Source organism: Oncorhynchus mykiss, chromosome 1 (genome assembly GCF_013265735.2).
Source record: "Oncorhynchus mykiss isolate Arlee chromosome 1, USDA_OmykA_1.1, whole genome shotgun sequence".
NCBI classification, from domain to species: domain Eukaryota; kingdom Metazoa; phylum Chordata; class Actinopteri; order Salmoniformes; family Salmonidae; genus Oncorhynchus; species Oncorhynchus mykiss.
This window is the reverse complement of record NC_048565.1, coordinates 34,437,359-34,581,537: the sequence shown is the minus strand read 5'-3', so window position 1 is coordinate 34,581,537 and position 144,179 is coordinate 34,437,359. Positions and strand designations below refer to the sequence as shown.

The following is a 144,179-nucleotide window of genomic DNA, read 5'->3' as shown; positions in this document are numbered from 1 at the left end:
ACCTATGTGAGAGTGGATTCTCAGCCCTCACTAGCATGAAAAGTAAATACAGGCACAGACTGTATGAAAAATTATTTAAAACTGAGACTCTCTCCAATACAACCCAACATTGCAGAGTTATGTGCATCCTTTCAAGCACAACCTTCTCATTAATCTGTGGTGAGTTATTCACAATTTTTGATGAACAAATAAGGTTTTAAGATGGCTAAATAAAGAGCAAAATGATTGATTATTATTATATTATTTGTGTTCTTTGTCACTTCCCACGAGCCGGGTTGTGACAAAAACTCACACTCATTCTTATGTTTAATAATAAATGTATCATATAGTGTGTGTGTTTGGCAGGCTTACAATGATGGTAAAAAACAACATTTGAGAGTGTGCTGACCCTGGTGTTAGAGGGGGTATGCAGCTGGAGGTTGAATGTTTTAAGGGGTAAGGGACAAAAAAAAAAGTTTGGGAACCACTGCTCTAACACAATGAATTCATTTGACTAGGTGAAAATCCTTTCTTTGTTTTTACCCAACTTGCTTTCCACTTTTTCCATGTGGTTTCTTCCTTCACAGACTCAGACTTATTGCTCAATTTTGTAAAATGATACATTTTGTATATGATTTCCTAGAAGCAAGGTTTTGCTCAACTTACCCCACTCTCCCTTACATGACACCTTACCCCACTCTACCCTACTTGACAACTTACCCCACTCTCCCCTACATGACAACTTACCCCACTCCCCCCTACATGGCACCTTACCCCACTCTACCCTACTTGACAACTTACCCCACTCTACCCTACTTGACAACTTACCCCACTCTACCCTAAATGACACCTTACCCCACTCTACCCTACTTGACAACTTACCCCACTCTACCCTACATTACTTATTACCTAAAAGAAAGATAGTGTTGCCAAAATAATTATACAAAACAGACACCTTGGGAGTGTGCCTGAGGGTGCGGGCCTCCTGGCCATGGAGGAGGAGGGCCTGACGGTGCAGGTACTGCAGCAGGGTGAACTGGGCCCCGTGGCGCAGGCTGAGGTCAGGGAACTGGGCCAGCTGAGGGCCCAGAAGACGAGCAAAGTCAAACACCAGGCTGATCTGGTCCCGGGTCTGGATGGAACAGGGACGTTTGATACGCACGTAGTGGACAGCCTCACTGGGGCTCACACGCAGAGTGTAGACCAGGTAGCAGGCTATCAGGACACCTGTCAACAATGACAGGAGGTGTGCCAATTTTTGCAGGATCGTTTATGGACAATATGTTTCTGATTGCAGTCAATGTATATTCTAAATTAAGTGAACAATGAAGACAATTGATGTACTGAGAACCGGATTCTCCAAAAATATACACACACCTGTCCTCCCCAAGCCTGCGTGACAGTGCACCGCCACCTTCCCTTCTTTCACAGCGAAGGCTAACACCTTTACTCCATCCATCATCCCCACGAGAGACGACACACCAAAGTCCGGCATGCCAAAGTTGAAGAAGAAGACTGCACCACAAGCACACACACACACAGAAGGAAAGACAAGAACACATATTTCATTAACGTAAGGCCACAGAGACAATCCTAAAGTAAAGTGTGTGTTGTAGATATACTCTAGGTATAAATACAGTATAGTCTTACTATTATTCTCCATAAAGGTTTGTGGGGAGTAAGTAAATCCAGTGTCTGGCTCCAGTGGAGGCCCACAGTGAGCATGCTCCCCAGGCAACTGCATGTTGATGATGGACTTGATGTTCAGCCTGGTCAGAGAGAACCGGATCAGTTAGAGGAGAAAGAGGGTGGACACGCGAACACACGTTGGCAGACATGCACATATACATGACTATTTACCGTTGGAACTGCTCTATGATGTTGTATTTCTTGATGAGGTGAGAGGAGGGTCGTGCCATGGCCACAATGTCATCTGTCACCCTGCAAACAGAACAGAAGTGAATATAGAACTTCCAATCATCACTCCCTTCCCATGCAGATCTCTCCCTCCCCACCTCTTTCTCTTCTGTATCTCTTTCCCTCCTTCCCTCTCTCTCACCCCTCCTCACCAGTGTGAGAAGAGTCCCTGTACAGCTTGTTGGCTGGGCCTCCAGCAGGCTGGTCCTTCATAGCGGCAGTCCCATCCTCCGCAGGCCAGTAGGCAAATGATCTTGGGTGGGATGGCCTTCACCAGATTTTCTCTGGCCTGGGAGTAGGCTGGACGAGGCACCGGCACCGTGGGCATAGTGGATAGTATGTACCGTAGTGGGGGTTGTTCACAGAGTCAGTTTAAACGTTAGAACTGAAGTCAATTGTTGAACCCTATGGAGGACAAGCTAGCTCCTTGGTCCAGTGGACAATATTATATGATGAAGTGCAGGGTTATAGTGTGTAGTGTACTGTGGTGGCTGGCCTTATGCAGACACCTGAAGTCATTTGTTGACTTCTAGAGGGACAAGATAGCCTCTTGGTCCAGTGGGAGGGGAGAAACAGGTGCGGTGCAAGTACCAGGAGTAGTTCACAGACTTAACTCAGCCTCATGCAGAGATGTAAAGTCAATATGCCCTCAAGAACAACAAGTTGGTTAATTTGGAAGTATCCTACTGTATATACAGTATGCAGGTGGCTAGGTCTGTAGGGTTACAGAGTTCTGTAGGGTTACAGAACCAGCGAACTTCACCTATGGGACTGTGTGGTAAATGAAGAGTCCAGTAGCTGGTACAATTGGAAAAGTAAAGAAAATATAGTCAATAAATGTTGCAGATATGTCTCTCTATCACAGTATTATAAACATTCTAGTGACTAGATTGACCAGAATCATACCAAGATAGTTTATTGCTTAAAACCCTTTAACTGACTCTTGTTTAAAACATATTTAACCTTAAATTCATATTACTAAAAACTCAAATAAGAACTTCACTATACACTATGATTCTTGAAAATCCAATATCTTAAAAACTTGACTGCTGACATGCAAAATATTTTGCGATTGTCAACAGGTAGACAATTTTTTTTAAATCTAAAAGATAGTTTGAGTGGAGTGCCCCTTTAAGTCTGAATATTGATTAATGGACCCAATGGGTCATACAATGTGGTTTAACCTATTTATGTTGCCAATTCAATCATATTTTCCCCAAAATAAATGCACCCTATTCTTAGTCCACCATACGTTTCTACTGACATATCAATCGCCTGGTTGAGCACATTTATTTTTAAAGTATTGCTTTTTAGCCTTTTTACATTTTAACTATTTATTTTCATATTCATACTCTTCAATGTCTCTACTAACAGAATATTGCAATATAAATCTCTCAACAAATTAAATCCTGCCATTTATCCTATACCTTTGGTGACTGATTTTGAGTTGTCTTACAGCCATCTTAGTGGGCAAAGTTAGAGTGCCACAACACTGAACTGCAGCAACCAAAAAGGATACAAATTATGTAAATTGATACAGGAGGGCTGGGGTAGTTGACCAATCAAGTTCAAGTGAAGATGTTTTGTCCCCAAAAAATAAGTAATTGTCAAACATGCTCTACCAGCTGGTTGAGAATTGGGTTAAAGTAAGGTGCAATTATTTAATAAATCGAATTGGATGATAATAACAATATATTTTTGTGCAGCACCACACCATACAACTTTACTTGCATTAAAGTGCCATTAATTAATTGACTGATAATAATAATTAATTGACTGATAATAATAATCTCTTTCTGATTCATTTTATGTACATTAATTTAAAACAATACCCTTCTCTGTATCGTGTCTTACCTTTGTGGTGACATCTCGGAGAGAGGCGAGCTCCATTTCATACACACACACACTGCTGTGTGCCGGCCCAGGATCTCTAAGCCTTATTAGCTGTCATAATAACATTAGAACAGACATTCACAAATCATAGTAATCTCTGTTATATAAGATCTATACTGTACTCCTGTCCACGCCTTGCCTACATGATCCTTATCCTTCTCAGCCATCTGGACACGTTTTGATTATGTCTTTAAGTGTTGCTGTGATTGTGATATTGCAACATACAGTATGTGCACAATTGGAAAGCTAAAGAAGATATTATTTCACTATTGTTGACTTGACATTAGCACAATAACAATTATTTATTTCATCTTTCAATTAAAAGTGCATTACTATTCTGTTCCTAAATACAAGTCAATTGAATAGGTCAATTCTATCCCAATAGAGACATACATAAAGATGAGTGTATACATTTTATTGAGACCACATGCAGCATGAGGCAGTGTCCATGAGAGGTCAGTTATGTATCTGTTGTGAAAGGGGTTTTCAAAACAGCCTGAAGTCCAGGGGCGCAACTTTCACTGGGGATGGTGTCCTTAAGGACCATGCGGATGCCTCAGAGCGGTCAGGTAGGCTGTTTGGCATTTTCAACCAGCTGAATTTAGGACCATGGGGACACCACAGAGTGTGCAGACAGTCTGTGTGAATGCAAAGCTTCTGAAAAGGCACAGTGTTGCTGTCTGCAGCTGCTGTCTATGTGTGTGTTGCTCAGAAACGGGCTAATCTTTATTTGACTTGTGTAGCTGGCAATGTAACCGCTGTTTGACTTAACAGAAAAAAAGTATTTATTTCCAGCGCTGAGCTAGTTGTGTAACTGACATGTAACGTTAGCTACAGTACTGTTTCATCTCCTCTCGACTGAAGTTCTGTCTGAAGAGAATGAGCTAATTTAGTGAGCTAGTAGCTACCACAGCCAGTTCAGCTCTAGTCTCTAGCTATCTGTCACGTAGCTGTTTCTAACAGCTGTTGTGTGTATGAAATGTTTTGTAGCCTTTTAGTCCCATTTCAATGTAAGTAAATTAACTTGGATAGTTTTTGTCAGCTGTTGTACAATTATAGCTAGCCAAAATATGGCTAACGTTAGCTAGCTAGCTCACTGATTTTAGCTATTAGTTTTGCCTCCATCACACTAGACCTGAATCAAACGATGAAACCAGCAGTCAAACGATTTGTAGACCGGTATTCAGATGTTTTTTTTTTACAGCGCAATGTGAGTTTTTATTTGTCAGTATAGCAATTTAACATTATTGATCTGTCAGTTTCCCTAGCTAAGTCCCTACTTTTCACACTGACATGGTATAAAGAGCTCAATAGGCTTCACTGCCATGGTTCACAGTACACAACACTATGCTCATCATGTCTTAGCAGGATTAGATGGTGACAGTTGTCCCAGCAGGGTCAGACAGCCAGGAAAGACCAATTTACAGAGCTCAGGTGAATTTTGCAGTATATTATAACAATCAGTGAATGGACACAAGTTCCATCTTCAGTTGATTGGTAGGGTACAGTCTGGAATCTGGGAATAATGATGTTGTAATAATAATAATAATAATGTTCAAATACTGAACCATTGATTCTAATCTTGGATAATATAATGTATATATGTACACCACGGTGATTCTTTGTCATGCTTCATCTGAGAAGGCTCAGATGGTGACAGGGGTTTCAGCATGGTAAGGTAACCAGGGAAGTCCAGTCTGTGACGGTGCTGAGGTGAACTTTTGTACATACTTTATTCTCTCTGTGCAGCAAACACTTGACAAGCCAGAATATTCAAAGATTGAAACTATTTTTAGGCAGACTGACAAACATCAAATTGATTTCCAAACTGTATCCAAGCTTGAGAGGCTTTTCCTGATGACACAAAACATGTCAAGAAAATTTTGAGGAAGACCTGGGAGACACTATTGATGATGAGGAATGGATACAGACCCCTAGGAATTTTCCACATTTTGTTAGGTTACAGCCTTATTCTAAAATTGATTAAATAGTTTTTTTCCTTCATCAATATACACACAATAACCCATAATGACAAGGCAAAAACGTTTTTTTTTTTACAAATTATTGCAAATTTATAAAAAAATAAAAAAAACTGAAATATTGGATTTACATAAGTATTCAGACTCTTTACTCAGTACTTTGTTGAAGCACCTTTGTCAGCGATTACAGCCTTGAGTCTTCTTGGGTATGAATGCCACAAGCTTGGCACATCTGTATTTGAGACGTTTTTCCCACTTCCGCAGATCCTCTCAAGCTGTCAGGTTGGATGGGGAGCGTTGCTGCACAGCTATTTCCAGGTCTTTACAGAGATGTTGGATTGGGTTCAAGTCTGGGGCTCTGGCTGGTCCACTCAAGGACATTCAGAAACTTGTCCCGAAGCCACTCATGCGTTGTCTTGGCTGTGTGCTTAGGGTTGTTGTCCTGTTGGAAGGTGAACCTTCGCCCCAGTCTGAGGTCCTGAGCCCACAGGAGCAGGTTTTCATCAAGGACCTCTGTGTACTTTGCTCCTTTCATCTTTCCCTCGATCCTGACGAGTCTCCCAGTTCCTGCCGCTGAATAACATCCCCACAGCATGATGCTGCCAGCACCATGCTTCACCTGATGGTGCCCGGTTTCCTCCAGACTTGACACTTGGCATTCAGGCGAGAGAGTTCAATCTTGGTTTCATCAGAACAGAGAATCTTGTTTCTCAGTAACTGAGAGTATTCTGTCAAAGAGTATGTTCTTTTATCTCAGAATGTCTAAAGATTCTCCCTTCTACCTGTTTTTGTTTGCTTGGAAATGTTGATACTGGAGAATATTATCAGAAGAAACTGTGTAACCTAGCAATTACAGCGGCAAGAAAGACATTGCCATTAATTGGAAGGGTGGTTATCCTCCTACAATGTCACAGTTGATGGCCGAAATGTGAATTTATGTATCACTAGATTTTATTTATTACAAGGTTAAGTTTATACTGTGCAACTTTTATAAGGTCTGTGTGCCTTATATGGAATACTGTATGACAAAAGGGGTCTGTATTGAAAACATTCAGGGTTTTTTGTCCACAAATATATATATATTTTTCATGGCACACGAGACTCCTGTCTGATTTGCGCCTGTCTCAGTGGACTAATCAATTGAGGAGGCCGCAGGGATTTCACTATCCAAGAATATTGGGATTGTGGCTCAGATACACAAGGCACGTCTCTCTCCAGAATGCGTTCTCTCCCGCCATTTTGTTGTTTTATAACTTTATTGTGTGCACTGTTTGCTGTGTCTATCAATTTCTAATCTGCAATGTTTGTTTGGTTATGGTAATTTCTGTTAATGCATTCATTATTACAGTTATTTACCGTTCTCGTTGTCAGATTGGACATGTGTGTTGCAGAAGTCACAACCTATACTACACTTGTGAGAAACAAGTTTTTGTTTATTTCATGACCTTTATGAGTTATGGCAATTTTTTGATAGTCTTGTTTGAAATGCTCCTGTCAACGTTGAGTAAGGACGCGTTCATGATTACGCATACAGAAGTAGGACTAGTCTACCTGGCCTGCGTGCAAATGTAGCCCTATAAATGTTCCTATTTGGGGATGTTTGATAGTATTTCTATCAGTATTTCTGATTGTCTTAACTCACCACCACCAATGAGCTGTGGAGCTTCTCAAAGTAATTTTTCTTCACCTTAAACAGCATGAAATGGAAAAATGTAATTCCCTGATCCAGTGGAAACGTCATAAAATACCTGCTGACTTTTTATCCCTTGGACAAATAGTCTACAGCCGTCTGTCCCGAGCTCACTGGCCCGGGAAACTCTTGGGGACACAGAATATTTTATACAATGTTTCAAGTTTGCTAGCATTAGTTTTGGGCAACCCAGTTGATAGTTGATACAATGTTTCAAGTTCTTTGCAGACAGGCCATGCGTAGTCAATGGATATTTAATTTTATCAGGATATTTCCTACCAGGCTGCAATGTTTTTATGTGTTGGCTTTATGTAGGCTATTCTTACATAGTTGGCAATGGCAATAAAAGTTACTTTTAGATGTGTATAATTTTAATTTAGATTTAGACAGATTGTAGATTAACCACAGACAATGCTTTTGAAATACAAGACTATTATAAATTAAATGAAACTTTTCCACGAATATGTGCCTATATAAATTATAACTGGCACGCAGGTTGGTAGAAATGGTAAGATAAATTGGCTCCAAATGGAAAAGGTTGCCAACTGCTGATGTAGCCTATTACTGGCAACTTCAGGAGCTTAAAGGCAGAATCTGTTAAGGCCAGGAGGAGGGCCGGGAACAGGTTGTTTTTTCTAGTTAAGCTATCTTGATCTCTGGCTCCCTCTTGAGACATTTGTGTGTCTTAATTATTTAATCAAACAGCGTAGTAAAAGTATCAGACAAGTTCAGTACATATAGCCTAGTTGATTTTAATAAAACACATGGGGTATACACCTGTATATGAAAGAATACACGTGTAAAAATGTTGACCAAGAAAGAAAAAACTACTCTTGGTCGACCAAGATATTTTTTTAGTCAAGGACAGCCCTAGTAGAAATGCAGGAAATTAGCTTTAAATGCCACAAAAAAATGATGGAGGACCCCCAACACTTCTAAAACCAAAGTTGCGCCCCTGAGCTGAATTCACACATGATTAGGTGTGATTAGGACCATTTTTAGAGTAACTACTTTAAATACAATGTATAACCACTCTAGGGTTTAGGGTAAGGGACATACACAACATGACCAAAAGTATGTGAACACTTGCTCGTCGAACATCTCATTCCAAAATCATGGGCATTAATATGCAGTTGGTCCCACCTTTGCTGCCTTAACAGCCTCAACTCTTCTGGGAACGCTTTCCACTAGATGTTGCTGTGGGGACTTGCTTCAATTCAGCTACAAGAGCATTAGTGAGGTCGGGCAGTGATGTTGGGCGATTAGCCCTGACTCACACTCGGTGTTCCAATCCAGCCCAAAGGTGTTCGATGGGGTTGAGGTCAGGGCTCTGTGCAGGCCAGTCAAGTTCTTCCACACCGATCTCAACAAACCATTTATTTATGGAACTTGCTTTGTGCACGTGGGCATTGTCATGCTGAAACATGAAAGGGCCTACCCAGAACTGTTTTCACAAAGTTGGAAGCACAGAATTGTATAGAATGTCCTTGTATGCTGTAGCGTTAAGATTTCCCTTCACTGGAACTAAGGGGGCCTAGTCCTAACCATGAAAAACAGCCCCTGACCATTATTCCTCCACCACTAAACTTTACAGTTGGCACTATGCATTGGGGCAGGTAGTGATCTCCTGTCAACCGCCAAACCCAGATTTGTTCATCGGACTGCCAGATGGTGAAAAGTGATTCATCACTCTAGAGACCGCATTTCACTGCACCAGAGTCCAATGGCGGCGAGGTTAATAAGACCACTCCAGCCAACGTTTGGCATTGCGCATTATGAGCTTGTGTACTGCTGCTCAGCCTTGGAACTGAGCACTTCAGTAAGGCCATTATTCTGCCAATGTTTTTGTCTATGGAGATTGCATGGCTGTGTACTCGATCTTATACACCTGTCAGCAACAGGTGTGGCTGAAAATAGCCAAATACACTAATTTGAAGTTGTGTCCACATATACTTGTGTATATATATATAGAATAGTTGTATTTGTTATTATTTATTTATTTTTGATAGACAGTTTGATTCAGTACATTTATGTTGTTCAGTTGTCTGTGTGATAAACAGTGGGCAGAGAGCAATTCCAATTAGACATACAAAAGTTAACACTTGGTCAATTTGTAATGAAACAAATCATTTTCTAAAGGGTACTCATAATATTAAGTGTTTTATGCCATTATAGGATGAGTATTGTTTTATATAAAGGTGTGATTGTTAGTATAGCTTTTTTTTTACTAAAACAACAACAATACAAAAAGAAAACAATACAAATGGCTGCTTAATACAAATGGCTGCTCCCATCAGTGGGTGCTCTGATCAGTGGGTGCACTCGCCCCAACTCACCCCGAAATCGTCATTCTACCACATCCCTCCATTCTACCATGGTGTCTCACTAGGAACTTGAACCTTCATCTGCAGTATCTCTGCCCGAAATTGCCCCCCGAAAAGCACAATGATATTTTCCTGTTGACAGACTGTGGTCCTTCAAATCCCCCAACAACATAATTTACAGGTCCAACTGAGCCCCAATATTATGCATTGATAGAAAGTACTTAAGTAAAAGTCATTTTTGGGGGTATCTGTACTTTATTTGATTATTTATATTTTTTCACAACTTTTACTTTTACTTCATTACATTCCTAAAGAAAATTATGTATATTTTACTCTATACAGGATAATGACTCTAAGCACACAGCCAAGAAAACACAGAAGTGGCTTCGGGACAAGTCTCTGACTGTTCTTGAGTGGCCCAGCCAGAGCCTAGACTTGAAACCGATCTAACAAACCCTGGAGAGACCTGAAAATAGCTGTGCAGAGACACTCCCCATCAAACCTGACAGAGCTTGAGAGGATCTGCAGAGAAGAATTAGAGAAACTCCCCAAATACTGTACAGGTGTGCCAAGCTTGTAGCATCATAGCCAAGAAGACTCAAGGTTGAAATCTCTGCCAAAGGTGCTTCAAAAAAGTCCTGAGTAACGGGTCTGGATACTTATGTAAATGTGATATTTCCGTTTTTTTTAATACATTAGCAAAAATGTATAAAAAACTGTTTCTGCTTTGTCATTATGCGGTATTGTGTGTACATTGATGAGGATTATTTATTTTTTAATCCATTTTAGAATAAGGCTGTAACGTAACAAAATGTGGGGTTTGAAAAAGTCAAGGGGTTTGAATACTTTCCGAATGCGCTGTATATTGGTCATTTTAATTAAGTCATTTATGATTTTTAATTGGTGGCAGACAAACAAATTCCTTTCTTTTTTTAAGTAATTGCCTCTTCCATTTTCTTGTGGTAGAGTTGCATTGAGTTGGTTATAATTTTGTTTTGAGCATAGGCTTACATCTTCAATTGCTTGTGTGATAATTTTACCATCGTTGTTTACAATGTCATTCATAAACATGATACCTTCATTATACATTGTCTCCAAGGAAAATTGGTTGATCCTCTATCAGTACATTAGAGTTTAGCCATACTATTTTCTGTAATATACAGTGGGGCAAAAAAGTATTTAGTCAGCCACCAACTGTGCAAGTTCTCCCACTTAAAAAGATGAGTGAGGCCTGTAATTTTCATCATAGGTACACTTCAACTATGACAGACAAAATGAGAGAGAAAAAATCCAGAAAATCACATTGTAGGATTTTTAATGAATTTATTTGCAAATTATGGTGGAAAATAAGTATTTGGTCACCTACAAACAAGCAAGATTTCTGGCTCTCACAGACCTGTAACTTCTTCTTTAAGAGGCTCCTCTGCCCTCCACTCGTTACCTGTATTAATGGCACCTGTTTGAACTTGTTATCAGTATAAAAAAAAAATATATGAAAATAAAAGAGAGCCGCACACTCTAGGAGCTCAGATGCAAAAATTGAATTACCAACGTTTCGACAGCCAAGCTGTCTTCATCAGGGTATAATCACAAACACATGATGTAAAGCTCACAAATGCATTCCAGGTGACTACCTCATGAAGCTGGTTGAGAGAATGCCAAGAGTGTGCAAAGCTGTCATCAATTGGTCCCCAGAAAAATGCCCTCCTCCGTTGAATTCCAAAATCCCAATGTGGCCCTTGAGCCAAAAAAGTTTGCCCAAGTTTGTATTAGAGCAATGCATGATAGACAATGGTGTTCTAAACTGCCTTTTTTTTGTGCCACATGTATTTATATACAAAATCTAGCGTGTTAACCCAATATTGTTAACCAACCAGGTTGTCACCAAAATAATCATGATAGAATAGTAGCTTTCCGTTTTTACATTTTTATTAATGCCGATACTGTTTTCTATGCTAGTTTTCGCTTAATACTCTGGGATACTGGTGAACTTGGGTCAGAAAGACCCTTATTTTGTGTAGGCATCAGTAGGACTACACGATTTTCTTCATAACACATTTCATATTTCATGGAGCCTACTTTTCACAATTTTCTTTATGATACATTTAAAACAAACCTCCACTTTGTTGTGTACATTATACCATTTCTTTCATAATGCATTTTATACAAGGCTGTGCCAAATTTTATGAGTGTTGCCAGATTGATGAAAAAAGACAGATTATTATTATTATTTTTTGTGGTATCAACGAATGTATTTGATGGGGGAATGGGGATACATTTTATGATTGGAAATTATAATACACACCATAATACACTTACACACTCACTTTGTTTGTACTCATGTTATAGCCAACTTCACTTTTGTGTAAATTATTTTTAATAAAATATTTGTATCTAGTTGTCATGTATTCATTATCATTAACTGGTTAAATGTTTATATTTAGCATGTCTCAGTAATGTCAACATGGTTAAATAGTCATACATCTCTGCTTGATTTAGCTTTTAGTATATTTGGCATTTTTATACATATTCTGTATTTCGACTAAAGAAAGCAATAATTAATAAACACACTACTGTAAATAAATGGATACTACCTGTTATAAAACGGAAATTGCTCTCTGTAAATAAATGTTGAAAAATGAAGCCATTCAGTTATGGGTTTCACAGCCCTATAATAATGATACAAGTTATATCACCTTAAAAAGGGGTTTATTTACAACCTATGGGGTACAAGATGTTAGGAATAGTGGTATAGGACAGTCGGACATATAACCCCTAACTTGAGTTCAGTCTTCGCCAATGAGAACCAAGAGGGGCCTAGCTTTGTCCTTCATGACAGGGAAAGGAAAATCCCACATCCATCTCATTAGATCAGAACAGGATGGATCAACAGTGATTCATATTACTGGTCTGCATCCTAAAAAAGGATAGTTGTGTTTTGCTGCATAACAATCTTACGTTATTTGTCTGCCCATATGATGTGGTTCACAGAGGAGTTTCTTCTGAATAACTGGTCAGGGCATAGGACTTTCCATTCAGCTTCAGGCAACTTTGATGTAAGGCTTGATTACACCTGTAGTAACTACTTCTATCCGTCACTCCCATTGTTGCTTATCCATTGTTCACTAGATATATCAATGTAATTGCACAGAATGCTTCCCACCTCTAGATCACATAACTAGACGTGAGCTGGACGTGATCCCAATGCTACCACCAATGTAGCTGAAGAAAGTGAAAGCTGCAATAGGGACTCTAACTGGGGCTCATACGTGGAAAAGTGAACTCTAACGGTTGTTACCATGAAAGCCTAGTAGGCCTCTGGGCAGAGGCAGTAAGAGTAAAATGCTGGCATATTTCTTGTTACAATAGCCTGAGTATATAACACGATTGACACGACCGCAAAAATAATCATGAAACAGCCTTGAAAGTGCCATAACTGTAAGCCAACATAATTCATTATTTTACATTAAGCTGATAACTGCATTGATATGGTTTAATTGATCATAATCCAGACTCGTAGTTGTAAATACCATGCAGTTGCACCAGGGAAATTTAAACCAAACCGATTTTTTAAGCAGATCTTCTGTTTTCCCACATCTACTGATTAATTAATTTCCCTTTTTTTGTTTACCTTTATATAACTAGACAAGTCAGTTAAGAACAAATTCTTATGTACAATGATGGCCTACACCAGCCAAACCCAGACGGTACTGGGCCAATTGTGTGCCGCCCTTTGAGACTCCCAATCAGGGTTGTGATACTGTTGTGATAAAGCCTGAAACCGAACCAGTGTGTCTGTATTGACACCTCTAGCACTGAGATGCAGTGCCTTAGACCGCTGCGCCACTCGGGAGCCCCAAATGCCTCTCCATTCCTCAATTGAATACAGTCAGCAAAGCCACTAAAAACAAAACAAATACAGCTTTTTATTCCAATCTGTCAACCCTCATAAAATCCGACATAGCACCAGCATCCCAAAGTACTAAGCAAAAACAAGTATAGAAAACAGCATTTGAATTAATAAAAAATACAAAAGATGTAAGGCTACTATTATATTATAAGTAATTCGGTGACAACCTGATTGATTAACAATATTGGGTTGTTAACACGTTAGGTTTTTATATAAATCATTTTTTTGGGGGGGGGGAAATGCAGCGTACAATACCATTGCCCAAAATGCATTGCTCCAATAGCTCCAATAACTTTCAAAAGATTGTTCAGAAGTTTGCCCCTGTCACGACCATCTGAAGAAGTGGTGAGCGCACATTTATTTATTTATTTATAATGTCGCCAACAAAAACAAGAAACAACAAAACGACCGTGACGCTTACAGTGCCACTAACAAAGACAACCTCCCACAATAACAAAAGGGAAAAAGGCTGCCTAAGTATGATTCCCAATCAGAGACAACGATAGACAGCTGTCCCTGATTGAGAGCCATACCTGGCCAAAACATAGAAACACAAAACATAGAAATCAGAACATAGAATGCCCACCCAAATCACACCCTGACCGAACCATATAGAGACATAAAAAGGCTCTCTAAGGTCAGGGCGTGACAGCCCCCCCCCCCCCACAAAATGCATTTTCCTACTAATTAAGGTGCACAAAAATATGTGTATTTTCACACAAATTATGCCACACAGAAACACACAAACTCACAAAATCAAATACACGGATACGGTGATTGAGTTCATCAGGAAGTGTATAGGAGATGTTGTACCAACTGTGACTATTAAAACCTACCCAAACCAGAAACCATCGATAATGACAGCATTCGCATAAAACTGAAAACACAAATAACCGTATTTAACCATGCCAAGGTGACTGAGAATATGGCCAAATACATACAGTGTAGTTATTCCCTCCATAAAACAGGCAATACATCATTACAGAGACAAAGTGGAGTCACAATTCAAAGGCTCAGACATGAGACGATTGTGGCAGGGTCTACAGACAATCATGGACTACAAAGGGAAAAACAGCCACGTCGCGGACACCGACATCTTCCAGACCAGCGAAACACCTTCTTCGCCCGCTTTGAGAATAACACAGTGCCACTGACGCGGCCAGCTACCAAGGAATGTGGGCTCTCCTTTTCCGTGGCTGACGTGAGTAAGACATTTAAGCGTGTTAACCCTCGCAAGGCAGTCGGCCCAGATGGCATCCCTTGTCGCGTCCTTAGTGCATGCACAGACCAGCTGGCTGGAGTGTTTATGGACATATTCAGTCTCTCCCTATCCCAGTCTACTGTCCCCACTTGCTTCAAGATGTCCACAATCGTTCCAGTACCCAAGAAGCAAAGGTAACTGAACCAAATGACTATCACCCCATAGCACTCACTTCTGTCATCATGATGTGCTTTGAGAGGGTAGTTAAGGATCATATCACCTCTACCTTACCTGACACCCTAGACACAATTCAATTTGTTTACCACAGCAATAGATCCACAGACGGCACAATCACCATCACACTGCACACTGCCCTAACCCATCTGGACAAGAGGATTACCTATATAAGAATGCTATTAATTTACTATAGATCAGCGTTCAACACCATCATTAAGCTCGGACCCTGGGTCTGAACCCCACCCTGTGCAACTGGGTCCTGGACTTCCTGACGGTTCACCCTCAGGAGGTGAAGGTAGGAAACAACACCACTTCACTGCTCCTCAACACAGGGGCCCCACAAGGGTGCATGCTCAGCCCCCTTCAGTACTCCCTATTCACCCATAAGTGCATGTCCACGCATGCCTCCAACTCAATCATCAAGTTTGCAGACGACACAACAGTAGGAGGCCAAATTACCAACAATGACGAAACAGCTCACAGGGAGGAGGTGATGGCCCTGGGAGAGTGGTGCCAGGAAAATTATTTCCCACTCAACGTCAACAAAACAAAGGAGCTGATCTTGAACTTCAGGAAACAGCACGCCCCAATCCACATCGATTGGACCTCAGTGGAGAAGGTGTAAAGCTTCAAGTTCTTCAGCGTACACGTCGATAAACTTACACAAATGTTTGTCTTGCTTTGGCTGTAAAGCATATTTAGAACATCTGAGATGATAGGCTGATTAACAAAAGGCTAAGCTGTGTCTCAATATATTTCACTTGTGATTTTCATGAATAGGAATATTTTCTAGGAATATTTATGTCTGTTGCGTTATGCTAATTAGTGTCAGTCGATGAGTACGCTCCCGGACCCGGGATGGGGAGTCACTAGAGGATAGCCATCACTAGCCAGCATCCACCTGCTTATCTAACCCTGCACCTTAGAGGCTGCTGCCCTGTATACATAGACTTGGAATCACTGGCCACTTTAATAATGGCACACTAGTCACTTTAATAATGTTTAAATAATTTCACATAATTTCACATACTCTATTTTAGTCAATGCCATTCCGACATTGCTCAATCTAATATTTATATATTTCTTAATTCCATTATTTTACTTTTAGATTTCTTTGTATTGTTGTGAATTGTTAGATACTACTGCACTGTAGGATATTGGCCATTTGCTCCCTGCTTCAATAGTAATGTAATCAGTCCCTCTCTTTAAGTTGTTGATAGTTCCCCTTGTTCAAAGAAAAAATTAAAGCAGATGAGCAAAGGTTCTATGACTTTTGTTAAAAAAAATACCCTGTACAGTTTAAAGCCGAGAGATTTACCAATTAGAAAATACTTAAATTCCATTAGTAGTTCATCCTCAGCGATCAACCCCGGGATGCTTTTTTGTATTTCTGTTACCTGGTTAAGATGTTACAGTCATGTTCTGATAATAGCTGCTCCTCAAAATAAAAAAAGTAAAAAAGTAAAAAATAAAAAGTTATACTGAAATATTGTACTTGCTCCTGCAATATCTGGTGGAGTGATAATAAATGTAGCCCTTCAGAGGAAAGCAGTTTTGTGACATTTTTATTATGTTGATTCCTTTGGTTCAACCTAGGAAACACTTTTTCACTTTTTCCATCGAAGCTACCCTTGATTTATAAATAATATACCATCTGCATAAAGACTCTCAAACTCATGTTGTCTACTCTTGATCAGAATAAGCATTTCAATCGGAGAGTCCACTCAATTTGTTTATGCTTGTCATTTAGCTCTTCAGTTAATTCATTTTCCCTTCTAAGATATAGCTCCGCCCCCCATGATGACCACTTGATTGAATGGCATCTGAATACACATTTGAAAGTGTCCCAGACAACCTGAGGATTAGCTAATCCCACATTATTTTGGCAAAATCATTAACAAATTCTTCATATTTTAGCAGTGATTGATTGAGTTTCCAATAACCAGGTCCTCTAGGATATTCTACTGTAGTCAGAGACTAATAAATAAGTCCATGGTTTGACAATGAACGGTCAACAATAGTAGACTGTGATATCTTTGAGACCAGAGTGAAGGAGATAAGGAAGTAGGCAATGCCACTAGCTTGCCTATTTCTATGCCACGTCTATCTAGTCAGATCAGGGGTTTTTAATCTCCAAACATCTATCAGATCTAAAGTGGACATTCATTCAGAGATTGCAGAAAGTGCTTTTGGATGATAATTATACAAATGAATCCCCAATCCATATGGATTTCTATTCTGCACACTATTAAAATCACCAACAATTATGAATTGATCATTGTTTGTTACATTAATCATTACAGAAAGAAATACCTAGGTGTCTGGCTAGACTGTAAACTCTCCTTCCAGACTCATATCAAACATCTCCAATCTAAAATCAAATCTAGAGTCGGCTTTCTATTCCGCAACAAAGCTTCCTTCACTCACGCAGCCAAACTTACCCTAGTAAAACTGGCTATCCTACCGATCCTCGACTTCGGCGATGTCATCTACAAAATAGCTTCCAATACTCTACACAGCAAACTGGATGCAGTTTATCACAGTGCCATCCGTTTTGTTACTAAAGCACCTTATACCACCCACCACTGCGACCTGTATACTCTAGTCGGCTGGCCCTCGCTACATATTCGTCGCCAGACCCACTGGCTCCAGGTCATCTACAAGTCCATGCTAGGTAAAGCTCCGCCTTATCTCCGTTCACTGGTCACGATGGCAACACGCGCTCCAGCAGGTGTATCTCACTGATCATCCCTAAAGCCAACACCTCATTTGGCTGCCTTTCGTTCCAGTTCTCTGCTGCCTGTGACTGGAACGAATTGCAAAAATTGCTGAAGTTGGAGACTTTTATCTCCCTCACCAACTTCAAACATCTGCTATCCGAGCAGCTAACCGATCGCTGCAGCTGTACATAGTCCATCGGTAAATAGCCCACCCAATGTACCTACCTCATCCCCATACTGTTTATATTTATTTACTTTTCTGCTCTTTTGCAAACCAGTATCTCTACCTATACATGACCATCTGATCATTTATCACTGCAGTGTTAATCTGCAAAATGTTAATTATTCACCATGCCTTTTGCACACAATGTATATATAGACTCTTTTTTTATTTTTTATTTTTTTCTACTCTGTTATTGACTTGTCTATTGTTTACTCCATGTGTAACTCTGTGTTGTTGTCTGTTCACACTGCTATGCTTGATCTTGGCCAGGTCGCAGTTGTAAACGAGAACTTGTTCTCAACTAGCCTACCTGGTTAAATAAAGCATAGCAGTGTGAACAGACAACAACACAGAGTTACACATAGAGTTCTGTTTTTTTTATTTTTATACAGAAATAAAATCTCGAAGCCACGTGAACACCTCTTCTTTTTGCAGAATTTGCAAGACCATTACAATTATAATTGGCATTACCTTGGTCATTTTGTTTTTTACCATAGACGGTGCTTTGGGGGCATCTTAGTTGAGAAAGCACCGTTTTTTTCTATAGCTGGGATGTAACTTCATAGAAGGGGTAGCCATAAATAGTCTCATAGAAAGCTTAACAAGATATTTGGATGTCTGGTCGTCAGTAACATACAGTGTCCTCCATAATTATTGGGACAATTAAGCATGTTTTCTTCTTTTGGCATACATAATGATGAGTGAGAAAGTTACAGATGCACAAATATCATACCCCCAAGACAAGCTAACCTCTCACCATTACAATAACATTGGAGGTTAGCATTTTTAGGGGGGATATGATATTTGTGCGTCTGTACTTTTCTCAGTTGTCATTAGTCACAATTCATTCAAGATTATCCATAATCATGGTAGCATCCACATTCCTTTTCAAAGTGTTAACAACAATATAGGCACAAAGCCAGTTCATCTATTTTCCTTAAGCATTTGGTTATTTATGATTTATTTAGGAAACTGGTCATTAAGCCCAAAGTTTGTCCATTATAATTCTCAACTCTTGGATTTAACCGGCACTTTTTCCTTGTAATGACCGAATTTGGCCACGATGAAGAGAGGAGCACCAGGTCTTTTGACTCCCAAGCCTCCCATTCCATGGACTCGGTCTCCAAAAATGTTTATGCCTCATCTGCTATGTAGTTTTGGTCATATGAAGTCTAACAATTTCCTTAGCATTTTCATCATTCTCAGAAAGACCTGTGAAAACCAGGTTCTCTCTCATCGAACGGGACTCTAGGTCTAATCAAGTCTCTTCGAGCATTTCATTGTCACTTGACGATGAATTAATGGTAGTTGTGAATGTTTTGACGTTACCTTTGAGCTGTTGGCTGTCTTTGATCAAGTCTTTTATTTGGACCTGGCTGAATTCCAGACTGGCTTTTAGGTCAAAGACCTTTATGCATAACTTCTAGCATCAATCATTTCTTGTTGATTGGACTGTAGTACATAAGTTTCAACTGGATGTAATTCCAAGTCTGTAGATGAGTTTCTTCATCTCGAGAAGCTTGTTCTATTGACATGGTACTGTCCATGGAGATATCGGTGCCGGTGATGCTGTCCATTCCCCCAATGACCCTGAAGAATGCATTGTCAATGAAAAGCTTGAGTTCGTCTAATTCAGTCTTGTGCTCCAGGATGAGAAGCTAAGGTTTCACCTAAAATAAATATCAATACATGTACCTTTGCATTTAACCGTGATCGAAGGCTACATCATAGTAAGTAAGCTATTGTGCGTTTTCCTTTGACCCAATATTGTTTTTCCACACCTTGCAATCTACAAAAATTGTGGCTTTCACCAGGAGGGGGGGGGGGGGGGGGGGGGTAATTTAAGTGTTTTATTATTAATAAAATCTTATGAAATCTGATATTATTTTTCATAAAAAATATTACAAATAAATTGATAACTTTTTTTTAAACAATCTTAATTTTGTCATTGGTTTCACATTGCCACTGGTGTTACATTGTGTCACTGGTGTTACATTGTGTCACTGGTGTTACATTGTGTCACTGGTGTTACATTGTGTCACTGGTGTTACCGTATGGCATATTGGTGTTCTGGCATCAGAGTTAACCAATTTAATTGAATATGGCTTTTGTGTCTACCTAACTGTTACTACATGAATTAGTAAACATTTTAAGGATATGATCATTCAACAACAAAAAAACAACAATAGTATAAATGGAAAAATGTCAGACAATAGAACTTTACACATGCACGTTTAAAGTAAATTATTACTAATCCAAACAATTTATTAGAAATGTAATTAACCTTTTGTCTTTGATTTTATATGCAAATTCAAGTCTGAAATTACATTCTAGAAAGCCTGAATAGTCGTGTAAAATATAGGTAACACCAGTGACAAGACGGCAGCGCAAGCTTTTTTTATGTAACGTCGTAAAAATATAAAAATATGTTAAGATGCCATTTATGTTGATTTATAATGTTAAGGGGTTAACTATTATCTCACTATAAGTTTTGATTTTTAAAAAAGCAAAACAAATGTGTAAAAGTTGGTTCTTCAAAAAGCCACCAGTTTCATAGAATGACACTAATAATAACAGGTCTACATTCGGTTACAGTCTTTCTCAATTGCTAAAACACTAAAGCCCATTGGCTGAACAAAGTTCTCAGTTGCCTGGACTCATTTAGCTAATTATGCAGTCTGTTGTCAATACCTTAAACCATTTCACATGGTAAAACACAATTTGCAGATCTCAGACTTTTCAGCAAAACTCTAAACACATTCTCAAAACACATTCTGCACTCTAATGCACATGTTATCCATACTGGTAAACACAAGTGGCAACAATCAAATACAAATAGAGAACATATGTCATTGATTGAACACAACCACTCAAAATTGATTCAACCTGTTTCAAATGATGCAACACAACCAATATAAGCCAGTTCAGAAAGCAAACAGGTTGTTGAAGGTGGGAAGGAGAAAGTCTGAGAATGGATACTGTAGTGCAGTATGCTGTATACTGTACAATGGACAAATTGTATGGCCCTGAACATTGTGCTTTCCATTTATTAACAGTACTGACTGCTCAATAGATTGACTGGTTGTAATTTCTGATACATTTTGAGCTACTATGATAGAACATGTTTTCGTTCATCATAAGACAATGATGGAAAAATATGAATATTTTTTTTAGATTAAAAATGTACTTCTCCCTGAGAATTGTATGTTTTGAACAATGTGTTTTCTATTTTTCGGTGTATTGTTTACTGACTGCTATATCATTTTGATCACTTTGTTTATGATTTGAGAGCAGTGTTTGATTTTGAACACAGGTAAAACTGTTTTGAGGCGAATGTTTCATTTTTGCAAGAGGAGTCAGATGTTATGTAAATAGTGCTTGAAGATTAGGTTTTGTATTTAATGTTTTCAGGAAATGGAGCAAGTTTCAGAAATTGTGTTTTAGCAATTGAGAAAAACTGTAACATTCCCTAAAATACAGCTTAAATTAGCCTTTTATGACGTGTGTGTAGAGGTAGAGAGAGAGAGAGGTAGAGAGAGAGAGAGAGAGAGGTAGAGAGAGAGAGAGGTAGAGAGAGAGGTAGAGAGAGAGGTAGAGAGAGAGGTAGAGAGAGAGGTAGAGAGAGCGAGAGAGAGAGAGAGGGGTAGAGAGAGAGGTAGAGAGAGAGGTAGAGAGAGAGGTAGAGAGAGAGGTAGAGAGAGAGAGGTAGAGAGAGAGAGAGAGAGAGAGAGAGAGAGAGAGGTAGAGAGAGAGAGAGAGGTAGAGAGAGAGAGAGTTAGAGAGAGAGAGAGAGAGAGGTAGAGAGAGAGAGAGAGAGGTAGAGAGAGAGAGAGAGAGAGAGAGAGGTAGAGAGAGAGAGAGGTAGAGAGAGAGGTAGAGAGAGAGGTAGAGAGATAGGTAGAGAGAGGTAGAGAGAGAGAGATAGATAGAGAGAGAGGTAGAGAGAGAGAGAGGTAGAGAGAGAGGTAGAGAGAGAGAGGTAGAGAGATAGAGAGAGAGATAGAGAGAGAGGTAGAGAGAGAGAGAGAGAGGTAGAGAGAGAGAGAGGTAGAGAGAGAGAGAGGTAGAGAGAGAGAGGTAGAGAGAGAGAGGTAGAGAGAGAGGTAGAGAGAGAGAGGTAGAGAGAGACAGAGAGAGGTAGAGAGAGAGAGGTAGAGAGAGAGAGAGAGATAGAGAGAGAGAGAGGTAGAGAGAGAGAGTTAGAGAGAGAGAGAGAGGTAGAGAGATAGAGAGAGAGGTAGAGAGAGAGAGGTAGAGAGAGACAGAGAGAGGTAGAAAGAGAGAGAGGTAGAGAGAGAGAGGTAGAGAGAGAGAGAGAGAGAGAGAGAGAGGTAGAGAGAGAGAGAGGTAGAGAGAGAGAGAGGTAGAGAGATAGAGAGGTAGAGAAAGAGAGGTAGAGAGAGAGGTAGAGAGAGAGAGGTAGAGAGATAGGTAGAGAGAGGTAGAGAGAGACAGAGATAGATAGAGACAGAGAGAGAGAAAGACAGAAACAGATTTTTTTTTTCAGGTTGTTCTTTTCCAGTGGCAGGAAGCTGTGGAGGCTGACAGACATGTTTTCCTCTCTTACTCATTACATACACACAGGATGAAGATCAGAATACACACAGAATGAAGATCAGATGTTACATTTTATTTGGCTAATTTGTTTTGTGTAAGATGGCAAGGGTGTTATAAAAGTTTCTTATCTAGGAGAGACCTAGATATGCTGTAAAACTGACTACAACTCACCTAGATAAAAACAGTCAGAGACTTCAAGGCATTTTCAAATTGGGTAGAGAAAGAGACGGAGAGGATGAGTTGTAGTCAACCAGGAAAGACTGGCATGCATGTTGTTGATGTTATCATCATGATGATTTAGGAGGGTCAACCTGTGCACTGGGCAGATTCACTGTGTTCAAGAGGATCAGCCTGAGAAAAGCACTGTGCAGATTAGCTAATCTAGATCACTTCATGACATTAGATATTTTTGGTCTGATTGGTCAAAAAACAAATGAGTGATAAAAAGATCAGAATTGTGCAAACACAGCCAAGGTGATTTGTGCAGCGCTGTGATTACATGCTGACCAAACCGGCTCAACATTGATTTTGTCTATCCCTACCAGACGCGTTAAAATACCAAAACCATCTGTCCACCAACTATAGTAATTATGGGACTGGATCTTTGTAGAATTTTTACCCATTTTGAGTCATACAAAGTTGTGTGTTCTCTACTTCGACAATTAATCCACTCATATAAAGGAAAACCTAGTTAGTTCTTAGTTAGTTTTCTTTGATTAATCTCTCCTCATTCATAGTCCTTCTTCTTCTGTGGATTTTATATGGCGGTTGGCAACCAACTTCAATGTGCATTACTGCCACCAACTGGACTGGAGTGTGGACCTCATCTTTCAATCACCCACGTGGGTTAGTATGCTCGTAAAAACTAATGAATAGATGGGAGAGGAGGATCTTGCAGCATCAAGCATCTAAAATAGAACCAAGTTCTATTTTAGTGCCTGGATACACAGACGCCAGTTGATACGTGCAAGCAGTTTGGATGAAATTACTGAATAACATGCATGTTTATATTTATTTTGCAACGCTTGCACACTTAATGCCAGGTGAACCAGGTGTAGCAGATCCTTGTTACAGAGGTTAGCGGCTCTAACTAAATGGCAGTTGGTTGGCCAGTGGACCTGAACAGCTGCTAGCACTCAGGCCGACTGTTCTCAAGACACAGCCTCTCTATTGGTTGACAGAATTCATGTGACTAGGAATGACATCATGCAACATTAACGGCCACCGTCATGGTAACGATGACATCCTCAGACAATCTCCCGTGACTTCCTGATGGCACAGCAGAGCAGCATGCTGAAGATCATCCCAAACATCTGTGGAATATAATGGGAAATGCAGAGTAAATGAAGAGTTCTTTACTGTAGGGAAGTCTCTCTGTCAACCTATCTATCTGTAATGGAGCGTAGTTGGATAAAATGGTCTTCCGTTGTACTGTGTGTGTGTGTGTGTGTCTCACCATGATAACTCCAGTGGCGATGCCCACTCCTCCTATGATGTGCAGCTTGGAGTCAAACAATTCATCTATAGCATCAGGACAGCTCTGCAACACACACACACATAATAAAGAGTGAATGCCCCTAAAAAAAAGCAACTTTTCATTTTGAAAATGTGGCATCTATGTGAGTCGAAACCATTTATTTGAGTGACAAAATGTACTACAAAGTTTAAAAGTAATAATTTGGGTCAGTCTTGTCCAAAACTGAAATGTGAAAGATGATAATAAAAAATGTCTGTCACAGAATGAAGGGTACTGTAACAGATTTCCTTGGGTTGAGTTTATTTTAATCCTGCCAACAGCTGGCCCAATGGCCTTGCTCAATTTGATTTGACATTATACAGGGCTAGTTAGGGACCATCAGTCAAATACACAATGTACATAGGACAATGTCAATAGCTCCAAATGTCTATATTTTAAAAACCTCAAACCAACTATAAATGTAAAACATGCATTTACAAATATTGAAAGCATTACTGTCCCATTTACATTGTGTAATTTATTGACGGTCCCTAACTAGCCTCAGAGATAGGCTACCCAATGTCAAACCAACTTTACCACGGTCACACACCAACCGGCTGAAGCTAATTGGCGAAAGAACTTGGCTAGCACTAGCTAGCCTAGGCGACTTCAAGATGCAAGAACTGTTAAGACTGCTTCAAGTTATCTAGAAGGGTGAGTGACTGTAACTGTGTACTGTTTTGGCAGAGTGACTGTATAAACACTTGCCACGTGTGATCACATACACAAGAGATGCCTGCATTAAACCACCCCCTCAAGACAACTCTCGTTTTGCTTCAGTAATAGCCGCTGCATTTATTAATGACCAAGCTCAAAAACGAGGCCAAATCAGGAGGGGCTGTAAAGATACAGAAGGAGGGACTGTAGAGATACAGAAAAAGGAACACCTGAACACAAACACAATCACAGAGCAGGGGGTTGGTTACCTTGGTGATGAGGCTATCCAGCCCGTCTCTTGGGGGACAGGTGTCTTTGGCAGAGTCCACAACGGAACCTGTACCACAGCAGTCCAACTGTAACAAATAAGGTTGAATGGTCATTTAGGTGTCCATCTGTTTTTATCTGGAAATATGTATTGTCTCTGCTCCCAACCCCCCAAACATGGCTGCACACAAATTAAACACATGATTACCCCAGTCTGTATGAGACGGAGTGTCTCCCTCAGTGTGTCCTGTCGAGTGTTCTGGTAGTTCTGATATGTCTCCATGTAGAATTGAGTGATGTCATCAACCACCTGTAGGGGAAGGGTTGCAATGTGACAGAAAGAAAGGAAAGGCATTTAATGTAACACAGATAATAGCAGGGGAAGGGCTTTAATGTAACACAGAAAAGGGGATGTAATATGTTTTGGGACCTTGCTTTGGTTGGAAAAACACCAGATTCCAGCGGCGACCTCAATGGCAAATATGATGAGGAGGAAGAAGAAGAACTGCAAGAGACCAATATGCACATGAACCACTGTGTATTTCATTTGACAAGTGCCCTTTGACACAAAGCACTCCCCGGTCAGAAGGGACTTAGGACACACACACGAGAGAGAGAAATCGAGAGAGACAGAGAGATACAGAGAGAGAGGGACCAACCTGGTCTCAGTGCAGTTCATATTATCCTGTATGTAAATCAGAGACACTCCATTTAGTATGATATGTTGCGTATCGTATGTAATAATTTGTGGATGTCCATCACCCATTTCGTATGAAATGTTCCGAATTACAATTCGTATTATATGTTACGAAATTGTAAAACGTACAATATGTTACGAATTTGCTAAACTTATGAAATGTTACAAATTCTAGCTAGGTTGCTAAAGTTAGCTAGTGGCTATCATTAGCTAAGCTAGGGGTTAGAGGTGAGGGTAAGGGTTAGCTAAAATGATTACGGGTAGGGTTAGGGGAAGGGTTAGATAACATGCTAAGTAGTTGCAAAGTATCTAAAAATGTGTAAGTAGTTGAAAAGTTCCTCATTAGCTAAAATGCTAAAGTTGTCCTTGAGGAGATTCAAACTCGCAACCTTGGGGTTGCTAGACGTTTGCTTTATACTGCCACCCATCCACCCCAACCAACAACCCTACTTTCGTTTTTGCCTTAAGTAACCACCTGTCTTATGTAACCATACCAACCGTAACGTATCATACTAATTTTAGTGTCCCGTTTTAAATGTACTATTTTACGCATAGTCTATACGGACGGACGGACGGACAGATACTGAGTTCTGGCCTTGAATCTGTTCTGTAAACAGTTTTATACTGAAACAAAGAGTTACATAGTATCTGAGTACCAGCCCCATAACAGACCAACTGAATACCAAAGGGAAAGAAAAAGAGGAGAGGAGGTATAACTCACCAGCCCCAGCATACAGGGAGACTCCTGAATCGCACCACAGCATCCCAGGAACCCCACCACCATCATCAACAACCCTGCTATTATCAGGATATACACACCTACACACGCAACCACCAACAACATCAGAGACTCTGCAGAGATATTTGATTGTGTACAGAGAAAAAATATATAAACAAAACATGAAAAGTGTTGGTCCCATGTTTCCTGAGCTGAAATAAAACAAATCCCATACATTTTCCATACGCACAAAAAGATTATTCTCTCTATGTTTTTGCACAAATTTTGTTTACATCCCTGTTAGTGCGCATTTTTCCTTTGCCATGATAATCCATCCACCTGACAGGTGTGGCATATCAAGAGGAGTATTTTTGTCTGTAATAAACTCATTCTGTTTGGCTGGGCCTGGGTACCCCATGGCTGCACCCCTGCCCAGTCATGTGAAATCCATAGATTCAGGCCTAATGAATTTATTTCAATTGACTAATTTCCTTATATGAACTGTAACTCATTAAAATCTTTCAAAATGTTGCATGTTGCGTTTATATTTGTGTTCAGTATATGTGTGAGTGCATGCGTGCTTGCATGTGAGTGTTTGCATTACCTGTGAAGAAGACATAGGGAGATTCTGTTCCTTCAAACAGTCCTCTGGTCTTTGGGTCAAACCTCAACCACAACCCTATAGCCAGCACTCCTGTACCTGCAAGCTACCACATACAGACACAAAATATTAGATATCATACACACACACCTACCCCAGGGCATGGAAAACCAGATGAGAGAGCAGGTAGGGACATGTTGAGAAACGGGGATATGTCAGGTTATGCTTGTGTGTGACTTGGGGGTAAGCTAACACACAGAGGAAAGAAGAAGAGGAGGTCATCGGCCTGATTCCTTCATACAGTATAAATTCTGCTACAGACTTACCACCAGAGCCGCCACCACAGACACACATTCCTCAAACCACTTCCTCAGTCTAATTAATTATTCACTTTAGCAAAGAACCTTGATGTAGAATGGTGTTCTGCTCCATGGTGTGTATGTCTGTGTGTGTGTGTGCGTGTTCTGCAGTGGGGACAACATGTCTGATCAGACCAAACCTAACGAGGCCAGATAAGCTCAGTGAGTCGGGGTAGATTACTCATGCCTTGTTCTCAGTTCGGAAAAAATGGCCTAGTTAAAGAGGAAGGGAACATTCACCACACACACACAAACGCACTCACACACGCACACAATCTAACTAAAGTAGAAGAAGAAGAAGAAGAAGTTGAAGATAAACATGAGGTACTTCACACACCTGATCCTTCCAAACACTTCCATGTTGCTAACGTGATCTCTGTGTGTAACAGAGCAATAACTAACTCATTAACACTTCTCTCCTATTTCCCTAGACAGTATCGCAGAGCGTGACAGGGATAAAGCAAGAGGAGAGATGAAGAGAGCATAGAGTGATACAAAGAGAAAGCAGTTGGGAGTAACTGTCACGCCCTGGAGTCACCTGATCAGAAAGGTAGAGGAGGTGGGCTGGGGGAGGGAGGATAGCGCAGATAACCTGAGTTCTACTCTGTGAATGATTGAATTGGTTTACTCTGTGAATGATTGCGTTGGTCTATTCTGTAAGTGATTGAGTTAATTTGTTTAATCTAATCATGCTGCTCGCACTACACAACTACACTACTGCTTATACACCCTCACCAGCTGCAGAATCTAACACACACACCCAACCATAGATACTGTAGCTACCTACAATCATGGACACATGTTCTGAATCATGCAACAAGGGGAGCTCTGTTCTTTCATCTGCATTGGGGCTATACGCGTCACACGTCGTCACACACCCCACCAAGACACAACACAAAATACAACACACAAACACACAATATCACACACACACATACAAACACTGAGTTATTGAAATGCTGTGCACACTGGGTCACTCGGCCACCAGGGATTATTTGGCCAGTGTGTGTTTGTGTGTGAGATTATTTCACCGTTCACCAACAAGAGGCCACTTCTTAGTCCAGTCATGGCCAGCTAAATCACTGTTCCACTTTCCCCAAGCAGATACTGACAACCCCCCTCAGACAGATACACACATGCACACACACAAACACACACACTAACTGAAAACGGTAAATTATATGTCATTTTTTGTATTACCAACAGTAAAATACTCTGAAATGGTTTAAATAATGTAAATGATGGTGCATTGTGGGCAAAGTTTGTGGGCAGGGAAAGAATTGCTGTATTTCGAATGGTACTGTAATTACACCCCACATAATACAGTACCGTATCATATTTTTTGGACTTCCCAAAACCTTTTTGCCACAAGTGGGAGCATGGTATTGTTGTATCTGGCTTATTAACACTTTTTGTAAACACTTTACCTAACAGCCAACCTGCTTGCACCAATCCCTTGTAATTACAGTAAAATACTGTGAAATACAAACTCCTCCCCTCAATGAATTTAATTAATTCATCCATTCATACATTAATTTATTCCGATTACGGTAGCTTTTACTTTTACAGTATAATAGTTTCAGTACTTGCTTTGAACCCGTATTTATAATTACAGTAGGTGTACTGTAATATGAAATACAGAATTATACTTGCCACAAACTGCCTGTAAGCTACTGTCAAATTATCGCCAACCCCTTTACAATGCACATATAACTTTAATTGAAGATGAAAGAAACCTGGAGAGGAACCAGACAGATTCACTGGGGAATCTTCCTCCTCTGGCTCTACACTACCTCTACCCTACATGTGTGGAATAAACCCTTACAAAGAGGCTATCATTTATATGAATCTAAACCTGCTGTTGTCTGCCAGCCAAAACAACACACACACACACACAAACACACAGTCCCTTTAATAGCATAAGTAGTGACTCACCCAGAAGATGAGGTTGAAAGCGAACATCAGGTATTTGACGCACATTTCTCCTCCTGATAGAGCGGCCATAGCGATTACAGTGGCACAGTTCTCCTCTACTCTCCCTATAGTTTAAACTGTTATTAATGACGAACCCACCAAACGACAATTGTAGGATTACTAGCCTACTAATAATAATTATGGAGTACACAAAGAGGAATCCGTTCTCCGCTCACTCTTTCTCTGCCGCTGCTCTGCCGCTTCTCGTGCACGTGTAGCGGTCGACCCCCAGAGCGAGACCAAACGGCTGTCGGTCTGTCGTGTCCTCTTCTTTCTCTGAATGTCTCTCACTCTATCGTTTCTTCATTTAACGTAACACCACAACCTGTATTTAAAAAGCCACATAATATGACAGACGTAAACTATATTATGAACAGATTCGGCTATTAACAGAAGAAGTTAAAAACTCTATGCTTGAATGAATGAACATTCTGTAGCCTATTTAATATCAATCAGTATTGGGATTCCCCAGCCACCGTTGCATTACGTAATGTATAGGCAATGAAATAACGTAATCTCTCTAGACAACGACAGAGCGCGTGATAGTAATGAAATAGATAATCTAGTTTTATAAATAAATAGACAACATAGGCTAAATTAACAAACGGATGAATGGACAGCGAGCACTGATACTGGTGGGATGGCTGCTTTAACATCATCCCGAAAGAGAATTCTCTATCACACATTATCACAAACAAACAAACATGTATGTGATAGCCTACTTCTTTGGTTGTTGTTAAAGGGCCAGCGTCCCCTTCTGTCGCTTTCTCTTGTAGCCTCAGTCAGAGGAGGAAAGGAAGGACCACCATACTCAGTGAATTTCAGAAATATTACAAATAATGAAACGTCAAAATGTTATTTTTTAGATAAAACCATACTAAATATATTCAAGTCCCAAAATACCTGATTAAAACACACTGCAATGAAGATCTACAGTATTCTCTACAGCATCCTCTAGCACCAAGGTGTAGCCAGAAGAGAGAAGGTGCCCAGAATAAATGGCCTGCTCCTCAGTCCCAGTTACTAATATATGCACAATATTATTAGTATTGGATAGAAAACACTCTGAAGTTTCTAAAACTGTTTGAATGATATCTGTGAGTATAACAGAACTCAAATGGCAGGCAAAAACCTGAGAAGAAATCCAAACAGGAAGTGAGAAATCTGAGGTTGGTCGATTTTCAACCCAGCCCCTATTGAATTCACAGTGGGATATGGATAAAGGTGCACTTCCTAGGGCTTTCACTAGATGTCAACCGTCTCTAGAAACTTGAATGAGGTTTCTACTGTGTTGTGGGGCTGAATAAGAGCTGAATGAGTCAGGTTACTGGCAGAGAGCCATTTCCTGGTCATGCGCATTTCACATGATATCGACCTGCGTTCCATGGCTTCTCTATACACAAAGGAATTCTCCGGTTGGAACCTTATTGAAGATTTATGATAAAAACATCCTAAAGATTGATTCTATACTTAGTTTGAAATGTTTATTCGACCTGTAATATAACTTTTTGAAGTTATTGTCCGAAGTTATGTGGGACCTGCACAAGCGTCTGGATTTCTATACCTAAGCCCTAACAAAAGTTGCTACTTGGACATAAGTAATGGACATTATCGAACAAATCAAGCATTTATTGTGGAACTAGGATTCCTGGGAGCGCATTCTGATGAAGATCATCAAAGGTAAGGGAATATTTGTAATGTGATTTCTGGTTTCTGTTGACTCCAACATGGCGGATAATTGTATTATTTTTCTGAGTGCCGTCTCAGATTATTGCATGGTTTGCTTTTTCCGTAAAGTTTTTTTGAAATTTGACACAGCGGTTGTGTTAAGGAGAGGTATATCTATAATTGAATGTGTATAACTTGTATTTTCATCTACATTTATGATGAGTATTTCTGTTGAATCGATGTGGCTATGCAAAATCACTGGATGTTTTTGGAACTAGTGAACGCGCCAATGTAAACTCCAATTTTTTTATATAAATATGAACTTTATCAAACAAAACATACATGTATTGTGTAACATGAAGTCCTATGAGTGTCATCTGATGAAGATCATCAAAGGCTAGTGAATAATTGTATCTCTATTTCTGATTTTTGTGACTCCTCTCTTTGGCTGGAAAAATGGCTGTGTTTTTCTGTGGCTTGGTGGTGACCTAACATAATCGTTTGTGGTGCATTTGCTGTAAAGCCTATTTGAAATCGGACACTGTGGTGGGATTAACAACAAGATGACCTTTAAAACGGTATAAGATAAATGTATGTTTGAGGAATTTTAATTATGAGATTTCTGTTGTTTTGAATTTGGCGCCCTGCACTTTCACTGGCTGTTGTCATATCATCCCGTTAATGGGATTTCAGCCCTAAGAAGTTTTAAGCTCAGTCAGGTTGGATGGGGAGCGTCGCTGCACAGCTATTTTCAAGTCTCTCCAGAGATGTTCAATCGGGTTTAAGTCCGGGCTCTGGCTGGGCCACTCAAGGACATTCAGAGACTTGTCCCGAAGCCACTCCTGTGTTGTCTTGGCTGTGTGCTTAGGGTCGTTATCCTGTTGGAAGGTGAACCTACGCCCCAGTCGGAGGGCCAGAGCGCTCTGGAGCAGGTTTTCATCAAGAATCACTCTATACTTTGCTCCGTTGATCTTTCCCTCGATCCTGACTAGTCTCCCAGTCCCTGCTGTTGAAAAACATCCCGACAGCATGATGCTGCCACCACTATGCTTCACCGTAGGGATGGTGCCAGGTTTCTTCCAGACGTGACGCTTAGCATTCAGGCCAAAGAGTTCAATCTTGGTTTCATCAGACTAGAGAATCTTTCATTTTTCTTTGCCTCACACAAGTCAATGAAGCCATTGCGAATGATAGTTACTCAGTATTTGAAAAATCTTTCCAACACTCACGGCCTCGATAATCACCAAGCCTCAGTGTGAAAGAACAAAATATCATGATCTGATGATCCCATCTACAGTGGGGCAAAAAAGTATTTAGTCAGCCACCAATTGTGCAAGTTCTCCCACATAAAAAGATGAGAGAGGCCTGTAATTTTCATCATAGGTACACTTCAACTATGACAGAAAAAAATGAAAAAAAAAAAAAATCCTGAAAATCACATTGTAGACAGGAGGAGTGAGATTGAAAGAACCAGAGTTTTCATCAGGATATTTTCTACTGTTTTTATTTGTCGGCTTTATGTATTTTATTTAGTTGACAATGGAAGTTATAGGCCTGCTGCTGCATTGGCCTATAGGCTATCTCTGAGTTCTAAACTCTCATTTCTTTAGCCGCCAATGGATCATATAATATCAATGTTTCCATATGGCAGAGGCTAGTGCTTTCGCCATAGTTTAATTTGAACTTTTATATTTGTATCATTTTACTTCAGATTTGTATGATTTCTTTTTTTGTACCTTTCTTTTACTAGGCAAGTCAGTTAAGCACAAATTCTTATTTTCAATGACGGCCTAGGAACAGTGGGTTAACTGCATGTTCAGGGGCAGAACGACAGATTTTGTACCTTGTCAGCTCGGGGGTTTGAACTTGCAACCTTCCGGTTACTAGTCCAACGCTCTAACCACTAGGCTACCCTGCCGATTAAAAATGTCACAATAATTTTAAGAAACAAAATGATAATATGGAAATGAAATTGCTTGACAAAAATGTGCATTTAAAAATAATCAGAATTGGCACACAGATTGGTAGAAATGGTAGGATAAATTATTATCTTCCCTAAATTTGAAACTCACGAGCTCAGTCTTTACTATGGTCTTTAGTATTACAACCAACGGGCAAGCTTTTGCACACATAGGAGGTCCTGTGAAAAAACGTGCCCACCTATGGAAATAAAAGGTCCAACTGATTTGTCCTGCTGCTGGCCCTGACTATCCATCTTTAATTTCACCTGCTTCACAGTCTAACACTTTTTGTGCGCAAAGATGTTGTCACTGGGTGGAGAACATTGACAATAGGCTACTTTTGTTCGTAAGAACCTAATGATTAATTTGACCCCCCCTCTTCTCTAGGCTAACGGACTGTGAGTCACAGCCATCTGTAGAAAGGGTTCTACATGCAACGCAAAAGGGTTCTTCAAAGGGTTCTCCTATAGGGATAGCCAACAAACCCTTTAATTAAGCTTCTAGATAGCACCCTTTTTTCTAAGAGTGTGGTCTGATTTGTTCATCTTTCTAACCCTTGTAGTCATTCTCATTGTGGGATTGTGGGAATCCACTCTGGATGGATTCCAATAGGAATTAAACATCACTTTGTAAACCATCATACTGTGACTTGATGCTGGTTATGCTTTAGTTTATGCTTGTCACCAGCGTCCAATACACAGGGATGCCTGGTCACCAGCAAAAAAAACACAACAAAATCTGGTCACCAGCGAAAATACAACGATAGCTGGGCTGCCATCGAATACACAACAAGGGCTGGTCACCAGGGAAAACACAACAAAGGCTCGTCACCAGCGAAAACACAACGAAGGCTGGTTGCCCAGCAGAACCAACTAGACCAGACCAACCAGACCAATCAGACCAGCTTGACCAGCTGGATCATGCTGGTCATACCAGCTTGACCAAGATCCAACAGGCACTGACCAGCATAGACCAGCATGGTCTAGCATGGAACAGCTTGAAATGTATGCTGGTCTGTGCTGTTTTTTTTTCATCAAGGATCACAGGGGTGTTTTTAGTTCTAACTAAATAAGAATGGTTATAGGGGTTGACAATAAACAGATGCACGATACATATTTATTTGTAAGTAGGCCTACACACAGTGTGCAGGAGTCCATTCAACACAATAAGAACAACAACACAGCAACACAACAGACTCAAGTCATAGGTCTATGTTACAAGTGAAGTGTAGCCTATATCTCAGACACATGGCCTGTTGTGTTGTGTTTCATTTACACTTGGTTGAGGCAAGTCTAGGATGTTCCGATGTCATCAGTGTACTGTATGTGTGTGTGTTTCTGTGTGTGTTTATATGGGCGTGTTTCAGAGCGTTCCAACATCTTTGGCCTCAGCAACTCACCAAAGATACTTTTATTAGAGAGTGTTGCTGGGTTACTGTCTATCTCTCCTTTGATTGGCCCACTGATACTTCCTGCTCAGTATTACAGGGTTGAGATGATTGACTCCCCTGTTTCAAGCTCTCTGCTTCGCTCTCCAAATGACCCCCCTTTCCTTCCATATAATCACTGCCTCTCTCGACCCCTCCCTTGTCTCCCTCCATCAATTCCATCGCTCTCTCCACTCCTTCGCCATTCTCAGTCCCCTCGTCCTCTCCACTGCTGGGGGGGATCTCAGTAGTGATGTCATTGTCATAGTCTGTTATCAGGAATGTGGGCTGTACTCGAAAACAGAGTCTCACCAGCTCTTCATCCTCATCATCATCACTGGTCCTGATGGCCTCCTCATCCCCCAGGAAGGAGTCATCATCCCCAATGGAGGCTATCTCAGGGCTGTGTGTGGAGAGTTTGCACTTCTCAGGGTACCCTGGTGGTCCTACCTGCTCTGGGGTGGGTGTGGTCAGTACAGGTATGTGTGCCTGCCCTGTAGTGGGTTTAGGTGGGGGTGTCCCAACGCTGTCCTGCTCTGGACAGGGTGGAGTAAGTAAAGGTGTGTGAGTATCTCCTGTACACTCTGGAGTGTGTATTGGGTCTGCAGCAGGTGAAAGAGGGAGAGGTGTGGTAATTGAGGTAGGAGGTGGGGTGGCATGGGGGGGTGAGTTGATAGGAATGGGAGGAGGTAAAGGTGTGTGTACCTGCTGTTGGGTAGGTGAGGTAGGTGGGTGGGTGTCTTTAGGAGTCTCTTCTACCTGAGTGGGTGTACCTACCTCTTCTGCAATAGGGAAGGGGTGTGTATGTGAAAATCTGTCTGCAGATAAAGGTTCATCCATCAGATTTGGGGTAGGTGTGGGGAGTGTGGGTGTGTTAAAGCTAGAGTTGGCCAAGGGTTGAGTGGATGTTGTGAGTAGTTCAGGTGTGGTGGTTGTAGCAGGTGTATGGGAGGAGTTGGGTGAAGCAGGGCAATGACTGGGGTCTGTAGGAGTGGTGCTGGGTAGTATAGGCTGGATGTAGGTCGTTGAGGGTATAGCTATAGGTAAAGCATTGAGTGGAGAAGAGTTGAAGTCTGCAGGACTGTAGATGCTCTGACTGCCCAGTAGCTTGGAGGTGGAGCTGCTCAGACCCTCTTTTTTAAATTTCACCTCATCCAGTACTGGCATGGGACTACTGTGACTCACCTGGGGAGAAAAAACACACACACAACAAGATGGCTACACTATGCCCTGTATGTGAGAGACACACACACACACACACACACACACACACACACACACACACACACACACACACACACACACACACACACACACACACACACACACACACACACACACACACACACACACACACACACACACACACACACACACACACACACACACACAGGGGCTGAGAGGAGGAGAGACTCACCAGTTGGAAGCATTGTAATCTCTAAACCAGCAGGGGAGAGGGGAGAGGAGACAGAGAGACACACAGGTCAGAGCACAGGACCAGAATGTGTAAATGTTAGAGCTTAACAGTTAAAAGGTTAGGGGTCAGGGTGAGGTGTCAGTGTATCTCACCACGTTGGGGTGCTTCCCCTGGGCTATACAGCCCCTGTCCTCTGGGTCCTTCAGTCCTCTGTATGTCTGGAGTACATGCTGCAGTGCATACAGAGTGCAGCCTAACAGAGTTAGCCCCAGGATGACCATACCCATAGCCTTGCCCACTGCACAGCTACCAGGAAGAAGCCCATCCCCCAATTGGCCCTGAGGGACTGCACACACACACACACACACACACGCACACGCACACACACACATTATTTCAATTTCCGCCTAAAATTACATACCCGAATCTAACTGCCTGTAGCTCAGGACCTGAAGCAAGGATATGCATATTCTTGATACCATTTCAAAGGAAACTCTTTGAAGTTTGTGGAAATGTGAAATGAATGTTGGAGAAAATAACACATTAGTTCTGGTCAAAGATAATACAAAGAAGAAAACATGATTTTTTTTGGTTTTTTTTGTACCATCATCTTTGAAATTGAAGAGAAAGGCCATAATGTATTACTCCAGCTCAGGCACAATTTAGATTCTGGCCACTAGATGGGAGAAGTGTATGTGCAAAGTTTTAGACTGATCCAATGAAGCATTGCATTCCTGTTCAAATGTTGTATCAAGACTGCCCAAATGTGCTAATTGGTTTATTAATACATTTTCAAGTTCATAATTGTGCACTCTCCTCAAACAATAGCACAGTATTATTTCACTGTAATAGCTACTGTAAATTGGACAGTGAAGTTAGATTAACAAGAATTTAAGTTAACTTAAATTCTTGTTAACTTAAATTCTTGTTAATTTAAATTCTTGTTTTCTGCCAATATCAGAAATGTCTATGTCCTGGGAAATGTTCTTCTTTCTTACAACTTCATGCTAATCGCATTAGCCTATGTTAGCTCAACCATCCCACAGGGGTGTGTAAATTATCCTGTAGAGGTCCCCTTCATCTACACTGATTGAAGTGGATTTAACAAGTGACATCAATAACAGGTCATAGCCTTCACCTGGATACAACTGGTCAGCCTATGTCATGTTTTGTAGACTCAATGTACATACAGACACTGATGATGAACTACAGAGCAAGTATGACCACACAGATTCCCATTATGTGTGTGTGTTACCTGTTTGTCCTTCAAACAGCACCTCCACCTTTATGAGAGCCGTGTCCATTTCACCTGACTCCAAATCCACAGCCACTACCTGCAGGATATCATCGTCATCAACATCAGCTTCACCAATGCAGCTTGTCCATCCTCAATAGAGAGTAATTAGGTTGTTCTCTGGTACTACTCTTCTGTCCAATCAAAGCCCACCTTCAGACTGTGTGTCTGTGATGGCCATAGCTGATTGGTTCTGGCAATCAGAAGCCCCTCCTGTGTGATGTGGTAGAACTGTGTGTGATTGGACGAGGACCTCAGGGAGTAGTGCATATTGGGATTGATGCCCTACCGATTGAGAGAAGAGAGAGTTGAAGTTACAGAATATTATACTATGCATGTCTAGCTGTGTGTATGTGTGTGTGTGTGCGTGTGTGCATACATCAGAGAAGTCCCTGTCCTGTGTCTGTATCAGCAGCACAGTGTTGCCGTAAGTGTTGACCAGTGAGGCAGGGCTGTCGCCTTCGATGACAAAGCCACGGTATTCAGGCCAACTGAACTGAGGAGGAAAGTGGTTGACAGCCACAACACGGACCACCACTGTGGCAACTGAGTACTTCCTAGGGTCATTCCTCTGGTATGCCTGAGGAGGGGGAGACATTTTCCATTAATAATGGTTTTGTTCAGTCTCCATACTCGTTTATACACTCATTGGACAGTTTATTACGTACACCCATGAAGTACCGGGTCGGACCCTCTTTTATCTCCAGAACATCCTGAATTCTTCAGGGCATGGAAACATTGCTCAATTGGAATCAAAGGACCTAACGTGTGCCAGGAAAAGATTCCCCACACCATTACACCACCGCCACCAGCCTGTACCGTTGACACCAGGCAGGATGGGGCCATGGACTCTGGCATCAGCATGACGCAACAGGAATCTGGATTCGTCGGACCAGGCAATGTTTTTCCACTCCTCAATTGTCCAGTGTTGGTGATTGCGTGCCTACTGGAGCCGCTTCTCTGGTATGGTCGGCTGCTGCAATAGCCCATCCGTGACAAGGACCAATGAGTTGTGCGTTCCAAGATGCCGTTCTGTTCACCACTGTTTTACTGCGCTGTTATTTGCCTGTTTGTGGCCCACTTGTTAGCTTGAATGCTTCTTGCCATTCTCCTTCGACCTCTCATCAACGAGCTGTTTTCACCCACAGGACTACCACTAACTGGATACTGGATGTTTTTTGTTTGCCGCACAATTCTTGGTGAACCCTAGACACTGTCATGCGTGAAAAGCCCAGGAGGCCAGCCGTTTCTGAGATACTGGATCCGTTGCGCCTGGAACCGATGATCATACCACCCTCAAAGTCGCTTAGGTCACTCGTTTTGCCCATTCTAATGTTCAATCAAACAGTAACTGAATGCCTCGATGCCTGTCTGCCTGCTTTATATAGCAAGCCATAGCCACGTGACTCACTATCTGCAAACCATTTTTGTGAGCGGGGTGGTGTCCCTTATAAACTGTCCACTGAGTGTAAGTCTGCATAAGTGTGTGTGTGTCTCACCATGACTTGGAGGTGTAGTGTGGGTGTCTGTAGTCTGTTCTCTACTCCTCTTGTCAGACGCACCTCCCCTGTCAGCTCATCCATCACGAAATGCCCGCTATCAGCCCCTGACAACATGTAGCTATCTATGTTATCAGCTCCTAATATTATTCTGCATTTCATTGAACGATGTGTGTGTGTGTGTGTTACCTGACAGGATGCTGTAGCTGAGAGGTGTGCGGAGGCCTCTGTCTCCATCCACAGCATTGATTGGCCCGGGAGAGAAGTCCAGAAGAATGTCCTATAACAGACAACATTAACACAATACATCAGTCCCTAACCGCTAACCACCGACACCTACCACCCGAACCCTGGTCACTAACCTGTTCGCCTTCTGTGATGTTAACCATGTAGATGGGATTGGTGCAGACACGATTTGATTGGTCGTTGGAGATGGGCGTGCACGGCAGGAAATGTGGGTACTGGTCGTCTCTGTCCAAGATATTCACGATCAGGATGGCACTGGTGTTGAACTTCTCTGCAGTGTTAATCTCCTACACATACATAAATACACACATACACACACACAGATCGTATCAGACTGAAACAGACTGGTTGGTGGAACAGTTCCAGTCATGCAATCTGATTGGTGTGCATTATTCACAAAATATATCACACAGATTGTAGGAGCAGCCAAACTCTTTCAGTAGCAGTAGGTATATTAGTATACCAAAGCGGATATGGTAATCTCTAGTTGTGTTTTGGTCTCGTAGTCCAGAGGCTTGGCCAGTATCACCTCTCCACTGTTAGGGAGATCCACTCTGAAGTATGCAGCATCAGGCTGGAACAGAGACCACCCACAAATACTGTACACACTCATTTAAATGCACAACATTATTGATGCAGTAAGGAGACCTGGTGTATATTTATGTATAAAATGTTATTAATACTGTACCGAGGTCTGGTCGATGGAGTACATGATGGTGTCATCATCTGCATCTGTGGCCTGGACTGTAAACACCACTGTATTCACCTCAGCCAGCTAGACAGCACGCAATAGTTTCAGTGTGTGTGTGTGTGTGTGTGTGTGTGTGTGTGTGTGTGTGTGTGTGTGTGTGTGTGTGTGTGTGTGTGTGTGTGTGTGTGTGTGCGCGCTTATATGTGTAGTCTACTTACCTCACTGATGTTGCGAGGCTGAATGGTGCTCTCCACAAACTCAGGAGTGTTATCATTCTCATTCAGAATCTCCACCATGATCCTGTACTCACTCTGAAACACACACACACATTTAGAAGTTTGGGATCCATAATAAAATCACTGTGGTACAAGGGACAAATATATTTCCAGAAATGAATAGTCTCTACCTGCACAATGTCCTCCTCAAAGCAGGTCAACGCTGCCATCAGGACTGGGCCCTGAACCTGAAACACACACACACAAATACACACAAAAATGGTTATTCCAACCATAGGAGCCTGCTCTCAATGTTCAAAAGAACAGCTTTACTGCTCCTTGACATCGATTCTACAAGTGGACCTAAACCATGCAAGGAAAATGCACCCCACACCATAACGTAATCTTCGTATTCTTCATTTACTCAAGTGTTTCCTTTATTTCATCAGTTACCAGTATGCCTACAGTCGGGAAGGCCGCAATTTGGGCAGCATGCACGCCAGATATACAGCTTGTTGCATTGTGGTCAAATAGACATATAATCCATAGAAGGGTTTTGGAACCTATTACCCTGGCAATATGACTGTTACACTCATAGGTACACTCATGGGTACACTAACAATGGCTGTCAGTCCTGATTTAAATGGAAACTACCACCTATGATTTCTTAATCTGGCCCTGCTAATTTTAACTCTAACCTTAACCACACTGCTAATCCTAATGCTTAACCCTAACCTTAAATTAAGACCAAAACTTTTTGTTTTCATAAATGTTAACAATTTAGCCAATTTTGACTTTGAAGCTGGCCTATCTGGCAGAAATCGCTTAGTTCTACCTCCAGGGCAAGATTCATGATAATAAAGGTCAACCTGAATCTGCATATGACCCTGCTGTGTGTTGTTGTTTGAGTCATGTTCCAAACCAAGACCAAATCCTGTCATCATTGTGACAAAATTGCAATAACATTTTTAAGATTACCTCCCGGTCCAGAACTCTGTCCAATGGGGCCTTGAGTCTGATGCTCCGCCCTTCCAGGAAGAACCAATCAGCATCCTCCCCAGTTAGGCTCCAGACAACATCATTGGCTGTCAGCTCTGTGTTAAGCTCAATGATAAGTTCTCCCATCATGCTGTTCTCTCTAACCGTGGAAAACACATCCTGGCCCTCCAGACATGGATTCCCTGCCAGTCAGACAAGTCTATGATTAGCACAGTAGCCAATCAGACAAAGTGCTGAGTCTTTGGGATATGAGCCACGCAGGAAGCACAATTTCTGCTTACAACAAACACCTTTTCGGTAGCTTTTTAAAGGTTATTTCAGCTAATGGATTTAATCAATAAATACATTAATTCTGGCAAAGCAATAACAGAACAGCCTACAAAAGGTGTGCCAACCCTGTTGAAAAAAACAACACAGACTGCTTGTAAATTTCAAGCTGGTCCATGCTGGTCAAGCTGGTCTGACCAGCAGATGTGTAGTGGAGGGTATATCCAGTATACGCCGTATACCCACTTTTTTGTGGGTATTGCGGTTACTCACAATGCTTATCAAAGTAGTGTGGTGTAGTGGAGGTATACAGCGTATCAATTAATAAGGCTGATGGAACAGATCAGAATGTTTAGCTTAAATTGTTGATAAACTACAATTTCTTCACATTTTAAGTGCAGCAATATGTACACAGTGGTAGGCATACTCACAAATGTTCCAAAATGCAATTGGCTGCAAAACACTGTTCTAAAATGCGCACAGCTCATGCAAGAGGTTTCATGTACAGAGATAAATATATCTTTAGAAATGTTGAAAGAGGGGAGATGCAACAACTATCATTGGTTGCTAATATGACTAGGTTAATGCCTTTGGCTGCTAGACAATGAAAGTAAGTTGATTTGAAAACCAATAGGCATACACACACATATGTACAGTGCTTTTGGAAAGTATTCAGACCCCTTGACCTTTTCCACATTTACAGCCATTACATCCGTATTCTAAAATTGATTCACCTGTTTTTTTCCCTAGAAAAATGACACACAATACTCCATTAGGACAAAGCAAAAACAGATTTGAGCAAATTTATATTAATTTATGAAATAATAAATGCTGAAATATCACTGCTATTTTCAAGTCTCTCCAGAAATGTTCGATGGGGTTTAAGTCCGGGCTCTGGCTGGGCCGCTCAATGAAATTCAGAGACTTGTCCCCAAGCGTTGTCTTGGCAGTGTGCTTAGGGTCGTTGTCCTGTAGGAAGGTGAACCTTCTCCCCAGTCTGAGGTCTTGAGCGCGCTGGAGCAGGTTTTCATCAAGGATCTCTCTGTACTTTGCTCCGTTCATGTTACCCTCGATCCTGACTAGTCTCCCAGTCCTTACCGCCGAAAAACATCCCACAACATGATGCTGCGACCACCGTGCTTCACCGTAGGAATGGTGCCAGGTTTCCTCCAGACATGATGCTTGGCATTCAGGCCAAAGAGTTCAATCTTGGTTTCATCAGACTAGAGAATCTTGCTTCTCATTGTCAGATTCGTTTAAGTGCCTTTTGGCAAACTCCAAGCAGGCAGTCATGTGCTTTTTATTGAAGAGTGGCATCCGTCTGGCCACTCTACCATAAAGGTCTGATTGTTGGAGTGCTGCAGAGATGGTTGTCCTTCTGAAATGTTCTCCCATCTCCACAGAGGAACTCTGGAGCTCTGTCAGAGTGACCATCGGGTTCTTGGCCACTTCCCTGACCAAGGCCCTTCTACCCCGACTGCTCAGTTTGGCCCGGGCGGCCAGCTCTTGGAAGAGTCTTTGTGGTTCCAAACTTTTTCCATTTAGAAATGAAGGAGGCCACTGTGTTAATTTTTTATTTTTAATAAATGTGAAGAAAAAAAGGAAACCTGTTTTTGCTTTGTCCTTTTGCTTTGGCGTATTGTGTGTAGATTGACGAGGGAAAAAATTACTCATTGCCTTGGGCTCCTAGGGCCTGTGTGCGCGTGTGTCTGTATTTTCAGTTTTTCTTCAGCAGGGAAGGAAGAAGCTTATGGAAACGTGGTGATGGGTGTATTTGCCATAAACATATACCGGTGCACTACAATTACTTACAATTTTCTCGTCTCACAGTTTGGTCACCACTCCCGGCCTCCCAAGGCAAGCCATCTTCTACAATTGTATAGGGATGCCCTGCACGAACCAAAACAGCTCACTTTTACACACAGCTTCATTGGAAACTCTGTCTAAATTAAATTAAAGTACTTACAAATTCGTAACATATTGCACGAATTGACATTTTTAACATATCATATGAAATTAATGGTGTTGTACAAAATGTGCACAATATTCGGGACCCGTTTTGGCTTATGGGTGCTACTTTCAGTACTAATAGCTAAAAAGTATATACAAAACCTCTGGAACGCATCTTTAGTTACGATGTGGAACACTGACAGTCCAACAGGGTCTCGTTCAATAGTTCTACTTGTTCACAAACACACACACACCATTCAACAGAAAACTGTCCTCCCTCCCTACTTGTGTTTTTTTATTTTTCTATGAGACAGTAAGATAATAATACAGTTGTGGTGATGGGTCTTACCTGTGACTCTGAGGGGACTGAGGAGGAGTAGTGTGGACCAGAGCAGGACCCTCCACCTGGACAGACAAGGCCTCTGTGGCTGCATCATTACAGCCTCAATCCAACACCAGGTCTTAATCACAGCCCCTAGCCTTGGATCTAGAACCTTCCTTAGCACAGCTCCATGCTCCGGGCCCAGTCCCAGCCTCTCACACCACAACCCCTGGCCTGGAACAGAGAACGATAAGTGTGGTAACATAAGAGCCATTTTGTTGTTGAACAACAACTAGTTTTGCCACTGATCAATGCTAGACTATCTGTGGCTAGCTAGCAGTATTAACATGTCTGTCACTGAGCAATGCTAAGCTAACTACGACTAGACAGCTGTCTGTATTGACAAGGCTGTCACTGAAGAATGCTTGGTTAACTATGGCTAGCTTGCTGTCTGTTCTATCATGGTGGTCACTGTGACTAAATTATGCTAGGCTAACTATCTAGCTTTCTGTGTTGACATTGCTTGATTGACTGTGGGCTTGTGCCATCAGTATCCCTCACCTTTTCACATTACACTTTATTCAGTGGCTAATGTTAGCATTGGGCACATTGTAATTCCTGGTCCTGCTTAACTGATCAAGTTAAGGTCTTTACTGAAGCTGTAATTAATGTTTAGTTGGATGGAGATAAGCTCTAAGGGTCAGGACTTTAACACACTTATACACACTTGCATGCACGCACATACAACACAGACACACACACAAGTAAGTGGGATTTTGTTCAGCTTTCCCTGTCTGACAAACCACCTCACCTCTAACCCCTGCTCCTCCAACCTCAGTCCTCCCTGAACCCCTCCCCTGCTTGACTCTGAGACAGACAACCACCCTTCACCCTTCCTATAACCCTCCCTCTCTCTACTGACACAGCAGTACCTTCTAGATGCGAATGTGTTATTGCCCGGTAAGTGATTGAGAGTCACGTAAGGTGACAAATCAGGTCAGGATAAACAACATTGTCAGATCTGTATAGTATTTAAAGACACATATTCCTGGAGTCTAAATAATGAATTCTGTCTTTTGGCTGTGCTTCCTACAAACCTCCTTCCATGGGGCCTAGTTCTGGTTCCTGTCAGGGTTTAGGATCACTCCATTCCATCTCAATTCCAACAAATAAAGCATCCATGAGTAAATTTGAAATCACACACACACACACACACACACACACACACACACACACACACACACACACACACACACACACACACACACACACACACACACACACACACACACACACACACACACACACACACACACACACACACACACACACACACACACACACACTATGCATAGTCACTTTACCCCTACCTACATGTACAAATTACCTCGACTAACCTGTACCGGTACCCCCTGTATCTCATTTTATTGTGTTACTTTTTATTTACTTTTGGGGTTTTCCGGTACCCACAAGGATAATAATACATGCCCCTCGCCCCACACACATATACACATACAGACACACCACCTTTACTTGTGCTGACTGACCTTTCGGTGTTAGATCATCTGTGGGTTATGTTCTTAATGCCTAGAGAATACAACATATCTGCTGGACGGACTGTAGGAACACATATACATACACAGCCTTCCAAGCTGACCCAGGGAGCGTGTCCTCACAGCAATAAGCACACACTAAGAAACATAAGCACAGATACACAAGCAGACACCACCAAACGTACAGAAAGAAACACGGACGCAAACACACACAGTACTTGAACTCTCTCTCACACACCAGACAGACAGCAGCTTAAAAGGCATTTCCTGAGGATAACTGTCGGCTCAGGGGGAGGGATTTAACTGGTGACAGTCCGATAAACAAACAGGGTACCTCGAGAGCACTAGCCAATCGAGGTGCCTAGAAAGATCATACTAGAACAGCATGGAGGTTAAAGACAGGAGTCAAATCTCACCTGACTGTCCCTTTTGACTTCCTCCACACACACCTCTGGGATCCCTGGTGGTTGAATATGGTTTCCATCAGGCATTACAGGTCCCGGGTTGTGGTGTGGATATAAAGATGCGGCTGATTAAGCCAATTGATGATCTAGTCACAGTGGAGGCAAGGGACACACGTCTTATAAGGGTGTTGTTTGAGCCAGTGTGCGAGTGCGTCAGATGTTCAAGCTTTAGAGAGAACATGCTCTTCGCTAATCAGGCTTGACAAGGGATTACCAATCAAACATAGTATTTTAAGCATGACACCCATGCCCCACTTCTCTACACACACACACACACACACACACACACACACACACACACACACACACACACACACACACACACACACACACACACACACACACACACACACACACACACACACACACACACACACACACACACACACACACACCAGACCCAGAGAGAGAGGCAGAGAGTAAAGCCTCTTTCTATTTCTTTCTCTCTCTCAATTCAATTCAAAGGGCTTTATTGGCATGGGAAACATACTGTATGTTTACAAGTAAAATAGATAATAAACAAAGTGAAATAAACAATAAAAAATTAACATTAAACAAGTTTCAAAGGGAAAGAGACCTTTCAAATGTCATATTAAGGCTATGCACAGTGTTGTAACGATGTGCAAATAGTTAAAGTACAAAAGGGAAAATAAATAAACATGCATATAGGTTGTATTTACAATGGTGTTTGTTCTTCACTGGTTGCTCTTTTCTTGTGGCAACAGGTCACAAATCTTGCTTCTGTGATGGCACACTGTGATATTTCATCTAATAGATATGGGAGTTTATCAACATTGGATTTGTTTTCGAATTGTTTGTGAGTCTGTGTAATCTGAGAGAAATATGTGTCCCTAGTATCGTCATACATTTGGCAGGAGGTTAGGAAGTGCAGCTCAGTTTCCACCTCATTTTGTGGGCAGACCCACATCAGAGCTGAAGACCGGCTTAAAGCTAGTTGGCTCATGGAGGTCTTGTCTAGTATGTGGTTGTGACTGCCTGGTTGGTCAGGTAGATTCACAGCTTTCAGGTAGATCAGATGCTGGCCCCTTCGAGGGGTACAACTGATAACAGGACCTTTGTGTCTGCACAACTAAATCAATGGTGTACATTTAACTTTAAAGGTGTCAAATGTACACTAATTTCAGTGAAGATATGAGTCCCACAGTACTGGGGTTAAAATAACAATTTTGAAAATGTTAAAGATTGAACTCTGTTGCAGTGTTGCTCATTTATCTCTTAAATGTAAGCATCTGCCTCTGGTGCTAAAGATTGCACGTTCGAATCTACTGATAGAAAGTTATTTTTTTCCCCCAAAAAATCTGATCCTATCCCAATCCTTAACCCTTACCTTAACCATTCAGAGTTAATTCCTTAACTTAACACTAACCTTCAAAATTCAGAGTTAATGCCTAAACCTATCCTGAAACACTTTGAAATTTGACGTTTGAGAAACATGGATGAACAACTAATTCTGATGTCAGACTGTGATATCTTATTGGTTGAGGTGTCATTTGATGTTTCTCTTTCTCCTATAGCACATATGTCAGAGTCAAGGCCCGCGGGCCACATCCGGCCCGCAAGAAGGTTTTTTACGGCCCCTGGGATGATCTTGATTTATTATTAGAACCGGCCCGCAGCAAGCCGGCAGCCCGCAGATCTTTTACACGCACCAATACTACATTTCCCACAATGCAAAGGTGACGCACCGAGCAGTAGGCTGCTTCATTTCAATATTTATTGGCACAGCAGTCGTCAGCATCACAGTAAAATTAACTTTCAGATACCCATCAAAAATGGCAAAACGGAAGGTGGATACTGAGGTGGATACTGAGAACCGGGGGTTTCAAACAAGGTGGGAGTCGGAGTATATGTTCACGAAGGTAGCTGGAAAACCTGTGTGTCTTCTGTGTGGAGAAAGTGTGGCGGTACTGAAAGAGTATAATCTGAGACGACATTATGAAACGAAACACGCGGACAAAAACAAGAATATGGACATGGAACAAAGGCTACAAAAGGCAGAGGAATTAAAACGAGGCCTCAAATCTCGACAGGCTCTGTTCAAAAAAGCCAAATCACAAGGCCAGGCTGCTGTCAAGGCCAGTTTTATTTTGGCAGAAGAGATCGCTAAATCAGCCCGGCCATTTACGGAGGGGGATTTCATCAAAAACTGCATGATTAAAGTTTGTGACGAAGTTTGCCCAGAAAAAAGGCAACTCTTTTTAAATGTGAGTCTGAGCAGAAACACCATTGCCGAGAGAGTAGACCAGTTGTCCATCAATCTAAAAGAGCAGCTTGTGAAAAAGGGAAAATATTTTATTGCATATTCCTTGGCTGTGGATGAGAGCACCGACATTTCTGACATTGCCCAGTTGTCAATTTTCATCCGCGGAGTGGACTCCAGCCTAAGCGTGACAGAGGAGTTTTTGGCTTTACGTCCTATGCATGGCACAACTACGGGGCATGATTTGTATGAAGAGGTGTCAAGATGTGTAAATGAGATGGAGCTGCCTTGGGAAAAACTCGTGGGTTTGACAACCGACGGAGCACCTGCGATGTGTGGACACAGGAGCGGACTGGTGGCGAAGATACGGGAAAAGATGCAAGAGGAAAACGCGACAGGTGAGCTGACAGCTTATCATTGTATCATACACCAGGAAGCGTTGTGCGGTAAAGCCTTGAAAATGGAGCATGTAATGAGCATCATCACGCGCACAGTTAACTTTATCAGAGCCAAAGGTTTGAATCACCGCCAGTTCAAGGCATTTCTGACGGAGTTAGAAACGGAGCATGGTGATTTGCCTTATCACACAGAGGTGCGATGGCTAAGCCAGGGAAAGGTGCTTCAAAGATGTTTCGAGCTTCGTGAGGAGATTTGTCTATTCTTGGACAGCAAAGGGAAAGACACAACACAACTCCGAGACGAAATGTTTCTGTGTGAAATGGCTTTTCTGTGTGACATTACGAGTCATCTGAATGCAATAAACTTGCAGCTGCAGGGTCGGGATCGTGTCATCTCTGATATGTACAGTACAGTGAAGGCATTTAAAACCAAACTGACTCTGTGGGAGACGCAGATGCGGAAAGAAAATTTGAGCCACTTTCCCAGCTGCCAGACCATGAAAGAGAAGCTCTCTACCAGTGCGTTCCCGAGCACACAGTTGGCTGATAAAATAGGTATGCTTACCACTGACTTTCGACGCCGATTTGCTGACTTTGAAGCACAAAAAAGCAGGTTGGAACTGCTCGGTAACCCATTTGCTGTTGACGTGGAAAGCTCACCACCAAACCTCCAAATGGAGTTGATTGACCTCCAATGCAATGATGCACTGAGGGAAAAATATGCGGCAGTGGGTGCTGCGGAGTTTGCCCGTTTCCTCCCCGGCACAATGCCCCAGCTGCGCATCCAGGCTGCTCAAACGTTGTCTATGTTTGGCAGCACATACCTGTGTGAACAACTGTTTTCTTTGATGAACCTGAACAAAACATCACACAGAAGTCGACTTACTGCTGAACACCTCCACTCAATTCTGAGGATTTCTTCAGCTCAGAGCCTTACCCCGAACATTGATGAACTTGTGGAAAAGATGGGACACCACCAAGTATCACCCTCAACCTCAAACAAGTGAACATTACTGTGCAATCACATATTTAGAGTTTTTACTCAGTTCAAGTTTAAAAGTTAAAATTTAATATTTGTTTTCACTGCATGTTACTTCTCCTTAAACAAAGTGTTGTTTTTGATTAATAGATTTTTGCACTTTATTTTTTTGTATTTCAATCCAATTATATTTTAAAAATATTTCAGTTGAGTGGATGATAGAAAATTGCTATTATTGTTTTTTCTTTGAAGTAAATTTAGCCCACTTTTGCTAAAATAGAAAATATAGTCTACTGATGGTGCCTTGAATACCGGTTTCTTTCATTTAATGTTCATGTTATGGGGATATTTATATAAAGGAAATTTGTCTTTTGTGTCTGTTGAAAATTAAAGATTACTGACAGAGCCATAAGAAAATATTGCTTTATTTATCTGATCATATTGTAATATATTTGTTAGGTTTTCAGTAGGTTCAATTAGGTTCACTAGACTATATGCGTCATTTAAAAATTTTTCAATGAACATTCGAACAGTCCGGCCCTCGTCTTGTAGCTGATTTTTTTATTTGGCCCTCCGTCCATTTGACTTTGACACCCCTGTCCTATAGGCTTAAAAGGTGTCATGTGATATGTTTCTCTTCACTATGGATGCGGTTCAAACTCATAAAAGACACATCCTCATCCACTAACTCTCGCCTTATGCTCTTGGGGGAATCCCCTTCACCATCTTGGATGGTGGTCCAAATGATTAGCCAAGCAAGGGAAATTTGCAACATAAGCTCTTCAGCCCTCGTTTTTTTGTCGAATTTGCAAGTGTACAATTATGTTCACTCCAGGGCCTGAAACTGTACATCTAAGCTATGAAAAGACCGCCAAAAATTAAAACCTCAACGTCAATATGGAGTCAACATACAAGGGGGGTGTCAATGTAAATAGTCCAGGTGGCCATTTGATTAATTGTTCAGCAGTCTTATGGCTTGGGGGTAGAAGCTGTTAAGGAGCCTTCTAGTCCGCTTGCCGTGCGGTAGCATAGAGAACAGTATGACTTGGATGACTGGAGTCTTTAACAATATTTGGGGCTTTCCTCTGACACTGCCTAGTATATAGGTCCTGGACGGCAGGAAGCTTGGCCCCTGAGATGTACTGGGCCATATGCAGTACCCTCTGTAAATCAAATCAAATCAAATTTTATTTGTCACATACACATGGTTAGCAGATGTTAATGCGAGTGTAGCGAAATGCTTGTGCTTCTAGTTCCGACAATGCAGTAATAACCAACGAGTAATCTAGCTAACAATTCCAAAACTACTTCCTTATATACACAAGTGTAAAGGGATAAAGAATATGTACATAAAGATATATGAATGAGTGATGGTACAGAGCGGCATAGGCAAGATGCAGTAGATGGTATCGAGTACAGTATATACATATGATATGAGTATGTAAACAAAGTGGCATAGTTTAAAGTGGCTAGTGATACATGTATTACATAAAGATGCAGTAGATGATATAGAGTGCAGTATATACATACAGTGCCTTGCGAAAGTATTCGGCCCCCTTGAACTTTGCGACCTTTTGCCACATTTCAGGCTTCAAACATAAAGATATAAAACTGTATTTTTTTGTGAAGAATCAACAACAAGTGGGACACAATCATGAAGTGGAACGACATTTATTGGATATTTCAAACTTTTTTAACAAATCAAAAACTGAAAAATTGGGCGTGCAAAATTATTCAGCCCCTTTACTTTCAGTGCAGCAAACTCTCTCCAGAAGTTCAGTGAGGATCTCTGAATGATCCAATGTTGACCTAAATGACTAATGATGATAAATACAATCCACCTGTGTGTAATCAAGTCTCCGTATAAATGCACCTGCACTGTGATAGTCTCAGAGGTCCGTTAAAAGCGCAGAGAGCATCATGAAGAACAAGGAACACACCAGGCAGGTCCGAGATACTGTTGTGAAGAAGTTTAAAGCCAGATTTGGATACAAAAAGATTTCCCAAGCTTTAAACATCCCAAGGAGCACTGTGCAAGCGATAATATTGAAATGGAAGGAGTATCAGACCACTGCAAATCTACCAAGACCTGGCCGTCCCTCTAAACTTTCAGCTCATACAAGGAGAAGACTGATCAGAGATCTAGCCAAGAGGCCCATGATCACTCTGGATGAACTGCAGAGATCTACAGCTGATGTGGGAGACTCTGTCCATAGGACAACAATCAGTCATATATTGCACAAATCTGGCCTTTATGGAAGAGTGGCAAGAAGAAAGCCATTTCTTAAAGATATCCATAAAAAGTGTCGTTTAAAGTTTGCCACAAGCCACCTGGGAGACACACCAAACATGTGGAAGAAGGTGCTCTGGTCAGATGAAACCAAAATTGAACTTTTTGGCAACAATGCAAAATGTTATGTTTGGCGTAAAAGCAACACAGCTGAACACACCATCCCCACTGTCAAACATGGTGGTGGCAGCATCATGGTTTGGGCCTGCTTTTCTTCAGCAGGGACAGGGTAGATGGTTAAAATTGATGGGAAGATGGATGGAGCCAAATACAGGACCATTCTGGAAGAAAACCTGAAGGAGTCTGCAAAAGACCTGAGACTGGGACGGAGATTTGTCTTCCAACAAGACAATGATCCAAAACATAAAGCAAAATCTACAATGGAATGGTTCAAAAATAAACATATCCAGGTGTTAGAATGGCCAAGTCAAAGTCCAGACCTGAATCAAATCGAGAATCTGTGGAAAGAACTGAAAACTGCTGTTCACAAATGCTCTCTATCCAACCTCACTGAGCTCTAGCTGTTTTGCAAGGAGGAATGGGAAAACAATTCAGTCTCTCGATGTGCAAAACTGATAGAGACATACCCCAAGCGACTTACAGCTGTAATCGCAGCAAAAGGTGGCGCTACAAAGTATTAACTTAAGGGGGCTGAATAATTTTGCACGCCCAATTTTTCAGTTTTTTATTTGTTAAAAAAGTTTGAAATATCTAATAAATGTCGTTCCACTTCATGATTGTGTCCCACTTGTTGTTGATTCTTCACAAAAAAATACAGTTTTATATCTTTATGTTTGAAGCCTGAAATGTGGCAAAAGGTCGCAAAGTTCAAGGGGGCCGAATTCTTTCGCAAGGCACTGTATACATACGAGATAAATAATGTAGGGTATGTAAACATTATATTAAGTAGCATTGTTTAAAGTGGCTAGTGATATATTTTACATAAATTCCCATCAATTCCCATTATTAAAGTGGCTGGAGTTGAGTCAGTGTGTTGGCAGCAGCCACTCAATCTTAGTGGTGGCTGTTTAACAGTCTGATGGCCTTGAGATTGAAGCTGTTTTTCAGTCTCTCGGTCCCAGCTTTGATGCACCTGTACTGACCTCGCCTTCTGGATGATAGCGGGGTGAACAGGCAGTGGCTCGGGTGGTTGTTGTCCTTGATCATCTTTATGGCCTTCCTGTAACATCGGGTGGTGTAGGTGTCCTGGAGGGCAGGTAGTTTGCCCCCGGTGATGCGCTGTGCAGACCTCACTACCCTCTGGAGAGCCTTACGGTTGTGGGCGGAGCAGTTGCCGTACCAGGCGGTAATACAGCCCGACAGGATGCTCTCGATTATGCATCTGTAGAAGTTTGTGAGTGCTTTTGGTGACAAGCCACATTTCTTCAGCCTCCTGAGGTTGAAGAGGCGCTGCTGCGCCTTCTTCAGAATGCTGTCTGTGTGGGTGGACCAATTCAGTTTGTCTGTGATGTGTACGCCGAGGAACTTAAAACTTACTACCCTCTCCACTACTGTTCCATCGATGTGGATAGGGGGGTGTTCCCTCTGCTATTTCCTGCAGTCCACAATCATCTCCTTAGTTTTGTTGACGTTGAGTGTGAGGTTATTTTCCTGACACCACACTCCGAGGGCTCTCACCTCCTCCCTGTAGGCCATCTCGTCGTTGTTGGTAATCAAGCCTACCAAGATACCAAGCTGTTGCCATACCAGGCGGTGATGCTCTCGATGGTGCAGCTGTTGAACTTTTTGAGGATCTGGGGACCCATGACAAATCTTTTCAGTCTCCTTAGGGCGAAAAGGTGTTGCCATGCCCTCTTCATGACTGTCTTGGTGTGATTGGACCATGATAATTCATTGGTGATGTGGACACCAAGGAACTTGAAACTCTTGACCCACTCCACTGCAGCCCCGTCGATGTTAACGGGGACCTTTTCAGACCGCCTTTTCCTGTAGTCCACGATCAGCTCCTTTGTCTTGCTCACATTGAGGGAGAGGTTGCTGTCCTGGCACCACACTGCCAGTTCTCTGACCTCCACCCTATAGGCTGTCTCGTCATTGTCAATAATCAGGCCTACCACTGTTGTGTCGTCAGCAAACTTAATGATGGTGTTGGAGTCATGTTTGGACACACAGTCGTGGGTGAACAAGGAGTACAGTAGGGGACTAAGCACGCACCCCTGATGGACCCCAGTGTTGAGGATCAGTGTGGCAGACATGTTGTTGCCTACCCTTACCACTTGGGGGCGGCCCATCAGGAAGTCCAGGATCCAGTTGCAGAGGGAGGTGTTTAGTCCCAGGGTCCTTAGCTTAGTGATGTGCTTTGTGGGCACTACGGTGTTGAACACTGAGCTGTAGTCAATGAACAGCATTCTCACATAGGTGTTCCTTTTATCCAGGTGGGAAAGGGCAGTGTGGAGTGTGATTGAGATTGCATCATCTGTGGATCTGTGTGAGCGGTATGCGAATTGGAGTGGGTCTAGGGTATCCAGGATGATGCTATTGATGTGAGGCATGACCAGCCTTTCAAAGCACTTCATGGCTACCGTGAGTGCTACGGGGCGGTAATAATTTTGGCAGGTTACCTTCGTTTCCTTGGGCACAGGGACTATGGTGGTCTGCTTGAAACATTTAGGTATTACAGGCTCGGTCAGGGACAGGTTGAAAATGTCAGTGAAGGCACTTGCCAGTTGGTCCGCGCATGCTTTGGGTACACATCCTGGTAATCCGTCTGGCCCACGCCTTTGTGAATGCTGGCCTGTTTAAAAGTCTTGCTCACATCGGCTACCGAGAGTGTTATCACACAGTCGTCCAGAACAGCTGGTGTTCTCATGCATGCTTCAGTGTTGCTTGCCCCGAAGCGAGCATAAAAGGCATTTTGCTCATCTGGTAGGCTCACGTCACTGGGCAGCTCGTGGCTGTGTTAACCTCTGTAGTCCGGAATAGTTTTCAAGCCCTGCCACATCCTACGAGCATCAGAGCCGGTGTAGTAGGATTCTATCTTAAAGCATCCGGATTAGTGTCCCACTCCTTGAAATTGGCAGCTCTAGCCTTTAGCTCGATGTGGATATCATAAGGTACTCTACCGAAATGTGTGTGTGTGTCAGGGAGGGTCGACTGACACCGCTCAGAATGCCCCTGACCTCACTCCACCACACCCCTCCCAGGGAACTGTTGCCGAAACAACTGTAACAGTACACACACACACGCCACACACACGCACTCAGGAACACACACACATTTATACAGCATACAATTCTCAGCAGATCCTCTCAAACTATGTCAGGATGGATAGGGAGCGTTGCTGCATAGCTATTTTCAGGTCTCTCCAGAGATGTTCAAGTCCCCATCTGCAAAGGTACCACACACACGTGATTATTTTGCAACAATGATAACATTCTATACCTACAGAGATAAAGACAGGCTGCTCCAACTGTTCCTGACTAAATGGAGCAGTGGTGTGCACACACACACTGTCCCCCCACCGCCTGCCACACCCCACCAAGGTAAGGTTGGTGCTGTGCAGAGTGTGAGTGCTGTACCTTCAACCAGTGTGTCTATAGCAGACAAACCTTTACACACCCCGACCAGCCTTGTCCTAACCCTCACTCCCAGGACAACACAGTGCAGTGTGTGAGGAGAGCCTGTCCCCCCCCTGAACTGTTCCAACACACACACACCACACAGAATGCTGCCTTAAATGCATAGGTATAACACGTGTGTTTTTGCCTGTGTGTTTTTCCAGACTGTTCCTTTGAGAACAATGTGTGGCGAGATGGCGAGGTGTTCCCCTGCCCGGTGAGTGTGTGTGAGGTGTGTGTGTGTGTGTGTCAGGGAGGGTCGACTGACACAGCTCAGAATGCCCCTGGCTTCACTACACCACACCCCTCCCAGGGATCTGTTGCCAGAACAACTGTAACGGTACACACACAAGCCACACACACGCACTCAGGCATACAAACACATATGTACAGCACACAATTCTCAGCAGATCCTCTCAAGCTCTGTCAGGTTGGATAGGGAGAGTTGCTGCATAGCTATTTTCAGGTCTCTCCAGAGAGACATTCAGAGACTTATCCTGAAGCCACTCATGCATTGTCTTGGCTGTGTGCTTAGGTTTTTTATTCTATTGGAAGGTAAACCTTCACCCCAGTCTGAGGTCCTGAGCGCTCGGGAGCAGGTTTTCATCAAGGATCTCTCTGTACTTTGCTCTGTTCATCTTTGCCTCGATCCTGACTAGAGAATCTTGTTTCTCATGGTCTGAGAGTAAGGCCCGATGCTGGAGATGAGAATCAGGTACGAGGAGTTAAACATTTAATGAGGAACCCGGGCGGTGTGTTTGGGATCATTGTCATGCTGAAAGACCAAGCCACGTTTCATCTTCAATGCCCTTGCTGATGGAAGGAGGTTTTCACTCAAAATCTCACGATACATGGCCCCATTTATTCTTTCCTTTACACGGATCAGTCGTCCTGGTCCCTTTGCAGAAAAACAGCCCAAAGCATGATGTTTCCACCCCCATGCTTCGCAGTAGGTATGTTGTTCTTTGGATGCAACTCAGCATTCTTTGTCCTGCAAACACGACAGAGTTGAGTTTTTACCAAAAAGTTATATTTTGGTTTCATCTGACCATATGACATTCTCCCAATCTTCTTCTGGATCATCCAAATGCTCTCTAGCAAACTTCAGACGGGCCTGGACATGTACTGGCTTAAGCAGGGGGACACGTCTAGGCACTGCAGGATTTGAGTCCCTGGCGGCGTAGTGTGTTACTGATGGTAGGCTTTGTTACTTTGATGCCAGCTCTCTGCAGGTCATTCACTAGGTCCCCCCGTGTGGTTCTGGGATTTTTGCTCACCGTTCATGTGATCATTTTGACCCCACGGGGTAAGATCTTGCGTGGAGCCCCAGATCGAGGGAGATTATCAGTGGTCTTATATGTCTTCCATTTCCTAATAATTGCTCCCACAGTTGATTTATTCAAACCAAGCTGCTTACCTATTGCAGATTCAGTCTTCCCAGCCTGGTGCAGGTCTACAATTTTGTTTCTGGTGTCCTTTGACAGCTCTTTGGTCTTGGCCACAGTGGAGTTTGGAGTGTGACTGTTTGAGGTTGTGGACAGGTGTCTTTTATACTGATAACAAGTTCAAACAGGTGCCATTAATACAGGTAACGAGTGGAGGACAGAGGAGCCTCCTAAAAAAGAAGTTACAGGTCTGTGAGAGCCAGAAATCTTGCTTGTTTGTAGGTGACCAAATACTTATTTTCCACCATAACTTGCAAATAAATTCATAAAAAATCCCACAATGTGATTTTCTGGATGTTTTTTTCTCATTTTGTCTGTCATAGTTGAAGTGTACCTGTAGGCCTCTCACGCACACACAGATCCCCCAGTTTACACACCTACATAGGTAGTATATCAGTACACATACACTCTCTCTCACTTTAAGGCTTCCAGTAACGTTCATGTGTGTATAGCCCCTCAGTAACTACACAGCAACTCTGATGAACCCTGCTTCACCTGCCAGTGCAAGGTACCTTGACCACTGACCTGTGTTGATTGTGTTTGTTTAAAACTGTATATTGTGTGAAGTAGTTGTATAATCATGTAAAGCTGTGTATTGTGTGTTGGACTAGTGGTATAACGTGTGTTGTTATGTTGGTCATGACCTGACGTGTCTTTACCAGAGCTACCCCCCTGAAGAACACCACACTTTCCCTGACTCCTGCTGCCCTGTGTGTGACTGTACCGGCTCAACCCCACTCCCTGTTCTGTCTGACTCTCAGTTTTCCATCTGGTCTCTCAATATTCTGTCTGGTTTCTCTGTATTCTGTCTGGTCTTTTAGTGTTCCGAATGGTCTCTCAGTGTTCCGTCTGGTCACTCAATATTCCGTCTGGTCTCTCTGTCTTCTGTCTGGTCTTTTAGTGTTCCGTCTGGTCTCTCAGTGTTCCGTTTCACTTGTGTGTGACAGGACAAGACTTCCGCTGTGATCCCAGGTGTGTGTTGTCCCCACTGCATTCCACGGCCAGCCACCTGTGTAGCGTTCGGGGATTCCCACTAAAGGACCTTCGATGGCTGCATGCGCCACTTCCAAGGAACCTGCACCTACGTACTGGCCCAGGACTGTGACGGAGGGAACTTCAGGTATGCAGTAAAGTTTTTTGTATGAACAAAATGTATATTTAGCAAGGTTTGGTATTTGGTTGATTTGAAGTAATTTATGTACACCTGTCTGTATGTATCCAGTTTCCATGCAACCAATGATGACCGTGGTCAAAAGGGAGTGTCCTGGACCAAAGAGGTGACTGTCTTCATAGGAGATGTGGTGGCGCAGCTACTCCAGGACTGGGTTGTTAAGGTGAGAAAGTTGTTGGTTGTGGATGTTCTAGCAGAGAGCCAATCAGAGTGTGTGTATTAGAGGTAAGAGCCAATCCGAGGCGAGGTGTTTTTTTTATTCCAGGTAATCACCCTGCCATACATCTACCTGGAGCGCCGGACAAATGCCATCCTACTCAACATTATAGGAATAAAGGTACTGGAACTACTGTATCTATTTACTCTTAGCGGTCTTAACACTTACCGTGTTCACTCTTACATGTCTGAACTCCCCTCCCCTCAGGTGTTGTGGAGTGGGCGGTCCCACTTGGAGGGAGGTGTTCCGGGGTCGTATAAAGGTCACACCTGTGGCCTGTCGTGTCTTTACTATCATTAAATGAAGACTTTTAGTTTTTTATCAAAGATTCTCTGTAATTAGTATTACGCGATTAAACTGATTAATCATGTAACTGTAATTTACTAGGAAGTCGGGGCACCAAGGAAAATATTCAGATTACCAAGTTATAATTTTCCTAATATAACTTTTCAGATATTTTCATATCTGATCAATAGTCTTCTGATTAATGAATTATTCTTAACCTCACGTTAGTCTCATTCCAAACGTCGTAAATTGTTGGTTATCTGCACGAACCCAGTCTTCACTATGAGTCATCCATACATCAATTGTCTTAAATCATTTATTTACTAACTAAGTCATTCACAGAAATGCATAAACAAACAGCAGATAGTTACAAGGAAATGATAACGAATGTGCCCTAGTGGGCTAAACCGGCATGGCGGCTTGTTAGACAAAAGGGGAGTGGGGGTCAGCTGAGAAGTCACTACAAAGTTGATAATTATAACAATTGAAATGCTAATCCTTTGCACATGAACGCTCACTCATTTGGGAACAATTGCAATCAATATATATATTTACCGCTCAGTGTGTCGTCGGGGTCTCTGTTGAAAAGTTTGTTTCTGTTGGAGAGTTTGTCCTCCCTCTCTGTCGTGGTTAGAATGGATAGTTCAGAGTGACATTCATTCATGTCGTTATGGATAGATGTTTCGGCGGTTGTCGGTCTTCGCGTTCAATGATACCGAATTCCTAGCTGCAGACTAGTAATTAATATCAAAGATTTGTTCTTATTCTGTCGGTATCGATAGTCTAAGAGTTTAATCACGTGGGATGGTTAAAATATTCAGCAGTCTGGTCTCAATCCTTGGCCCTCTCGTTATCAAGGTAAGCTGGTCTGCAACCTTTCTCCTCTCGTAATTGAGAGCAACATGGTCTGTTGAGAAATTCTCAAGGTGGGGGTTATATTCGGAATTGCAGAAAAGGGCCTGTCCCATGATGCCCGACCATAACTGTGCTCATGGGCGGTCCTCTGATTTAGTTAAACTCCAAAGGGAATTGGAGTTTCCTTCATTAAACAGTCCAAAATCCCATTACACAATTTCACAAACAGTATCATCCTCACTCATTCATCTTATACAACAACTAGATGTAAGCACCATATCTGAGGCTGTTATATAAACAACGTTATGGTAATGTGTCATGAGTTTCACAAAATTGTACCAAACGGACCAGTTCGTAGCTGGATTCTTCACCGATATTTTATACCTTCTCCAGAACATAACTGTTGTTCGGACCTCAAGTTCTGTGAGGTGGAAGAAATTCCTTTGTTCTCTATGAAAATTCACTCTGTCTCTATACTGTGGCCATGGGGAGATAATCTCCTCCAGGAATTTACGACCTCTCTCTGACCACAGCAGCCTGGGTGTAGCGGGGCTTGCTGTACCCAAAGAGGGCAATGTCATGACAGGTCTCTGTGGCAACTTCAACAACTACCTCCAGAGTGACCTGCGAACCCCTGCAGGAAAAGTCAGCCAATCAGAGGCCGCCTTCGGAAACAGCTGGAAGGTCTGTGTCTGTCTTGTAGTGTTAACCACAGCTCGTAGACCGACCAACCGACCGACCGACCAACCTATTTATATCTCCCTCTGTAGGTGGGCAGGGATAACAGCAGTCGTCCTGTAGGCCTGGGGAGGATGTTGACCCCTGTAAGACAGCAGGCCAGGAAGTCAGCTAACACACACACATACACCAGACTTGGGTTAAACGCACATTGCCTGCAGAGCCAATGTTGACAAGTTTATGTGTGATGCCCTGGAGGCCTACGCAGCGCAGTGCAGAGAGGCAGGGGCTAGACTGTACTCGAGGAGCTCCTCACTGTGTGGCAAATATACACACAAACAAAACCACATTATAACACATTGTTTTCCAACATTATTTTCCAACATCTGTCTGTGTTGACATAATCTCCCCCTCCATGTATACCCTCCTCAACTCCCCCTTCCTGTCTCTCTTTCTCGCTCTCTCTCTCTAGCGGTGGACTGTCCAGTGGAGCGTGGTTTCATATTTGATGTGTGTGTTCCCCCATGTCCAGTGACATGTGTTAACGGTGAAGTACCACTAGTAGTGATAGAGACACTGTTTTAAACCCTGTGTACCCAGATGCCAATGTCCTGCTGGACTGGTACTACACAACAACCCAACAACCACTGTGTACCGCCAAAGACATGCCTCAAGATCATACACGGCAAATCCTAACGCACAGACATATACATACATTTCTAAGGACTGCATGGACCTCTCCCAGCTCTGACAGTGTGAATGAACTTTCTGAGGAGGAACCTCACTCGCTCCCTTACCTTGTTGTTAATTTATTATGATTCTGTGAAGATGAATGCATTTTTATCAACCTTGTAATGAATGCTCTGTATTTTAGGACTGTAAGGTAAGTGTTTGTGATGTGACCACTGCCTGCCTCTGTAGCACTCAGGATGTTGACGGACATATTCAATCTCTCCCTATCCCAGTCTGCTGTCCCCACATGCTTCAAGTTGGCCACCATTGTTCCTGTACCCAAGAAAGCAAAGGTAACTGAACTAACTATCAACCCATAGCACTCACTTCTGTCATCATGTGCTTTGAGAGACTAGTCAAGGATCATATCACCTCTCCCTTACCTGACACCCTAGACCCACTTCAATTTGCTTACAGCCCCAATAGATCCACATACGATGCTATCGACATCACACTGCACACTGCCTTATCCCATCAGGACAAGAGGAATACCTATGTAAGAATGCTGTTCATTGACTGTAGCTCAGCATTCAACACCATAGTACCCTCCAAGCTTATCATTAAGCTTGAGGCCCTGAGTCTGAACCCTGCCCTGCTGTACAACTGGGTCCTGGACTTCCTGACGGGCCGCCCCCAGGTGGTGAAGGTAGGAAACAACACCTCCACTTCATTGATCCTCAACACTGGGGCCCCACAAGGGTGCGTGTTCAGCCCCCTCCTTGTACTACCTGTTCACCCATGACTGCAGCCACGCACACCTCCAACTCAATCATCAAGTTTGTAGATGACACAACAGTAGTAGGCTTGATTACCAATGATGAGACAGCCTATAAGGAGGAGGTGAGAGCTCTGGGAGTGTGGTGCCAGATAAATAACCTCTCACTCAACATCAACATAACAAAGGAGCTGATCGTGGACTTCAGGAAACAGCAAAGAGAGCACCCCCCCTATCCACATCGACGGGACCGCAGTGGAGAAGGTGGAAAGCTTCAAGTTTCTCGGCGTACACATCACTGACAGACTGAAATGGTCCATCCACACAGATAGTGTGGTGAAGAAGGCGCAGCAGAGCCTCGTCAACCTCAGGAGGCTGAAGAAATTTGGCTTAGCACCTAAAACCCTCACAAACTTTTACAAATGCACAATTGAGAGCATCCTGTCGGGCTGTATCACCGCCTGGTATGGCAACTGCACCACCAGCAACCACAGGGCTCTCCAGAGGGTGGTTTGGTCTGCCCAACGCATCACTGGGGGCAAACTACCTGCCCACCAGGCCAAAAAGATCATCAAGGACAACAACCACCCGAGCGAGCCACTGCTTGTTCACCCCGTTATATTCCAGAAGGCGAGGTCAGTACAGGTGCATCAAAGCTGGGACTGAAAGACTAAAAAACAGCTTGTATTTCAAGGCCATTAGACTGTTAAATAGCCAACACAAGCACGTTAGAGGCTGCTGCCTATTTACAGTACATAGACTTGAAATCACTGGCCACTTTAAGAACACTAGTCACAATTTATTTATTTTAATTTTTACATATTTTGCATTACTCATCTCATATGTACAGTTTATACTGCATTCTATTCTATTCTAGTTTCTATTTCTATGCCGCTCTGACATTGCTGGTCTATATATTTATATATTCTTAATTACATTCCTTTACTTTAGATGTGTGTCTATTGTGTGTATTGTTGTGAAATTGTTAGATATTACTGCACTGTTGGAGCTAGAAACAAGCATTTCGCTACACACACAATAACATCTGCTATTTGATTTGATAGGGCTGCTGGTACACTATGATGCTCTGCAGGGATGTAGTGGGAAAATAAAAAGGTGGATAAACACTGTTATTAACATGTTGTTACTCCACTGCATCCCAGGAGCTTTTACTGTAGAAACCCTGTTGTATCCACAGGGAATTATTGGAATATGTTTGAACACATGATTTTTCTTTGTTACTTAATGTGTATGTAACATGTGTTATGCCGGACACAGACTGGCAATATTGGTCACATTCCCTCTGCCATTTCACAACAAATAAAGATGACTGTTCAATGTGTGGTTTCTGTGCGTGTTTTAATACTTTATACAGGCCAGGGGAACTAATTGCTCCTAGGTGAGACCAGTAACATGGTCAGGTGTCACCTGTCTGACTTAGGCTGGCAGACAACTTTCGGTATTGTTGCCTGGTAACCTAATCCGACTGTTGTCGGGGCGACTGGCGTAATAATGGCGATAGTGTGTATAATTCATCAGTCTACAGCGTAAACATGGAGCAGGTAAGACACTATGGCTGGCTGATAATATTTATTTTCTTCAGTACTGTCTTATTAGTATTGTGTTTGTGTAATGTGTGATGTGTACTGTGTGTGTGATCTCTCCAGGGTGTGATGGAGCAGTGTGTGGCTGGTCTGTACCAGTCTTTAGGTCGTTCTCTTGGAGGACAGCTTTCTCCTCAGGAAGTGTGTGTTCTGTTCCACAAGGTGTTCCATCTACACACCGGCTTGGAGGATGCACACACAGCTATAAAGAAGGTGACACACACAGACAAACACACAGCTATAATGAAGTTAGAAGTACACACAAACAGACACACAGCTATAATGAAGTTAGAAGTACACACAAACAGACACACAGCTATAATGAAGTTAGAAGTACACACAAACAGACACACAGCTATAATGAAGTTAGAAGTACACACAAACAAACACACAGCTATAATGAAGTTAGAAGTACACATGAACACTCTTTCTGTTTCTCCTCTCTAAATTCAATTAGTCTGGTTGACGTCTCTGTTCAGCTATTACATTCCACTCCTTGCCACTCCTGTCTTTGGCAAATTAAAGAAGTGACAACCCACTGGGTACAGACCGTCAAAACAACATCTATTCTACGTTGGTTAATTGTCATTTTGTTGAAATTACATGGAAACAACGTTGATTCAACCAGTATGTGACCAGTGGAAAGGAGTGGAATGTTAGCGAAAATGACTGGTACCCAGACAAAAATGATATAGATTTGACAGGCAAATATGTGTTACTATTGCCAAGGTGTATTGTTTAAACCTCTTCCCCTGCCTCACTTAGGTTGCAGGGGAGGATGAGAGTTGGTCCTGCAGTGATGGAAAGGTTTTAGAAGTTCTCCTTGAGATGGAAAGAGAGAGAGAAAGGAGAGACGAGGTATAGTAGCTATCACAGCTCTGTGTGTATGTGTGTGTCTGTGTATTACACCTGTGTTCAAATATAATTCAAATTCTTAATGTTTGAGCTTAAAAAACTTTGAATGAGGTTTGTTTCTGAACCCTGATTCTACAGATCTACTGGGACCTTCAGTTGCTCAACACAGGAAAACTCAGAGACCTATACCACACAGACACACACACACACACCACAGACACACATACAAGAGACACGCACACCATACACCTCAACCAAGACCTGTACCACACCACCAGTCAAGCGCAGTACGACAGAGACACACAGAACATACCCACAGAGAAAGAAAAGGGAAAGGAGAGAAAAGTGGGAGGAGTGTGTGGGTGGAGACTGAGGAGAGCAGTTAGACAGCGCTGGGCCAGGTAAGCTGTTAGTTTGTAAGACTCTCTCTGTCTCCCTCCCGCTCTCTTTCTCTCCCCTTATCTGTCTGCCCCCCTCTCATTTATGTGTGTGTGTGTCTGTCCCCAGACTGGTGCAGGAGGGTGTGTGTGGAGCCCTGCCGTCTTTAAGTGGTGGTCGGGGGTCAGGGGTGAGAAGTCAGGCATTGGGGTGTGTCTCTCTGTCAGAGCTACTCCTACTGGTAGGAGTGAAGTATGATGCCGTCACACACATACTCTTCACAGAGATGCTGCAGGAACACCATGGTGAGACACACACACACACACCACATTTGTATACTCAGTACATATCATCATGTTTATGATATTACAGGGCTGGTTGCCTGGAAGGCACTGTTGCCATGGGAGCGTGAGGAGAGGGAGGCGGAGCTAGGTTTGCTATGGGAGGAGACTCAGGAGTCAGGTGACATGCTGAGTCTGTCTGACCTACCTGGAGCCTTCAGGATATACAGGTAACACACAAACTTAGGATAGTTTTAGGCTGTGCATAACAAATATGCACACTGAGTTTATATTGAGGAGTGATCTAATTGATTGGCAAACCTGAGGATGAGCAGGTATATGTGCAGCAGATGGCTATGCCTCTGACCAGGTGATGATATCATTGACAGGTGCAGTGAGGGTGTGTCCCTGAGGGGCTGTCCTGATTGGGTGAAACCCAGGGAGCAGTCTTGGTCGGCCATCTCTCTCCTCACTGAAATACACACCAGCCTTGAGCAGGAGACAAACACTCTCATTGCCCTGGCCAAGAGGTACAAACACATACAGACACACACACCAATTCCACAATAACAGCCCCGACGAGAGGCATTTTCCAGGTCCTGCAATAAGCCAATTACAACCTTGACTGTCAGATCATGTCCTTCTGCCCCTGCAGACTGGACAGGAAAACCCTGCAGTTGATGGGTCTGTATGCCAGCCTGGCCACCATCAGAGCTCAGAGGGAGACACTGTCCCATGGTGCACTGCTGGCAGCCAGACAGGACTGGGAGACATGGTGAGGCCTTCATGACAACCACAATGGGAATAAGTCTCTGACTTTAATGTGTCAATGAATACCTACATCTGCCTTGTTTCCAGGCCCAGGATTATAGGGTCCTGCAAGAGAGATCAGGCCCAGCTCTGGCTGCAGGAGAAGGAGGAGGAGGAGGAGGAGGAGGAAGAAGAGGAATCCTCTGTCTTTCAACAACAGGTTATGTCTAGTATCTGTCAGTAACACTGCTGTTGGCTCTTTGTTTTACTGTTATATGCCTCCCTCCCGCCCCTCTCTGCTACTGGAGTTTGACCTCTAGCCTCTGACCTCTGACCAGGTGGTGCTGAGGTGTCTGGTACTGAATCAGGAGCGGGAGAGAAAGTGTCTGCTGAGGCTGCTGCACGGGGACTCCCCAGACAAGCTACAGGGACCAGGAGAGCAGAAGTCACCTACAGAGGGTCAGTCTGTATATCAAATATAGCTAAATGACTGCTTTTATCTATCTGGATCTCTGCTATTATCTGTAATGTAATCAGTGATGTCCAGTAACCAGTTGTGTGACTGTGATCTGTGAGGTGTTGTGTTAGCAGAGTGTGTCCAGCAAAGGGAGGGGGTGCTGAGAGCGGGGTGTATGAGCAGGCTGAGACACACACACACCTTCCTGCTGACTCAGGCCCAAACACATGCCCAGCTCCAGTCCTGTCTTCAGCCCCAAACCCTGCCAGCACAGGGCCCTGCCCAGCCCCAGGCCCAAACCCAATCCTCCCTCCAGCACCAGTCCCAGTGGGGAGGCTGTGCTCTGGTCCTGCTGGTTGAGCTGATGGATCTCCAGGAGGCCCAGGTCTCTGCAGTGCTGTCAACTCTACTGGACAGGGTCAGTCACAACACTGTGTTAAAATCAAAGCAACTTTCCATTGTGGCTACACTGGCAGATCTATTTGGTCCACCATTTGAAGTGTGTGTGTGTGTCTGTGTGTCTGTGTGTGTGTGCCTGCGTGCGTGCGTGCATTGCGTCTGTGTCCAGGGTGAACAGTGCCTGCTGTCCCTGATAGAAGAGTATGAGTCTGAACTCAGAGAGCCTCGTCTCTCCTGCTTGCTCACACTCCTCACCTCTAACCCCTGCCTGACCTCAGACCCCAACACACTACTGACTATTGTTGACCCCTGCCTGGGGCCTTCTGACTCAATCTCAGTCCAGAACATCTCCTCAGCCTCCCCGCCCACAGACCTGACCAGAGGTGACCCAGAATACCAACACACAGGGGACCTCTGCACAGGTAATACACAGACACACAAACACACAAATCATTAAAAAAGACACATCACATATTGTGTGCATGTGTGTCTCCAGGCTGTGGGACGGCCCTGGCCCCGGAGGACCTGCCCTATCTGGAGATCCTGTGTGTTTCAGACACCATCCACTCCCTCGACACACACCACACACCCTCTGCCTCCAATGGATTCTCTGCAGAGCGAGAGGTGTGTGAGGGACGAGAGGCGAGGGAGGGCAGCCACAGAAAGACTCCTCAGAGCTATGAGAAGCAGGGTTCTCTCATCACTCTGGCCTGGAGCAAACCACCGGATGGAGACACTGAGCAGCAGACAGGAACAGTAAGATATGCTACATTACCTCACACACAGATCTACAATCAGAAACACTACCTGGGCTCACACAGATCTAGGATCAGAAACACTACCTCACACAGATCTAGGATCAGAAACACTAACGCACACCAGACCTGGCATAGTTTTAACTATGCTTAATTGAAAGTAACTATTTTTCCAGGGGAACAAATAGATCCCAAAGAATGACTACTTTTCAAAATTATTTGAATACAGATCTGAGAAAGCAACAACATTTTCAAAATGTTAAAATAACATTGTTAAAATATCTGAATACAGATCTCAGGAAGTGACTACTTTTCTGAAACTATTGGGTTGATTTTCTTCAACTAATGGCAGGGCTGTATCTGGAACTGCATGTTGAAGATAAAAATATCTGAAAGTCATATTTGATCTACACAAAACATTTCTATCTGAACATTCTGTAACTGTCCATTCTCCTGAATGTCCATTGCCCCACGTGTACATAATCAAGTCAAATAAGTTGTGACGCTCAACTACTGTATGACTCTATCAACATGCCACTGAATCTGTCGAAAGCTGCACTTAATTTTATGATACCAAAAATACTTCAGAGTAATTCAAAGCCAATTGCAAACATTGCAAACAGCAAGTTGGATGCTTACAGAGCAAATTATACGATTGTTAAATCAACACTGAAAGTGTGGAGTCTGTGGACCCATATAGGCACTGAAAGTGTTAAAATTAACACACTGTTGAGTGTAAAGTCTTATTTAAATATTTCCCAGAGTGCCTTGCCTTTCGAGTAAGTTGTAGAGTTACTACCCATGACTGTATTTGTTAGTGACAGAGACATGTTTCATAAGGCCTTATTTTGAAGGGCTGGAATTACCCTAATACAGGGGCCAGAAACTATACACATCACATTGAACCAAAACTACACTCATCATTATTATATTTCCCAGCATGCTCTATGGCCGGTAGATAAAAAAAACATTGTTTCAATATCTATGTTTGTGCATGTACATTGATTGATTTATTAATCTTATGCGACACAAATACTTTTTTCTAAACAAATCCAATGAAGTTAGTTAGATGTTTTTTGCACCCCTTATTGAAATAATTGTTCCAGTTTAAATGCCTTAGGTAATTCTAATCCATACATTTAGCTCGTGTGGCCATGAGGTAAGGGGTAAAATGGTGGACAGGGAAATAAATAGTAATCGGAAGCCGAGGAATTGTGCTGAAAAACGGTTATTTTGTCGGTGCTTCGTTATCTATTCACAATGCACATTAGAGACATCTGCTGGTCAACAGTAAATAGCAGTGTGTGAACATTTAAAAAATATATTTTTAATCCATTTCATTATAATAGGGTGGCGCACCGGTAAATCGTTGCCTTTAGTAACCTATAATGGTTTGCATCTTACATTATGCTTCCCTTTTTCACCTACATGTTGACTATATTTCAAAAACGGAATCTATTGCATTATTTAGGATGCTTAAGACATAAGCTTATACTACACTAAATAAAAATTATACTTGAACAACAGTGCAGACAAAACCATTTTCAAACTAGTGTGCCTTCAACGAGATTCAACCTTATACCTTTCACGTCCCTGAATGTTCCACACAGTCCCCTACTCTACCTGCTATACTACTAGTCAGGTGAAACTTTATATACAAAATCCTAGCTCTATTTGAAAGTACAGTGTCCAATAGAGGACAGTGTCTGAAAGCAGCTTGGAATGGGAAAAAGCAGTGAAACCACGGCGAAATCAGTGGGATCTTGCATTTTGCAACACACGGGATGTAGTCCAAACACTTAAAAGAAACATCCTCATCCACTTACCCACCTTATGTCCTCGGGGGAATCCCCGTCGGCCATCTTGGAGGGCGGTCCAAATGATTAGCCAAGCAAGGGAAGTTTGCAACGCAAGCCCCTCAGCCCTCGTTTTTAGTCGGCTTTGCGAGTGTACAATTATGTTCACTCCTGGCCCCGAAACTCCCCATAATTCAATTTGCGACGATTGTACATCCGCTAAGAAAAGTCAGCTAAGTGTATACTTAGGCGTCAGTGTATACTTACGTCAGACGTCATGATACATCATCAGAAGTGTCATCTTAATTTGAAGGCTGAGGGGATAGGGTGTGTCCTTTAAGTGTTTGGACCGGTATGAAACAGCATGTGATCAAATTAAGCTTTGTATGTTATTTCGACACATCCCTCATACTGTAGCTCCGGTATCAAATGTAACATCACTAGAAAAAAATTAGAAAAATGGAACATACAATAAGTAAATATGGAATGGGAGAGCCTTCTAGAAGATCTTATGAAGGAGAACATGGTGGATGGAAAAAAAGTACAAAATTGGAACATGTTTTGAGTGAATATGGAGTGGTAGATCACACCGAACTTTTGGAAAAGCTACAGAAGGAAATTGAACGTGACGAGAGTGAGGATGAATCAATTGTGGTGGCAGGTGCGGTGAAGACCTCCAAGTTTGAGCCTCGTCCTTATGATGACAAAGACGATTCTGGCCCAGTGGGAGTGAGATTGTCGGAGAGAAAGTATCATTGCCTTGTGGCCAAGGGTGGTCCATTTAAAAAGGATTATTTTCTCACTCGCCCCTTACCCTGCAAGTGTATTCTCGTCAGACGTCATGATACTTCATCAGACTTGATTTCCTATCTGGAGCAGGACGCAGTTGAAAGTAGTGGTAAGTGGAGTGGTGTTAAGTGTTGAGGAGGATCAACTGAAGTTGAAGATTCCCGGTGTGTGTGACTCGCCGTTGGGTGCAGACCCAGTGGAGAGTGTGGTGAAAGAGAAGACACTGTCTGTACTACTGAGTTTTTCCATTTCAGATTACCGTGTTTTAGTTGTTAAATTTATGGTCATGTGGCAGTAGTGTGCAAGAGGGAGATTCCTAGATGTGAGAAGTGTGCAGGAGGACTTGAGACAATGGAATGTGTATTATATGTGGAAAAAGATGTGTGTGTAAACTGTATGAATACCCATGGTGCTGGTTGTCAATTGTACCGCAGAAACGGAATATAAATCACAGAGGATAGATGTTGTGGTGGCAGCTGCAGAGAAGTACTTGGGTGTACGAGATTTTACTGCATTAAATTTATAAGTTTTGAACAATTAGAGTCCCATTCTCCCAGGCTGCTGGCCTGGAGTAGGATCAGGTAGGACCAAAGTAGTTGAATAGTGGTGAGGTTTTAATGGGTGCAGGTTTAGTTGGTAGGGCAGTTTTTCTCAACACGTAATGAATTCATACTACAGAATAGTAGGCAGCCAATACAGTAGTTGGCGGCATGCACCTTTAATATTTGTTTGCAGACCACCATAATACCGAAGAAGAACAAGCCATACAATTTATGTAATAACCTCATTATTATGGAATTCTAAAGCAATTTTTGTGTCATGATGTGGCCCTCTTTGGGTATAGCGTGCCCTCCCCCTCTCGCCTACACCCAGGCTGCTGTTATCTCAGGTCATAAATTCCTGGAGGAGACTCTCTTCCTCATGGCCAGACAGTATAGAGAGAGAAAAGGTTTCACAGGAGAACAATGGAACCTCTTCTCCAGCATAGAACTTGAGGACTGAACAATGTACATGTTTTGGAGAAGGTGTACACAGTCGGGGAAGAATCCAGCTACGACCGGTCCATTTCTTTTAATGTTTGTGAAACTCATGAGAGACAATACAGCCACATTACCATAACCCTGTTTATACAAGAGTCTCAGTTAGGAGGCTTGCATCTAATTGTTGTATAAAATGAATGAGTAAAGATGTAACTATGTGAAATTATGTAATGTGATTTTGAACTGTTTAATGAAGGAAACTCCAATTGCCTTTGGAGTTTAACTAAATCATTGGCCCGCCCCTTGAGCACAGACATTAATCTGGCGTCATGGGACAGCCCCTTTCTGCTCTCCCGAATATAACCCCCACCTTAGGAATTTATCTTCAGACCATGCTTCTGTCAATTATTAGAGGGCTAAGGTCTGAGTAGAGACCAGCTTACCTCGATAACCACGCGAGGGCTAAGGTTTCAGACGATTGCTGAATTCTTAACCATACCACGTGTTTCAACTCTGAGACTATCGAACACACAGAATAAGAACAAATCTTGGATACTAATTACTTGTCTGCAGCTAGGAATTCTGTACCATTGAACGCAAAGACCGACAACTGCCGAAACATATATCCTATAACAACATTGCTGAATGTTACTCTGAACTATCCATTCTAACCACGGCAGAGAGAGAGAGCGGACAAACTCTCCAAAAGAAACAAACTTTCCAACAGAGATTACAATGACACACTGAGCGTAAATATATATATTGATTGCAATTATTCCCAAATGAGTGAGCGTTCATGTGCAAAGGATTAGCATTTCAATTGTTATAATTATCAACTTTGTAGTGTCTTGTATCTTTTACGCCCTCCTCAGTCCCTTTGTCTAACAAGCCACCATGCCGGTTTAGCCCACTAGGGAACATTCCCCTATCATTTACTTGTAACCATATCTACTTATTTGTTTTGTGCATTTCTGTGATTATTTAGTTAGTAAACAAATGATTTAAGACAATTGATCTATGGATGATTCATAGTGAAGACTGGGTTCATGAAGATAACCAACAATTTATGACGTTTGGAATGAGACTAACATGAGGTAAAGAAAAATTAATTCATTAGAAGACTAATTGATCAGATATTAAATTATCTGAAAGTTACATTAGAAAAATTATAACTTTGTAATCTGAATATTTTCCTTGGTGCCCCGACTTCCTAGTTAATTACAGTTACATGATTAATTTAGTTTAATCACGTAATAATAAGATAATTTTTTATAAAAATAAGTCTTCAGTTCTGATGCCAAGGACACGACACTAGCTAAGTCCTATGTAACAACAATGTTGCTAATGTTATGATCAAAAAGTTACTACAGATAAGAAATTGATGTCAAGTGTTACGGTAATACAGTATGTCTCACTTATTTTGAAAATATGCTGTCATTTTGATGCTGCAAACATGGTCTTCTCTAATGTTGAGGTGATTCAATGTACCTCAAGTATGTCATTCTAGCTATAGGAAGCTGCTGGAGGGAGAGGAGAGCAGCTATAGGTTCTCATATCTAAGAACCCTCCAAGCCATATGCTTATGATAATATATTTAGACTAATTCAACTACAGTGCCTTGAGAAAGTATTCATACCCCTTGACTTATTCCAAATATTGTGTTACAGCCTGAATTCAAAATGTATTACATTTATATTTTGACTCACTCATCTACGCACAATATCTCATAATGACAAAGTGAAAACGTGTTTTTAGAAATCTTAGCAAATGTATTGAAAATGAGGGCGAAGGTTCACCTTCCAACAGGACAACAACCCTAAGCACACAGCCAAGACAACGCAGGAGTGGCTTTGGGACAAGTATCTGAATGTCCTTGAGGGGCTCCCAGACTTTAACCCAATCTAACATCTCTGTAGACCTGAAAATAGCTGTGCAGCAATGCTCCCCATCCAACCTGACAGAGCTTGAGAGGATCTGCAGAGAAGAATAAGAGAAATACCCAACAATACTGAAGGCTGTAATCGCTGCCAAAGGTGCTTCAACAAAGTACTGAGTAAAGGGTCTGAATACTTAAGTAAATGTGATTTTTTTCATTTGTAATAAATTTGCAAAAATGTATAGAAAACCTGTTATTGACTTTTCATTATGGGGTATTGTGTATAGATTGATGAGGGGGAAAAACTATTGAATCCATTTTAGAATAGAGCTGTAAACATAACAAAATGTGGAAAAAGGCAACGGGTCTGAATACTTTCCGAATATAAACTATATTTGGCCCAGGTCCGTCTCACACACAGATCTAGGATCAGAAACACTGTCACACAGAGATCTGAACTGTGTATTCTTTGTGTTGTGGTTCTGTAGGTCATGTCTACTGCAACAGAGCAACAAGAGGAAGTGGGTGAGGTGAGTGTGCACTGTGACACACACAACACCCCCGGATACACACCCTATGACGCACCTGGACACATACACTACAACGACACAACCAGAGACACAGTCCAGGTGAAGGTGTTGGACTCGTCTCTGTTCCAGTACAGCTCTGAGGTTGAACAGCTCTTACCGCCTACAGACCAGCACCCCATCACAGGCCAGGTAGTCTATATTAGTCTCTCTAAGATTCCGTCTGACTCTCAGATTCCATGTGTCACTCTTAAGATTCTGTTTGGCTCGCCAATGTTCCAGCTGGCTCACTAAGGTTCAGATTATAACTGTGATGACTGTGTGTGTTGCAGAAGGAGTTGGTGATGGAGCAGTCAGAGAAGACAGAAACACTTTCTAATGTGCCCACACATACCCCTATCACACACGCTGAGGAGCCTCCAACATGGGGCAGAGCCCAGCAGGAGGCTGAGGAAAGGCGCGGAAGTCCACCTGTCGATGAGGAACACACTGATGACCTCACTGCTTTGGGAGCCAATGGAAGTGCTTACCCGCGCTCTTTGGGAGGGGAGAGGGAGGACATGACAGAGCTCTGGGCCCTGAGTAGACCTGCACCCCTTACATCAGCCCAGGAGACCCTCAATACTCCACACACTACTCTAGAGGGAGACAGATCAATGGAGGGAGAGAAAACAATGGGGAGTGTGATAGAGAGAGAGAGGACATTGGAGCCAGTCTCTATGATGGAGAGAGAGAAAACGATGCGCTGCTTGGTGGACCTGCAGAGGAAGGTGGAGCAGAAACAACAGCGAGACAGAGAGAGACAATTACTAAGGGTGAGACAACTACTGAGAGTGAGATGGATGGGGGGGGGTGAACAAGAGAAGGGAGAGAGAAAGAAGGAATGGAATAGACAGGGACAACTACTGAGGGTGTGTGAGAGAGCGAGAGCGATGTACAGAGAAAGGAAGAAAGGCACAGAACAAAGATTTTTTTTTATTTATAGATGTCACTAAGGCATATGACTACTTCCTGTGTGTCAGGTCCAGGAGCGGCTGTCAATCATTCAGAACAAGAAGTCCCAGGAAGACCTGATGGGCCTCAGACAGACTGACAGACTCCGACACCTCACACATAACCTGCCCCAGGTGACAAACACACACACAACCACATGTAATATACCCCATTGTCAGGCATTGGAGCAGGTGTGTAATTCTGGACTGTGTGTTTCTGTCAGGCGGATAAGAGCCAGCAGAAGACAGTGGTCAGAGAAAGACTGGAGCAGCTGAGGAGAGAACGCTCCTATGTCATGCAGTCCAAACGAGACAGGTAACACACACACACACTATGTAAGAGATACAGGTAACAAACCAGACTGGTGTCAAGTTCCACCTTTCACTCGTTCTTTATTCCCCCTCTTTCCCTTTTGCTCTCCCTCCTCCCAGGAATACAGCAGGCTTCAAGGAGCTGCTGGGTCCAGTGAGACTCCACAGTGCAGAGACAGACGACACTGCTGACTCACTCAGGCTAGCCACCAGCGCAAGCTAATTATGCTATTACTACACAGTTGTCTCACTAGAAATCTGCTGGTATTTGCTGGTTAAAGTCCCCCCTAAATCTGTCAGTCACTACACTACTACCCACCCTGTTTACAAGCCACATTAGCCATTTCTGGCTTCTTCTGTTATTGGCTTATACTGTAGCCTGATAAGTGGATGAACACAAAAACAGAGCTGATGGTGACAGTTTATTATACAGTTTAATTGTCATCCTAACAAACATGAGCATCATCAACAATAATAACATCATTTACTAAATAAAGCCCCTGTCTGTAGCGTGTCCCTCCAGTGGCCTATATAGCATATATACAGTGACAGTCAGATGACTACATCTCTACAGTTTAAAGTAGCCTCCTATCCACTCCATCTGTACTGATCTGACAGAACGACATGAGAAAGGAAATCCATGTGTGGCCTAGTAAACCATGCTGCTTTCACCTGGATCATGTTCAATAGTGCACACTAATGCAAAATGTTCAAACAGGAAATTATTGTTTTTCCAGGTAGTGTTCCAAAACATTTGTGCCAACTGACCATGACCATGCTGTCTTGTCCCATCAGTGCAGACGAAGAACAGGAATTTGGATAGGAGGGAAGGAGGCAACTGTAGAGTATTGAGATGTGACCGTGCACAGGGGCTGGGGTTGGTATTTACAGAGCTAAGGGAATGGAAGTTGAGATGGCATGTGTGACGGTTGTACTGGCATGGAAAGTTGTGTATAATGCGAGGTTAGGGGCTAAATGTTACATGGTCAAGGTGGGAGAGAAGTTCAACACATTCAATTGTTTTTATCTTTAATTGAACATAAAACGAGGTCTCCACTCACATTGGCGATACACACAGAACACAAACCGTTATGAGCAGAGAAGCCAGAACATTCTACAGCAGCTCACACACACCCAGCTCCTAAATCACACGCGCGCGCGCACACACACACACTCAGTTTAGAGTATGCTACTCAAGACACAAGCTCTGTGGTCACACGCACACATGCGCAAAAGCACAATCCTCACACAGAAGAGAAACATGTTGTTTTCTGACAAAGGTAAATAAGCCTAAAGATTCAAGCTATTTTATTGGTGGAGAGAAATCTGACCAGGTAGTCCCGAGGTGCCTCAGCGATGGGAGACGTTTGAGCTTACAGGAAGCAATAAAATAGCTTTCTGTGTGGCTCAGCAGGCCGCCGTGTAGACCAGGGGCTATGGTAGGTCTGTGTTAAATGTGTTTTCAGCATGCGCTGGTGTGTGACTAAGACTAGACTACGACACTGAAGCCTGTTAGAAGATAAATTAATAATTTCACTAGACAATATTTTCATTTTGTACACAAGGTTCCCAAATGACAACGTTTCCAGACAGATGTAGAGCCTACAAACCTAAGATGTCAAATGGCCACTAAACATCCATCACAGCCTGCTGACCACACTCAAACACACACACTGATTGGCTGATGGAGGAATGAAGAGGATTGAGGGTCCTGATGGGACCTGGGGGCGGGGCAGTGGAGGGGTGCCCTTCCCTCAGAGTACTCAACAGATGGGCACACAGACCAGTGAGAGAAGGGTGTGTATGTATTCAGTCTACTGGTGGGCACACTGTACCCCTGGGCCATGTGGTCCACCCTCCTCATCAGAGCTGTCATTGTAGGCCTCTCTCCTGGCCCCCGCTGAACCCTGACCTCTGACCTCACAGTCCTGGAGGTCAACCTCTTCCGCCTCCGATGAGATAACTGGAACCTCCGTACGCCCTGGCAGCAGATCCTCCAACTCCTAAAAATACAGGCAAAACACACATTCTGCATATCTCAGTATCAGGTTAGCCAGTAATTAGCGGTCTTTTGGATGATACAAAAATGTAATCGGCCTATAGGTTAATTTGCATAATTTAGTGTAATTAAATTGGCAGGTGTATTTTTTGTTAGTTTCAAGATGATTATTTACACACGCACAGCATACAGATACAGAGCCAAGTTTATGCAGAAAATTGGTCAGACTGTGCAAGAGCTGCAGCTACAGCTCCTGTTGCTGCTGGAGTGAAACACGCTTTTATAAGCCCAATCATTGCACAACAATTCTAAATGAATTCACGTGATAACTGTTTTGATAGCCACCATTAAAAATAGGTACTATTTTTATTTATCAACTGGTAATTGAAGTGTACTTCCCATTCAAATGCATATACAGTGCCTTCAGAAAGTACTCACATGCTAACTTTTTCCACATTTTGCTGTGTTAGACTGAATCACCTTTGTTAAGTGATTATTTGACAATCAGATGAAAACATCATGACTGGTTGTGTTTATGCCACATGTCCATAAGGCTAGAGGAAGCTAACAGGATGACTACACTGTGAGCGTTGCAAAATAAATGTAGAAATGTATGTTTTTCAATTATTGCACCCACACTGCTCCCGCGCGCCAATGAGCGTCTGCGTTGCCAAGGGCTAAAATAGAAGTCAGTTCTATTTCTGACGCAGATCGCGCTGCAAGTCCTGCCTCTCCCATCTCCTCATTGGTTTATAGAAGCAGGTACCCACGTGCCATCTCCTCATTGGTTATACCCACGTGGGAGACTGAAAGACGAATGAGGTCAGTGGCGGTAATGTACCTAATTTATGAAAGTTATCAATCGCAATATAAAGTCAAGAGAAGAAAAAGCATGGAAGGAAGAGCGATGACTAGAAAAGAGTCGGTTGACCGTTTTATGTCGGAGTAGAGGACCTTGTGCACTTCAGGTAAAATAACAACTCAATGTTTATATCCCAGGACAAATTAGCTAGCAACAGCAAGCCAGCTAAAATTGACAAATTAGCTAGCAAGTGCAAGCTAACTAGCCATAAATGTTTAATGCTTTTAGACCTGTCCCCAAATTAATATAATTGGTTCAGTTTGTTTTGATATTTTAACCTGCGTGTCGTGATCGCGTTTGGTGTGGGGGGACAAAATAAATGTATGCACGATGGCGCACGCGCGCAGCCAGTTTGGGTTCCGTGTAATTTTTGAAAAAAAAAAAAAGTGGGCACGCACTTGCAATCTCACACGCAATTTGTGCATATTTCTACAAAAATACATTTGAGGGCAAACTTCGGAACAATCTTTTGAAAATTATTGGAGCAATGCATATTGGGCAATGGTGTTTTACACTGACTTGTCCCACGTTTGTTTGTTTGTATATATATATATATATATATATATATATATATATATATATATATATAAATCACACGTTTACAACCCAATATTGTTAATCAACCAGGTTGTCATCGAAATACTTATAATAGCAGCCTTACATTAATGCCAATGCTGTTTTCTTTGCACGTTTTCACTTAATACTTTGGGATACTGGTGCTGTGTCGGAGTTTATGAGGGTTGCCAGATTGGAGTAAAAAGCTGTATTTGTCAGATTTGATTAATATATACATGTTGGGAAAGAAGACCTGTAAAACAAATCTGTTTGGTTTAAATCCCCTGGTGAAACTTTGGTATTTGCTACTATAACGAATCTGGACTATGATCAATTAAACAGGTTCATGTAAAATAATGAATTATGTTGGCTTACACTTATGGCACTTCCAAGGCAGTTTCATGATGATTATTACAGTCGTGTCAATCATGTTATATACTTAGGCTATTGTAACAAGGCATATGCAAGCATTGTTGGCTAGACTTTCATGGCAATGGCCATTAGAGCTCACTTTTCCACTATGAGCCCTGGTTAGAGTCCCTATTGCAGCTTTCACTTTATTCCGCTATATTGGTGGCAGCGTTTGGATCACCTCCAGCTCACATCTAGTTATGTGATCTAGAGGTGGGAAGCATTCGGTTTTTCAACATTGTGTTGGGTTTAATTACATTGATATATCTAGTGAACAATGGATAAGCAACAATGGGAGTGACAGATAGAAGTAGTTACTACAGGTGTAATCAAGCCTTACATCAAAGTTGCCTGAAGCTGAATGGAAAGTCCTATGCCCTGACCAGTTATTCAGAAGAAACTCCTCTGTGAACCACATCATGTGGGCAGACAAATAACGTAAGATTGTTATGCAGCAAAACACAACTATCCTTTTTTAGGATGCAGACCAGTAATATGAATCACTGTTGATCCATCCTGTTCTGATCTAATGAGATGGATGTGGGATTTTCTACGGCCTAGAATCGAGGCCTTTCACAGTCATGAAGGACATTGCTACGCCCTTCTTGATTCTCATTGGCGAAGTTAGGGGTCAGACTCTTCTATACTACTTTGTCCAACATGTTATACCCCAGAGGTTGAAAATAAACCCTTTTAAAGGGGCTATAACTTGTATCATTATTATAGGGCTAGGAAAGCCATAGCCTAATGGCTTCAGACAGAATTTCTCACTATTTATTTACGGAGAGCAATTTCTGTTTTATAACAGGTAGTATCCATTTATTTACAGTAGTGTGTTAATTAATTATTGCTTTCTTCCTTGGAAATACAGAATATGTATAAAATGCCAAATATACCAAAAGATAAACCAAGCAGAGATTTACAACTATTTAACCATGTTAATCATTACTGAAACATGCAAACTACAAACATTTAACCAAAGATAATGAATACATGACAACCATAGCATTGAAGGCAAGGAAGTCAGCGAGCATCTGGTCTCCCTTGATAAAAAAAAAAGTATACAAAAACTTGCCAATCAGCATTGAGCTAAACTGAGCAAGCTCAATTGTGAATGGTACAGGAGCACCCAAAAAAAAGTGTCAGGGGAAACTAGCTTAAATATTGGCGTCACTCCTATCAAATCCCATTGAGAGCACACATCATTGACAGAAAAACTTGAGTTGCTGCATCTCCTTGTGTTGTTGCCCTCTGGTGGCTGGCTAGCTAGCTAAAATTGTCCCGTTCCTAAATTAGCCATACTGGAGATAGGGATTTGGACTTGTGGTTTTGCTGAAGTTTATGTACTGGCCAATGATTATAACGGATATTCTGATCCAACCATTAATTCATACATTGTTGTGCCGTGACCGGGAGACACATGAGGCGGCACACAATTGGCCCAGCATCGTCCGGGTTTGGGGAGGGTTTGGACTGGGCTTTACTTGGCTCATCACACTCTAGCGACTCCTTGTGGTTGGGCCAGAAGCCTGCAGGCTGACCTCGGTTGTCAGTCCAAAAGTGTTTCCTCTGACACATTGGTGCAGCTGGCTTCCGGGTTAAGCGGGCAGGTGTTAAAGAAGCGCGGTTTGGCTGATCATGTTTCGCAGGACGCATGACTTGACCGCTGCCTCTCCCGAGCCCGTTGGGGAGTTGCAGCAATGAAACAAGATCGTAATTGGATCACAATTGGATATAATGAAATTGGGAAGAAAAAGGGGGTACATTTTGTTTTGTTTTATTCATTGATATGACAGTCTCAATAAATTACTTAAATGGCAGCGTTTTTTTAATTGACCGAATATGAGACAATTTAGCAATTAGGATTCGTTATCTATAATGGTAGCCAGAAGCTAGCCAGAAACTAACCAGAAGCTAGCCTGAAGCTAGTCAGAAGCTAGCCAGAAGCTAGTTAGAAGCTAGCCAGAAGCTAGTTAGAAGCTAGCCAGAAGCTAGTTAGAAGCTAGCCAGAAGCTAGTTAGAAGCTAGCCAGAAGCTAGTTAGAAGCTAGCCAGAAGCTAGTTAGCTTCTTTACTGGCTAATCGATAGTATTCAGCTAACCACGGTTTGTGGTCATCAGCTATCCTTTAGCTTGAAAATCTATCTGCCCGAGGGAGTTATCCAGCTGGCTCCTCTGTCGCGACGTTACCTGAACGCCCATCTGCGGCCCGCTTATCGTTAGCTGTCTTATCGGCTGCTATCTGAATAGATCTAGCGGACATTTTTTTCTTCTTATTGGGCCTCTATAACTATATCTATTTTTTTGCGAATTGGATTGTTCACCTCTACCACACGGAACCCCACTAATCCTACCGACGGAAAAGCACGAGGTGGCTAAAAACAGACCTCCATCCTACGCTAGCTTGCTACTGATGGCCCGGCTAGCTGTCTGAATCGCCGTGACCCCAACCAACCTCACTACTCACTGGACCCTTTTGATCACTCGACTAAGCATGCCTCTCCTTAATATCAATATGCCTTGTCCATTGCTGTTCTGGTTAGTGTTTATTGGCTTATTTCACTGTAGAGCCTCTAGTCCTGCTCACTATACCTTATCTAACCTATTAGTTCCACCACCCACACGTGATGACATCTCCTGGTTTCAATGATGTTTCTAGAGACAATATCTCTCTCATCACTCAATACCTAAGTTTACCTCCACTGTATTCACATCCTACCATACATTATACCTCATCCCCAGAAACCTCCTTTTACTCTCTGTTCCAGATGTTCGACAACCAATTATCATTGCTTTTAGCCGTACCGTTATCCTCCTACTCCTCTTTTCCTCTGGTGATGTAGAGGTGAATCCAGGCCCTGCAGTGCCTAGTTCAACTCCTATTCCCCAGGCGCTCTCTTTTGATGACTTCGGTAACCGTAATAGCCTTGGTTTCATGCACGTTAACATTAGAAGCCTCCTCCCTAAGTTTGTTTTATTCACTGCTTTAGCACACTCTGCCAACCCAGATGTTCTAGCTGTGTCTGAATCCTGGCTTAGGAAGACCACCAAAAACTCTGAAATGTTCATCCCTAACTACAACATTTTCAGACAAGATAGAACTGCCAAAGGGGGCGGTGTTGCAATCTACTGCAAAGATAGCCTGCAGAGTTCTGTCCTACTATCCAGGTCTGTACCCAAACAATTTGAACTTCCACTTTTAAAAATCCACCTCTCTAAAAACAAGTCTCTCACCATTGCCACCTGCTATAGACCACCCTCTGCCCCCAGCTGTGCTCTGGACACCATATGTGAACCGATTGCCCCCCATCTATCTTCAGAGCGTGCTGCTAGGCGACCTAAACTGGAACATGCTTAACACCCCAGCCATCCTACAATCTAAGCTTGATGCCCTCAATCTCACACAAATTATCAATGAACCTACCAGGTACCTCCCCAAAGCCGTAAACACGGGCACCCTCATAGATATCATCCTAACCAACTTGCCCTCTAAATACACCTCTGCTGTCTTCAACCAAGATCTCAGCGATCACTGCCTCATTGCCTGCATCCGTAATGGATCAGCGGTCAAACGATCTCCACTCATCACTGTCAAACGCTCCCTGAAACACTTCAGCAAGCAGGCCTTTCTAATCGACCTGGCCGGGGTATCCTGGAAGGATATTGATCTCATCCCATCAGTAGAGGATGCCTGGTTATTTTTTTTAAATGCCTTCCTAACCATCTTAAATAAGCATGCCCCATTCAAGAAATGTAGAACCAGGAACAGATATAGCCCTTGGTTCTCCCCAGACCTGACTGCCCTTAACCAACACAAAAACATCCTATGGCGTTCTGCATTAGCATCGAACAGCCCCCTGTGATATGCAGCTTTTCAGGAAAGCTAGAAACCAATATACACAGGCAGTTAGAAAAGCCAAGGCTAGCTTTTTCAAGCAGAAATTTGCTTCCTGCAACACTAACTCGTGTCGTCTGAGATTCCCAAAGATTGGAAAACAGCTGCGGTCATCCCCCTCTTCAAAGGGGGGGGGGGGGACTCTTGACACAAACTGCTACAGACCTATATCTATCCTACCCTGCCTTTCTAAGGTCTTCGAAAGCCAAGTCAACAAACAGATTACCGACCATTTCGAATCTCACTATACCCTCTCTGCTATGCAATCTGGTTTCAGAACTGGTCATGGGTGCACCTCAGCCACACTCAAGGTACTAAACCATATATTAACCGCCATCGATAAGAAACATTACTGTGCAGCCGTATTCATTCATCTGGCCAAGGCTTTCGACTCTGTCAATCACCACATCCTCATCGGCAGACTCGACAGCCTTGGTTTCTCAAATGATTGCCTCGCCTGGTTCACCAACTACTTCTCTGATAGAGTTCAGTGTGTCAAATCGGAGGGTCTGTTGTCCGGACCTCTGGCAGTCTCTATGGTGGTGCCACAGGGTTCAATTATTGGACCGACTCTCTTCTCTGTATACATCAATGATGTCGCTCTTGCTGCTGGTGAGTCTCTGATCCCCGCTATGCAGACGACGCCATTCTGTATACTTCTGGCCCTTCTTTGGACACTGTGTTAACAATCCTCCAGGCAAGCTTCAATGCCATACAACTCTCCTTCCATGGCCTCCAATTGCTCTTAAATACAAGTAAAACTAAGTGCATGCTCTTCAACCGATCGCTGCCTGCACCTGCCCGCCTGTCCAACATCACTACTCTGGACGACTCTGACCTAGAATTCGTGGACAACTACAAATACCTAGGTGTCTGGTTAGACTGTAAACTCCCCTACCAGACTCACATTAAGCATCTCCAATCCAAAATTAAATCTTGAATTGGCTTCCTATTTCGCAACAAAGCATTCTTCACTCATGCTGCCAAACATACCATCCTACCAATCCTCAACTTCGGCGATGTCATTTACAAAATAGCCTCCAATACCCTACTCAACAAATTGGATGCAGTCTATCACAGTGCCATCCGTTTTGTCACCAAAGTTTTACTCCATGTGTAACTCTGTGTTGTTGTATGTGTCGAACTGCTTTGCTTTATCTTGGCCAGGTCGCAATTGTAAATGAGAACTTGTTCTCAACTAGCCTACCTGGTTAAATAAAGGTGAAATAAAACAAATGGTTATGATAAATTAGGCATTGTGCGCAGTGTTGGCATATAGATAAATTCACAGATTTGCAAGTACTCCAACAGTCCATAAAAAGGTCTATCCCTAGTCAAATGTTACGTTCCCCAGTTTGTGTTGTAGTTTGTGTATTTGCATGTGTTTTATTTCAGGAAATGGCTTCCTGAAATCCCTCAAGCAGCTGATTGGTCGACTCCAGGGCTAATTGGAGAGCTGACCCCGCCCCCTCGTCAAGACACAGCTGTCTCCAGTTACACATTAATTCAGAAGCTATATAAAAGCAAGTGTTCTGTTCAGGAGAGAGAGAGATTTTTGGAGGTAGGGATTGCTGAGAGAGACTTTGCTGAGGTCATTGCAGAGCGATTGTTTGTGATAGAGAGTTTTTGCTAGAGGTTGATTTTGCTGGGAGTTCATTGCTGAGAGTGGGTATGTTCTGTGAGTTTGTTGCTCAGGTAGAGCTTATTTGACGTCCTCTGTTTCTTAGTTTGTTTGTAAAATTGTGTAATTCTGTTTCATTTGTTCCCAGGGGGGAAGGGGAAGGCACCTTGGGAGTGTTTAGGCAAGAGGCCCGCGGGCATACATATACCCGTAGTATATTCATTGTCTAGGCACACTAGGTAAGACCTGGGCGGACCACCCCCTGTATTTTGGTTAGGGCACCAGGTGGTGCTAAATTAGGTAAGTAGTGGGTAGGCAGGTAAGATAGGAGAGGGGGGGGGGGCTTTGAGATTTACTTTCTTTGCTTTGGTTCCGTCCAGCCCCTTTTCCCCATATTACCGTGTAAAGGAATAAAGTCTTTGTAAACGGTACCACATTCTGTCTTATCATTCTTACTCGCACCTACAGTCCATACCTTTTTCGCTTCACGGAGAGTTTAGTTGTAGCAGGGTGTTGCGTTCCCTCTTCATAGAGGCGTGCGTAACATAATGGGGGCTCATCCGGGATCTTTCCATTAAACCCACCGGACCCTGCTGCTCTGAGCTCTCTGTGGTTAGTGATTGAGGTGTGATGGTAGGTTGTGAGTTTGGATGACTTGTTTAGTTAGGGTGTTCAGGAGACTACATTGTATAAGATGGCTGCCTCAGCCATCTCCAAGTTTTTTGAAGCGCCCTCTATTGATTGTTTGGGTAGGTTTCGTAAAGTAGACCTTATAGCTATAGCTGACCATTATGGATTTGTTTTCCCTGAGAAAGCCCTAAAGGCTGAGCTTTTGGTGCTAGTCAGGGAGGGTTTAGTGAGAGAACGGATTCTCTCATTGCAAGGAGAGGAGACGGGTAGACCTTCTGATGCCAAGTCGGAGGACAAGGCGGAGGAAGGGGTTCCTCGTACCCCTTTTACATTGCCCCGATTCGATCCTTTATCTTCTGCTTTGTGTCGTTCAGATGGGACTGCTAGGCTGAAAGTGAGGCTGGCTCGGTTAGAAATGGAGCAAAAAGATAAAGAGAGACAGATGAATTTTGAACTTGAAATTAGGAGAATAGAAGCTGACAAGGAGGTGAGGATCCGACAACTGGAGCTAGACGCTCGCTCCAGTGCGACTCTACAAGCTGCTCCTCATCAAACCCACTTCGATGTGAGTAAAAACATAGCTTTAGTCCCTCCATTCCGAGAGTCGGAAGTTGATTCTTATTTCTCTGCGTTTGAGCGTGTAGCCGCTGCGCTGCATTGGCCACTCGAGGTTTGGCCGCTCCTGTTACAATGTAAATTGTCTGGGAAAGCCCAGGAAGTAGTAGCTGCTCTCTCCCTGGAAGACAGTTTACACTACGATACAGTTAAAACTACCGTGTTGCGGGCTTATGAGTTGGTGCCTGAAGCTTATAGACAGCGCTTCAGGAACCACAAAAAAACATCTCACCGTACATTTGTTGAATTTGCTAGGGACAAAGAGTCTCTGTTTAGTCGCTGGTGTTCAGCCAGCAAAGCTAACACCTTTGCTGATATTAAGGAGTTGATGCTGTTGGAGGACTTACAACCCTAAGCCTTTTCATGAAATTCGTGAATGTTTTTACTGTCACCAAAAGGGTCACGTGATTGCGGACTGCCCAGTTTTGAAAAATAAACCGAAAGTCCCAGTCACCGTCCCCAAAAATGAAAAGTTTGGGTTTAGTCAAGTCTTTGGCTCGTCCATTGGATCGAGTTATTGATTCAGCATTTGAGAAACCGGATCCTGTCTATGCTCCGTTTCTCTGCCGGTTATGTTTCCTTAACAGGAGAACAAGCTGATCAAAAGCCTATCCAAATCCTACGAGACACTGGGGCGGCGCAGTCAGTAATCATTACTGATGCTTTACCCTGGTCTCCTGAAACATATTGTGGCTCACATGTCATATTACAGGGGATAGAGACAAAAACCGTACCTGTACCATTACACTGGGTCCACTTAGTGTCAGACTTGGTATCAGGACGTTTCCGTGTTGGTGTAGTATCTACACTGCCAGTATCAGGAGTCACATTGCTACTAGGGAATGATATTGCTGGTGGTAATGTCATTCCTGTGTTAGAAGTAGTAGACAATCCAGAAATCAGAACTACAGATGAGAAATTGGTTCAAGCATTTCCACATGTTTTTCCTGCTTGTGCGTTAACGAGGGCACAATCTCGCAAGCTAGGAGATGTGGTGGATTTGGCAAGTTCTATTTTTGAGAATGTTGAGGTAGAAGACAATGCACCGAGTATGCCTTCTGCAATGCCGACAGTTTTTACCCCCGTAAAAACTAAGGCAGGGGAAAACGAAATTGTGCCCCAATTACATGACATTCTTTTGTCTGTCACCCCTGAGAAGGTGATTGAATGTCAAAAAGAAGACACCAGTCTTCGCAAGTGTTTTGCTTCGGTAATTTCCATTGAGGAAGCTAAAACTAGAGAGACCGCCTACTTTATGGAAGCAGGAGTTTTGATGCGTAAATGGGCATCTCATGACACCATTAACCTGACTGGAGTGAAGTGTGTCAAGTGGTTGTTCCTACACCGTTCCGACAGCAGGTGCTGTCACTCGCCCATGACCAGGCGTGGTCTGGACACTTGGGGATCACAAAGACTTATAACCGGGTCCTTCGTCATTTCTTCTGGCCAGGTTTGAAGTCTGACGTGGTCCAATTTTGTAAAACATGTCACATATGTCAACTCACTGGGAAAGTGAACCAAACAGTTCCACGAGCGCCACTCTGCCCGATTCCTGTGGTGGGGGAACCGTTTGAAAGAGTGATAATTGATTGTGTAGGTCCATTGCCGAAAACCAGGTCAGGTAACCAGTTCCTACTAACAATAATGTGCAGTGCTACTCGATACCCAGAGGCTATTCCTCTCCGTACTATAACGGCTAAGACTGTGGTGAAGGCACTAGTGAAGTTCTTCTCTGTTTGGACTCCCTAAAGTAATCCAAACTAATCAGGGATCCAACTTCATGTCTAAACTGTTTTCAAATGTGTTAAAGACATTGTGTATTTCCCATCAGGTCTCTAGTCCGTATCATCCAGAGAGTCAAGGGGCTCTAGAACGCTGGCATCAGACGCTGAAGACAATGCTACGCAAGTATTGTATGGATACCAGTACTGATTGGGATGAGGGGGTGCCCTTTGTCCTATTTGCTATAAGGGAAACGATACAAGAGTCCTTAGGGTTCAGCCCTGCTGACCTTGTGCTTGGACACACCCCACGGGGTCCGCTTAAAGTTTTGAAGGAGCATATCTTATCTCCTACACCCAGTACGGACTATCGTTGCATAAATGCAGTTACAAAGTCTGATTATTTTCCTCTACCTCGCTTAGATGACTGTATTGATAGCTTATGTGAAGGGCTCGGCGAATGTGGTTGCTGACGCTCTATCATGGGTTTACTAACTGGGGAAGCAATGGCTTTTGTTATTGCAAAACTAGGTTTGCAATTTTTGTGGTGGGCGTGTTACGTTCCCCCAGTTTGTGTTGTAGTTTGTGTATTTGCATGTGTTTTATTTCAGGAAATGGCTTCCTGAAATCCCTCAAGCAGCTGATTGGTCGACTCCAGGGCTAATTGGAGAGCTGACCCCGCCCCCTCGTCAAGACACAGCTGTCTCCAGTTACACATTAATTCAGAAGCTATATAAAAGCAAGTGTTCTGTTCAGGAGAGAGAGAGAGATTTTTGGAGGTAGGGATTGCATAGAGAGATTTTGGAGGTAGGGATTGCTGAGAGAGACTTTGCTGAGGTCATTGCAGAGCGATTGTTTGTGATAGAGAGTTTTTGCTAGAGGTTGATTTTGCTGGGAGTTCATTGCTGAGAGTGGGTATGTTCTGTGAGTTTGTTGCTCAGGTAGAGCTTATTTGACGTCCTCTGTTTCTTAGTTTGTTTGTAAAATTGTGTAATATTCTGTTTCATTTGTTCCCAGGGGGGAAGGGGAAGGCACCTTGGGAGTGTTTAGGCAAGAGGCCCGCTGGCATACATATACCCGTAGTATATTCATTGTCTAGGCACACTAGGTAAGACCTGGGCGGACCACCCCCTGTATTTTGGTTAGGGCACCAGGTGGTGCTAAATTAGGTAAGTAGTGGGTAGGCAGGTAAGATAGGAGAGGGGGGGGGGGGCTTTGAGATTTACTTTCTTTGCTTTGGTTCCGTCCAGCCCCTTTTCCCCATATTACCGTGTAAAGGAATAAAGTCTTTGTAAACGGTACCACATTCTGTCTTATCATTCTTACTCGCACCTACAGTCCATACCTTTTTCGCTTCACTGAGAGTTTAGTTGTAGCAGGGTGTTGCGTTCCCTCTTCATAGAGGCGTGCGTAACATCAAAATATGACCAAACGTGGAGGTAATTATTTTATAAAGACTTCCATATAACATTGAAACTAGTAGCCTATTTCACTCATGTTCTACTGGTTTTCAACTTTTTTCATTGTCCAGTAGCCAAAAGATCTCCCCTCAAAACTTCTAACAGATCTGTTCATTTATATCTCACCATGACAACTGTGTTTTCCCGCTAATTGCATTATGGAATGAACACTCACGCGTAGCCTACTGCCATGTGCGCATTGCTGCGCTCATAATGTGAAGAAATAATAGTTTATAAAAATGTTAAGCTAAACGTTCTGAACTGTTGCATCAGCCGCATTGCTCCCCCCCAAAAAATGTAGCCTAGACCTACTGGTTGTATGAATTTGGGATCTATTGTTCAACAACTGTCCCAGAGTCTGTTTGGGATAGGCTGTTTCTTTCTCGCACAGCTGACCAATATAAAAATGTAATTGTTCTACTATGGGGGATAGTAGATTGACATAGACTAGTGATTTTGCTGGTCTTTACTTGTCTTATTGTGCATCAGAATTCGGTAAAAAGGACGCACGTAGTTGCATCCTCGACTTGTTCTGTTAAGATGAATTACCATAATCGAAATGTGATTTCTGTCATTCTGAGCACTGTGGGTGGACGGCCTAATTAGGTTATGCACCCAATGCATATGGGACTGGTACATTTCTCAAATGTAGGATCAATTCAAATGCTGCCAGTCAAATGTCCGGCGGGCACTACATTTTCCTAACAGAAACCCTGCTCAGTACAATCACGTAGACAAAGTCATGGTTGAGACAATGTGTGATGTCCTGGACTGTGAACTAAGTGGTTGGACACCTTAGGCAGGCCAGTTGGTTCTTAGAGGTACTTACAGAGAGTTTCTCAGGACTGATCCAGTTGTTTTCAGGGAACTGGACGTCAAACTTGATGAACAGATCTCCCTTCTCAAATGGGTTCCTGTACTGAGGCATCCCCTCTCCCTTCACCACCCGGATACAACCTGACAAACACACACAATCATCAATTTAATGATACAGGTTGGACCAAATAGATATATACTTGAGGTGATGTGTGTGTTTTACCTGGCTCTATAACCTTGCCGGGGGGATATTTGACAGCGAGCTGGCGTCCGTCGAGGTGTGTGACTGCCAGTTGGAAGCCACACAGAGCCTCCACCAGGCCGATACGCTGCGTCATGTGAAGGTCATGGCCGTCACGACGGAACCCCTTCAGAACAGACACACAACACTTTCTCAGCACTTTGACCCAACTGCTCTGAATGACAAGTGGGCGAGAGTTTCAGGAATGTCTCAAACTCAGAAGATGTGAATTGAGGGCCATCTTCATGGAGGAATCTAAGGAATTTCCAAACACTTCACTTGAAGAGGTTTCCAGTAGTTTGTTTAAGTCTTCAAGTACTCTCTGCTACAATGTGTGTGTGAGAGTGTGTATATTACCTCATGCTCCTTTTCCTGTAGGACAAGTAGTATGTCTCCAGGCTCAGTGCCTGGGGCCTGGTCAGCCTCTCCTGTGAAGCTGATCTTCTGGCCGTGTTTCATGCCTTTATCAACATGGACCTCCAACAGCTTGGTCTCCTTGTTCACCTTACGACCCTCACACTTCTTACAACGGTCCTTCTCACTGATCACCTCCCCTATACAAAAACATCAAACGGATTAGTTTCCTATCAAAAAATGTTTCAAAAGTGTATTCATAAAATTACAGACTATGTGAGTGTGTGTTTTCCTACCCTCTCCGTTGCAGTCTGTGCAGACTGACTGCATCTGTTGGACCATGCCAGGAGCCAGCTGTCTGATCATGATCCTCATGCCTCTCCCTCTGCAGGCCACACACTTCTGCACTGCCCCCGCCTTACCCCCCGCACTGGAGACAGACCAAAGTGAGGAGAGTAAAGTATCACATTAAACAATATAGCTCATGTTAAAGATGTGATTTATTTCAAAAAGTGGAGTAGCTCAGCAACTACTAACATTGATTTTCACATGAAATACATTATTTAAAAGTGTGTAAACTCACCCATTGCAGGAAGCACACAGGACATTCTTGCTGAGCTGTAGTTTGGTTGTTTTACCATTGTAGAGGTCTTCCAGTGATACTCTGTGTTAGAAAGGTAGGCAGGGTTAGGTAAGGCATAACCAACAATGTCTGGATGGAAGACTAGAGAAGTGAAGGGAGAGTAACTGTTACTCACTTGAGGGGGTGCACCATGTCCTCTCCTCTCCTGCGTCCCCCGTTGCGTCCTCCCCCTCCACGTCCCTGCCCCCCCATAAAGCCAAACAGCCCCCCTCCAAAGATGTGGGAGAAGATGTCGTCCATGCCAGCCCCTCCACCACCTCCCTCCCGCAGCCCCTGCTCTCCATAGCGATCATACAGCTCCTTCTTCTCTGGATTGGTCAGCACCTCATAAGCAAAACTGATCTCCTTAAACTGGGAGAAAAGGGGTGAACTATTAGGGACCTTTATCATATCTTTATCATAACTACCTCCCACAGACAGACATTCTACAACTTCAGATGACATTTCCCACTGTTTACTTTAAATCTGCATGAACAATCACCACATGCAGTTGTCTCACAGATACTCCTCTCCCAACGCAATAGTCTAACGTGGTTTACTTTCCTCTCCTCCTTCATCTGCACTGATGTTACACAGGTCAGTTGAGAGATACAGAACACGCTGGTTGGGAATTAGCTTTCACCTGCCAGTTATCTCAAGTCAGTGCTGTATATGAAGCAGATGAGACCAAGAGAGAGAAGGAGCCTCTACAGACTAGCCAGGTGCACTCCTGCTCTCGAGAGGAGGCCATTTGACTAATACCAAAGTCAATTAATACACATCTTAGTTACTGCTCAATACAGATAGGCCTGTGTAATGGTACGAACATGGCTGGTGATCGTGATGTGGCGTGATTAGCGTGTTGTGATTCGTTGTGTGCTGTGTCACATGTGTGTATAACCACCTGTCTCTTACCTTGTCCCCGGCATCTGGGTTCTTATCAGGGTGGTACTCTTTGGCCAACTTGCGGTATGCCTGCACACAAAAGAGACAACTACATCAGTTACTGTCTCTGGGCCAACATTTTTCTAACTGCGTAGCTTTACACTGCTGCTGCCGCAAGACCAACACGTTGTGAATCTGAACATCTTCCAGCTAGCTAATAGTCTAACCAGAAATTCTGATCGTATGTACTAACCAGCTAGCTAACACATAGCCTAACTAGTACCTCTATGGTTCTACACTGACAGATTTGTTTCCTCACGCTAACGTTAAGCCAGCTAGCCACTGCAGCTAACTTCGAGAAGCAATCTGCAGTGCATCGTCTAGCAACGATCTGACTGTCTGGGATAACGAATGTTACTTTTCTATGCATTAAGTAAGGCCTAACGTTAGTTTCCCATGTATAAAATATATATAACCAAATTCCTAACAGCTAACTAACTGTCTAGCTACATTAGATCGAGTTGTCAGAGAAAGACATAGCGGATATTTCTGGAGAAAATAACTTATATAATGAAAGTCTAGCTATCTAACTCACAAGGCTAGTTAGCTTAGCATCCGAACAGTGTTGGCAAGGCCACACCAACCCAGTTTTGCTGTCTAATTATTCACCAAAATGTCTGTGTAGGCACTGTGGTGGTGTTCTTTTTTTTAAACAATAACAACACCTGTCACGTACCTTCTTTAGCTCGTTTTCGGAAGCGGAGGGTGAGACTCCGAGGATGTCGTATAGTTTGGTATCCACAACGTTGGCCATTATGCTATCTATCTAGGGCTACACACAGAGAAAGACCTGCGGATGAAAGGAAACGAGAGAAGACAAGCCGGGTGGAAACGTCATACGCAATGCGTCAATTTGGGTCAGCGCGCTGTCAGTCAGCTGATATGCTCCAGAGAGATAGCAGAGATGATGAGGACATACATATGTATCTGTATAGCATTATCTCTAGGCTAACAGTTACAGATTTGGATAACGTCTGCTTGTCAATTTTGGAAGTATCCTTCTGACTGTGTGACCCAGTTAACATTTGTACTAATCTCCTATTGCCAATAATCCGTTAGGGCGGGGGCATACATATAGCAGTGCGAAAGCTATGGTTTAATGGTGCCACCCATATTTTGAGGAATTGTAATATTCAGGACAATCTCTACTCTTTACCACAACGATAAACCACAAGTGCCCGTAGCTACCTTTTAATTTTGCGCGTTCTCGTAACAGTGTCCGCCATTTTGATTAAAAAATATGACAGCATCCTTGCCTGTCTTTCTGCAATCTTGAGGGTAAAAGCGACAATTAATTTACTGGCGCTGGGATTGATTGTACTATACACGGGTGGAAGGGTCAGGCAGCCTCTGGTGAGCTGTCAAAGAAACACTCGCCAGATTACTGACAGATTTGGTTGATGGGGCGTGCAGCTCCAGTTGACTGGTTTGGAATATAAACAAACTGCTCAACCAGCTACTTTAGCAGACTGACACTGACGCCCTGGAGCTAAATGACAAGGTAGGTGCTTGTCGTAGTTGTGCCATGGCAAGATTGCAATAATCAGCCTGGCTAGCTATATACGCAGTCTAATTAGCTATCTGGCTAACAACATCCTACTAGCTAATATGGTCAGACATATTTGACAGTCATTGGCAGCTAGCTAGCCACCTTGCTACGCAGCACAGCGTCCTAATCTTGAAGATTAGGAGAGTCAGAGATGTGTGTATGTGCTGGAACCCACTGATTCTTTCTCCATTTCTATCACCTTTTCGGTTTGCATACCGTTTATCAGTGTGTGTGCGCCAATGGTGTGAGTGTGTAATCGTCCATGCAGATGACCATTCCTTCCTGGGTCTATGAGACAAATGACTGAAGAGGTCTGACCAAGGACACACATTAATTAGGTAAACACTCACACACATTCTCACTTAAAGGTGCAATCTAACCTATATCTGTTTCACTATAGGTTTAATGTGCTTCCTCTGTAAACTGGTGGGGGGTGTATCTGGCTGTGTGTAATCGTCCATGCAGATGACCATTCCTTCCTGGGTCTATGAGACAAATGACTGAAGAGGTCTGACCAAGGACACACATTACTTTGGTAACCCCCCCATTCAAGCCCTCTCCTCGCATCCTTCTTGAGTAAGACCGTGGGGATCGAACCTCATCACACTCCAGACCAAGCAGGAAATGTAAAGTTGCAAAACATTTGATACACAGTTGGTGAGGATGACTTTCTATTCACTCTTTCTCCTTGCAGCTGCAGCCATGTTCTGGAAGTTTGACCTGCACATGTCGTCCCAGCTGGAGGCCCTGCTGGAGAAGGATGATGTCACACTCACTGAGCTCATGGAGGAGGAGGACGTACTACAGGAGTGCAAGGCCCAGAACCGCAGGTTATCCTTCAGCATTAACATCTGCCATAGAAAGCACACTGTTTATTAGCATTAGTTTGAGCATTTCAAATAGGAAATGGTGTCATGCTAATGAGTGTCTCTTCATTCCTCTCTGGGCCCAAGGCTGCTTGTCTTCCTGTCCCAGGACACCTGCATGCAAGAGCTGCTGCACCTCATCACCACAGAGCCCCCTGCTGGCCTGGAAGAAACAAGACGTTTTAAGTGAGTGGACTTGGGATCATCAACTAGATTCAGCCGCGGGCCGAATTGTTTCTCGAGCGGGTGGTTGGGGGGCCGGAACATAATTACAAATAATTTATAGATGGCAAATTGACCGCAAGAAGCCCAAACAGAGATAATATTTGACTAAAACATAATCATTTCAAACCTTGCTTACTTTTGTAAATGATCACATCTCTCTATTATGCGTGGGAATACTTGAGAACTGATTTCCAAAATTAAAACACTTGGAGCTGATTTCCTGGTGTTTTTAGTCTTTTATGTCCAACAATTAAAATTCTATTTTTTTTTTTTTACATTTTTGCTCAGAAAACTTTGGAGGCCAAGAGGAGTAGAGAGACACACACACTGTCTATCAGTCAGTCAGTCAGTCAGTGGGATACTTTGCTGAGTGTGTGTGTGTTCCAGGCACCCTAACATAGCGTGTGAGCTGCTGACGAGTGATGTGGGGGTGATAAATGATAAACTGGGTGGAGAGAAGCCCCTGCTGGATACCCTGTACTCTTTCCTGGAGCAGCCCCCTCCCCTCAACCCCCTTCTTGCGTCCTTCTTCAGCAAGACCATCGGAAACCTCATCACACGCAAGACCGAACAGGTACAGTAACACCAACTCTCTCACACAGTTGATCATTTTATTCTGGTTGTGTTGTAGTTTCATTGTGGCGGTGATTCATTTTCTGCAGAAGAAGGAAGGTTTCTTCTCTTTAGTGTAGAGCCCTAAAATCTGTGTTGTGGAAAATGCGCATGGAATCCAGACATTAAAACAGAATTCAACAATATTCAAAATGTATTGATCTAATTAGAAAATGCATCAGTTATTTGTATTTTCCTGCAACTTTCTGAAACGGCGTGTGTGTGTGCACACACCAGGACTTCCGTTAGCCGGCTACTAAAAACGTGTTAAACAAATCAAATTATATTTTATATTTGATATTCTTCAAAGTAGCCACCCTTTGCCTTGATGACAGCTTTGCACACTCTTGGCAAAGTTGTCATCAAAGCAAGGGTGGCTACTTGAAAATATATATTGATTTGTTTAATACTTTTCTGGTTACTACATGATTCCATTTGTGTTATTTCATAGTTTTGATGTCTTCACTATTATTAATGTAAAAATAAAGAAAAACCCTTGAATGAGTAATTGTGTCCAAACTTTTGACTGGTACTGTATATGTAGCCTAGTCCTACAGGTTATATGATTTTGGGAACTATTGTCCGACAATGTGTTTTAAGCATTGTTATGGACTTAGAACATCCAATTTGTTGTTTTTCTATAAAAAGGTTGATTTTGAGAGTGAAAAATGGAAACCTGGGAAAAACTGAATGATTTTTATAGGGGCCTACTTGGGTAGATAATATTGGTTGTAATCATTTTGTTGTATGATGTTGTTGTAGCCTATATTGTTGTATGATAATTTATTTTGGTCTTTAGATGATCTGGTTGACAGGTGGTTGTGTTGTGGTCTCTGTAGGTGATCTCCTTTCTGCGGGGAAAGGAGGGTTTCCTGGGTCTGGTCCTGAATCACATCAACACATCAGCCATGATGGACCTCCTGCTACGCCTCATCAGTTGTGTAGAGCCTGCTCCTCTCAGACATGACACGCTCAATGTACGACACACACACACACACACACATCCACACACCCTCAGTGTGTGGTAAAGTATGTAATAGTGTGCGTTTGTGTTCCCTCTACAGTGGTTAAATGAAGAGCAGCTGGCCCAGAGGCTTATAGAGCTCATCCACCCTGGGAAAGATGAGGAGGTAAGGCCGACACACACACACCCACTCTACTGATGACTAGAGAGTGCTGTCAGAGGGGTAACGACAGCCGTGTGTGTGTGTTTCAGAAACAGTCAAATGCATCCCAGACTGTGTGTGACATCATCCGTCTCAGCAGAGACCAGGCCAATCAGCTCCAAGAGAACTCTGAGGCTGACCCTCTGCTTGCCGTGCTGGAGTCGTAAGTCACACACACACGCGCACACACACACACACACACACACACACACACCTGTAATATCCTATGCCCTGTGTGCTCCTGTGTGCTCCAGGCAGGAGTGTGTGGGTCAGCTGCTGGACAACATGTTTGTGGGAGAGAGGACAGAGAGCTGTATCATCTGTGGAACTCAAATCCTTCTAACCTTACTGGAAATCAGGAGGCCAGGGTGGGTGTTCTATTCTTGCATACTTAAAAAGCCTAGTGCTTGCCAGCTTGCAGTACTAAAAAAGGGAAATGAGTTAGCATCTTCTACCTCTGTTTCTGGTTCATTCCTATGGGGGAAATTAATGGGGTTTTGGGATATATGCAGAAAGTAAGGTCCGAGTTAACCCAGGCTTAGGAAATCTTATACGTTTTGTTCTATGAGATAATATCAGTCAATTAATGAATTATGAAGCCTTTACGTACTTGTTTTGATTACATAAATGCTTCAAAATTCACAAAAAAACAATCATAATTCCGAAGATTTCTGAAGTCATGACGGAAAATGTTTTCTGGGGATGTGATGTATTACACGGAACCCAAATCGGCTGCGCGCGTGCGCCATCGTGCATGAATGTATTTTGTCCCCCCACACCAAACGCGATCACGACACACAGGTTAAAATATCAAAACAAACTGAACCAATTACATTAATTTGGGGACAGGTCGAAAAGCATTAAACATATATGGCAATTTAGCTAGCTAGCTTGCACTTGCTAGCTAATTTCTCCTATTTAGCTAGCTTGCTGTTGCTGCCTTATTTGTCCTGGAATATAAACATTAAGTTGTTATTTTACCTGAAATGCAGAAGGTCCTCTACTTTGACAATTAATCCACACATAAAACGGTCAACCAAATCGTTTCTTGTCATCTCTCCTCCTTCTAGGCTTTTTCTTCTCTTGACATTATATTGCAATTGGCAACTTTCATATATTAGGTGCATTACCGCCACTGACCTCGTTCGTCTTTCAGTCACCCACGTGGGTATAACCAATGAGGAGATGGCACGTGGGTACCTGCTTCTATAAACCAATGGGAGAGGCAGGACTAGCAGTGCAATCTGTGTCACAAATAGAACTGACTTCTATTTTAGCCCTTGGTAAAGCAGACGCTGGTTGGCGAGCGCGAGCAGTGTGGGTGCAGTAATTGAATAATATAGATTTCTAAATGTATTTTTGCACCGCTCGCGCGAGTGGTGTAGTCAGCCTGTTATGGAGGACCCGGCAAGCCAGCCTATTCCCTATAATGTAAACTCCAACAGAAATAACTTCAAATGTATAACTTCAAATTAAACCAAAGAATTTGCACTCATTACTGGATTGAATGTAATTTTCTGCCAATTTACAAGCAAATACTTAAATAATTAATTGTTACCAATCAACTTGCAAGGTTGCTAGCCAACTAGCCTGCTAACTTTAGCCCTACCAGCCTGCTATCGCTACATTAGCACTGCAATAGTCAGCCTGTTGTTATCAATACCTAGCGTACAACTACATTAAAGTAAATTTAAGTTTTGGAAATGCCATCTAACCAGAAAAGCCATCTAACCAGTTTTCAAAGAATGTTAGCTATATGCAGTTATCTTAGCCAGCAAGCTAGCCAGCCAGCTAATGTTAGCTATTTAGCCAACTAGCATAACCAACCACAACTAATACAACTTAAACATAACCGCAGATTAAAAGCAAAAAGAGAGCAGAGACCTACAGATTGAAGTGTTGGGCCCATCCGATGGTAAACCTTTTAAGAGTGCAAGCTGAGTTGGCTACCAAAGCGAGGGGTAGGCGGGCGTTTCGCTGGGCCGAGGGAGAGTCAGGGAAATCCAATAGCTATAAAGTGAGAAAAATATAAAATAGATAGATTCCAGAAGTCAGTCAACTAGCGTGATAGCACGAAGCCAAGGTGGGAAAAGTTACAAAACTCACGAAACCTACTTCACAGAGAACATGCTGAAAAGTTGACAAAACAAACAGGAGAACAGATTAAAGAACGGGTTCTACACAATTAGAGCAAGCAGGTATGATTTTTCTATTTTGTTTTGAGCCTACGGCAAGAAGGCACCAGAGCCTGCCATGCTAATGGGTTCCCACTAGATAAAGGCCACAAAGTTCGTAAAGAGCACGGGGATGCCGCAGGTGCCCCATTTGTACATCACACCTCCTCTTGATCAGTGGATTGTAGCTCACCCCCGCCAACACTTGGTCTGGAATGTAATTACGTGCTAGCATAGCTAGTGGCTAACGTTAGCCAGATTGAGCAAGCTGCCGAGCTAGCATACGAACTAGGCAGCACAGAGAAGATGTTCCATGTGATGTTGAGAAATAGTGCATTGTGGGTTGTTTAGAAGATATCCGGAAATAATGTATTAAATATGTAATGACCCAAAAACAAAACCATGTTTGTACTTATAGGTAACCAGATCGTGACTACAACTAAGTTACTAAGTCTTTGACCACACCGTGTTGTTACATTGGTGAGCAAAAACTCATGCTTCCTACCCTTTTAAGCCTGTGTTTACCACATACCTTATTTTCAGAGTTTATCCAAAAAACCCATTAATTTCCCAATAGGCTTTGGCCAACGAGCCATGGCGGAGTTAGCCTCCGTTATTGCCTTCAAGAATAGTAAATTAATATTGCTCTCTATTAGTTGGGATGTATAGGAATGTGGTCACAGCCTCTTTTTGGTTTCACTGCACGCACACATTTCCTCTTATGACAGGAAGACATTCCTCAGTAGCTACTGCCCATGGCAGTAGGGGGTGTAAATGGAAAAGTTGTGACTGATCTAGATGCTTATCTAAAGATACCTACCATACCTGTGTGTGTGTTCCAGGGTGGAGGGTATGTTGGATGTGTGTGTTCAGGGACATGAGAGGTGTGTCAACAGTAGCATCCTGCAGGCCATCCAACCCCACCTCACACACTACCACCAACTACTGCTGGATCCGCCCAGGGTAAACTTGCACGCGCACGCAAACGCACACCTTCAACAGACACACATCCTGTATTCTCTGACTTAGTCACCCATACAGTCTTGCACTGTTATGCCATGTATAGTTTCAGAGTTGTAATGTCAACTATTCAACACATCATAAAACTCATTGACGTGTGTGTGTGTGTGTTTGTAGGTGACCCCCATGCTTACCAGTCTAGGTGTGTTGGAGGTGCCATTGGGTAACTGTCGTCTCCATGTGGCCAGACTGATGGCCTCTCTGCTACAGACCACTAACACCAGTTATTACATTTGTTGTAACAACACCATTTATAACAACACCGTCACACTGGAGCTCTGCAGACTCAACACCATAAACATTCTACTGGTCAGTACACACACACACACCATGTCCTGGTTTGTATACACCTTTACCTCTTTTATCCGTTAACCTGTTTTTGTGTGTTGCAGGACCTGTTCTTTAAGTACACCTGGAACAACTTCCTGCACTTCCAAGTGGAGCTGTGTGTGGCAGCCATCCTCAGCCACTCTGCCCAGGAGCAGAGACCCCTGGTTACCCAGGAAAATCCCAGGCTTCAGCAGGTGCCCCAGGAGAAGCAGGCCTCGCCTGGCCCCACACTCCCACTGCCCTCTGTTCCTCCCGACATCTTCACACACAACCCACTGGTGACCCATGTACGTGTCTGTCTGTCTGTCTGTGTCTCTCTGTCTCTGCCTGCCTGTGTGTCTCAGTAACATTCTCTCTCTCTCTCTCTCTCTCCTCCCCATCTGCAGTTGTTTCAGGACTGTCGTCTGGTTCCGAGGATATTGGAGGCTTGGGAGGAGAATGATAAGATGCAGTAAGATATTTTAAACTGTTAAACAGATAGCAAATCAGCTGTTTTTGAACCTGTTTTGTCATCTGTGATTGGTGTATCACTAGTATAGTGTGTTAACGTTCATAAATATAATTGTGTGTGTTACATATTGGCACGAATGTGTGTTTTCTCAGGGAGGAGGGGGGCATGAGGAGAGGCTACATGGGTCACCTGACTAGGATCGCCAACACTGTAGTCTGTAGCATGGAGAAAGGACCAGTACACAGCCAGATCAGCAGCCTTATTACAGGTAGGGCTGTGTGGGTTACTTAGGGTTATGGACATAACAAACCTATTGTAGAATAACTGCCTGTGTGTGAAGCTGTCTCTACTGTGACTGTGTGTTGCAGAGCTGCTTGTGGATTGCAAGGGGCGCTGGGAGACCTTTGTAGACCAGGCCCTGACAGAGATCAACAGGAAGAACACTGTAGACCTGGTATTCACACACACACACACACACACACACACACACACACACACACACACATGTAAAACCCCTGGCCTTGTGTGTTCCAGGTGTCTCACAACCTGCGCTCCTCCAGTGAAGATGATGATCGACAGAGTCCCTTCCCCAAAGAGCTGTCACTGCAACAAGTACACACACACACATGCATTTACATGTATTTCCAGATAGTCATCTACTGCTCCTACTCTGTCATGGTAGTTACCATAATACAGTTCTGCTTTCTATGTGTGCTGTCTTTCAGACATTCTCAGACTACCAGATCCAGCAGATCACTGCTAACTTTGTGGATCAGTTTGGCTTCAATGACGACGAGTTCTCAGAACACGGCGACAACATCAAGTAAGACACAGACACACACACAGCGTCAAGTAAGTCCTCTAAGTGGTTCTGACTTGACTGTGATTGTGTGTATGTTGTGTGCGGCAGTGCCACCTTTGACCGGATCGCAGAGATTAACTTCAACGTGGACACAGAGGACACTGTGAGTGACAGAGTCCATAGCCTCTCTCCTAGGAGCTTCCATTTGAAATCCACTGTCTGAGTCATTACGTAGACTGGTCAACAGGTACAGTTATGCAGGGATCTATACGCATACGTTGTGGTGTGTGTGCATGCATGTGCAGGCTAAGACTGCAGCATTTGAGGCCTGCACTAAGGAGAAGATCCAGTCGTTTGATGACAACGAAGAGGAAGATATCTGGGAGGAGAGAGAGATCAACTATACTACACACACTAAGTCTAGGACCAGGTATACAAACACACACACATTCACACACTTAGATTAACAATATGACACACCAGGACCAGAATACAACACACCAGGACCAGAATACGACACACCTGGTCCAGGACCAGAATACGACACACCTGGTCCAGGACCAGAATACGACACACCTGGTCCAGGATACGACACACCTGGTCTTGGACCAGAATACGACTCACCAGGACCAGAATACGACACACCAGGACCAGGTACACATACAACGCTCTCTGTCTTGCTCTCTCAGGTTTGGGGGGTCACGGACGTCTGTTGGAGCGGCTCAGAGTGATGGGGTGAGCGATACTGCTGGTAGCTCAACAGGTTCTGAAACGGAGGAGTGGGAGGTGCCTATTGAGGTCACAGGTCAGACAGAACACAGCAAGAACATCAGCCAGACTGAGAACATCAGCCAGACTGAGACTGCACAGAGTAAGGATGACTATTTGAACACAGGACTGCTTGTGTGTGGGTATATAATGTGTTTTTGTTCATGGGGTGTTTTTGTGGTTGTATGTGTTTATCATTTTCTTTGGTTGTGTGTTGCTGTGGTAGTCGATGCGTATGTTTCTGGTTCTTCTTGTTTTGTTTGTGTGTGTCTGGTCCTCAGCTCTGAGTTGTATTTATTCCTCAGGCCCTGGCTGGGCGGCTAGTTTCGGGGAGGTGAACTCTAAGGCCCCCTCTCCTGGAGTGGGCATGGATCCATGGGCTAACCCCACCCCCAAGTCTGGAGTGGGCGTAGACCTATGGGGTAGCCCTGCCCCCACACCTGGAGTGGGCTTAGACCCGTGGGGTAGCCCCGCCTCTAAATCAGGAGTGGGCCTAGACCCATGGGGTAGCCCCAACCCCAAGTCCGAAGTGGGCGTCGACTCATGGGACAGCCCTGCCCCCAAGTCAGAAGTGGGCGTGGATGCATGGGGCAGCCCCGCCCCCCAACCCATAACTGCAGAGAAGGGCTGGGCCAAGTTCACTGACTTTCAGCCCTTCTGCTGGTGAGTGTAGCCACATTTCAGTCTGTCTTTATGAACATTCTGCTGCTCATGTATAAGTTTATATTTGTGTGTGTGTGTATTCAGTTCAGAGACAGGTCCGAGGTGCACTTCTCCAGTAGACTCCGAGATCTGTGGGTCAGACAAAACAAAACCCAGCCAAGACAAGAACTGTAAGTCTTTGTGTGTTCTCCCTGCATGGCGTGTGTAACCGTGTGTGTTCAATTTGCAAAGTATGTGTGTTTTCTCTGCAGCTTGTGTGTGGAGTGTGTGTGTGGCGAGGAAGGCTCCCCTGGTAGCATCAGACAGCTCTTCATCAGGAGGCTCAGAAAGTGATGAAGAGGACAAGACTGAATCTGTTACTATGGAGAAGGTATCCAAGGAAATGGTCACTACAGAGACCGTTGTCACAACCGCCGGAAGGGAGACCATCAAACTTAGGATGGACGCCAACAACGAGAGAGCTGTCTTCACCAGGTACACACACACACATTCGCTTCTCAGTCGTGCAGTATATTCCTCTCCCTGCCTTACTGTCCAGTGTCCTCACCACACCACTCCTCTCATCTTACCTTCTCTTTTCCTCTCTCCTTCCCTCCCTCTCACTTTCCAAATCAGTCCTTCTTACTCATCTTCTCCTAATTTCTTGTCTTGCCCTCTTCCACTCCTCTTCTCTTCCTTCCATCTTCTCTCCTCCACTTCTGAATTTCCTCTCCTCCTCAGAGTGTTTCATCCTGCAGTCAGAGGGTATGTAGTGTATGAGGTCTCTAGCCATTGAGTGTGTTGCCTGTGGAGTTGTATTGCCATGGGAGTGTTACAGAGTGTACAACACTTTGCAGAGCAAAACCCAATGGAAACATAGCCACAGATGACATCTGCTAACAAACAAATACAGGTTTTTATTGTCTAATATACCAGATAGGTGCAGTGAAATGTATTGTTTTAAAGTGTCAGGCATAGTAGTACCGCACCCCTGGAGCAAATGCCTTGCTTAACCTCTCTGGGATATGTGGGACGCTAGCGTCCAACATCCAGTGAAAATGCTGAGCGACAAATTCAAATAAATTACTATAAAAATTAAACTTTCATGAAATCACACATTCAATACACCAAATTAACGCTACACTTGTTGTGAATCCAGCCAACGTGTCAGATTTCAAAAAGGATTTACGAAAGCACACCAAACGATCATGTTAGGTCAGTACATAGCCACAGAAAAACACCAGCCAAAGAGAGGAGTCACAAAAAGCATAAATAGAGATACAATTAATCACTAACCTTTGATGATCTTCATCAGATGACACTCATAGGACTTCATGTTACACAATACATGTATGTTTTGTTCGATAAAGTTCATATTTGTATCCAAAAATCTCAGTTTACATTGGCGCGTTACGTTCAGTAATGTTTTGCTTCCAAAACATCCGGTGATTTTGCAGAGAGCCACTTCAATTTACAGAAATACTCATTATAAATGTTGATGAAAATACATGTGTAATGCATGGAACTTTAGATAAACTTCTCCTTAATGCAACCGCTGTGTCAGATTTCAAAAAAGCTTTACCGAAAAAGCACACCATACAATAATCTGAGTACAGCGCTCAGAGCCCAATCAACCCAAAGAGATATCCGTCATGTTGTGGAGTCAACAGAAATCAGAAATAGCATTATAAATATTCACTTACCTTTTGATGATCTTCATCAGAATGCACTCCCAGGAATCCCAGTTTCACAATACATTTTTGATTTGTTCCATAAAGTCCATAATTTATGTCCAAACACCTTTGGTTCGCTCGTTTAGTACACAATCCAAACTGACGACGCGCTGGCAGGTCCAGGCGAAAGTTCAGATGAAAAGTCATTTTACAGTCCGTAGAAACATGTCAAACTAAGTATAGAATCAATCTTTAGGATGTTTTTATCATAAATATTCAATAATATTCCAACCGAAGAATTCCTTTGTCTTCAAAAATGCTATGAAATGTAAGCTACCTCCCATGTGAATGTGCGTGACCAGCTCGTGACCTCTGACTCAATCCCCTCTCATTCCCCCCCTCTTTTATCGTAGAAGCATCAAACAAGGTTCTATAGACTGTTAACATCATTGGAAGCCTTAGGAAGTGTAAAATGACCCCATTTCCACTATATCTTGGATAGGCAAAGAGTTGAAACACTACAAACCTCAGATTTCCCACTTCCTGGTTGGATTTTTTCTCAGGTTTTTGCCTGCCATATGAGTTCTGTTATACTCACAGACATCATTCAAATAGTTTTAGAAACCAGAGTGTTTTCCTATCAAAATCTACTAATTATATGCATATTCTAGCTTTTAGGACAGAGTAGCAGGCAGTTTACTCTGGGCACATTTTTATCCAAGCTACTCAATATTGCCCCCCTGTCCCAAAGAAGTTCAGGGAATATTAACAGATTTTCACTTTGTTGGCTCATGTATTCGAGCCTGCGACCTTTCGGTTACTGGCCCAACGCTCAAATCGCTAGGCTACCTGCCACCCTATTAGCAGTGAATGGACTGCAGTTCTGCTGTTGATAACGTCAAACCAAGGCATTGAGCTTTGTGTTCAGCTGCATGAAAACTAACTATGTTTTTACCTCTGACCTTTGGCTGGGCATCCCTACAGTCCTCTTTGATCCTATGACTATGCCTCTCTACTCTAGGTCTATGCTGAGTTCTGATGGGTCTACTAGAGGCAAATCCAAAAGCGCTCGAAAATCCTAAAGAGTGCACTACTTTTGGTCAGAACCACATAGGGCTGCAACATACAGTGCATTCGAAAAGTATTCAGACCCCTTCACTTTCCACATTTTGTTACGTTACAGCCTTATTCTAAAATGGATGAAGAAATTGTTTATTTAATCCATCTACACACAATACCCCGTAATGACAAGGCAAAAACAGGTTTTTAGAAATACCTTATTTACATTAATATTCAGACCCTTTGCTATGAGACTCGAAATTGAGCTCAGGTGCTTCCTGTTTCCTTTGATCATCCTTGATGTTTCTACAACTTGATTGGAGTCCAACTGTGGTAAATTCAATTGATTGGACATGATTTTGGAAAGGCACACATCTGTCTATATAAGGAGCAAAAACCAAGCCATGAAGTCGAAGGAATTGTCCGGAGAGCTCAGATACAGGATTGTGTCGAGGCACAGATCTGGGAAAGTGTACCAAAATATTTCTGCATCATTGAAGGTCCCCAAGTACACAGTGGTCTCCATCATTCTTAAATGGAAGAAGATTGGAACCAACAAGACTCTTCCTAGAGCTGGGTGCCTGTCCAAACTGAGCAAGGGAGAAGGGCCTTGGTCAGGGAGGTGACCAAGAACCCGATAGTCACTCTGACAGAGCTCCGGAGTTCCTCTGTGGAGATGGGAGAACCTTCCAGAAGGACAACCATCTCTGCAGCACTACACCAATCAGTCCTTTAAAGTAGAGTGGCCAGACAGAAGCTACTCCTCAGTAAAAGGCACATGACAACCTGCTTGTGTTTGCTAAAAGGCACCTAAAGACTCTCAGACCATGAGAAACAAGATTATTTTTTCAGCTGCAAAGACTGGGAGACAAAGATGGGAGGCAAAGATGAACGGAGCAAAGTACAGAGAGATCCTTGATGAAAACCTGCTCCAGAGCTTTCAGCAACTCAGACTGGGGCGAAGGTTCACCTTTCAACAGGACAACGACACTAAGCACACAGCCAAGACAATGCAGTAGGGGCTTCGGGACAAGTCTCTGAATGTCCTTGAGTGGCCCAGCCAGAGTCCGGACTTGAACCCGATCGAACATCTCTGGAGAGACCTGAAAATAGCTGTGCAGCGACGCTCCCCTTCCAACCTGACAGAGCTTGAGAGGATCTGCAGAGAATGGGAGAAACTCCCCAAATACAGGTGTGCCAAGCTTGTAGCGTTATACCCAAGATTTTTATAAATTTGCAAAAATGTAAAAAAAAAAAAAAAAAAACGTTTTTCCTCTGTCATTATAGGATATTGTGTGTAGATTGAGGGGATAAAACAATTGAAACAATTTTAGAATAAGGCTGTATCGTAACAAAATGTGGAAAAGTCAAAGGGTCTGAATACTTTCAGAATGCACTGTAGAGTTCTGACCAATAATAGTGCCCTATACAGGGAAGAGGGTGTGATTTGAGACACTGCCAATATGTTCTTACCTATGTCTTTCTACTCTTACAGTGAGGCTGACATGAGAGAGAAAGAGAAGATGAAGGAGAAAGAGAGGGTGATGGGTGGAGGAGACCCTCTCAATGCCACCGCTGCTCCCCTCAAAATTCGGCCTGCCACCATCACAAAGTAAGTGTGTATCTGTGCCTCTGTCTTGTGTACCTGCTTCTTCGCTGACACCACCCCCTCCACTCTCCCCACAGAGACACACCATCCTTGGCAAACGGACCGGCCTAGTACTACGGTACCACGACACACACATACACACCACTTCCCAACAACACTCCATGCCATGCAACGTCTTGTATCGTGAGCAGTGCTGCCCTGTCATAGGTCTGTGTCTAGGACATCTACGGGGGCTGAGAGAGTCAAAAAGCAGAAGAGAAAAGCCATTCCGGAAGCCAATCAACAGCTCCTAAACACAGCAGTTTATGAACAGATTCATGTGATGTTTGTCCCTGCCCTACTGCTGTAGTCTCTCCTAGACACCTATCACCACACTGCGACGTGTGTGTGTGTGTGTGTGTGAGATCCAGCTTTATGTAGTCTTGTTAGTTCTTGGCTCAGACCGCTTTTTTTTTTACACTTTAAGTAGAGAAGATGCTCCATTCCCGCTGTAGTCACATCATCAGCGCAGAGTAGTCTGAGGAGGGGAATGAGTAGTCAGTACTGACTGTAAGATCTTCAAGGACAAAATGTGTTCCTAGTTTTTTTTTTTTTTTTGACTCAATCATTTCAGCATAGAAAATCCAGCCTGATTATGAAAATTCTCCACTATCTCTCTCTGTGTGGACTATTCCGTCTGTTCTCCCTCTCTGTGTGGACTATTCCGTCTGTTCTCCCTCTCTGTGTGGACTATTCCGTCTGTTCTCCCTCTCTGTGTGGACTATTACAGGTAGTGAAATATTGATTCTGTCTGTTCTTTCTCTTTGTGTGGGAGATTTGGAATATATATTCTCAGGTTAAAAGAGCAGTTCTGTGGATGTGATGAAAGCACACATGTGTGACGTCACACACAGCATGAGTACACACACATACAGTGTGATTATTCACACACACACACAAAGCTTGAGGCATACACACTCCACTGTATGAGTGTATACACACAAACACAGAGTTTGCGCAGACAAGCACTCACACCCTTCCATATCACCCCTCCACAGAGCTGTGTAAATGTAATATTGTGACCTTTGAACCTTTTATTAGGTTGTGGTATAATGTAAACGTATTATAATGTAAACAGTATATATATATAAACACGTATCTATTTTTGGTATCAATTCAGATGTATCGGAAAGCGGATGTTTAGCAGGTTGCTGTGTGTGTGTGTGTGTGCGTGTGCGTGTATGTGTGTTTATAGTGGTGAAATGAGGCAATAATGACATCTGTGTTGTTATGGTTTTTACCCCAGCATCAGACCCTGATACCCTGCTACATGCTTCCTCCTGGGTGTGTGTGTGGGTACATGTATGTATATGTTTAATGTATTGGAAATGTCTTCCATATCCAATTCCTCATGCTATATCATCTTATCAGTATCTAAAGCGGTCTCTCTCCCTTCTCTCATTTAGAGCATGTCATTCAGGTATGACTTCGTGAAGTTAGTTTCTGTTGTTGTGTGGTTTTATGTTTATGCACTTTGTGATGGTGGTCAGAACCATCAAGGTATTTTACTCACAGCTGAGGAAGAGGTTTGACTTAAAGGAATCAGTGAGTTATTACAAAATCTTAATAATATTTGTATGTGATATGACGATTTGATCCACCTATTGTGATGCCAAAGTGGGCTAGTGACTAATGAAATTGGCTAGATTTGGGACAGGGAGAGGGATCCACCCTGATAAAGCTAACCAGAGTTGTGTACAGAGTTACGTCATACCTTCACCCCAACACCACACACTGCATCTGACCCATACAAAACCACACACTGCATCTGACCCATACAAAACCACACACTGCATCTGACCCATACAAAACCACACACTGCATCTGACCCATATAACACCACACACTGCATCTGACTCATACCACACCACACACTGCATCTGACTCATACCACACACGGCATCTGACCCATACAACACCACACACGGCATCTGACCCATACAAAACCACACACTGCATCTGACCCATACAACACCACACACTGCATCTGACCCATACAAAACCACACACGGCATCTGACCCATATAACACCACACACTGCATCTGACCCATACAACACCACACACTGCACCTGACCCATACCACACACTGCATCTGACCCACACTGCACCTGACCCATACAACACCACACACTGCACCTGACCCATACCACACACTGCATCTGACCCACACTGCACCTGACCCACACTGCACCTGACCCACACCACACACTGCACCTGACCCATACAACACCACACACTGCATCTGACCCATACAACACCACACACTGCATCTGACCCATCCAAAACCACACACTGCATCTGACCCATATAACACCACACACTGCATCTGACTCATACAAAACCACACACTGCATCTGACTCATACAAAACCACACACTGCATCTGACCCATATAACACCACACACTGCATCTGACTCATACCACACCACACACTGCATCTGACTCATACCACACCACACACTGCACCTGACCCATACCACACCACACACTGCACCTGACCCATACAACACCACACACTGCATCTGACCCATACAACACCACACACTGCATCTGACCCATCCAAAACCACACACTGCATCTGACTCATACCACACCACACACTGCATCTGACTCATACCACACCACACACTGCATCTGACTCATACCACATCACACACTGCATCTGACCCATACAACACCACACACGGCATCTGACCCATACAAAACCACACACTGCATCTGACCCATACAAAACCACACACGGCATCTGACCCATACAAAACCACACACGGCATCTGACCCATACAAAACCACACACTGCATCTGACCCATACAAAACCACACACTGCATCTGACCCATATAACACCACACACTGCATCTGACCCATACAAAACCACACACTGCATCTGACCCATACCACACCACACACTGCATCTGACCCATATAACACCACACACTGCATCTGACCCATACAACACCACACACTGCATCTGACCCATATAACACCACACACGGCATCTGACCCATACAAAACCACACACGGCATCTGACCCATACAAAACCACACACTGCATCTGACCCATACAACACCACACACGGCATCTGACCCATACAAAACCACACACGGCATCTGACCCAAATAACACCACACACTGCATCTGACCCATACAACACCACACACTGCACCTGACCCATACCACACACTGCATCTGACCCACACTGCACCTGACCCATACAACACCACACACTGCACCTGACCCATACCACACACTGCATCTGACCCACACTGCACCTGACCCATACCACACCACACACTGCACCTGACCCATACAACACCACACACTGCATCTGACCCATACAACACCACACACTGCATCTGACCCATCCAAAACCACACACTGCATCTGACTCATAGCACACCACACACTGCATCTGACTCATACCACACCACACACTGCATCTGACTCATACCACATCACACACTGCATCTGACCCATACAACACCACACACGGCATCTGACCCATACAAAACCACACACTGCATCTGACCCATACAAAACCACACACGGCATCTGACCCATACAAAACCACACACGGCATCTGACCCATATGACACCACACACTGCATCTGACCCATACAACACCACACACTGCACCTGACCCATACCACACACTGCATCTGACCCACACTGCACCTGACCTATACAACACCACACACTGCATCTGACCCATACAACACCACACACTGCATCTGACCCATCCAAAACCACACACTGCATCTGACCCATATAACACCACACACTGCATCTGACCCATATAACACCACACACTGCATCTGACTCATACCACACCACACACTGCATCTGACTCATACCACACCACACACTGCATCTGACTCATACCACACACGGCATCTGACCCATACAAAACCACACACGGCATCTGACCCATACAAAACCACACACTGCATCTGACCCATACAACACCACACACTGCATCTGACCCATACAAAACCACACACGGCATCTGACCCATATAACACCACACACTGCATCTGACCCATACAACACCACACACTGCACCTGACCCATACCACACACTGCATCTGACCCACACTGCACCTGACCCATACAACACCACACACTGCACCTGACCCATACCACACACTGCATCTGACCCACACTGCACCTGACCCACACTGCACCTGACCCACACCACACACTGCACCTGACCCATACAACACCACACACTGCATCTGACCCATACAACACCACACACTGCATCTGACCCATCCAAAACCACACACTGCATCTGACCCATATAACACCACACACTGCATCTGACTCATACAAAACCACACACTGCATCTGACCCATATAACACCACACACTGCATCTGACTCATACCACACCACACACTGCATCTGACTCATACCACACCACACACTGCATCTGACCCATACAAAACCACACACGGCATCTGACCCATACAAAACCACACACGGCATCTGACCCATATAACACCACACACTGCATCTGACCCATACAACACCACACACTGCACCTGACCCATACCACACACTGCATCTGACCCACACTGCACCTGACCCATACAACACCACACACTGCACCTGACCCATACCACACACTGCATCTGACCCACACTGCACCTGACCCATACAACACCACACACTGCATCTGACCCATACAACACCACACACTGCATCTGACCCATCCAAAACCACACACTGCATCTGACCCATATAACACCACACACTGCATCTGACTCATACAAAACCACACACTGCATCTGACCCATATAACACCACACACTGCATCTGACTCATACCACACCACACACTGCATCTGACTCATACCACACCACACACTGCACCTGACCCATACAACACCACACACTGCACCTGACCCATACAACACCACACACTGCATCTGACCCATACAACACCACACACTGCATCTGACCCATCCAAAACCACACACTGCATCTGACCCATATAACACCACACACTGCATCTGAATCATACAAAACCACACACTGCATCTGACCCATATAACACCACACACTGCATCTGACTCATACCACACCACACACTGCATCTGACTCATACCACACACGGCATCTGACCCATACAAAACCACACACTGCATCTGACCCATACAACACCACACACTGCATCTGACCCATACAAAACCACACACGGCATCTGACCCATACAAAACCACACACGGCATCTGACCCATACAACACCACACACTGCACCTGACCCATACCACACACTGCATCTGACCCACACTGCACCTGACCCATACAACACCACACACTGCACCGGACCCATACCACACACTGCATCTGACCCACACTGCACCTGACCTATACCACACCACACACTGCACCTGACCCATACAACACCACACACTGCATCTGACCCATACCACACCACACACTGCATCTGACCCATACCACACCACACACTGCATCTGACCCATACCACACCACACACTGCATCTGACCCATACCACACCACACACTGCATCTGACCCATACCACACTGCACCTGACCCATACCACACCACACACTGCACCTGACCCATACCACACCACACACTGCACCTGACCAATACCACACACTGCACCTGACCCACACCACACACTGCATTTGACCCATAACACACACTGCATCTGACCCATACCACACCACACACTGCACCTGACCCATACCACACTGCATCTGACCCATACCACACACTGCACCTTACCCATACAACACTGCACCTGACCCATACCACACCACACACTGCATCTGACCCATACAACACTGCATCTGACCCATACCACACCACACACTGCATCTGACCCATACCACATTGCACCTTACCCATACAACACTGCATCTGACCCATACCACACCACACACTGCATCTGACCCATACCACATTGCACCTTACCCATACAACACTGCATCTGACCCATACCACACCACACACTGCATCTGACCCATACCACACCACACACTGCACCTGACCCATACCACAATGCATCTGACCCATACTACAATGCATCTGACCCATACCACACCACACACTGCATCTGACCCATACAACACCACACACTGCATCTGACCCATATGTGTGTGTGCTCTCTGTAGTCAGAGGCCTTTTATAAAGGGTTCTGATGCTGGCGGTTCCTTTTCTGTATATGTAATTGTGTGTGTTACTGTTGTCAAACCTAGCCTGTAAAGTCAGATATCAAACTAATAAATATGTCAACCATCAACACTGGGCTCTCAATGTCATTGAGTCATGTGCTGAAATGACACACACAGCAGCCAACACAAATACAGTATGTTTACCTTTAGGTCAGGTGAGTAGAGGGGTTGGGTTCAATTTGCAGTCACACACACACACACACAAACCATCTACAATAATCCCCCCCCCCCCTCTTGTTACATAAACACCTACTTTGTAGTTACTGGTTGGAGGAAGAGCTATTATTTAGGTTAGAAAGGGTAAATATGACCTAACTACTTCCACACAGTCATTCACAAAAAACAAACTCCTGTATTCTTTCTGATAGGTCTCCCTTGTCCCTCAGTCTCTCTCTCTAATATGTGACACACAGTACAGACACTGCTACTCTAAACAGACACTGTCTCACAACTACAAACAGACAAATAGCCTGTCTCTCTTTCTGTTACTCCTCTCTGTTTCTCACACTCAGCTTTGTTCTGCTCTGTTGTGTGCGACTGGTCTTTAGTGAGCACGCATATGTAGCCCTGAGTGTGAGGGGGACTAAAGAGGAAGGGGTATGATGTAAAGAAGGTAGTGGTGGAGTAGAGATGGAGGGAGGGGGGGTTGGAGATGGAGGGAGGGGATGAAGTAGAGATGGAGGGAGTGGGTGGAGTAGAGATTGAGGGGGGGTGGAATAGAGATGGAGGGGGTCGAGGGAGGGGTTGGAGTAGAGAGGGAGGGAGCAAGGGGGTGGAGTAGAGATGGGGGGGGAGTGGAGTGAGGGGTTGGAGTAGAGATGGAGGAAAGGAGGGGGGTGGAGTAGAGCTGGGGGGAGGGAGGGGATGGAGTAGAGCTGGGGGGAGGGAGGGGATGGAGTAGAGCTGGGGGGAGGGAGGGGATGGAGTAGAGCTGGGGGGAGGGAGGGGATGGAGTAGAGATGGAGGGAGGGGATGGGGTGGAGTAGAGCTGGGGAGGAGGGAGGGGTGGGTGGAGTAGAGATGGGGGAGGGAGGGGTGGAGTAGAGATGGTGGGAGTGGGTGGAGTAGAGATGGTGGGAGTGGGTGGAGTAGAGATTGAGGGGGGGGTGGAATAGAGATGGAGGGGGTCGAGGGAGGGGTTGGAGTAGAGAGGGAGGGCGCAAGGGGGTGGAGTAGAGATGGGGGGGGAGTGGAGTGAGGGGTTGGAGTAGAGATGGAGGAAAGGAGGGGGGGTGGAGTAGAGGGAGGGAGGGAGGGAATGGAGTAGGGAGGGAGGGTGTGGAGTAGAGAGGGAGGAAAGGAGCGAGGGGGTGGAGTAGAGACGGGTGGAGGGAGGGGGTGGAGTAGGGAGGGGGTGGAGTAGAGATGGATGGAGGGAGGGAGGGAGGGGGTGGAGTAGAGATGGGTGGAGGGAGGGAGGGGGTGGAGTAGGGAGGGAGGAGATGGAGTAGAGATGGAGGGAGTGGAGTGAGGGGTTTCGAGTAGAGATGGATGGGGTAGAGTAGAGATGGATGGCTGGAGAGAGGGTTGGGAGGGGGTGGAGTAGAGATGGAGGGAGGGGGTGAAGTAGAGATGGGGGGGGGAGGAGGTAGAGTAGAGATGGAGGGAGTGAGTGAGGGGTTGGAGTATAGATGGATGGGGGGTATGGAGTGAGGGGTTGGAGTATAGATGTATGGAGTGAGGGGGATGGAATAGAGCTGGGGGGAGGGAGGGGATGGAGTAGAGATGGAGGGAGGGGGTGGAGTAGAGATGGATGGAGGGAGAGAGGGTTGGAATAGAGATGGAGTGGGTGGAGTAGAGAGATGGAGGGAGGGTGTGGAGTAGAGGAGGGAGGGGCTGGAGTAGAGATGGAGGGCGTGGAGGGAGGGGTTGGAGTAGATGGATGGAGGGAGGGAGGGAGGGAGGGTTGGAATAGAGATGGAGTGGGTGGAGTAGAGGGAGGAAAGGAGGGAGGGGTGGAGTAGAGAGATGGAGGGAGGGTGTGGAGTAGAGAAGGAGGGAGGGGCTGGAGTAGAGATGGAGGGAGTGGAGTGAGGGTTGGAATAGAGGGAGGGAGGGGGTGTGGAGTAGAGATGGGAGGGGGGGTGGAATAGAAATGGAGGGCGTGGAGGGAGGGGTTGGAGTAGAGATGGAGGGAGGGAGGGTTGGAGTGGGTGGAGTAGAGAGGGAGGAAAGGAGGGAGGGGTGGAGTAGAGAGGGAGGGAGGGGGTGGAGTAGAGAGGGAGGGAGGGATGGGATGGAGTAGAGATGGGGGGCGGTGTGGAGTAGAGAAGGAGGGAGGGGCTGGAGTAGAGATGGAGGGAGTGGAGGGAGGGGGTGGAGTAGAGATGGAGGGGGTGGAGTAGAGATGGAGGGGGTGGAGGGAGGGGTTGGAGTAGAGAGGGAGAGAGGGGTTGGAGTAGAGAGGGAGGGAGGGGTGGAGTAGAGAGGGAGGGAGGGGTGGAGTAGAGAGGGAGGGAGGGGGTGGAAGGAGGGGGTGGGAAGGGGCGGAGTAGAGGGGGAGTGAGGGGTGGAGTATAGATGGAGGGAGGGAGGGGATGGAGTAGAGATGGGGGGAGGGAGCGAGGGGGTGGAGTAGAGATGGAGCGAGGGGTGAAGTAGAGTTGGAGGGAGGGGGGGGTGAAGTAGAGATGGAGGGAGGGGGGGGTGAAGTAGAGATGGAGGGAGGGGGGGGGTGAAGTAGACATGGAGGGAGGGGGGGGTGAAGTAGAGATGGAGGGAGGGAGGGGGTGGAGTAGGGAGGGGGAGATGGAAGGGGTGGAGTAGAGAGGGGAGGCGGGGTGGAGGAGAGATGGAGGAGTAGAGATGGATAGGGGAGGGGGTGGAGTAGAGATGGAGGGGTGGGTGGAGTAGAGTAGAGATTTTTTTATTTTTTTTATTTAATCCTTATTTAACTAGGCATGTCAGTTAAGAACAAATTATTATTTACAATGACGGCCTACCGGGGAACAGTGGGTTAACTGCCTTGTTCAGGGTGCAGAATGACAGATTTTTACCTTGTCAGCTCGGGGATTCGATCCAGCAACCTTTCGGTTTCTGGCCCAACGCTCTGACCACGAGGCTACCTAGTGCAGGGAGATGGAGGGAGGGGTGGAGTAGAGATGGAGGGGGAGGAGTAGAGAGCTCTTGGCTCAGTAAATATGTTTGTGGAGAAACCTGCCTGTCCACCTCACAGAGGAGGAGTCTAGGGGCGTGGGACACAGACAAAGAACAGACACACACTAACACGAGGAGGGAGAAGAGGACTTTTCTGTACACAGTGGATTTTACACTTGTGGAATATAATTCATATTTGGAACTTTGCTGGAGGAGGTCTGTGTGTTAGTGTGTAGTATAGTGTGTCTACGTTAGTGTGTTTTGTATGAGTGACTGTGAGAGCATGTGTGAGTGTGTTATGTTGTGTGTGTAACAGCCCGGCCCCGGATGGAAAGGGTTGTCGCTGGCTACTCCGAGGTCTTAGCTCCCAGCCATGGGGGGCTGCCAGAGTCACCCCTCTGCTGCGGATACACAAATAGTACCCCAGCCCTCTGACGTCAACAAACTGTGAGTATCTCTCCACTTCCTCTCTCTCAATCTATCCATTCCCCCCCTTCCCTCTCATTGTTCTATGCTAGTTCAGATTAGACTGGGTTTGTGAGTAGGGCTGGCAGTAGGTTGAACAGTTAGTTAGAACTCAAAAGATCTGAACTGAGGTGGAGAGAGAAAATTGGGGATAGAGTGAGAGACGTAGGGACTGGGAAAAAGAGAGACGGCTGCTGGACATGGTAAACTGAGGAATGTTCTCTTTATAAGGACGTGTGTGTGTGTGTGGGGCACATATTTGTCTGATAACATCAACGGGGATATAGATTCCTTTTCTGAGGCAAAAAACAGGAATGATGGGATTGTGGTTCAAAAAGTGTTTAAGAAGAGATTGTGTGTGCTTTAAAAAAATGTCATGAATATATAGATTGCTTGTGTGGCTTTTTGAACAGAGACAGTTATGCTTGGTTTACTGTTTGCTTCATCCACAGAGTGCAGTGAAACTTTAACACACACACACACACACACGAGTGAGAGAGCAGGCTCACAGTGGATTCTGTTTACCTATAAACACACCACCTACTTTGGATTCGTGTGTGTGTGTGTGTGTGTGTGTGTGTGTGTGTGTGTGTGTACAGGTGGTTGGTAGAGAGGGTAGTCTAAATAAAGGGGCAATTGTGTAGAGTAGAATAGGGAGGAAGTTGAGTTGACAGTTCCCTCAGCGTGGTAAAACCAGGCTGATCGCTGTGTTCACCGCTAATTCACTATATTGATTCCCAATGTGACCTTCCTTCTGTCTGCACCATCCCCAGATGCTGTTTAAAAGCCATTCTGAAGATTCCTACATACTTTATCCTGACCTTAGCCTTTAACCCTAACCTCCCTCTGTCATCGTTCACTTGCTCTCTGTCTCTCTCTTTCTCCTGTGGACAAAGGCCATGCTGTTTTGCCAATAGGACACACACACCAAGGCAACCCCAGCAGGGACTGAAACTCCTCATAGAGAACAGAATGTGTCTGTTATCAGTGTAACAAGGTCACACACACACATTCTCAAATACACACACAGATATCAAGGTTGAAAGTATTTTCGTTGCTTTCACTTTACTGACTGTGTGTTGATATAGTCAGTGGAAAACGTTGACAGTGTGTGTAGTACAGTGGAAAACGTTGACAGTGTAGTGTAGTACAGTGGAAAACATTGACAGTGTAGTGTAGTACAGTGGACCTGCTTTGCATGAAGTCAAATCTCTCTGGCTCCAGTCCCTGGTTTAGACTCTCTAGGACAGAGACATTGACCAATATCACAATACATTTAATGTGTCTGTGGTTATAATGCATTATAACAAAGTATTACCCCTCTCACTTTATCATCTCCTCAGCCCGCCCCTCCTCATCTCTGATTTGTTAAGCTGAACAGATACTTCCGTAACGACCAGACACACAGCTCTTTAACCTCATTACACAGGCGCATAATTAAATCGCTTTAGCACCCATGAGCACCGGAGATAACCAAGCTAGCATATTTACACTGAACCAAAATATAAACGCAGCATGCACCTATTTCAAACATTTTACTGACTTACAGTTCATATGAGGAAATCAGTCAATTTACATGAATTGATTAGGCCCTAATATATGCATTTCACATGACTGGGAATACAGATCTGCATCTGTTGGTCACAGATACCTTTAAAAAAAAGGTATGGGTGTGGATCAGAAACCCAGTCAGTATCTGCCTCATACAGCGCGACACATCTCCTTCGCATAGAGTTGATCATGCTTGTGGAATGTTGGACTGGATATTGGCAGGAACTGGAACACACTGTCGTATACGTTGATCCAGAGCATCCTAAACATGCTCAATGGGCGACATGTCTGAACTGGGACATTTTCAGCTTCTAGGAATTGTGTACAAATCCTTGCGACATGAGGCAGTGTATTGTCATGCTGAAACATGAGGTGATGGCGGCAGATGAATGTCAGGACAATGGGCCTCGGGATCTCGTCACGGTATCTCTGTGCATTGAAATTGCTATCGATAAAATACAATTGTGTTCGTTGTCCGTAGCTTATGCCTGTCCATACCATAACACCCCCGCCACCCTGGGGCACTGTTCACAATGTTGACATCAGCAGACCGCTCACCTACATAACGCCATGACGTCTGTCATCTGCCCGGTGCAGTTGAAACCGGGATTCATCCGTGAAAGAGCAGAGCACACTTCTCCAGCGTGCCAGTGGCCATCGAAGGTGAGCATTTAACCTAAGCTAGCAGTGTAATTAAAAGTATAATTTAAATCTTCAGTGAAAGTTAAGGAAGTTATTTAAAAACCTTCAAATAAACAATCATTTCCATTCTCTGAAGTCGGTTATGATGCCGAACTGCAATCAGCTCAAAAGCCTGGTGAGGACGACAAGCACGCAAATGAGATTCCCTGAGACGGTTTCTGACAGTTTGTGCAGAAATTCTTTGGTTGTGCAAACCAACAGATTAATCAGCTGTCTGGGGGACAGCTCTCAGATGATCCTGCAGGGGGGGAAGTCGGATGTGGAAGTCCTGGGCTGGCGTGGTTACACGTGGTCTACAGTTGTGAGGCCGGTTGGCCAAATTCTCTAAAAGGACGTTGGAGGTGGCTTATGGTAGAGAAATTAACATTAAATTATCTGCCAACAGTTCTGGTGGACATTCCTGCAGTCAGCATGCCAATTGCACCCTCCCTCAAAACTTGAGACATCTATGGGCATTGTGTTGTGATAAAACTGCACATTTTAGAGTGGCCTTGTATTGTCCCCAGCACAAGGTGCATCTGTTTAATCAGTTTATTGATATGCCACACCTGTCAGGTGGATGGATTATTGTGGAAAAGGAGAAAAGCTCACTAACGGGTGTAAACAAATTTGTGCACAACATTTGAGAGAAATAAGGTTTGGAACCTTTCTGGGATCTTTTATTTCAGCTCATGAAACATGGGACCAACACTTTACATGCGTTTATATTTTTGGTCACTGTAGGTCCTTGGAAGTTGTGACAGAGAACGTTTTTGGTTTCCCACTGGTCTGGTAACAAATCTTCCTGACCGGTAAAACAATGTTTTTTTCAAAACTTTTTAAGAATGGAAGTGAAAATGTTGCTTGTTCTGGGAATACATTTATTTAGTTTGCAGGGAGGTTCTGAGATTGTTTTATGAACATTCTGAGAATGGAAATGATTGGTTATTTGAACATTTTTAAATTAGTTTTAATAACACTGCTAGCTTAGGTTAACTGTTTTGAACACAGATAGGAGGACATTGAAATTAATTTGCTTAGGCATTTTATTGTGGCACGGTGTCAGTGAGATTCGCACTTATGATCTTCTATTCTCTATCCTTTGAACTAGTCCACTGCACCACCGGGATGGCGCTAGTGTGTTTATTTTTAATTTTTATATTCATTCAAAGCTTTCTTTATTCATTTTAGTCTATTCAAACAGACCCCATTTCAAAGTTTTGAGAACGGAACGGAACGTATATATTTTTTAATAATGTTCTTAGAACATTCTTTGAACGTTACTAATGTTTTGTGTAACAATAACAAATAGAACTATGAGGAAACCTGTAGGAAACGTTATGCTGAAGTACTGAAATTCCCACAGAAGAAAGTTGTTTCTTAATGTTCTCTGAACTATTGGAGAACATTCCCCAATGTCAAACCAGTTGGAGAACGTTCCTTGAACGTTACCAAAATTGACAAATCTAACCATGTTTAAACTTTAAGGTTAAAGTAATGAAATAACCACAATAATAATTCTTTTTTTGTCAAATTCCTTAAATGTGCTGAGAATGTTCCCAACCAAGTGATTATCCTGCACCATTCCCAGAAAGTTGTGGGAAGGTTGTATGCAAAATAACCACAGGATAACCATGCTCTCACCAAGCTCTAAGGAACATTGTACTACAACAGGCATGAATATATACCGAATGTGTATTTCAGTATGTATATATTCACACTCGCTGACACACACTGGCTGAGATAGAATATGACCAAAGTTCTGTATGATATATCTCACCTCAAAACCTCCAGTTTACAGTGTGGACTCCCTTGTCCTCCAGAGAGCAGCTGTACTCCTAAATCCTGCAGTTCATTGTTACTGAGATCCAGCTCTATCAGGTGTGAGAGATTTGACCTCAGAGCTGAAGCCAGAGAAGCAAAGCCTTCCGCTGTGACTTTACAACTCTCAGCCTGCAATGGGAGAAAAACATTTCCATCTCAGCTCTACATGAAGGATCAATTTATATTTTCTAACAAATGAGTTTTAATGGCATATTTGAGCGATGTCATTACTTCAGTGTCTTCGGTTTACAGTGTGGATTCCCCAGTTGAGCAGAGAGCAGCTCCAGTCTTGCATCCTGCAGACTAGTATCACTCAGGTCCAGCTCTCTCCTAGATTAGAGGAGTTTGAGCTGAGAACTGAAGCCAACACATCACAGCATTTCTCTGTGAGATTACACCCTTTCTGCCTGAAGAAGGATCAAAGAAGTGACAGATGGGGTCAAAAATCTATTATTACCAATGAAATGGGAGTGTACAACCAAATATTAATCATATATATCGTATAGCTTGGTCACTCCTAAATATTGTGGATTTTTCTGAAACAGTTAATTGTACTAACAAATGAGTTAATACATACTGTAAGGTAGTGTGTACACGTATTACTTTGAAATGATTAGCAGGGCACCAGTCTAGTTATTGGACCAACTGGTTTTCTAAGAAGACCTGACTTATGAGTTATTTTAGTAATAACTCTATAAGACTACAATTAGAATAATATAGGGGTAAATGTATTAACCTGAAGGTATGAATTAGTTGAGAGTCAATTGGAGTTATTTTCCAGAATAACAAGACAAACACAATTGGTTTTCAGAATGTTATGTGCTACCTGGGAAGAGACTGCAGCAACAGCTGTGTGTGTGAGCATATAGTAAACCATATAGTCCAGACTGCAAACAATGCAATCTGATGACTGCAGCTGGAGCAGTGAAACATGGACACTTAAATACTGACAGACACACTCACACTTTAACTGTGTGTGTTGTATTGTTTAGGGGAGATAATAACAATGAGCTGGTGTTGGAGGAGCGTCCCTATCTGCAGCAGCAGTATGTCTCTGAGAGGATCACACACACCGACATGACCGCCCTCACCGCCCTGCCACCCGGACTGGACCAGGCTGAGTGGCTCGCCAGCAACAGTCAGTATATATATATATGCACGCACGCACGCACACACACATACATTGGGAATTCAGAAATGGGAGCCCTATTTGGGAGTGTTAGGGTTAGGGTTAAACCAGGGTTAAACATAAAGTGAGTTAGGGTTATGCCAAGATTAGAGTTGTGGTTGAGGTTATGGTTGAACCGGGATGTAGACATGAAGCTAGGGTTGAACCAGGATGTAGAAATGAAGATACGGTTACTTTAGGGTTATGCCAAAAGAGTTAGGGTTAATTTTGTATATCCCTAATCCCAATATTGCATTACTATAACCTAAACTGTTTCTCTCTCCCCCTCTCCAGCGGTAGCGTTCTTTAAGCATATTAACCTGTTCTCCAGTACCCTTTCTGAGTTATGTACTCCTACCACCTGTCCTACAGCCTGCGGACCAAATAACATGTAAGTCACACTCAAACACACACACACACGTACGTATGTTAATATTCACACTCATGCAGACATACCCTTCTGCTCCCTCAATGTGTCTGTGTGTAGAGTGTATACATGGACAGACGATCAGGGGAAGAAGTTGAGGTGTTCCGCTCCTCTCTACTTTGACTATACCATGTCCTACATCCAAGACCTACTGACAGATGAAGACGTCTTCCCCACCAGAGCAGGTACGTACGCACGCACGCACGCACACACACAGTATAGTAAATGAACACAAGTGCTGCAGACATTCACTGCCCTACTGATCATCAACCAATGACTACAACATAACAAACCAACTGATCTATCAGTCAATAAAATACTCAACCCTTCTCCCCTTTCATTCCCACTCCCCCACTACCTTACACATCATCCTCTGCCTCCTCACTATTTCCCTTGCCTCTCTTATCCCCAACACCTCTCTACATCCTATCCATCTCATTTCACCAGGGTCAGTGTTCCCAGCAGGCTTTATTTTCTTGGTCAAGAAGGTGTTTCTGCTGTTGTTCCGTGTTCTGGCTCATATCTACTGGAGTCACTACAGAGAGGCCCTGGTTCTGGGACTACACCCCCACCTCAACACGTTGTTCATACACCTCACACACTTCAGCCTTCAACACGACCTGCTGGAAGCAGAACACACACAACCTCTACAGGACCTGATCATTGCTCTGGGACAGTACAGCCTCACCTGACACACACACACAAATGTAACTTCACAGATGTACACGCACGCACGCACGCATGTACACATACACACACAGCTTCAATGAATTTAGAGAGACAGACTCAGCGACTCTGTTGTATAAACTGTGAGATAACCTTTTAATGCAGTGGGCTAAATCAGGGTGACTTGGTAGTCTTAAGAAAATGTACTTTGAAACAAAAGTATACAACTCACACATGGGCTTAAAAAAAAGAAGACACCTGTACCATGTCAGATATAGAGTTGAAATGTATTACATTTTTAATTTACATCCCAATAGACTTTATATACTGTACATCACAGAAGACTGAAATATAACGAAACTGTTTGACATAGATTTTCTGCATTTTTTAAAAATCATGTTTATTAATAATAAAAAAAGATGAATAACATTCTACCAATGAGGCCACTAGGTTGTTTGACTGCAGGAAAGGGTTATGTAAGAAGAGGATGTGTATTGCTCTTTATGCTTTTGCATGTGATATGTATAATAGATAATATATGTTATGAAGATGATGTTCTTGTATGTTATTAAACTGAGGTCAAATTCATTTCAACGGTCATGTATACTGTAGGTCAACTATTATGCTCTCCTTCAAATCAAATTTTAGTCACTTGCACCGAATACAACAGTTGTAGACCTTACAGTGAAATGCTTACTTATGAACCCCTAACAATGCAGTTTAAAAAAAATATTTTTAAAAATGGATAAGAATAAGAAATAAAATTAACAAGTAATTAAAGAGCAGCAGTAAAATAACAATAGCGAGACTTAATACAGGAAACCCTACACACAAGTTATGTTCCAGGTTAATACAGTAGGTACAGTCACAGAAAGCACAGTTTCCCTTAAATGTTGCTGAGAATGTCTTCTTTCAGATGCTCTTTTCCCTGGGTGAATAGCCCCAACCTTTCAATAGAGCCAAATGTTTGATGCATGTCAAAGTCATAAATCCGTCAGATCGTCCGTGATCCAACGTTTTAAGTCAACATTTGTCAAAACTCAGTTTTAGCTGAAATTCAGATCAGTGTTGCTCAGCCTCTGAACATCATAGGGAAATCATTCTCATATCTATGTGGTCGGCGTGGTTGCACCATTCCTGTGCAGCTTGTTTCTAGGACACTCCAGTCAAAAGTTATATATACTAAGGTCAAGGTCAAATTATGGGGGTCAAATTGACCCAGAACATCATGGATGTCACTTTTCTTGTACCATGTAGTGATTTATTTTATTTTATTATGTGTTTTACAGAAAGTTCAAGAGTCAAATTGCAGGTCAATTTGACTCCAGATCAGTGTTGTTCAGCGTCTGAGTATCATAGGGATATCATTCCTGTGCAGAAAGCAGCTTCTAGGACACACCGTTCAAAAGTTATATAGACTAAGGTCAAATTGAGGGTCAAATTGAACCAGAACATCACTTTTCTTGTACCGTGTAGTGATTTATTTTATTATGTGTTTTACAAGTTTGAGACCAGTTTAAAAGTTATATGAACACACGTTTTTAAAAGTTATGAACATACACGTTTTTAAAAGTTACATGAACATACACGTCTTTAAAAGTTATATGACCATACACGTCTTTAAAAGTTATATGAACATACACGTCTTTAAAAGTTATATGAACATACACGTCTTTAAAAGTTATATGAACATACACGTCTTTAAAAGTTATATGAACATACACGTCTTTAAAAGTTATATGAACATACACGTCTTTAAAAGTTATATGACCATACACGTCTTTAAAAGTTATATGAACATACACGTCTTTAAAAGTTATATGACCATACACGTCTTTAAAAGTTATATGAACATACACGTCTTTAAAAGTTATATGAACATACACGTCTTTAAAAGTTATATGAACATACACGTCTTTAAAAGTTATATGAACATACACGTCTTTAAAAGTTATATGAACATACACGTCTTTAAAAGTTATATGAACATACACGTCTTTAAAAGTTACATGAACATACACGTCTTTAAAAGTTATATGAACATACACGTCTTTAAAAGTTATATGAACATACACGTCTTTAAAAGTTACATGAACATACACGTCTTTAAAAGTTACATGAACATACACGTCTTTAAAAGTTATATGAACATACACGTCTTTAAAAGTTATATGAACATACACGTCTTTAAAAGTTATATGAACATACACGTCTTTAAAAGTTACATGAACATACACGTCTTTAAAAGTTACATGAACATACACGTCTTTAAAAGTTATATGAACATACACGTCTTTAAAAGTTACATGAACATACACGTCTTTAAAAGGGGCAATTCAGAACCAAGATATGCGCACATAAAAGGAACTTAATTCCTTTTTCATGCACTTTCCTGTCTGTGCTCATTCTGACCTTGAACTTAAGCATGGGGTAATGGATGTACCAGCCAGCTATTCGTTTGGGTTGGAGATGGCAGAAGTGTCTACGGATATGCGTATTCTGACGTTGACTTAATTCCACCAGCTTTATGTACGAGAAAACCATTAATAAGGTTGAGCAACCTGTCAGGTTCCAAGTGGAAAAATATCTACTTCATTTTTTCCTTTTAATTACCAAGCTGATGACTGCCGTTTAACCTTTGTGCACTCTCAAATGTTTTAATTATATGCCCAGACTTTCACTATTTTCCATTTGTAGCCTATCATGTTAAATATTATCCACTGTCCACCGTCGGTAATACAAGTTCAGAGTTTTAATACCCACATACATTTATAACTCACTTTAGTATTAGTACCCTTCAATTTGTAGCCTGCATTTTGAGGGAGGGAGGGAGGGAGGGAGTAGGAGAGAGGATGCAAGGAATCAAAGGAAGAATGCACCTCATTGCGGTTTAACGGAACCATCTACGGGGAAAAGGTGCAGGGATCTTAGACTTCCTTACAGAGAGCTGAGACACCCAACCCGGGTGTGAACATGGCAGAGAGATGAGACACCCAACCCGGGTGTGAACATGGCAGAGAGATGAGACACCCAACCCGGGTGTGAACATGGCAGAGAGATGAGACACCCAACCCAGGTGTGAACATGGCAGAGAGCTGAGACGCCCAACCCGGGTGTGAACATGGCAGAGAGCTGAGACGCCCAACCCGGGTGTGAACATGGCAGAGAGATGAGACGCCCAACCCGGGTGTGAACATGGCAGAGAGATGAGACGCCCAACCCGGGTGTGATCATGGCAGAGAGATGAGACGCCCAACCCGGGTGTGAACATGGCAGAGAGATGAGACGCCCAACCCGGGTGTGAACATGGCAGAGAGCTGAGACGCCCAACCCGGGTGTGAACATGGCAGAGAGATGGTTCCAGAGGAGAACAGAGAGGACAACACAGAGTGGACCTGTGAGAAGGAAAAGAGAGCTGTGTGAAAGTGAGGCTTCATGCTGATATCATACTGTTCTGTTCTGTTATACAAACATTCCAAATCAGCTTGGCTTTGAAACAATCCATTCTGATATAAGTCTAAAATGTTTAATGTTTTTCTAATTCAGCAAAAAAATATGCAGAAGAAGCTGGAGAAATCTAACGACCTAGATTTGTCTGTTTCTTTTCCGGATTCTGCTGGATTCTCAGTGAAACACATTGTGTATAGCTAGTATACCATAACTGTTACAAACATATTATGGTACTACAATGCATTTTTAAACAGAGAAGATGGACCGTCTGCTCATCCATACGTTACATATTAAGCATTACAGCTTCACACATGGTCCTCATACTGTCCTGATATTATGAGCACTTTTTGTACAAATTTCAAGGTGAGAAAATAATACTAAAATCACAGTAGCATGCTATAGTAGCACTATAGTAGAACGGATAGGTCCTTTATCCTAACACTGTTATAGCTAAGTGGCACAGGGTCAGTGAAAGAGCCAGACCAAACCCTGGGTATAGGGGCTCTGTGAATGAGTGGAATGTGAACAGGTGGGTCAGTGCGCCAAAGGAGATGCTGTAGAAGTATAGAGTACCGGCCGGCCAGTCCAGATAAACACCTACTCTGTTGGTGCGGGATGAGTGGACAGGTATGACGGTTTTATGATAATTGTGCCAGAAAGTATCTGTCATCAGAGCACTCCAGACTCTAGGACTTGTTGTTGAGTCCAATCACTAGCTTCCCCCGTCCTGCTTGTTGTTCTACATGCCACCCCTATATCAACCCTCTCCCCCCTCCACTCTACCTCCCAGTAACAGCGTTCAGTCAGACCCTCTCTACACAGCACTTGTGACCATTCCTCAAACTTCTCTGGGTGATCAGGATCCAGCTGTTCCTTTTATTTCCCCACGTCACGTTTCTGTTCTCCTTAGACCACATCAGATACCTGTATGCTGTGTTTTGGTCCAATGTGAGCTTGCAAGCATATGTTGGACAGGATAAAATCAATTGTAAAAACCATTGCAAACCATTAATATTGCATTCTTGACCATTTCATTTTACAGTCGTGACTACAGTCGTGCCCAGCTTTGATCTGTCATTTTCTATTGTGGTCCACACTATGTAAATAACAGGGGAAATGATTAGTGATATTTTCTTCATAAAACAAAATCACACACAAGCTAGGTTTCCATCCAATTGGTTACAGATTTTCATGCAAATATATATTTTTAAATTACATAAAAACAAAATGTTAATTTTCCCACCTGAGATGTATGTCCATCAAATTGACTTGTTGGGGATAAAAGGCTGTGTGAGATGATATCATTCAAATAAAAATATATTTTGCATTTAAATTCCCATGTACCAAATAAAAAATACAAGTTAAATGGGTTTCCATCTCATTTTCAACTCTACTGATGGTTTTCTCACAACCAAATGCTGCGTTATATAGTGAGTGTGCTCACTCTGGTATTGGCACGTGCACTCTAGCCAACAGCTTGCAGATACAGTGCGAGCAGGGTGCGAATTACGGGGGAGCCAGAGGGCGCTCAGCTCCCCTGAATGAGACCTTAGCTCCCTTAAATGCAGCTGAAGTCTAACCTTGGAGGAGTCTCTAAATAATGCTAATTTAACCATTCTCCTATTTGTTTAAAATGCAATGGTAAAATGTTTCACAGTGGTAGATATTTAAATAAAAGCTACCAAATGAAACAAACACCCACACCTCTTTGTCATAGTCGAAGCTATTTATTTCTGCATGGCTGCACAAACAATCTCCCTGTCCATGGCAATGTCCACTCAGGTTTGCAGAATTTCAGGTCTCAGCTGAGGTCTCATAGATTTTCTTTTGTACTTGCTAATTTTCCCCAAAAAATTGCCATGCAACCTTGATACAAATAGTCTTAATTGCAATACATGAGATTTAGCATTGTTTGCGTTTGTCAGTCAGCTGTTTAGAGGGTTCAATGCTTTGTTTTTCGGGTGCGAGCGGGTATTGGTGTTCTCTGTGCTGTCTGTGGCCAGAAGTAGTAGACCATTTATGTTCTATCTATATTTGTTTATTTTCTGGAAAAGCTGATGGTCTCCAATATCACTAGACAACTAGCCTACAGCTAGACCCAAATGCGCATCTAATCCATCCAATATTAATGAAAGTAGGACTATAGTTCTCCTTTGGTTAGATGCATTCAATTTAGCAATAGAAGCCTACATTATTTTGGATTTGTATGCCCATGAGAACTGTTTTCATGGCGAAATACAGTGCATTTTACGAGATCTCCAAGATCCAGGAATTGTACAGGGTTTAAGTTCAATGTTCTAATTCAATTGGTAAATGCCTAATATAGACAAATAACACTGTCATTAATGTCATTATTGTCAGGAAAAAAAGGTAGTGTTTAATGTCACACGATCTGTGAAGACTCCAAGCATTCAACTCATGAATTATGGACAACTCATGAACTAGGGTGTAAACATGTTTTGATTCAACTCCTACCTGTGTATTAGTGGAGGCTGCTGAGGGGAGGACGGCTTATAATAATGTCTGGAATGGAGTCAATGGAATGATATGAACCACGTGTTTGATGCCATTCCATTGACTCCATTCTAGCCATTATTATGAGCCGTCCTCCCCCCAGCAGCCTCCACTGCTGTGTATTATATTGAATGTAGACTACCTGTTCTGCATGTGTTCATGTGTGTAAAATTGCCTCGGCTGAGAGGGTAGGCTACCGGCAGTGGTGTAGGCCTTGTGGAGGGTAAACAACTAAATGCAGTTTACCCACCTTTTTCAGAAAAATGCATTGAAAGAATAGGGAGTGTTTATTTTTTCCCTGCGACGAGCAATCAGTTTAGCCACCTATTTTCTTACCTCTACATAACTGGCTACGGTAGGCCTATTTGAAGTTTGTGGTAATAGGCCTACACATTGTAGCCTAATCTAGTAAATTGCTGTTTTTCCCACGACAGTTTCAGCCCTATTTCAGGTGTCCCGACATGTCAGGCTACAAAAAAGGTACATTTGTAAGCAAGACACATCAATTATCAATGGAAATCGCTGAATGACATTAGGCACACTGTCTGGTGTTTTGTCAACAGATTTATATTTCCATTCATCAAATGGCATGAGTATACATGCATTGCACTTCTTGGATTATTTTGGAGTGGACGAACATGCACAGGTTGCCTACTTTTGGAAGTGATTTGTTTGAAAATCAGATGAAGGCATCATGACTGGTTGTGTTCATGCCACACTAAGTGTAACGTTTTGTGTGGATAGTGGAGATTTATTTATAGAACATGATAACACTCAACAGTGAACCTTTATATATTCTTACAGGACCACAAGGCCAGTAGGCCTACTGCGGTATATTGTACTTTACCGAAGAAACAATGCCTGAATTGGAAAGAAATTTGGTAGGGAGAGTAATTATTTGGAAGTCGCTATCTTAAAGGGATACATTAGGGATTTTGGCAATGAAGCTCTTTATCTACAGCACTTCCCCAGAGTCAGATAAACTTGTGGTTACCATTTTTATGTCTGGGTGCAGTTTGAAGGAAGTTGCTAACTACCGCAATGGTTAACTAGCGTTAGCATGCTAGCAGATATCCACAGACTTCCAGTCATTGCACTAAAGCTAGTTAGCATTGGCTCACAAAACTAACTAACATCCTTCATACTGGACGCAGAGACATAAAAACAGTATCCATGAGTTAATCTGACTCTGGGAAAGTAGATAAAGGGCCTCATTGCCAAAATCCCAAAGTATCCCTTTAACCAAAGCAACCAATGCAAGGTGCTTTGTTTTATAATGATGCATCTTTGCATCTTTGCGTGAAGAAAAGATGCCCGAAAAGAGGGCGCAGATCGGGGATACTTCTGAGAATCCGGAGGCGAGCGAGCAAACTCCCAATGCCTTCCATTCTCCTTGCTAACGTGCAATCGTTGGAAAATAAAATTGATGACCTACTATCAAGATTATCTTACCAACGGAACATTTAAAACTGTAATATCTTATGTTTCACTGAGACGTGGCTGAACAAAGAAACGGACAATATAGAGTTTACGGGATTTTCCATGCACCGGCAGAACAGAGACACTACCTCTGGTAAGACGAGGGGTGGGGGTGTGTGTATTTTTGTCAATAACAGCTGGTGCGCGATGTCTAATATTAAATAAGTCTCGAGGTATTGCTTGCCTGAGGTAGAATACCTTATGATAAGCTGTCGCCCGCACTATCTACCAAGAGAGTTCTCATCTGTATTATTCGTAGCCGTCTTATTTACCACCACAAAGCGAAGCTGGCACTAAGACCGGTCTCAACCAACTCTATAAGGCCATAGCCCATAATGTCAAAGGGGAATTATGTGTTTTGAAATTTTTATAAATTAATAAAAAATGAAAAGCTGAAATGTCTTGGAGTCAATAAGTATTCAACCCCTTTGTTATGGCAAAACTAAGTTCAAGAGTAAAGATATGTCAAACAAGTAACATAAGTTGCATGGACTCACTCTGTGTGCAATAATAGTGTTTAACATGATTTTTGAATGATTACCTCATCTCTGAACCCCACACATACAAAATGATATGTAAGGTCCCTCAGTCAAGCAGTGAATTACGAACACAGACTCAACCACAAAAACCAGGGAGGTTTAACAAAAAAAGAGAAGTGCACCTATTGGTAGATGGGTAAAAAAAAAAAAAGCAGACATTGAATATCCCTTTGAGGAATCATGGGGAAGTTATTACTTACACTTTGGATGGTGTAATAATACACCCAGATACAGGCGTCCTTCCTAACTCAGTTGCCGGATCGGAAGGAAACTGATCAGGGATTTCACCATGAGGCCAATGGTAACTTTAGAGTTGAATGGCTGTGATAGGGGAAAACTGAGGATGGATCAACAACATTGTAGTTACTCCACGATACTAACCTAAATGACAGAGTGAAAAGAAGGAAACCTGTACAGAATACAAATATTCCAAAACCTGCATTTTGCACCAAAGTAATACTGCAAAAAATGTGCCACTTTTTGTCCTGAATACAAATTGTTATACAACATATTACCGAGTACCACTCTCCATATTATCAAGTACAGTGGTAGCTGCATCATGTTATGGGTATCCTTGTAATTGTTAAGGACTGGGGATTTTTTCAGGATAAAGAAAATAAACGGATTGGCGCTAAGCACATGCGAAATCCTAGAGGAAAACCTGGTTCAGTCTGCTTCCCACCAGAGACTGGAACATGAATCATCTTTCAACAGGACAATAACATAAAACACAAGGCCAAATCTACGCTGGAGTTTCTTACCAAAGAAGACAGTAGATGTTCCTTACAGTTCTGACTTAAATCTACTTAAACATCTAAGACAAGACAAGAATTGGCTGTCTAGCAATGATCAACAACCAATTGGGGAGCTTGAAGAATTTTAAAAGAATAAAATGGGCAAATGTCGAACAATGTAGGTGTGGAAAGCTCTTAAAGACTCTTAAAAGGTGCTCCTACAAAGTATTGACTCAGTGGTGTGAATACTTATGTAAATTAGTTATTCCTGTATTTCATTTTCAATACATTCGCCAATATTTCTAAAAACATGTTTTCACTTTGTCATTATGGGGTATTGTGTGTAGATGAGTGATAAAAATATTTATTTAATCCATTTTGAATTCAGGCTGTAACACAACAAACTGTCTTTAAAAAATATATATATATATTTCACCTTTATTTAACCAGGTAGGCTAGTTGAGAACAAGTTCTCATTTGCAACTGCGACCTGGCCAAGATAAAGCATAGCAGTGTGAGCAGACAACACAGAGTTACACATGGAGTAAACAATTAACAAGTCAATAATACAGTAGAAAAAAGGAGAGTCTATATACATTGTGTGCAAAAGGCATGAGGAGGTAGGCGAATAATTACAATTTTGCAGATTAACACTGGAGTGATAAATGATCAGATGGTCATGTACAGGTAGAGATATTGGTGTGCAAAAGAGCAGAAAATAAAATAAATAAAAACAGTATGGGGATGAGATAGGTAAAAATGGGTGGGCTATTTACCGATAGACTATGTACAGCTGCAGCGATCGGTTAGCTGCTCAGATAGCAGATGTTTGAAGTTGGTGAGGGAGATAAAAGTCTCCAACTTCAGCGATTTTTGCAATTCGTTCCAGTCACAGGCAGCAGAGAACTGGAACGAAAGGCGGCCAAATTAGGTGTTGGCTTTAGGGATGATCAGTGAGATACACCTGCTGGAGCGCGTGTTACGGGTGGGTGTTGCCATCGTGACCAGTGAACTGAGATAAGGCGGAGCTTTACCTAGCATGGACTTGTAGATGACCTGGAGCCAGTGGGTCTGGCGACGAATATGTAGCGAGGGCCAGCCGACTAGAGCATACAGGTCGCAGTGGTGGGTGGTATAAGGTGCTTTAGTGACAAAACGGATGGCACTGTGATAAACTGCGTCCAGTTTGCTGAGTAGAGTGTTGGAAGCAATTTTGTAGATGACATCGCCGAAGTCGAGGATCGGTAGGATAGTCAGTTTTACTAGGGTAAGTTTGGCGGCGTGAGTGAAGGAGGCTTTGTTGCGGAATAGAAAGCCGACTCTAGATTTGATTTTCGATTGGAGATGTTTGATATGAGTCTGGAAGGAGAGTTTACAGTCTAGCCAGACACCTAGGTACTTATAGATGTCCACATATTCAAGGTCGGGGTGGTCCAGGGTGGTGATGCTAGTCAGGCGTGCGGGTGCAGGCTGCAAACGGTTGAAAAGCATGCATTTGGTTTTACTAGCGTTTAAGAGCAGTTGGAGGCCACGGAGGGAGTGTTGTATGGCATTGAAGCTCGTTTGGAGGTTAGATACCACAGTGTCCAAGGACGGGCCGGAAGTATATAGAATGGTGTCGTCTGCGTAGAGGTGGATCAGGGAATCGCCCGCAGCAAGAGCAACATAATTGATATATACAGAGAAAAGAGTCGGCCCGAGAATTGAACCCTGTGGTACCCCCATAGAGACTGCCAGAGGACCGGATAGCATGCCCTCCGATTTGACACACTGAACTCTGTCTGCAAAGTAGTTGGTGAACCAGGCAAGGCAGTCATCAGAAAAACCGAGGCTACTGAGTCTGCCGATAAGAATATGGTGATTGACAGAGTCGAAAGCCTTGGCAAGGTCGATGAAGACGGCTGCACAGTACTGTCTTTTATCGATGGCGGTTATGATATCGTTTAGTACCTTGAGCGTGGCTGAGGTGCACCCGTGACCGGCTCGGAAACCAGATTGCACAGCGGAGAAGGTACGGTGGGATTCGAGATGGTCAGTGACCTGTTTGTTGACTTGGCTTTCGAAGACCTTAGATAGGCAGGGCAGGATGGATACAGGTCTGTAACAGTTTGGGTCCAGGTTGTCTCCCCCTTTGAAGAGGGGGATGACTGCGGCAGCTTTCCAATCCTTGGGGATCTCAGACGATATGAAAGAGAGGTTGAACAGGCTGGTAATAGGGGTTGCGACAATGGTGGCGGATAGTTTCAGAAATAGAGGGTCCAGATTGTCAAGCCCAGCTGATTTGTACGGGTCCAGGTTTTGCAGCTCTTTCAGAACATCTGCTATCTGGATTTGGGTAAAGGAGAACCTGGAGAGGCTTGGGCGAGTAGCTGCGGGGGGGGGGGGGGGGGGGGCGGAGCTGTTGGCCGAGGTTGGAGTAGCCAGGCGGCTAAGTCAAGGGGTATGAATACTTTCGAAAGGCACTGCAGTATTTCACAAAAACATAATTTCCTTACCTTGATTACATTGGGATAAGATCAAATTGGGGAACCCCGATACACAGTCAAGTTAGTACAGTTGAAGACGGAAGTTTACATACACCTCAGTCAAATACATTTAAACTCAGTTTTTCACAATTCCTCACATTTAATCAGAGTAAAAATTCCCTGTCTTGGGTCAGATAGAATCACCACTTAATTTTAAGAATGTGAAATGTCAGAATAATAGTAGAGAGAATGATTTCTTTCAGCTTTTACTTCTTTCATCACATTCCCAGTGGGTCAGAAGTTTACATACACTCAATAAGTATTTGGTAGCATTGCCTTTAAATTTTTTAACTTAGGTCAAACGTTTTGGGTAGCCTTCCACAAGCTTCCCACAATAAGTTGGGTGAATTTTGGCCCATTCCTCCTGACAGAGCTGGTGTAACTGAGTCAGATTTGTAGGCCTCATTTCTCGCACACGCTTTTTCTGCCCACACATTTGATATAGGGTTGAGGTCAGGGCTTTGTGATGGCCACTCCAATACCTTGACTTTGTTGTCCTTAAGCCATTTTGCCACAACGTTGGAAGTATGTTTGAGGTCATTGTCCATTTGGGACCAAGCTTTAACTTCCTGACTGATGTCTTAAGATGTTGCTTCAATATATCCACATAATTTTCCATCTTCATGATGTCATCTATTTTGTGAAGTGCACCAATCCCTCCTGCAGCAAAGCACCCCCACAACATGATGCTGCCACCCCCGTGCTTCACGGTTGGGATGGTGTTCTTTGGCTTGCAAGCCTCCCCCTTTTTCCTCCAAACATAACAATAGTCATTATGGCCAAACAGTTCTATTTTTGTTTCATCAGACCAGAGGACATTTCTCCAAGAAGTACAATCTTTGTCCCCATGTGCAGTTGAAAACCTTAGTCTGGCTTTTTTACGGCGGCTTTGGAGCAGTGGCTTCTTGCTTGCTTCTTCCTATCCTACCTCATTTGCACATGCTGTATATAGATCTTTCTACTGTATGTTTGTTTATTCCATGTGTAACTCTGTGTTGTTGTATGCGTTGAACTGCTTTGCTTTATCTTGGCCAGGTCGCCGTTGCAAATGAGAACTTGTTCTCAACTAGCCTACCTGGTTAAATTAAGGTGACATAAATAAATAAATAAAAACTGCTGAGCGGCCTTTCAGGTTATGTCGATATAGGACTCGTTTTACTGTGGGTATAGGTACTTTTGTACCTGTTTCCTCCAGCATCTTCACAAGATCCTTTGCTGTTGTTCTGGGATTGATTTGCACTTCTCGCACCAAAGTACGTTCATCTCTAGGAGACACAACGCGTCTTCTTCCTGAGCGGTATGATGGCTGCGTGGTCCCATGGTGTTTATACTTGCGTACTATTGTTTGTACAGATAAACATGGTACCTTCAGGCATTTGGAAATTGCTCCCAAGGATGAACCAGACTTGTGGAGGTCAACAATTGTTTGTCTGAGGTCTTGGCTGATTTCTTTTGATTTTCCCATGATGTCAAGCAAAGAGGTACTGAGTTTGAAGGTAGGCCTTGAAATACATCCACAGGTACACCACCAATTGACTCAAATCATGTCAATTAGCCCATCAGAAGCTTCTAAAGGCATGACATCATTTTCTGGAATTTTCCAAGCTGTTTAAAGGCACAGTCAATTTATTGTATGTAAACTTCTGACCCACTGGAATAGTGATACAGTGAATTAATTATAAGTTAAATAATCTGTCTGTAAACAATTGTTGGAAAAATTACTTGTGTTATGCACAAAGTAGATGTCCTAACCTACTTGCCCAAAACTATAGTTAGTTAACAAGAAATGTGTGGAGTGGTTGATAAACGAGTTTTAATGTCTCCAACCTAAGTGTATGTAAACTTCCAACTTCAACTGTAGATGAGGCTAAATTTAAGAGTACAGCCATTATGATAGATGTGTGGCAGAAGAGGTGGGACAGCGAGCCCAAGTGCCGGGATTTATATGCCCTCCAAATAAAGTTTGGTTGACCAAGATTCAAAGGTCAGATTAGGAAGGAAGAGGTGGTGTTTGCTCGGTTGTGCCTATGATATTGTACATTGAACTCGTTCTGGTTGGCGTGCGGAGTGTATGGTTGATGGCAGTACCGGTATGTGGAAGAGGGAAAAAGATTTATACGTAGGGTTTGGTGCTGGGCTCCTTTAAAAAAAATCTTAGTTGTGCAGGGTTCAGTAGGAGGGTTTAGTTTTTCTTAATGTTCGTTTTTTTTTTTTTTTTAAGTCCAAACTGAATTAGCTAACTATCCATAATAGCTAGTTATAAAAATGTTGGCGAGTAAATGACTGGGATGATTACCATGGAAGTACTGGTTGAGTCCAACTAAATGGATGGCAAATTCGACACTCTGTTATATCAACTTTGGAAAGAGTAATAGCTACCCGGTCTGTTTGTTGAGAACACTCTAACACAGTTAACATTTTCAATTCTAATTTCTTTAATTGTGATTTATTCAATCGAAATGAATAATTCCTTTGGTGGCATCCCATAGTGGTGGCATCCCATATAATCTGGCGGTCAGACAGTTTTTAATGATCATTATGAATTATTATAATGCAAGCATGGGGTGCTTCCACACAGAAGGTTTCAGACACTTGTAGAATCTATGCCAAGGCGCATTGAAGCTGTTCTGGCGGCTTAACGCCATATTAAGATGCTTTATGTTGGTGTTTCCTTTATTTTGACAGTTACATGCAGCAGCAGGCTACACGGAAAATGGAACAGACAATGGAGCAGGCAGATAGGGGAAACATGACATTGATGTGAATGGCATGTTACAGAAGGGCCCAGTCATTGTGTGTGATTTCACGTTTTTGAGAAACTGGATTGTAGTTGTTTTATTAGATTTGTCCTGCATGTACAAAATTACATGAATGTCTGTCCCAATAACCAGATGAAATTCTGTTAATTATAATAATATGCTGTTCAGAGACTCAAAAAACGTAGGATCATATGAATTTGGAGCAAACACATCAATATGCACATTACTGCATTTTCTTAAATGAAAACACACCATTACTCATCAAACACAATTAAGTGCAATATGTGTGTGAAATCAATTATGTAAACCTGGCTCAGACATTTTATAGGCCTATGCTCTGTCTTTGTACAAATACAAAAATATGCTCCGTTGTGTGACTCTCATAAAGGGAGCATGTCTGTAGTACTTCTAATTTCCCACTCCGGGATATTGTGATGGGATGTCACTGTTAAGTAGCTCTCTGTAACCCTGGATGTCCATCCATCTGTAGTAAGCTAAACACCGGGGGCGTTGGCAAATTCATTGACAAATTCATTGACAACTTCGGCTTTAGTTTATATAGAGCGGCTAGGACCTGTTATTCTGAAATGGGTGCGAGAGGGTGAAGTTCGTAATGTGGCACTTTCACGAGGCTGAACTTTTTTCCTCTTAAATACGAAGAATGGGCGTATATCCGCAGCTATAACTGTAGGCCCAACCTATCGCCCTTGTAATTTCTTTGGACCGGTCAGAATCAGCTGCAAATAGCTGCTCGAAAGCAGAGTGGAGACAAAGTTGTGTTGTTTTTGCGTTTTCGTCTTGTTCTGGTGGTATGAATACTGGGGTGATGTCAGCGTAAATGTGTCAACATGTTTGTGTTGTTGGCAGCTGTATAGGCAGGCTATTCTCGTTGAGCAGTGGCGACAAACTCTCTCTGTCCATCCACATTGTAATCTGCTGGGAAGACAAAATGTTCCCAAACTGTAGATTTAAACGATAATGGAGCATCCTCCTGGTTTATCGACCCCACTACTTACCGCTGTACAGAACTAGTTCCCGGCTGCGCCTCTCAAACGGATAGTTTGAAATGCAGCAATTAAGATTATAATTTTGATTACAAAGTGAGGATAGGATCTAGTTGTTTTAACGGAATAGCCTGAAATGTTTTTATCATCTGATTTTCTCAAGAGGCATACAAAGCAGCGTAAGCATAGCCTTTTGGCCAAGTGTTTTTATTTTGTAAATATTTGTTTATGTATATTTTCTGGCTCAGAGGGCCTGTACCGAATGGTTCAGTACAAATACTTGTACCAGTACACCCCTACAAGTTATGACACAAGGAATCATGAAGTACCCCCAAAAAGTGTTAAACAAATCAAAATATATGATATATTTGAGATTCTTCAAATAGCCACCCTTTGCCTTGACAGCTTTGCACACTCTTGGCATTCTCTCAACCAGCTTCACCTGGAATGCTTTTCCAACAATCTTGAACGAGTTGCCACATATGCTGAGCACTTGTTGGCTGCTTTTCCTTCACTCTGCGCACCGACTCATCTCAAACCATCTCAATTTGGTCAGGGATTGTGGAGGGAGGGTCATCTGATGCAACACTCCATCACTATCCTTGGTAAAATAGCCCTTACACAGCCCAGAAGTGTGTTGGGTAATTGTTCTGTTGAAAAAAAAATGATAGTGGGACTAAGCGCAAACCAGATGGGATGGCGTATCACTGCAGAATGCTGTGGTAGCCATGCTGGTTGTGCCTTGTATTCTAAATAAATCACAGACTGTGTCACAAGCAAAGCACCCCCAAACCATAACACCTCTTCCTCCATGCTTTACGGTGGGATATACACATGTGGAGATCATCCGTTCACCCACACAGCGTCTCACAGACAGCGGTTGGAACCAAAAATCTCCAATTTGAACTCCAGACCAAAGGACAGATTTCCACCGGTCTAATGTCCATTTCTCGTGTTTCTTGGCCCAAACTAGTCTCTTATTATTATTGGTGTCCTTTAGTAGTCGTTTCTATTGTTAACCATGACCAGAAAATGTTTACCTTTTGATGGGTAGGTGCCAGCCATCTCTGGCTACGTAGGTCACCACAAAGTGTAGGCAGATGAATAGTGATCTCTCAATAAGTAGCCGTAACGTTGTTAATTACCTGCGGTAAATCAAAAATCATTTGAGGAGATGGAAACTCCACTTAAATCGTATTAATGCCAATTATGTCTGTTGCCCATGCATCGTCAATGAGCCGCGCGTTGTATTCTGGGCTATTTTGGGGCAGGGGGAGCTCTCCTTCAAGGAGTGAATGGGAGTCAGTAGGGCGCTAGCTCCAAAACCCAACATTAGCATGAATTTAGTGAACAAGAAGTACAACATCACAAATGTTTTCAGAGATGTAAGATGACTAACTTCTCTGTAATGTCATATAGCTTTGGAATCGTGACATTACGTACTTTTGAGGACGTGGATTTCTCGACTCACTCTGATTTTGAGAGGGGATTGCGTGAAAATCAGTTTAGCAACCGTGTGATGCAGCATTACAACGTGAACTTAATTGGTCGACAGTCTGCTGGGTGGGGCGTTATACAGTCCCCCAGTCATTGCCCAATTGGATTCTTCTCTTATTTTCTCTAATATCTTTGGGTAAGCACACAAGCTTTACTACAAGGGCATAAGGCTATACAGCCTACAAAAATAAAAGGTAATCCTAGAGTGCAGGGAACATGAATGAAATCTGAATACAAACTATGGGTGGATAGGCAATGGCATGGCGAGAGATTGGGTTATATGGGAGTTGAGCCCCTCTGTGGTTCTTCCTGCTATCCCACCTTGGTTTCTCCCTCAGCCAGTGATATATCTCGCTTGAGAGGGTAAGATATGTTGAGGAAAGAGTATATTTAGTTGTAAGTTAACATTTAAAGCCACAACACTATGCTTTCTTGAATATATTCACAGATGGACTCAAACAGGGAGGACAGGTGCAGCTTTTAATGTTCCTGAGTTTAAGGTGGCAGTGACAAAAAGAGCAATGGATCATTTATCTGTTTAATCAATGGAGTTGCTGGCCTTACTATTGGTTGCAGAGTGAGTGGAGGAGGTGAGGCCAGACAGAGTAGTCATCTGCTCGGACTCCTGTGCAGCACTGAGGAGTAATGAGGTTGAAGAGCCAGGATTAAGTGCTGGGGAAATCTTCAGGGGATGTAGTATATGTATTTTGTTTCCTTAGGGAGACGAATATTGGGTAGCATTTAGATCTTCACTGTCTTTGGTCCACACTCAAGTCCAGTTGGTGGCGATAATGCACCTTAAAGTTGGTTGCCAAACGCCATATTAAATCCACAGAAGTAGCTTTACGTGGGTAGAACTCATTGCCAACAGTGACAATAGCATTGTGATGCAGTGGGCTGAGAATAGAACGTTCGGAAGGCATGTTGGTACCATGGTGCTCAATAGGAGCTGGCAGGGTGAAAAATCATTTTTTCAGGATTTTATGTACAGTAATTTTATGAAACTGGGCTCCGTGGTGGGTGCAATGTCATGTATCCAGTCTACTCGGCTTGGTATCCACTATATTCCACAGCCCAAATTGGCTAGAACATAAACAATTATAATAACAAATTAGATTACTGGTCTTAATTAAAAAAATTAAAATATTTTAGAAATAGATACATTTTAGAAATATGCAGGGTTTATGACTGTGGCTATGAAAGCTAGTGATGACCCTCCATCTCATCCCTTGGCAGTAGTGCTGTAGATTACTTTATTTACTGACCTCAACCCAGAGTCTCGCAGAGCGTTCAAAATCAGCCCACTGACACCCCTATCAGATCACAGCAAAACAGAGCAATACTTAAATCATGAGGCATCAAAGCCAAAGGAACTGCATAATGATAAGAAATGCTATAGATGGAAAATGGTGTAGAAACCTACCAAAAAAACAATTAGGCAACAACAAATTCAATTCCTTCTAGACAAATTCCTCCTGGACAAAACATTTCACTGTAATAGTGAAGGCGTAAACTTGACAGTAGAAAACCTAAACAGTATATTTGACCTCTCAGCTTCCCTATCAAATCCCAAAAATTAAAGCAGACAACCTAAGAAAATTAACAATGACAAAAGGTTTGATAACAACAAAAAAAAAAAATATAAGAAATTGAGAAACCCTTCCAACCAAAAACATATTATAGACCCAGAAAATCTGAGCCTTCAATATGGTGAATCACTAAAATACAGAAATACACCATGGAAAAAGGAGGAACAGCACGTCAGAAATCAGCTCAATGTAATTGAAGAATCCATAGAATCAAACCACTTCTGCGAAAATTGGAGCACACTAAACAAAGAGTTATCTATCCAAAATGGTGATGCATGGATAAACCACTTCTATTTTTTTGGCTCTATAACAAAAAACAAACAGCAAAAACATGATCGAAAACAAATCTTGAATCAACTATTAGAGACTACCAGAACCAACTGAATTCTCCAATTACATTGAATGAACTACAGGACAAAATACAAACCCTCCAACCCAAAAAGTCCTGTGCTGTTGATGGTATCCTAAATGAAATGATAAAATATACAGACCACAAAATCCAATTGGCTTTACTTAAACTTTTTAACATCCTCAGCTCTGGCATTTTCCCCCAATATTTGGTATCAAGGACTGACCCCAATAACTACTGTGGGATATGCCTCAACAGCAACCGTGGGAAAATCCTCTGCATTATTATTAACAGCATACTCGTACATTTCCTCAGTGAAAACAATGTACTGAGCAAATGTCAAATTGGCTTTTTACCAAATTATTGTATGACAGACCATGTATTAACCATGCACACCCTAATTGCACACCCTAAATTTTTTTTAAAAAAAAGGCAAAGTCTTCTCATGCTTTGTTGATTTAAAAAAAGCTTGACTCAATTTGGCATCAGGGTCTGCGATACAAATTAATGGAAAGTGGTGTTGGGGGAAAAACATACACCATTATAAAATCCATGTACACAAACAACAAGTGTGTGGTTAAAATTGGCAAAACAAAACAAACATTTCTTTCCAAGGGTTGTGGGGTAAGACAGGGATGCAGCTTGAGCCCCACTCTCTTCAACAACGACATACTGTATATATATCAACGAATTGGCGATAATGAACTTCCCAGTATGGATTTACTGCCATACAATAACTCTACAGTCTGCAGCATCTGACTAGAATCTGAAGTCAAATGTCAACTGTTTGCTGATGATCTGGTGCTTCTGTCTCCAACCAAGGAGGGCCTAGAGCAGCACCTAGATCTTCTGCAAAGATACTGCCAGACCTGGGCCCTGACAGTAAATCGCAGTAAGACAAAAATAATGGTGTTCCAAAAAAGGTCCAGTTGCCAGGACCACGAATACAAATTCCATCTACACACTGTTGCCCTGAAGCACACAAAAACTATACAGTTGAAGTCGGAAGTTTACATACTTAGGTTGGAGTCATTAAAACTAGTTTTTCAACCACTCCACAAATTTCTTGTTAAATAACAATAGTTTTTAGGACAAGTCGGTTAGGAGATCTACTTTGTGCATGACAAGTAATTTTCCAACAATTGTTTACAGACAGATTATTTCACTCATAATTCACTGTATTACAATTCCAGTGGGTCAGAAGTTTACATACACTAAGTTGACTGTGCCTTAAAACAGCTTGGAAAATTCCAGAAAATGATGTCATGGCTTTAGAAGCTTCTGATAGGCTAATTGACATCATTTGAGTCAATTGGAGGTGTACCTGTGGATGTATTTCAAGGCCTACCTTCAAACTAAGTGCCTCTTTGCTTGACATCATGGGAAAATCAAAAGAAATCAGGCAAAACCTCAGGAAAAAAATTGTTGACCTCCACAAGTCTGGTTCATCCTTAGGAGCAATTTCCAAACGCCTGAAGGTACCACGTTCATCTGTACAAACAATAGTACGTAAGTATAAACACCATGGGACCACGCAGCCGTCAAATAAAGGGAACACTTAAACAATGTAACTCCAAGTCAATCACACTTCTGTGAAATCAAACTGTCCACTTAGGAAGCAACACTGATTGACAATAAATTTCACATGCTGTTGTGCAAATAGAATAGACAATAGGTGGAAATTATAGGCAATTAGCAAGACACCCCCAATAAAAGAGTGGTTCTGCAGGTGGTGACCACAGACCACTTCTCAGTTCCTATGCTTCCTGGCCGATGTTTTGGTCACTTTTGAATGCTGGCGGTGCTTTCACTCTAGTGGTAGCATGAGACGGAGTCTACAACCCACACAAGTGGCTCAGGTAATGCAGCTCATCCAGGATGGCACATCAATACGAGCTGTGGCAAGAAGGTTTGCTGTGTCTGTCAGCGTAGTGTCCAGAGCATGAAGGCGCTACCAGGAGACAGGCCAGTACATCAGGAGAAGTGGAGGAGGCCGTAGGAGGGCAACAACCCAGCAGCAGGACCGCTATCTCCGCCTTTGTGCAAGGAGGAGCAGGAGCACTGCCAGAGCCCTGCAAAATTACCTCCAGCAGGCCACAAATGTGCATATGTCTGCTCAAACGGTCAGAAACAGACTCCATGAGGGTGGTATGAGGGCCCGACGTCCACAGGTCGGGGTTGTGCTTACAGCCCAACACCTTGCAGGACGTTTGGCATTTGCCAGAGAACACCAAGATTGGCAAATTCGCCACTGGCGCCCTGTGCTCTTCACAGATGAAAGCAGGTTCACACTGAGCACATGTGACAGACATGACAGAGTCTGGAGACGCCGTGGAGAACGTTCTGCTGCCTGCAACATTCTCCAGCATGACCGGTTTGGCGGTGGATCAGTCATGGTGTGGGGTGGCATTTCTTTGGGGGACGCACAGCCCTCCATGTGCTTGCCAGAGGTAGCCTGACTGCCATTAGGTACCGAGATGAGATCCTCAGACCCCTTGTGAGACCATATGCTGGTGCGGTTGGCCCTGGGTTCCTTCTAATGCAAGACAATGCTAGACCTCATGTGGCTGGAGTGTGTCAGCAGTTCCTTCAAGAGGAAGGCATTGATGCTATGGACTGGCCCGCCCGTTCCCCAGACCTGAATCCAATTGAGCACATCTGGGACATCATGTCTCGCTCCATCCACCAACGCCACGTTGCACCACAGACTGTCCAGGAGTTGGCGGGTGCTTTAGTCCAGGTCTGGGAGGAGATCCCTCAGGAGACCATCCGCCACCTCATCAGGAGCATGCCCAGGCATTGTAGGGAAGTCATACAGGCACGTGGAGGCCACACACACTACTGAGGCTCATTTTGACATGTTTTAAGGACATTACATCAAAGTTGGATCAGCCTGTAGTGTGGTTTTCCACTTTAATTCCAAATGGACAATGATCCCAAGCATATTTCCAAAGTTGTGGCAAAATCAGGACAACAAAGTCAAGGTATTGGAGTGGCCATCACAAAGCCCTGACCTCAATCCTATAGAAAATGTGTGGGCAGAACTGAAAAAGCATGTGCGAGAAATGAGGCCTACAAACCTGACTCAGTTATACCAGCTCTGTCAGGAGGAATGGGCCAAACTTCCCCCAACTTATTGTGGGAAGCTTGTGGAAGGCTACCAGAAATGTTTGACTCAAGTTAAACAATTTAAAAGGCAATGCTACCAAATACTAATTGAGTGTATGTAAACTTCTGACCCACTGGGAATGTGATGAAAGAAATAAAAGCTGAAATATAAATCACTCTATTATTCTGACATTTCACATTCTTAAAATTAACTGGTTATCCTAACTGACCTAAGACAGGGAATTGTTACTATGATTAATTGTCAGGAATTGTGAAAAACTGAGTTTAAATGTAATTGGTTAAGGTGAATGAAAACTTCCGACTTCAACTGTACGTACCTCGGTCTTAACATCAGCACCACAGGTAACTTCCACAAAGCTGTGAACAATCTGAGACAAGGTAAGAATGGCCTTTTGCACCATCAAAAATAAACATAAAATTTGACACCAGTTAGGACCTGTAAATAAAATACTTGAATCAATTATTGAACCCATTGCCCTTTATGGTTGTGAGGTCTGGGGTCCCCTCACCAACAAAGAATTCACAAATTGGGACAAACACCAAATTGAGACTCTACATGCAGAGTTCTGCAAAAATACCCTCTGTGTACAAGGTAAAAGAACAAATAATGCATGCAGAGCAGAATTAGGCCGATAGCCGGCAATTATCAAAATCCAGAAGAGAGACGTTAAATTCTACAACCACCTAAAAGGAAGCGATGCCCAGACCTAAAATGAAGGAAAGCTTTGACTATGTGAAGACTCGGTGAGCATAGCCTTGCTATTGAGAGAGGCTGCCGTCGGCAGACCTGGCTCTCAAGAGAAGACAGGCTATGTGCACACTGCCTACAAAATGAGTTGGAAACTGAGCTGCACTTCCTAACCTCCTGCCAAATGTATGACCATAATAGACTCAGATTAAACACACAAAGAATTAGAGAACAAATCAAATGTTGATAACTAGCTAACTGGTTATAAAGCAATGACTGTATGCTAGAAAGCTATCCTAACTAAAATGGAACAGCTAGCTAGATAGCTCATCTGGTATGTGCAGGTAGAGGGGGACAATGGCGAACATGTAGATGAGAGCCATGCGCCAGAGGAATAGGCG

The 144,179-nt window shown here is 43.2% G+C and overlaps 6 protein-coding genes across 25 annotated transcripts in view; 2 read left to right on the top strand and 4 right to left on the bottom strand.

Annotated features, from left to right (window-relative positions):
• zgc:77752 (uncharacterized protein LOC393862 homolog) overlaps positions 1-2,251 on the bottom strand; it is a 7,615-nt gene extending 5,364 nt beyond the window's left edge. Inside the window, exons 1-5 of the mRNA XM_036989446.1 lie at positions 2,049-2,251; positions 1,840-1,920; positions 1,630-1,748; positions 1,357-1,494; positions 935-1,206 (exon numbers count right to left, since the gene is read on the bottom strand). Coding sequence (XP_036845341.1) covers positions 935-1,206; positions 1,357-1,494; positions 1,630-1,748; positions 1,840-1,920; positions 2,049-2,224 — 786 coding nt within the window. The 5' untranslated portion in view covers positions 2,225-2,251. The remainder of the gene's footprint in view (positions 1-934; positions 1,207-1,356; positions 1,495-1,629; positions 1,749-1,839; positions 1,921-2,048) is intronic.
• Positions 2,252-22,682: 20,431 nt separating this feature from the next.
• On the bottom strand, positions 22,683-30,290 carry LOC110521870 (CD9 antigen). Its single transcript, XM_036976525.1, has 9 exons — positions 30,142-30,290; positions 29,381-29,744; positions 27,090-27,192; positions 26,489-26,586; positions 25,501-25,575; positions 25,279-25,380; positions 25,073-25,159; positions 24,087-24,170; positions 22,683-23,943 (listed from the first exon to the last, which is right to left on the bottom strand). Exons 2-9 carry the CDS (start codon positions 29,447-29,449, stop codon positions 23,878-23,880), a joined length of 684 nt encoding a protein of 227 aa, XP_036832420.1. The 5' UTR covers positions 29,450-29,744; positions 30,142-30,290; the 3' UTR covers positions 22,683-23,877.
• A 3,701-nt stretch (positions 30,291-33,991) lies between these two features.
• On the bottom strand, positions 33,992-45,531 carry LOC110521853 (cadherin-related family member 5-like). Of its 3 annotated transcripts, none has more exons than XM_021599787.2 (17): positions 45,344-45,531; positions 43,402-43,608; positions 42,915-42,992; positions 40,815-41,017; positions 40,028-40,084; positions 39,840-39,932; positions 39,619-39,705; positions 39,394-39,504; positions 39,047-39,217; positions 38,874-38,964; positions 38,685-38,791; positions 37,565-37,765; positions 37,339-37,470; positions 37,147-37,225; positions 36,044-36,237; positions 35,892-35,912; positions 33,992-35,659 (listed from the first exon to the last, which is right to left on the bottom strand). In XM_021599787.2, the coding sequence occupies exons 2-17, from the start codon at positions 43,487-43,489 to the stop codon at positions 34,487-34,489; spliced, it is 2,886 nt and encodes a 961-aa protein (XP_021455462.2). In that variant the 5' UTR covers positions 43,490-43,608; positions 45,344-45,531; the 3' UTR covers positions 33,992-34,486. The 3 variants fall into 3 exon arrangements, with proteins under 3 accessions (XP_021455462.2, XP_021455470.2, XP_036832417.1); XM_021599795.2 differs by lacking the exon at positions 45,344-45,531 and adding an exon at positions 44,922-45,220; XM_036976522.1 differs by lacking the exon at positions 45,344-45,531 and having other exon boundaries at positions 43,402-44,608.
• A 28,587-nt stretch (positions 45,532-74,118) lies between these two features.
• LOC110521835 (dnaJ homolog subfamily A member 2) lies at positions 74,119-91,347 on the bottom strand. The gene is made up of 9 exons (XM_021599749.2): positions 91,128-91,347; positions 90,422-90,481; positions 89,643-89,878; positions 89,468-89,548; positions 89,181-89,314; positions 88,888-89,084; positions 88,513-88,657; positions 88,303-88,430; positions 74,119-75,709 (listed from the first exon to the last, which is right to left on the bottom strand). Exons 1-9 carry the CDS (start codon positions 91,203-91,205, stop codon positions 75,521-75,523), a joined length of 1,248 nt encoding a protein of 415 aa, XP_021455424.1. The 5' UTR covers positions 91,206-91,347; the 3' UTR covers positions 74,119-75,520.
• Positions 91,348-91,358: 11 nt separating this feature from the next.
• LOC110521764 (serine/threonine-protein phosphatase 6 regulatory subunit 2) lies at positions 91,359-107,570 on the top strand. Of its 18 annotated transcripts, none has more exons than XM_021599718.2 (26): positions 91,359-91,952; positions 92,227-92,338; positions 92,466-92,535; positions 92,701-92,830; positions 92,954-93,052; positions 93,479-93,665; positions 94,543-94,680; positions 94,768-94,833; positions 94,920-95,032; positions 95,124-95,237; positions 97,886-98,006; positions 98,181-98,372; positions 98,456-98,680; positions 98,780-98,844; positions 98,997-99,112; positions 99,213-99,298; positions 99,379-99,456; positions 99,570-99,667; positions 99,755-99,809; positions 99,952-100,076; positions 100,336-100,517; positions 100,720-101,077; positions 101,162-101,247; positions 101,329-101,551; positions 105,284-105,400; positions 105,475-107,570. In XM_021599718.2, exons 4-26 carry the CDS (start codon positions 92,703-92,705, stop codon positions 105,506-105,508), a joined length of 3,006 nt encoding a protein of 1,001 aa, XP_021455393.2. In that variant the 5' UTR covers positions 91,359-91,952; positions 92,227-92,338; positions 92,466-92,535; positions 92,701-92,702; the 3' UTR covers positions 105,509-107,570. The 18 variants fall into 18 exon arrangements, with proteins under 18 accessions (XP_021455393.2, XP_021455368.2, XP_036832406.1 ...); XM_021599693.2 differs by having other exon boundaries at positions 92,695-92,830; XM_036976511.1 differs by having other exon boundaries at positions 92,466-92,576.
• Positions 107,571-114,826: 7,256 nt separating this feature from the next.
• On the top strand, positions 114,827-122,110 carry LOC110521742 (MOB kinase activator 2). The gene is made up of 6 exons (XM_036976452.1): positions 114,827-114,956; positions 115,057-115,187; positions 120,254-120,399; positions 120,724-120,820; positions 120,917-121,041; positions 121,304-122,110. Exons 2-6 carry the CDS (start codon positions 115,114-115,116, stop codon positions 121,546-121,548), a joined length of 687 nt encoding a protein of 228 aa, XP_036832347.1. The 5' UTR covers positions 114,827-114,956; positions 115,057-115,113; the 3' UTR covers positions 121,549-122,110.
• The last annotated feature ends 22,069 nt before the right edge of the window (positions 122,111-144,179 follow it).

Excerpts from the sequence above, each read along its gene's own strand:
- LOC110521764 (XM_021599612.2), top strand. The coding sequence starts at position 92,664 with ATGACTTTCTATTCACTCTTTCTCCTTGCAGCTGCAGCCATGTTCTGG. Across the intron at positions 99,113-99,212 it reads GATCAGCAGCCTTATTACAG|AGCTGCTTGTGGATTGCAAG; the intron begins GTAGGGCTGTGT and ends TGTGTGTTGCAG. Across the intron at positions 100,518-100,719 it reads CCAGACTGAGACTGCACAGA|GCCCTGGCTGGGCGGCTAGT; the intron begins GTAAGGATGACT and ends TTTATTCCTCAG.
- LOC110521870 (XM_036976525.1), bottom strand. The coding sequence starts at position 29,449 with ATGGCCGCTCTATCAGGAGGAGAAATGTGCGTCAAATACCTGATGTTC. Across the intron at positions 26,587-27,089 it reads TCCCTATGTCTTCTTCACAG|GTGTGTATATCCTGATAATA; the intron begins GTAATGCAAACA and ends TTGCGTGTGTAG. Across the intron at positions 25,381-25,500 it reads GTTTTTCCAACCAAAGCAAG|GTGGTTGATGACATCACTCA; the intron begins GTCCCAAAACAT and ends CTTCCCCTACAG.
- LOC110521742 (XM_036976452.1), top strand. The coding sequence starts at position 115,114 with ATGGGGGGCTGCCAGAGTCACCCCTCTGCTGCGGATACACAAATAGTA. Across the intron at positions 115,188-120,253 it reads CCCTCTGACGTCAACAAACT|GGGAGATAATAACAATGAGC; the intron begins GTGAGTATCTCT and ends TGTATTGTTTAG. Across the intron at positions 120,821-120,916 it reads GCCTGCGGACCAAATAACAT|AGTGTATACATGGACAGACG; the intron begins GTAAGTCACACT and ends GTCTGTGTGTAG.
- LOC110521853 (XM_036976522.1), bottom strand. The coding sequence starts at position 43,648 with ATGGCTCTTATGTTACCACACTTATCGTTCTCTGTTCCAGGCCAGGGG. Across the intron at positions 38,965-39,046 it reads ACATCACAGAAGGCGAACAG|GACATTCTTCTGGACTTCTC; the intron begins GTTAGTGACCAG and ends TGTCTGTTATAG. Across the intron at positions 37,471-37,564 it reads AGGACAGGGACTTCTCTGAT|GGCATCAATCCCAATATGCA; the intron begins GTATGCACACAC and ends CTCAATCGGTAG.
- LOC110521835 (XM_021599749.2), bottom strand. The coding sequence starts at position 91,205 with ATGGCCAACGTTGTGGATACCAAACTATACGACATCCTCGGAGTCTCA. Across the intron at positions 89,549-89,642 it reads GACATGGTGCACCCCCTCAA|AGTATCACTGGAAGACCTCT; the intron begins GTGAGTAACAGT and ends TTTCTAACACAG. Across the intron at positions 88,431-88,512 it reads CGGCAAGGTTATAGAGCCAG|GTTGTATCCGGGTGGTGAAG; the intron begins GTAAAACACACA and ends TGTGTTTGTCAG.